We start from the raw sequence: 144179 nt of genomic DNA, 5'->3' as shown, positions 1-144179 counted from the left end.
TTGGTGCAAGCCACTGTGAATTGTTTTTTGACTCAACCCTTACAGTGACAAAGGGTTCAAGTCCCTCAGCTGAGGCATAGCAGGAGGGCTTGTGGCAAGGACATTTGGCTGACATCTTCAAGAAGACAAACATACCAAGTAATTATTAGCACAGAGAAAGAATTCTTTAATAATGATGCAGATCACAGAATCACAGAATCAATCAGGTTGGAAAAGACCTCTGGGATCATCGAATCCAGCCATTGCCCTGACACCACCCTGTCAACTAGACCATGGCACTAAGTGCCATGTCCAGTCTTTTCTTAAACACATCCAGAGATGGTGACTCCACCACCTCCCTGGGCAGCCCATTCCAATGTCTAATGACCCATTCTGAAAATAAATTCTTCCTAATGTCCAACCTGAACCTCCCCTGGTGAAGCTTGAGGCTCTGTCCTCTTGTCCTATTGCTAGTTGCCTGGGAGAAGAGGCCGACTCCCACTTCACTACAACCTCCCTTCAGGTAGTTGTAGACTGCAATAAGATCACCTCTGAGCTTCCTCTTCTCCAGGATAAACAACCCCAGCTCCCTCAGCCGTTCCTCATAGGTCAGACCCTCCAGACCTTTCACCAGCTTGGTCGCCCTCCTCTGGACTCGCTCCAACACCTCAACATCTTTCTTGAAGTGCGGGGCCCAGAACTGAACACAGTACTCAAGATGCAGCCTCACCAGTGCCGAGTACAGAGGGACGATCACTTCCCTAGACCGGCTGGCTACACTATTCCTAATAGAGGCCAGGATGCCATTGGCCTTCTTGGCCACCTGGGCACACTGCTGGCTCATGTTTAGCCGGCTGTTGATCAGCACCCCCAGGTCTCTTTCTGCCGGGCTGCTTTCTAACCACTCTTCCCCCAGCCTGTAGCGCTGCATGGGGTTGTTGTGGCCAAAGTGTAAGATCCAGCACGTGTTCTTGTTGAACCTCATGCCGTTGGTCTCGGCCCATCTATCTAACCTGTCCAGATCCCTCTGTAAGGCCTTCCTACCCTCCAGCAGATCGACACTCCCACCAGCTTGGTGTCATCTGCAAATTTGCTGAGGGTGCACTCAATCCCTACGTCTAGATCATCTATAAAGATATTGAACAGCACCGGCCCCAGAACTGAGCCCTGGGGAACACCGCTAGTGACCGGCCGCCAGTTGGACTTTGCCCCATTCACCACCACTCTCTGGACTCAGCCATCCAGCCAGTTTTTAACCCATCGAAGAGTCCACCCTTCCATGCCCCAGGCAGCTAGTTTGTCTAGGAGGATGCTGTGGGAGACAGTGTCGTATGCCTTACTGAAGTCTAGATAGACTACATCCAAAGCCCTGCCCTCATCTACTAAGCGGGTCACTTGGTCATAGAAGGAGACCAGGTTGGTCAAGCAGGACCTGCCTTTCATGAATCCATGTTGGCTGGCCCCGATGCCCCGATTGTCCTGCATGTGCCATGTAGTGGCACTCAGGATGATCTGTTCCATCACCTTGCCTGGCACCGAGGTCAGGCTGACAGGCCTATCGTTCCCTGGATCATCCTTCCGACCCTTCTTGTAGATGGGTGTTATATTTGCTGATTTCCAGTCAGCTGGAACTTCTCCAGTTAACCAGGACTGCCGGTAGATAATAGAGAGTGGTTTGGCAAGTTCATTTGCCAGTTTCTTCATTACTCTGGGGTGAATCCCATCTGGGCCCATAGCCTTGCGGGTGTCCAATTGGCACAGCAGGTCACTAACCATCTCCTCCTGGATTACGGGGGGTTCACACAGCCCCCTGTCCCTAACTTCAGGCTCTGGGGGCTGAGTCTCCTGAGAACAACCAGTCCTGACATTAAAGACCGAGGTAAAGAAGGCACTGAGCACCTCTGCCTTTTCTTCATCCCCTGACACTACACTACCCTCCTCATTCAGCAAGTGGTGGAGGCTCTCCTTGATCCCTCTTTTGCTGTTAATGTATCTGTAGAAACTTTTTTTGTTATCTTTGACTGTAGCAGCCAAATCAAGCTCTAATTGTGCTTTGGCCCTTCTAATCTTCTCCCTACACGACCTGGCAGCATCCCTATAGATCTCCCAAGTTACCCGACCCTTCTTCCAGAGCAAATAAGCTCTCTTTTTTTCCTTAAGTTCTAGCCTAAGTTCTCTGTTTAACCAGGTCTTTTTCCCCGACGGCTTGTCTTCCTACACACCGGGACAGCCTGTTCCTGAATATTTAGCAATTCCTTTTTAAAGCACGTCCAGCCTTCCTGGACTCCTTTGCCCTTCAGGATCGACTCCCAAGGGACTCTGTCCACCAACCTCTTAAACAGGCTAAAGTCTGCCTGCCGGAAATCTAAGGCAGAAGTTCTGCTCTTGCCCCTCCTTACTTCCCCCACTATCGAAAACTCTAACATTTCGTGGTCACTATTCCCAAGACAGCCACCAACCCTCACATCTCCCACTAGTCCTTCTCTGTTCACAAACAACAGGTCAAGCAGAAGATATGGTGTTCTTCTCTTTTTCTCTCTCATTTTCTCTTTTCAGACCATGGTCTGATGGTGGGGTGGAGTAAGAAATGCAGATACTAGTGAAAGTTACATGTAATGATATGCAGAAGTTGGGTGGATGAAAGAGAGTGTTCAGTGAGGAGCAAGAAACTCTGATCACCCCCGTGTTAGCAAACTAGTGCAGTGCTCATAGTTGAGGGCAGTGGTAGCATGGAGGTCAGAGACCCCTGTAGAAGGTAGACAGGAAAAGGGACAAGCAGAAGAAACCTGTCCTCCAGCTGCTCAGCTGTTTACATCTGTTTTTCCATTTGCTCTTCCTTTGGGAGACAGATCCAAAGCCACAGTAGAGACTGTCAAGAGGGAAGACAGGCTGGAAGGGGTCTGCAGGGTTTCTGTAGAGGCACCTGAAGTTAGTAAGAAAAAGCTATGCATCATGCTTGCTCTGAACGAGGACAGGGAGCAAAGGGAGCACTCCTGAACCATATCTGTAGGCTGTCTTTATTAATTCTCACTGTTCCTTTTTTTTTCTCCTGTTTGTGGACACTTTTATCCCAAACAGAAGGGGAATGAGAAACTATGACTTTGGTGGGAATGCTGTCCAGTTATGGCCACCTCCCTGGACTTGGCTTAAGCTGGGTTGTCACTTTTCTTCCATTCAGATTTATAAACATAGCTAATTCTCCTTGCCAGGGGCTTGGGAGCCCCAACTTTCAAACTCAGGCTCACAAATAACGAACTCTGAAGTGAAAGGATGCATGTGCCTGCACAACAAAGCAATAAAGGTGTCTCTGGTTTCCCTCTAATAAAGACCTGGGAAATTACACTGAAGAAAGAAAGTGATCTTGATTGCTGAGTCAAACTGGGAAGTGACTGGGAAGTGTCCACTTTATGGTTGCTTGGGCAAACCTATGTTAGCTGCCTTGACTCCATGTGTTCTCATAATGTCTCTAGTCATATGACTACATAGATTTTTTTTTTTCATATGATCCCTGTCTCATTCTGGATTTGAAATGAATGCATAAGGAGTGTGCTTAAGATAAATGTAAATAATATTCTTATCTTTTTTATTCAAAATTTTTGAATACATTTCATTACAATCTATGTGATGTTTTCTACTACATTTTTATTTCTACATTGAGATATGCAGCTACCACACAGTTTTCTGTGGCTATGTTTCTATTCCACACTGTTCAGTTTCTCTTGTCTTTCGCCCATCCAGCCTGAGGTTTTTTTCCTGGAAATGGATTCCTCACTAGACATATTATTTCCCTCATGATTTCCCGGAATATGTTTTGCAAGAAGGGCAGAGGGGCAGTTACTTCTGCAGTTTATGGAGATGTTTTTCTTAGAGGCTCAACATATCCATAAACTGACATCACAGAGAATGATGTTGCAATTAAAATCCACCTACTGATTTTAACTTCTCTTTTACTAGTTTGCAACAAAAGACAGGAAAGTGGCCCAATATTGGTAGGTCTGTGACTGACATTAAGTGCCTAGGCTGATTTTCCCACTGCTGTTTATTTCAGTGCAGCTCTTTAATCTTCCCTTCCAGTTTCTTGGGAAATACCTTGGGAAAGTGGAGTTTTGTGCAATCTGAACAGAACTTTCTTCTGAAAATTTGTAAAACTCGGAACCTTTTCATGGGATGGGTAAAGTGTTCCTCACCCAGCTCATCATCCCGTATCTGAAAAGATCAGGAATTCCTCATGGAAGAGGGGCTGAGGAGGCCAGAGAGGTTTGGGTTTGGATGTCAGTCACCAAGGGCTAGCAAGCCTATATCCCACCTCCCCTTCTGCTCTGAGCACAGACTGTAGGTTTATCCTGGAGCACTGTTGGTTCTGCATGTGCCTGCGCCAGCCCAGTCCCATCCCAGGATGAAGGAGCTCTGCTCCTACACGGGATATCCACGTGACCAGCCTCTCCCCTTCTGTTTTCCCATTCTTAGTTCTGCTGAATGTCAGGCTGCTTTTCATCTGGAGTCTCTCCATACCAATACAATGCCTGCCAGGGCTGCAGTGTGAGGATTGTTCCTCAGACTGGTCACAGCAATGTCCAAGGGAGGTGACCAGGGCTTCTCCAAATCACAGAATCACAGAATCACAGAATGTTAGGGATTGGAAGGGACCTCGAAAGATCATCTAGTCCAATCCCCCTGCCGGAGCAGGATTCCCTAGACCATATCACACAGGAACGCGTCCAGGCGGGTTTTGAATGTCTCCAGAGAAGGAGACTCCACAACCTCTCTGGGCAGCCTGTTCCAGTGTTCAGTTACCCTCACCGTAAAGAAGTTTTTCCTCATATTTATGTGGAACCTCCTGTGTTCCAGCTTGCACCCATTGCCCCTTGTCCTGTCAAGGGATGTCACTGAGAAGAGCCTGGCTCCATCCTCATGACACTTGCCCTTTACATATTTATAAACATGAATGAGGTCACCCCTCAGTCTCCTCTTCTCTAAGCTAAAGAGACCCAGCTCCCTCAGCCTCTCCTTATAAGGGAGATGTTCCACTCCCTTAATCATCTTCGTGGCTCTGCGCTGGACTCTCTCTAGCAGTTCCCTGTCCTTCTTGAACTGAGGGGCCCAGAACTGGACACAATGTTCCAGATGCGGCCTCAGCAGGGCAGAGTAGAGGGGGAGGAGAACCTCTCTTGACCTGCTAACCACACCCCTTCTAATACACCCCAGGATGCCATTGGCCTTCTTGGCCACAAGGACACACTGCTGGCTCATGGACATCCTGTTGTCCACTAGCACCCCCAGGTCCCTTTCCCCTACGCTGGTCTCCAACAGGTCTGTCCCCAACTTGTACTCATACATGGGGTTGTTCTTGCCCACATGCAGGACTCTACACTTGCCCTTGTTATATTTCATTAAATTTCTCGCCGCCCAACTCTCCAGCCTTCTAGGTCCCTCTGAATGGCTGCGCAGCCTTCCCGTGTGTCAGCCACTCCTCCCAGTTTTGTGTCATCAGCGAACTTGCTGACAGTGCACTCTATTCCCTCATCCAAGTCATTAATGAATATATTGAATAGAACTGGTCCCAGTACCGACCCTTGAGGGACTCCGCTAGACACAGGCCTCCAACTGGACTCTGTCCCATTGACGACCACTCTCTGGCTTCTTTCCTTCAGCCAGTTCACAATCCACCTCACTACCCGATCATCCAGACCACACTTCCTCAGTTTAGCTGCGAGGATGCTGTGGGAGACCGTGTCAAACGCTTTACTGAAATCGAGATAGACCACATCCACAGCTTTACCATCATCTATCCACCGGGTAACATCCTCATAAAAGGCTATCAAGTTGGTTGAGCAAGACTTCTCCTTGGTGAAGCCATGCTGAGTGCCCCTAATGATCCCCCTATCCTTGATGTGCCTAGAGACAGCATCAAGAACAAGTTGTTCCATCACCTTTCCGGGGATGGAGGTGAGGCTGACCGGTCTATAGTTACCCGGGTCCTCCTTCTTGCCCTTTTTGAAGACTGGAGTGACATTGGCTTTCCTCCAGTCCTCAGGCACCTCTCCCGTTCCCACGACTTAGCAAAGATGATGGAGAGTGGCCTAGCAATGACTTCTGCCAGCTCCCTCAGCACCCGCGGGTGCATCCCATCAGGGCTCATGGATTTATGGACGTCCAGATTGCTTAATTGGTCCCTGACCCAGCCCTCATCTACCAAGACAGATTCCTCCTCTATCCTGACTTCTTCTGGGGCCTCAGGGGTCCGGGGCTCCTCAAGACAGCCTCCAGCAGTATAGACAGAGGCAAAGAAGGCATTCAGTAACTCCACCTTCTTTTTATCCTCTGTCTCCAGGGCCCCCACCTCATTCATCAGTGGGCCTACATTGCCTCTAGTGTTGGCTTTACCTGCAATGTATTTGAAGAAGCCCTTTCTGTTGTCCTTGACCTCTCTTGCAAGGTTTAATTCCAAGGAGGCCTTAGCTTTCCTAGTTGCCTCCCTACATCCTCTGACAACAGACTTATATTCCTCCCACGTGGCCAGCCCCTCCTTCCATGATCTGTACACCCTCTTCTTCCACTTGAGTTTGCCCAGCAGTTCCCTGTTTAACCATGCAGGTCTCCTGGTACCCTTCCTTGACTTCCTACCTGTTGGGATGCTCTGATCTTGAGCTCGGAAGAAGCAGTCCTTGAATGCTAACCAACTATCTTGGGCCCCCTTACCTTCTAGTACCCTGTCCCATGGGATTTCCCCTAGCAATTGCTTGAAAAGGCCAAAGTTGGCCCTCCTGAAGTCCAGGGTTGTGATTCTGCTAGCTATTCTGGTCCTGCCACATGAGATCCTGAACTCTACCATCTCATGGTCACTACAACCAAGGCTGCCTTCAACCTCCACCACTTCAACCAGACCCTCTTTGTTAGTGAGGATAAGATCCAGCAGTGCTCCTCTCCTAGTTGGCTCATCCACCATTTGCATCAGAAAGTTATCATCAATGCACTGGAGGAACCTCCTGGACTGAGGATGTCATGTGGGAGGCTGATAAATTAGAAGTGGGTTCTGCTTCCTTGTGCTGAACTAAACAAGCAAGAGGGTAAAAACAGTCCCTTTAATCTGACCAGGTATAATAATATTTAGACTTGCAACAATCTACACTGGAGCGTGGAAAGGTAAAAGTTTGCCCACTGTCTCGTCATAGAGACTGGGAGCCTTTGCCCATATCTCTCTTTAATCCTGCTAAGGACTCTTGAGAAGAAGGGTTTAAGAACACATAATGCTACAAAATGGGGAAGATGATAGATAACTTTTTGCACAGGCCATGGCAGCTAATCTGCTGAGTTACTGTCTAAAAGGCACATCAGAGAGATTCTTCTCTGCAAAGATGATTTGTGTGACCGACGGTATCATATGACCTGTGGCAGCTGCTCGGTGTCTTGCCTCAGAGTCTGGTGGCTTGTTGCGCAAGCATGAACGTTTTCTACAACTCAGATATGCCCAGTTTCTTTTAAATGAGCTCTTCATTTTGTTGCCAGTCAAGTGACTTAGTTTGGCTTGTGTTATTCTCTTGAAAGCAACTACGTGCCTTTTGCTGTTTGAGAAACTTGCTGAATTGCTCATTCCCATGACTGGGAATCTCCATTTGCTGGGATATGTTGGTCATCATTGACCCACTGAGTCTTCTTCCAGTTCTGCTGAGCTGACCATTGCTTGTGTTGTCCTCACAGCAGCTGACTGACTACTTAGTCAGTGATTACAAACCACAGTATGTTTGAAAAAGCCAGAGGTGGGTTTTCAGATTATCTTGTAACTCAGAGAAAAGCCTACAGTTGTGAAATTCATGCTTCATCAACTAGCATTCAGCCGGCCCAAACTGAGGCAAAATCTCTTCTCTTAGATCCCTGAGAAACTGTTATTTGTCAACACCACCTTTGGCTGACTTCAAGCTATTTTTTTTACATTTTTCACTTGAGGATTTTAGCCTTTTACAAATGACTTCAAGCCTTTGCAGACCTTCAGAAACCATAACACACACACGAACTTTTGAACATCTGTATCCAACAGCCCAAATACAAATAACTCTTCTTTTCTGCGACATATTGCTGACACTCATGCGAGCTGCATTTTAAATATGCTGAACACTGTGTTTATCAGTCCAAGTCACTGGGGCACTTTCTCTGTCCTGCCATGTTCCTCAGGTACATCAGCCTCCCCTTGGATAAGAGCCTCGGATGGTTGCAAGGTTAGCACAGCAGCACCTTTGGCATCCTCCCCACCTCCAGGACAATAGAGAGATGGAGAAGATGGGCTTTGCAAGGTGAGAAAAAGACATGCCTGAGGTGGCCACATTCTTCTCTGGGTCTCCTCAAATCCTGGCTGGTCCCTGGGACCACTGCCAGCCAGCTCACAGACCTCTCCATGCTTCTTGTCTCTGCTGTATGAGGCATCTTATCATGGAGTCTCATGAGAGAGACACCCTTGGTGGCAGAGCAGAGGAGATCAGCCAAACAACTCTTCTTCCCAGAGTATGAAACTTAACAGGACTAAGTGCCTTTTGCAAATATTTTCTAACCTGGAAGCTGTTGTAGCCAGACGCCAAACCCCAGAGCCAGGAAGAACGTCAGGGAGGTCTATGTGGTTCTCCAGACACTGCCTGCCATCAGCCTGTGCACTCTGTGCTGGGAAGGAGCAGAAATCAGTGCAGATAGTGCTCCCAGCCTTGGGAAGGTCTTCCAGGGCTATCAGATGACCGTGGGTACACAGCCACTGTAACAGACAACCTCCCAGCCACTGCTCTGAGCTGATGGTGATAAAGCAAGATTCTGCTTTTGGAGTGGGTGACCATATTTCACAAAGCAAGCTATTTTTATTTCATCTAATAATTCCAAATTGAACAAAAAAACTTGAATTTTGAGGAGGCTGGCCAGAGGCTCAGAGCTATCTGAGCATTATCATCTTTGTCTCCTCATAAAAATGCATTGTGTAAAGAAAAGACAACAGGGTTCATCCCACTAAATGCATAGTTACATATACAGACATTCATATATGCAGATAGGCAGCATTTGTGTCTACACGATTCTGTCATTTCTACTTGGAAAAAAGATACAGACATCCAGAGCAGATTTGCAGACTGCATTTATAATTCCATCCATAATAGTTCTGAGCCATACAGTACACATTTAAGGGGACTACCCTGACCTTTCTCCATGCTGATTGTGTTGAGGTGTCTATGGAGCAAATCCCCAAGCAACACATTCAAACAACCTAAAGGCTTCTGCAATGTTGCCTGATCCTGAGGGTTTGTGGTTCTCTGAACAGCTGAGCGTCATCTGCTTACTTACATTATATTTAAAACATACTCAGGGAAGTAGAAGCCCAAAAATCGGGGTGGCAGAAGCACTCAACAAGAATGGCATACCTTGTGAATGAGCATTTGTATTAGCTCTGGAGGTCTTACCAGCTTTCTTCTACTTCCTGATTTTAGAAACCATTTGGGAAATATTCTTTCTTGTGCTATTCTGGAACTTCTGCTTGTAGTTGCAATTGAAACCAAGATCTGTGAAGACATGTGGTGGTGGGAAGCCCCTACAGGTGACCACAGCTAACCTCTGTATCCAAATACTCATCAGCTTATGGAAGCCTTGAACACAGCTGAATTTTCAGCTTGAGCCATCTCATTGGGGAAAAACAGTGTACATCATAAAACATAGGAATGTAGGAATTAGCAGGTCGGATCAGGCTCACAAGCCACCTAATCCAGGTTTCTATCTCTAATGGCAGATGATGCTACTTGCTTTAGAAATAGATGCAATTCTCATGCCTTTATAAGAAGCTTTTTCTTCCAAGCCCCTAGTTTATTAATTTTATTTATTCCTGACAAAAGAGTATAGGAGAAGGCTGATTTAGGTTCTTATTTCATTAGAAACTGTTTGCCTAAAAAAAGTAGGAATGATAATACACTGGTAACATTTCTGCCTGTGGGCAGAAGAGCACAGTGTTCAAAGGAAAGATTGCTGGTAAGGACCCGGAGCATTCTTCTGGGGTATCTTCTACCCTCCAAAATAGAATCAATTAAAAAATGTTTATCTAATCCATGCAAGCTGTGACACATATGCTGCTCTCTTACATTAAGCCTTGGCAGTAGGACTCTGAGCTTGCTGTCTTTGAAGGGAGAAGAGTCTTCCTCTCTGCCAGAGCCTATGCTTTTTGCATCACTCAGTTCTCTCAGTCATATCCAGAGAGAGACGCTTATCTTGGTTGTTCTTTGTAAAGCAGCACACAGTCATATTAAAGAATGACCAACAAAGTGAATTAATGCATTCTGCTATTGCTTTAATCTTTTCACGCAACATAAGGAAGACAAAAAATTCTTGAATGGGCTTATACTTAAAATTCTGTGTTTAATTACTCTTTTTTTTCCCTTAAAGGCTCCTTAAAAGTATACTTTTTTAATGCTGTCTGCTAAAGAATGTAGATGAAAATGTTTCCATTAAAGGCACAGCCTTTCTGCTCCTTTAAGCGTCAGCTGAGTTCCCATTCACCTTGCTCTGTCACCCAAGAAGAGGCCAAGAAAAACAAAGACAATATTTGCAACTGCCAGTAGCTCTACCAGGGGGAAAAAAAAAAAAAAAACAAAGCAAAAAACCACCCCAAAGAACCAGGAAAGACTGTTGCTCTTCCTTGTGCTTCTCAGCAGACAAAAAAAGCCCAAACCCGTATCACAGTATCACAAAAGTGACACTGCGAATCGATTTTAAGAGTTCTGCTTATAGGTATAATCTAGGGGAATTTCTGATGGGAAGTGTATCTAATACAATAACTGAAACTCTTTTAATTACCCCAAACAGTGGAAATCAAAAACTACATCTGAACTGACTGTGAGAAGAAATTAGATAGGAATACATTTAGATCTTTCTGTTCTTTTTCAGTCACCTCTCTCTGATAAGTCACTTCTCAGCAGAAATGAATAGCGTTGATGGGAAACACAAGATGCACTTTGTCCGTTAATAAGGCAAATATTGTAAATGAGGATGAATCAGGAGGTGTAGCCTCTGTTATTTCCCAGACCTTCAGACTGATAAATAAGTAAGTTCGTTCCCCCCTGAGTAATTTAAGAAGTGTGGGCTTTATGAAGAAGCACCAACTTGTTTGAATGTAGGAGGAAAGTGAAAAGCCAACGAAGTGCGGTGGGCTGGCTGACCTGTGTGCAGGCTGAATGTTTTGCCTGTGTGAAGAGAAAAGCCATCCAGGGGTGTTTGCAGTTTAAGACTATGGCAGAGACTCTTTCAGAAAAGCTGGTAATTTTTCTCCTTCCAGGATTTAGAGTTTAGGCTTGATAATTTTAGCTGAGGAGAGGGTCTTTCTAAGAACAAAAGCAAATCCTTTGGGCCCTGAAGCACAGAGTCCCTTCCTCCAGTGCTGCCAGGAAAAGGAAAATCAGTCTGATTTGTGATGCATTTCCAAATACGTGGCACAATTACCTGGACTGGACACAGAAGGAGGTGATCACTTCTACTAGATGTATGAGCCACACAGAGTTTAGATGCATGCATACAGAGTAGCTGTAGGGAAAAAAACAACCCCAAAACCCAACCGAAAAATAAACACCAGATACCAGGGACTATCATACTTCATAACCCGTTCTGTGTCTGCTGGGGTTCAGAAAACCTTTTCTTCTGTTGCTACAAAAGAGCTGTCCTGGCTCACTGGACAAATACTTTGCTAAAAGTTGCTAGCCAGCTCTATTTACGTACTAGATTGCAACACATCCAGCTGGCACCTGTTTAGAGTGGCAGCATTTTATGAATAATGGCCCACACATTCTACTCAACTTCTGATGCATTTTTGTGAGGATAAAGGGCTTAAGAAGCATCTCTCCGCTCAGAGTGCCTGGCCTCCTTCATTTTCCTCTAGCTGCAAAGCTTGCAAAAAAAAAAGAGCTGGGACCCTGAAACAAGCACTTTACACAGAAAAGAGTCCAGAGGAACATTTATGATCAGTGAAGCAGATGAAATCTATTTAAAGGTTGGATCTTTCTCTGTGCTGTGGACTTCCCTGTAGCCGTGCTAGCAGCCCCCCTCAGACCAAGCCTGTCCAGGGACATTCCCTTTCTGCCTTTAGTATCCTCCTGAATGATTAAGTTTCAAATTTTCTTTAAAGTAAGCAGAGCTGCTGGCTCTCTCACACCCATTTGTTTTGAAGGATCTGCTCATTAGATAGCTTCTGAACCAGAGACTGTATTACCAGGGTCTGAATGGAGAAGTCCAACTAGAAAAGTGAAGCTGGAGGAGGAGGGGAGCTGCCCGTGGCTGAACACCAGTGTGCAAGAGCAGTGGATATTGGTGACTTCCTCAAGGTGAGCACAGGCTTTGTGCAAGTCACTCTCCTGAAGTGAAAGCTTGTGCCTTTCATATATAAATCAGGAAATGTCAGATGGCTGATGTGAAAACCAGTGATGAATGCTTAAATGCTAGATAAACAGTCAATCAACTGTTTCGATAAGGAAAGGTTACGGTGTCAGTGTTATATATAGAGAGGCTGGGTTTGGGGTCCGAGGGTGGGCATGCTTGATTGACTCTGACGTTGTTGATCTAGCCATTAGCATGATTATTATTAACCTAACCTTGCTTATTATAGCACAGTGCCTGGGGCTCAACCAAATCAGGGCACCACAGGTGAAAGACAGACCAGGTTTCTGCCTGAGCAGGTTATAGCCTGGACACAGCAGGTACCTGGGGTCCGTGCAAGGAGAAAGTTTCCAGTTTGAAGAGATCTGGTAATCCTTTTCAAATGAAGAACCAGCTACCGCTTTCCTCAGAACTATTTTTATAACCTACACATAACAGCCTGGAGAGGTCTGCCTTGAGTAGGTTCTCCGAAGTTAGGATGCAGGTGGATTTCCCTGGGGTGAGTATGGGGGCAGTGATGTGACCGTTTGCAGAGTCCGGGTTAGTGAGCAGGGTGCTGATGGGGCAGCTGCAGCTGCTTGCCTGTGCTGCTCCCCCCAGCCAGCTCCATGGTGAGCCCCCATCAGGGTCAAAGTGGTAAAAGTGATAAGGAAAAATAGGTTAGATTTGTCTCTTTGCAAAATGAAGGGAAGACTGAAACTGTTTTGGAAATGACTTCTGCATCATGAAAAGTTTAACTGAATATAAAATGCTTTCACTGAAAAAAGTAAGATTTCCTCAGATGAAAACCAACTATTTGAAATCTGAGTCAACTTCTTGTGCTGCTTCTGCTTTCAGCAAGAAAGTCCCCAATAGCCTTCCAAAAATAGATGTTGAGCGACTATTCTTAAGAAATCGAGCCCCTTTCAAATTTCTTCTTTAAGCCAGCACCAAAAAGACCTGTTTGTTTTGTTTGGTGCAGGTCAGTAAAAGCGGAGTCACAGATTTACCCGGCGCACCTGTGGTTGGCTAAGCAGGTCTCCAAGCAAAGCCCGAGTTTCGCTTTCGGTTTGGCTCTTAGCTCACTCATGCAGAAGTTGAACTTTGAGAAATCCCCAAAGACGAAGCCCGGCCGCAGTACTACAATTAGTCAAGTGCAGGATTTTCCCATCATTTGTTTATAACTGACTGGAGAGTTTCTTGGTTTTTTTTGTTATTTTTCAAAAAGCACTTAAGGTAGGGGGGTTTCAGGGATTATTTTTAGAGATATTATACGAAACAAAGAGAAGTATAAGAAGAAAATCCATTTGACTTGATATTTGTGAGACATAATCAGTGTACACATTTTCTTGTGTAGAAGTAGGGTTACTGCTGTTAGCCAAGGGGAGATGGATGATCATCGCTGGGTTTCTGGGAGGCTGTAACCCAGGGCCACCGTGGGGTCAACCTTACAGCTGTGGGTAAGAGCAAAGTGTGGCTGGCTGTAGTTAAATATTGCTGCTTGCCCAGGAAAGCGAGGAGTTGTCTCTTTAGATGCCTCTGGATGTGTTTTAGATGCTTACTCTTTTCCCATCTTGCAATTGGGCCCTTATTTTGCAATGAAGTGGTGAAAGTGGCATGTCAGAGTCATGCTCTGAGCCAGGAGAAGGGCCAGGAGTTAGATCTGACCTTGGCCTCACAGGATTACGTGAACAACACTTTGATGAAGCTATGGAAACTGTGCTCAGGTGAGGACTGCAGGATGAATATCAAGTAGAGGAGGGATATTTTTATTTTTTTCCTTAGGAAAACATGTAACATGGACACACAGGTTCATCCACCATTCCAAGTGAGGAAAGAGTCCACGAAATCATCTAGTCTGGCTCCAAGTCCACACCAGAATTTCGGCTGATTAGTCTCGGAGAGAGCCCAGCCAGCAATGTATGTCTGACTACAATACTTCTGCTTTTAGTTAACACTACACCCCCCCAAAAGGCTTCTCCTCTTGACCTGGAGATCTCAACAGAAACACCACCATTTACCTTGGTACTTTTCTCCTCATGGTTCAAACTTTCACAATGGCTTATTAACAGTGTGGTTATTTCCACATTTTACTTTTCCCAGCTTGTACAGTTACCACTTCTCCTAATGCCTATTTCTCCTACTTTCAAGAGCCCCTTGTGGCAGATGCTTCCCCTACATGAATGAATCCACACACACCCTGAGTCATCTCCTAATCTTCCTTGTAGTAATCTATCTGTCTGGGCTGATATCCTTCAGATTTGCACTGCAGAGCTTTCTCAAACCCTGCAGCAGTTTTTATGGGATCTTTCTGCAGTTTCATCAAGTTTCCAAATCCTTTAAGAACACAGACACCAGTGTGTCGACAGTCCTTCAGTTCCAGTGTTTCACTTTTCTAAGGTAAAATTAATCTCTTCTGCTAATTGTTTTTGATATACCCAAAGGTTACATCAAGCTTTGAGTATATAAAAGCTTCCTTACAAGTGGTTGTCTTGCTAATAAACAGCTGAAAGAGGCTTTAAAACAAGTCACCTGTCCCAGCTTCCATCATCTACCCGAATTAAAGCGAGATATGGACCTCTGCCACACAGAGGCTAAAAGCACCGTGCCATCCCCTAGCAAAGCTGAGGCCAGGTGTCATGGACCATGCAAGCACTGATGGACAGGTCTGTCCATAGATGCTGGGGACCTCTGTGGCCTCTGCAGGAGAGGTGGGGACAGCTGTCCCTTGGCTCTGGGGACACCAGGTCCCACAGCAGCTTCACACCTGCAGTCCAAAGGAAACCCAAATTCATACCCAGGCAGAATAATGTTGATAAATCTCCTGCATATGGACACACAGTGCAGAGATTGACTTGCAGAGGAGACAAGTCATTTTGATCAAAAGCATTTCTAAGAAGTAAAGGGCTTGCATACAGTTGATACTGTGGGGTCAGGCTGAGTACAAGAGGTGTATAAAAATAATAGTTGACAGTATTTATATTATTGTTCTGGGTTATATTGTTCAGTAAGAAATAGATGCAATGAGTTTGGCTAAAATCCCTCCTCCTGCCCAGAGGTGGGCAACTTGGTGGGACTTATTTTGACATTAAAGCAAATGGCATTTTGCTTTTATGGGTATAACTGATTTAAAATGAAATAGTTCATCCACTGATGGACAGGTGTTGCATGGGAAGCACTAAGGAGGTACTTTATCCTCCAGTGGCAGTTCCTCACATGCCTTTCTTTTCACTGGGTACTTGAAATCTCAGGGACTGACATTTCTTTCATACGCAGAAACAGCAGCATTGCCTCAGGCTGCGGCTTTATGGGGCTAATGATCATGCCCAGGATTCTTCTCATTAATCCACATATACGTGTGGAGTAGGGGAACCACTGTGACTGCACCCCAGCCCCAGCTCCTTCAATGCCTGAGTTTTAAAGATGTAATTTCAGGCTAGAAGCCTGCCACTTAGCTTTCCAGTAGTGGACAGTGGGATGTGACTGCTGCCTGGGACAAGAGAGGAGACAAGGCTGGTGTTTGAGGATGTAACAGGTCCAGCATCTGGGTTGTCTGCACTACACCAGGGTCTTCCATTGGCTTGGGTGGCCTATAGACACTTGAACTTGCCCTGGAAGGGTAGTAAGGACATTTGCTTCTGGCAAACTACCAGTCCGTCTATGGCCGCAGATCCTCCAGTGAACCGGGCTGAGACCGACTCGGGATCCTGCGCCTTCCAGTCTGCCCTCTCATGAAGGGTTAAGAAGCACAGATGGATATTCTACCTCATTTACACCTGGTTCCCATGACAGGTACCACTCCATTCTTCAGGGACCTCAAAGAGAGCAAAGCCAGAGCAATACGGTGTGAAGCACACCTTCAAGGCATATGAAGGTTCTCCTTTGTCACCCAGCTGCAGCTTAATCTGGTTGTTCCCTGTCTCGCTCACAACTTGCCACATGCCTTTTCTTCTGCAGAGCAGGTGACAGAGTCACGTGTGGAATGAGAAACATGAGTGATACTCCAGTAACGCCGTTCTCTTGTGCAACAAGAGAAGCACACCCACGTACACAGTATGCACTGCTTCCTCCTGAGCCCTTGCTTTCTGTGCCGGCTGCATGGTACTAGGGAGCTCAAGGCTGCAGTAGAATTGCAAAGGGTTTGCTGCTTTGGTTGACATTTAACTATTAACCAGTTCTGTGGAAACTGAAGTAAAAGGTGCTGTTTGTGGGAGGTGATGTGTGGATGGGAGAAAGAGTAGGAGTAGTAGATGCCATGCAGTAAGAGCTGTCTGATGGTTTTACCCATTTTGACCTGGTTTTCTTAAGGACAGAGCCCTTCTGGGTCTCTCGCAGCCATACGAGGCTGCAGGCACCCGTGCTTGGCTGAACCTGGGTGCTAAGTACTCCTGGGCCTGGCTATCAGGAGATTGCCTGGCAGTGGAGGCATTGGATAACTGCATGACTGGGTTTAAAAGCCTGTGAAATGTGAGAGCGCAGGCGGGGAGTGGGTGAAAACCCATCTTCACCTTAGATTCTCCCACCTGGAAGTTGCACTTCTCTGCCTGAACTGAGGGGACTCATAGGAAAATCCTCAGGGAGTGCCAGGATGGAGATGTGTGTTTTTTCCCTGCTTCTTGTCGGTGGTTTTTCCAGGTGTGATTTGTAGTTTTGAAATGCTCCTCCCTGGGCCCTGGGACAGGCAGCTTCTGCAGTGTTAGCAGTCCCTCTGCTCTTCCAGTCATGGTGACAACCCATCACAAGGCACGTCTGGGGACCTCCTGACAGGCTGAGGAGGGGAGACATTTTCTCACTTGCTCCCGCTCCTGCTGCCTGGTTTCTTTCCCACAGGTCTTCTTCTGCCCAACATCCAGTGCTTTCCCCTGATCTTTGCTCCATGGGGTGGCCGAGGTGATGGGAGCTGCCACTAGGAAAGCCGGCAGGGCAGGGCAGGGCAAGGTGACACAGAAAAGCGGCGTCTGCCGGTGCTTTGCACACAGAGGAAACATGCAAAGGTCCTGTGGTGTGTCTTCCAAGAGGAAATGGCTTTGCCTTCGTTCTTGGTAAGAAACCTTCCGCCCCTAAGGGGGAGAGCACTGCGGGCGGCCAAGGTGAAAGTCTTCAGCATCTGTGGGGAAGCCGGGGTTGTTCTGCCTGCCCCGAAAGCAGCCGTGTGCCAGGGCTGCCCAAGGAGGATCCTGCGAAACCCACTCAAGGGCTGAGGTGCTGCACAGGGCAGCCCCAGTTAGACAGTGCTGTTATTGTGGATGTAGCCTCCCAAATGATCTTGTATCACCAGGGAGTCTCACACCCAGGTCTGATCTATGAAATGAATGGGGGGAAAGTGGGTTTGCTGGGTGGAGAAGGGAGCTAAAGAGACTGGGGCTGCACCGCCATGGTTGGGTCCTGCCCATGCCCTGGGCTCAGTGCAGAGGATGGTCCTTCATTGTGTCCTCAACCCGGTGACTGGGGAGACAGCAAACACAGGCCGTGGTAATGCTGGCACGTTGCATGGGCCTGGCTCTGGCGTGACCTGGCACAGAGCAGTCCATGCCTTTGCTGTTCAAGGCTACCACCCTGCTAAACAAGGGAGACCTTGTCCAAGCTGCCTGCTGGGGACGGCCAGCTCATGCCAGTTTCTGGATGGTGCCAAGGAGCTGTTGGCAAGGGCTGGCTGGCCCGGGCAGAGCCATGCTGGGAACACCTGAACACTTTCTGAGAGGGACGATCCTGTGCCAGTGATGGGGAAAGTCCCTGAGAGCTCCCCGTCCATTAGCAGAGGTGGTGCCCCGGTGAGACCAAGGCTGTTACTCTGCTGGCAGAACACCTCCGTGGGCTGCCTCGTGCTGCCGAGCATGGCAAGGTCCCAGCTGGAGGCCCTGGAGACATCACCAGCAATGGCCAGGATTACCAGCACTCCTGGCAGGCTTGGGAGCACAGGTCCTCCTGCACATTAATGGGCTGTACGTGCCTTTCCAAGATTCCTGAGTGCAGCAGCGAATGCCAGGCAGAAAACTGCTGAAGTGGAAGGGACGGCGATTAGCTAGGGGGAGGTGTCAGCAGGGAGTCCCCCCCAAAGTCAGCCTGCGACCCCCATCAGAGCAATGCTGCTCCCCCAAGCCCCCCGTCCCAGCCCAGTCTCTGCCTGCCAGCTCTCCCGGTGCCTGCAGTCTGTGTGCCGGCTGTGCTGCCCACCCCTCGGCAGCAGTACGGGGGAAATGCCAGGCGTGAATGTCAGCCTTAGGACGCCTACGGCATGTTTCCTTTCCACCAGCAGACAGGATGTAAGCTGTCACGGGCGTTAATTAGCCCTCACGGAGACCTGCAATGTGATGCTCCTGATTTTCGTCACCGCATCTCTCTGTTTGAGGCTCTCCTCACACTGGTCTTTTAGCAGGGCCACAGCACTGAAGCCCCCATCCCTCTAAGGCCTTTTACAAGCTTTCTTTGCTAGGTACAACACTTTTCAAAAAAACACAGAATCCTGTTTTCTAAAAGCATCCTGTGAGCTCTGCAGTGTGCTGGCCGTTTCTGGATAAAACTGTGTTCAAATATCTGGAGTATCGCCGGACTCAGCTGAGTCCTACATGTGTCAGTAGCAACAGTGCACTTGCCCCTGCACATTTATTGTGGCACATACATGGGAATAGCTGTGTGTATGCAGAAAGGTCAGAAAAACCTTTTCTGAGAGTGTCATTTAGAAATGAAATGAAATTATTAGCTCTTTAGAGATAAGCTGCTTATGAGGCTTGGACACATAATAAAAGTTTTACCACTTTAAATGAGGCATGTTGGTGGAAGCACAGACTCTGCCCTATGTGAAATAACTGTATGGCTCAGCATCTGGGAGGGCGGCAGCTGCTGCCCAGCAGCTGGATGCTGCTTGTCACTGCCCACCCGATGAGCGTCCTGCTCCCACTGGTCTGCAGGTACAACAGAGCAAGTGAGTGCTCCCACATTTTCTCCAAGGGAAAATCTCCAGCTTAGTTCAAGCCCCATCACTCAGCACCATAATGCAGAAGTAGCAGACTTGGTACCCGAGCTGTGAGCTCCCACTCACCGGCCTTTGCTGCTGGCTATAACTTCCAGATAGGGAACGGTGACAAGTAGGAACAAGGCAGTAACACCTGAAGACCCTCCAGTCATTTTAAAGCCGCATAGATGCCCCAATGCATCTGCATCTGGGGACAACCTGGACACCTCTCTTGTCATGCTGGCAGCGTGGGCTCTGCAGGCCATCCTGCTGTGGGCTAACCCCTGTATGGGAGATGCCTCAGCTCCCGATTCACCCCATCAAATTCATCTGATCATAGCACTCAGTGACTGGTCTTGGGGCCACATGTGTGTGGTGACATCACTCAGTGGCAGGGCAATAGTGCTCCAAAGCATGCTTAGCTTTCCTGGTGTAAAAAACATGGTTTTGGTGTTCATTGAATGAATCTGGATTGCAACTTTCATGAGACTGTAATTTATCAAAAGCACAAAGGCGAGTCACACAGGCCAAGTTTCTGAAGCTCACATGGAAGTTAGAAAACAGAGAATGACAGTTTTAAGGTCTCTACTAACAACTATGACATATTTTTCCCATTGAGAAGCTTTTTAGTTTGGGTGGTATTTTTAGTGTTGTTTTTTTCAACAAAAACGTCACATTTCCAAAGAAAGCAGGCACCTTCTATAATAATGTCAGCCAACCTCTGAGTGTCTCATCAGAACAGTTTCTATGAATTGTTTTGAACCAACCCGCACGAGAAGCTGAATGTGTTACTTTGGTGTTTATAAATAGGCCTGTTTTCACAAAACTCTTCCTCAAGTAAACTGCTCCAAATTAATAAGAAGTATTTTCACTTATTACTTGTATTATAAAAAAAAAGGGATCCCACATGGATTGGAGTCCTGTTATGCTAACAGTTAATAAAGGGACAAATCTGACCCTGAAAAACCTCATCTTTTGGGTTCGCTCCAGGTCTCTGCAGTTCCTTATTGTATTATTCCTACCTCCGAATGAATCTGCCCCATCATTGTGTTGAGCTGTTAACTACTCCTTTCCTCGTCATATCCCTATGAGGAAAGGTGGCATTATCAACCCTGTGTTACAGATGGGCACTTGTGGTGCAGAGAGGTGAAACATCACACTTGAAGATGATACAGGTCATCTGGACCAGAGCAGGCGGTGGATGCCCACTCTTCCCCTGAAAAGCAGCACCCTACCCACTATGCTTCCATACAGCTGGTGCTATGAGAATATTATTTTTTTACTCATTATTTTCCCATCAGTCAGCCTATGAAAGAACACTCACAGTACTATCATTAGCTGGTTAAACAAGGGAGCTAAAGCCTTTAGCTAGTATAAGCACACAAAGGATGAAACATGGAAGAAGAGAGTAAAAATCAATGAAGAGAAAAAGTGAAGGGCAGGAGCAGCATGGCTGTCAAGAAGTAGTAGGAGGGTACAGGAAGGAAATTGAAGCTTCGAGCTGACCCATAAAACTCCATAGTGTTACCAGCAACCCCACTGATTTCGCCCTCAGAGGTCTTGTTTTGCGACAACCTTCACTTGACTCATCTACACCTGCCCACTTCAGTCCTGTGGCCAGCAAGAAACCCTCCCACCTCTTTTAACCACAGCCTTCCACACAAGGGTCTCTGCTATCAGCCCCGAGACTCTGCATGACTCACCCCCTCTGCATCTCTGCAGATATTTCCCTGAGCTTTCTCAGCTTGGCAAGGCAAGTCTGTCACACCACTGAAAAAAAAATAAAATAAAAAGGCGAATAAATGTGGTTGCATGATGACAGGAATCAGGTCTTCAGTGTTGGGATGGGATCCAGCATCTCTGTAGGAGAGTTCAGTACATGCTGTGCCTCCCTGCTTGGATTTGGCTGCCAAGACAGGGGAACGAGCCAGGGCAACACAGAAAAGACCACGCAGAGCCCAAGCTCCCCCACTCCTTGTTCTGTCAGTGTGAAGACCCCCCGAACAGACGTTTCCCTCTGCAAGGAAATGCAGTGCTAGCTTCACTATCAGGCTGGAAATCAAGACGGTGGTTAATTAAATGACTTTCCCAATGTCACAATAAAAGCTGCAGATCAGACTTGCCTCACTTGCCTGAAAGCCCAGTTGAGTGTGGTCTTCAGTACACTGCTCCTCTCATCTTCTGCAATTACATCTCCAGTCATGGCAAGAGTTGGTCTGGGTCCACTGATCTCTTCAACACTACATTAGTGGAAAACCCAGTGGAAAACCTTTGGGTAGGAATCCTGTCCCCATAAATGTTTGAAGAGGATGCACCTTGTTTAATGTCTTCCCTGCCAGGAGTGGGTAATGAAGTTAGCACCTAATGAGCAATATGCAAACTCAGCCTTAGAGGTACAGAAGATGCTTGGTACAAAAATAAACATCAACTGTCAGGAAATGTCCTCTAGACAACATCCCAAGGAATAAGTTCCTTCAGGGTCTCGGTTTGCTATGGAGGATGTGTGCTTTAAACCAAAAGGTTTTCCCTATGTACTTGAAGTTTGTCATTGATAGTTTTCCAACATAAATCCAAAGGATTGGCATGATGGTCAATAACCAGAAAGTAAGTGTGGGAGTATGCTTATGTTACCTTTTCCTAATGCTACTGATAATTGCTGAGTAGATACAGAAACCAGACAGTGCAGTGACTTTATCTCATGAGCTAACTCTTCAGTCAATGTCTGGATCTGCACTAGTTGGTTACAGCATGTACTGCATGCTACTGCAATCAGGAATTGGTTTGAGAGCTGGAGGAAACTAGTTTCTAGGCGGCTGAATCTGCGAGATGAATAAACTCAACAATTTTCTGGAAATGACTTATGGTTAAGTTACTACAATCACCTGCATTAGCCCAGTCAGGTAGTTTGTAAACCTCTTCAGGGGAAAGGGAAAAATCACCATTTAGACCAAGAACAGTCAGGACTGGATGGTTCACGGGTTTGGCAACCAGATCATAAAGGCTTTCTCCTCCACTTGAAATTCATCCTTGCTTTATAGTGGCTATGAAGGGTAATGCTCCAGTAAGTGTAGCCAGCCGGTCTAGGGAAGTGATCGTCCCTCTGTACTCGGCACTGGCGAGGCCGCACCTTGAATACTGTGTCCAGTTCTGGGCCCCGCACTTCAAGAAAGACGTTGAGGTGTTGGAGCGAGTCCAGAGGAGGGCAACCAAGCTGGTGAAGAGTCTGGAGGGTCTGACCTATGAGGAACGGCTGAGGGAGCTGGGGTTGTTTATCCTGGAGAAGAGGAAGCTCAGAGGTGACCTTATTGCAGTCTACAACTACCTGAAGGGAGGTTGTAGTGGAGTGGGAGTCGGCCTCTTCTCCCAGGCAACTAGCGATAGGACAAGAGGACATAGCCTCAAGCTTCGCCAGGGGAGGTTCAGGTTGGACATTAGGAAGAATTTCTTTTCAGAAAGGAGCATTAGACATTGGAATGGGCTGCCCAGGGAGGTGGTGGAGTCACCATCTCTGGATGTGTTTAAGAAAAGACTGGACCTGGCACTTAGTGCCATGGTCTAGTTGACAGGGTGGTGTCAGGGCAACGGTTGGACTCGATGATCCCTGAGGTCTCTTCCAACCTGGTTGATTCTGTGATTCTGTGATTCTGTGTGAAGTGCTCCATGGTATTTGCATAGCTTACTACCTGCACAGAAAAGTTCAGGGGATATTCCAACTGTGACTGCTCTGAATCCTGAAAGGTGACAGCTTTATGAAGGTGGTTCCTTGTGACAACTCCAACTTGTGACAATTTTCCTGCTGTTAAGTATAATAGACACTTTTCTATTTATGCTTCTGTAGGTTCAGAGGCTATAGACCATGTCTGCAGGCAGCACATCTGAAGTGTTGCCCAACATGGCAACGTTTTTTGGAATACAAAAGACATTTTTCATTTAAAGGCTGATTAGTTTGTGCTGATCACAAACAAAAAGCTCTTTCCATAGGGCTTTGTGGGCCTTCTCTGTTGCATTGTGTCATGGTGAAGCCACCAGTGGCTTGGCCACAGGGCCAGAAGGTCTCGGGGAGGGACTGTGTTTGCAGCACAAAGGAAGCTGGGTTTAAACTGACTTTCACACAAGCCTCTTCTACACCTCAGAGGTTTTGTGTATTCATTGACCCAAATGTATTCAGTGGAAATGATACTTCCTTTTGCAAGATGAGCTGATTCAAAGCCTTTGTGGCCATTAGTGCTGTGAGACAGGTGCCAATGAAGCAGCTGGGGCTCTGCTCAGGCTATTCAGCAGGATTAGCTCCAGCTCGAGGGACAAGCAAAGTAGGCAGTCACCCAGGGGAGCAAGCTGCTGAGAGTGTGAAAACCATCACAGCTCTCTTGCCCACACAGCCTGGAGAGCGATGCTCCTTGGGCAGCCAGGCTGGCTGTGGAGACAAGGCTCGGGGCAAAGTGAGGCAGCAGCTCCTGCTGAACCGCTGCTTGGAGAAGCAGCATCCCCTGCTCTGCCCTGCCCCAGCTCACTGCCTGAAGCGCAAACAGACAGACCCGTGTCCCAGAGGCTATTTCTCCGGGTTCTGCTGCTTGACCTCTCCCTCCCTTTTCCCATCATAGAAGCAGCCCAGTGCTGGCACCCGACGTTTGCTTGTTCTGCTGAGATACCTTAAACTGGCTTTGTCTGGAAGGGTAGTAAAATGGGGGAGACTGCCAGAGCACACCTCCCTCCTCCATACACCCAGGCCGCAGGCAAATTAGCTGATGGTACCAGCAACAACGTGGATTACACCACTGGGAGTGCCCTGTGCTCTTGGTAAATGCTGCCTCCTGCAGAAATGAAAGGGAGGACCTATATTGCACATGAAGGAGGATGAGGCACTGGGACCACTTTCCTGCCCAGCTGGGTCTGTTCTCATAGACAGAGGTCTGAAAGCCAAAGCCAAAGGCTGGAGGAAGCAGGGACTCGGGGCGGGAGGTGGGGCACGACTGAACCTCCAGCTGGTCACCCATCACCAGCCAACACAGGGTTGCTGCTGTCTTCTTCCTATAGAGACATCAATAGCCCCTTTTTCCTGCATGCTCCTGGAGTTTGTAGGGCTGGAGGGGAGGAGGGGTGTGATTGTATTTTTTGCTTGCAACACCTAGTAAATTATGGCATCAAAAAAAACAGAGTCCTGGGCACTTGTTCTGTATTTGAGTTCCACCTGTCCCCCTGGGCTGTAGGATGATTCTGGGCTCTGAGATGGAGCCGTACGGCAAGCCAGGAGGTGTCACACAGAGCCACTGCACAGACTTCCATCAGGAATGTTTCCAGTGAAAGGAAAATGTGTTAAACTCGGCCTCTCTCACAGTCTGACAGCTCCTGATGTTCATGTCAAGAAACAAATGCAAAAAATGTGCTCACTCTGAAGAGAGACATAATTGAAGAATAATTAACTGCAAGTGCTCGTACAGCACAACTTGCCCCATTCCCCAGGCGAGGAATGCTCAAGGACTCAGACTTTTGCTGCCTGAAAACCCAAGATACTGCTGCCCTTCCTGCCTTTCCTCTGTAAGCTTTTTTTTTCCAACACATAACGAGCCTACTTGCAACACCACCATGCCCAGTTAGCAGTGCCATTTGACTAACTTGACTGGGATTATTAGAGGATAGAAGGGGAGTCAGGGCATTGCAGTGAAGTAGCTGCAGTTCAAATGGTGCTTACTGGAAATCAGTTTAATGAAGGAAGGAGGGACTGCCACTAATGTCAGCAGAAATTTCCCATCGGTTTGGCTACGCCAGCCATGACCTGTAGCAAAGTAATGCAGTAAATCACAGCCAGCCCTTCTGCCTGTTTTAAAGGCGTTGCTACCCAAAAGCAAGAAACACAGTTGGAAAGCAAAGAATTGAAATGCTCTGCAGGGCAAACTGCCAACAGAGGCTTCTCAACAGCATAGGCAGAAACTAATATGATTAAGGAGCCAGCGCTGGCAGCCCTTGTCATGGGGTAGGAGAGATGGGAGCAAGAGGCTGAGCTCCTGCTGGGCTCGCACAGTCCTGGTGGGAAGGTGAGAAGAGCAGCTGGGGGCAATGCCAGGAGGTGCAGTTCCCACCGCCTCTCCCCTCCGTCCCCTCTACAACAGCAGCCCCCACTCTGCCCCCACCACTCTGCCAGCTCAGCTGCCCCGGGCACCACGTGTGCACTCCCTCACCTACAACTCGCCTGAGGTCCTCTAGTGCAGGACACTGACATCGGCACCACGTAATACGTGCCTGCACAAGCTGAGGTATATTGCCTTGCTCCTGGGCATTAAACGTCTGTGCAGGCACTGTGTATACCACATGTACGTACCTGGCTGAAGGCAACCATGGCTTGCTCAAACCTTTGCTGAATAAGAGTGATGGTGCTGAACACCGTCGGGCAGGAATGGTCTTGAGGGGCTGAAAATGAAAATGAGTTTGTTATCAGTTTCCATCATCCAGCAAAGCTCCCACAAAGGTGAGGGATTTGTAACACTTAAAGGAGTCATCACTACAAAGCGCATATGGGAAGAGGATAAAGTCTGTTTGTGCTCCGAACTCCTGGATGCTCCCAAACTTCCCCTCGAGTGCCAGGCCTCCGAGCCCTGCAGCAGTTGGCACAACAGCTGCTGCCCCACAGAGCCGGCCAGGCACTGCAGCACTGGCCAGGGCAGGTGCACAGCTGCAGCACCATAGGCAAAGCCCTGGGGCCACCAGCCGAGGCACCCTGGTGGGTGTCTGCCCAAATTAGGGCAACTTCAGCACCAGTGTCTGCATGGGGGCTGCTCACCCCAAGCTCCTTTTACAGGCAGTGGGGAGACATGGGCTCTTGTAGGGCACCATTCTTCCTTCCCCAATTCTGCTGCTGGCTTTGGGAGAAGAGGAGCCATGTCCTTTCCCAGAAGTGCCCACTTCTCTGCACTGACTATTAAAAGCCCCTGGAGCAGCTGGGCTGGATACAGACCTCCACGATCTAACTCTGTAAGGTAGGGTGAGAGGAGGCCGCTCTCGGTGAGCCCAGCTGGGCTCCTAGAAGCAAGCCAGGTTCCCTGCAGAGGCAGCCAAGCTGGCTTCAATTAGAGGTGGGTAAACCACCTCCTGCAAATCCACGGGTAGCTGCCTGCCTCCTAAAGAGCTCAAATCCCTCAAATCTGTGCTTCAGGACAGCGGGCTCTGTGTAGCCGCTCGCCTTCTGAATGTGAGCATGAGCGCCAGGGAACAAGGTTATTTCAGGAACAAGTGATGCAGCAGAGGAGCATCAGAGGCAAGAAATGGCTCCTTGCTGCCAAGTGTTGACATAAGGCCGATAAAGGGCAGGTTACCACCCTTCAGGGGATGCCTGTCTTATTAAAGTTGTATTATTTGCAGTATTTTTTTGAGATAGTTGAAAAGCAGGGTGATATATTTACAGACAACTTTCTGAACTTTTAGCCCTGTTTACTGAGTGGAAAAAGAATGACTAAAAATGCCGTCTGCTTTTTATCAAAACTTTGTCCCAAATTCATCAGAATTTCAACAGCTTTCACCTCTAACTCTCAATTTTTACTCCTGAAAGTTGCTAGCAGCATACCACTCCATGCAGTTTACAAATGGCAAACAAGCCCTACTGTCTGTGTCTGCAGATCTTCTCTCCTGGGAGAACTGGAAAAGTGGCCTCAGTTTTCTGCTGGGGAGTCATGGAGGAGGTGAGTGTGCACGTGTGTGTGTGTGCACCAAGTGCTGCTGCCAAAGCTGGAGGTGAGGCAAGGAACTGACTAATTTCCTAGAGAGCAGAAACCAAGATCTCATTGAGTCAGTCCCGACCAGCCCAGCACAAAGGCAGGCGCCTGTGCAATGTGGAGCGGAGAGAGTCGTGAGACTTTGCCCTGTGAGAGTGTCGGGGACGGAGCACTGTGAAGGGTGATGGGGACTCAAGCCAGCTGAGACCACCCCTATGGTGCCCCAGCCCATCTAACCCAAAGCAAATGCAGTTTCCCCAAGGAGATGATCAATGCTGGCTGTTATCAGCAGAGAAAAGTAAAGCAGTAGGAGGAGAAGTCACCTTGCTCTCGCTGCAGGAAGAGGTGCTGGCATGTGTGGCCATGAAGTTGCAGCAGCACTGCGGTGAGACACTAGAAAACCCCTTTCTGCTAGGAACAGTGAAAGATGGGAGTGAGCACGCTGTGGTATCTCTGGCTCTGGGGGAGGACTTGAATGATAGGGATTTTTATCCCTGGTTTATTTATCCCTGGTTTATACCAATTTGACACTGGTATATTTACTCCTGTGGCCTCTCTGCATGTGGGAGCTTGTGTGACAGGAGTAGGTACCACTGCCTCATACCTGCAGAGGAGCTGGTTTCTGAATGCAATGGTTGTTCCGATGCCTGTACTATCATGGCCCTTTTGCCACTTACCTTTGACAAATACCTTAAAATACACAATCAGAAGTCAAAGAAATTAACATTGAAATTGCTTATTATGTACATGTGTCTGTTATCAGAGCAGCGGGTTTTTCCTTTGATGAACATTGACTCATTATTACCAGAAGCTTTTCTGAAGTCAGCTGCTCAACAAAAGGTCAATACGTGACCAAGCCCGTGTTGCTCGCACAGTGGTCGCTGCAGAGCACACGGAGTTAAGCATGTTTTGGGGAAAGGTTATTTTCCTAAGATGCTGTAGGGTGTTGTCCTCATGCTTGAGCCCCCCAGGACTCCAGCTTGGGAGAGTCCTCCAGCTCCAGTTTAAAATATGGTATGTGTGGGGGGCATGGTCTGTCCATCACTGGGCTTGCAGTATCTGGATAAATCCCCAGTCTAGTGATGGAAATAGACACACACTGCAGGAGGAGTGAGGGAGAATCCTGACCCAGGCAGAGGTCTGTTTTCTCCCCAGCTTACTCCCTTGTATCATGAGCTCTGACCATATCAGCTTATAGGACCATCAGTGTTGTCCATCACCCCACCTCTGTTTAAACCCACGAGGACTGTTCAGTGCGGACTCCCAAACAAGCTGCACATGGGAGGGCAGACACCACTTTCCTAATGTGGTGCAACATCTGCCAGCAAGTGGCACCGAGAGGTTGGCCAGGAACCATTTCTGAACCCGCCTAGGGCCAGCCAGAGGCACACTCTCTGCAGAGCAGATGGGGGATGCTCAGGGAAACGCAACCTTCCCAACTGCCTCCCAGGGTGGGGACGGGGGTTACAGCTGGTGGCAGTGCGATGCTCAGGGTGCCTGAATCGATGTGTCACCAGGAGGGCAAATAAAGAGAACTGAACTGTGGGGAAGAACAGGTTTGTTCCTCTCCCTTAACCAGTATAAAGCAAATTATTCCTGTTACTGTTATTCCTGTTATTCTAGACTTGACACAATTCCATCTACCAAGTGCACATAGCGAAGATTAAATGAGCAATATATTTCAAGTTACATATGTACACAGGCACACATTTTAGCACCAGTGAAAATACCAGACCTAATGTTCCTCCTCTCACTCCAAATACAATAGAGAGCGAGACCTGGCTCTGGGCTGTGATGCTGTAGGGTCTCTGGAGATGCTGAGGCATGAACCCAAGTGTCATTCCTGTGGGGTGGGGAGCCATGGCAGGTCCTGCAGAAACCACCATGCTTTGCAGCTGGGTTATGTGCTTTAGCAGATTCAGCTCTGGGTGAGGCACAGAGTCAGCAGTAGCTCACTACCTCCTCGCAGAGGTGGAAGCAGGGCTCTGGGCCCAGCAGCAGGGATGGGGTGCAGATCTTCCTTGATTCACCCAGCTCTGGTGCTTGTCACCTGCACACTGGCTGCAGGCTGAGATGGGTGAAAAGTCTTTCCAAATTATTCCCTTCCTCAGGTCTCTAGGTGATGGCCTCTCCTATAAGTGAATTGAAAACAACTCCTATCTGGACAGGGTGAGAGGCTTCCTATCACGATTCAGTAGCAAAGGACTAAATCTAGGAAGTGGGAGGTACTGGAATGTGGGGAATCAATCCAGCGCATGCAACGTGTTTCGGGTAAAAGCAATAAATTACTGCATCAGGGTCCAGGGGCTTGAAACTCTCTATTTCCACATGGAAAGTGCATTTGGTTTTTATGGTTTTAAAAAATAAACTAATGCCTTGTTGGAAGAGTTCACATAGAAGTTCCCACATGGGGTGTATATTTTTTCCTTCTGGCCTGAGTCCTCATCAGTGCAAGAAGAGCTCCATGAGAAGCTCCCACCAGCCCCCTGGGACTGCTGAGCCACCTCCCAGCCTTTGTGCTTCTTCATGGCTACTGAGCATCTTTACTGGGGATGCAGTGCCCTCCCCAACCTCCCAATAAAACCTCCCTGCTCTCTCTGGAAACCCCTTAGAAAGCCAGTACAGGTGGGCAATGCCAAGGTCAGGGGTTGGTGATGCAAAACATGGATATAACTGTCAGATTTTGTTTGGTCTTTACATGGAGAGGCTGGTCATTTTCATTTGATTTACTGAACCAAACAACGTTATGCCAGGAGGAAAAACTTTATTCACAAGTGTTGCTGCTGCTTCTGTGGAAAAAAAATGCATGTGATTTCTAATGAAAGAATGCAACAGGCGCAGAGAAGCCAAATCAAGTTTGCCCTGTGGTCCAAGAGCTGGGAGAATTTGAACCCATTTATGCCAGTATTAACTATCAATTACATCATACTTTCCCTCTTCAGGGGTTTTCCTCCACTTAACAGAAATCTTTTCTTGCTTCATGGAGGATATCACAGTATCTGCCACAAGTTAAACTCCAGCTCTTCTTACTCCAGCCGGTGACCCGCTCTCACTCCGAGACACACAGCAGCTAACGCAAGGATCACATCTGCAGGTTGCAGAATTTCAGGTGCACTCACTGGGAGACATTCACTTAATGAAATCACCTATGCACACCGTGCAGGAGCTTCATCCCAGACATCCACAAGGAGAACTGCCTGAAGACCAGATCATAATCAGGAAAACAGGATGGAAACCCTGAAAGAAATCCCGCTGCTCTGCACATTGCAGTGGGATATAGGGCACTGAGAGTGCTGAACAAGCTCGGCAACAAATGATTTGCTTTTCAAAACTGGCAGAGAAGTCACAACTCCTTTATTAGCTCAAAGCACTCTACCAAAAAACCTGAAAGTCCAGAGTTTAGTCATTCTTCCTCGGACGGAATAACCACATACTGCTGGCTTACAGGCAGAAACGCATCACTTGTTTTTACTCTTTCAGAAAGCCTTTCAAAGTGTTACCTCCTTCAGAGATATACAGGGACATGATTTTGCCATCTGGAGAGACTTCTAGATGCCCAGATTCTTCAGCAGGCAAGGGCTAGTACTAGCTGAAAACAAAACCTGTTTCTAAAACCTTGGATTTTCTTTCTTTGGGACTGTCAGAATTGCCCCCAAATTTACAAACCTAAGGACAAACTAAAAGCCTCTTTGCCCCCCTCCACCATGGTAGGTGAGAGTCCTTGTGAAAATGGGAAACCCACGTCCTTCCTTCTCCTCCTGAAAGAATCCATCACTGGTGGACACAGAAATTTCACAGGGTTAACGTTAAGTGATAACTTAAACCAAACCCCATGAGACACCAGAAGCAGAAGCAGAAGCAGAAAGGGGAGCCCAGGGGGTTTCCAGGAGGTATGCTGGCAGGTAAAGCTGCCTTTCCTCAACCAGGTTTTCCCAAGGGACACACTGAAATTCCCAGGGACTTTTCTTTCCCCAGCCACATTGTGCATGTGCACATGCAGAGGAGGCTGGGGAAGGGGCAGCTGTGATCACCCCGGCACATTAGACCACCAAAAAGGGGAGGAAAAGGGGCTCCTGTGGGGGATGTGTCCTTTAAATGAGCTTTTGCCTGGACCTCTCTCCTGGTTTGTCTCTCACCTGAGGCCAGCAGCAAGGAGGGGGAAGAGCCATGGGGCAGCCCTGCTCCACCTTGAAAGCAGGACCACTTCTCCCCCCAGCACAGCCAGGCCTTGACCCCCCAGGAGTCACCGCAGCCAGGGCATCCTCACCCATAGCTCTCCACCCGGCCGTGAAGGGGAAGGGTCTGGTTCCCCTGCAGGGAGGTGAGCGGGTGCAGCAGGTGCCGTACAAGAACCGTGCAGTGGGGGGCCTTGCCTGGGCCGGTACGGTGGGAACGGATGAGGCGGGGATGTAACAGGGGTGACGGAGTGTCACGGTTTAAAGCTGGGCCGGCTATTAAACCTATGGCAGATGCTCTCTGTTAACCCTCCCCCCCCCACCCGAAGGGAAAGGGAAAGGGAAAAGGGAGAGAGGCTTCCAGGTTGGAAAGTTAAAACAGTTTTAATAAACTATAATAATGAAAAAGAGTATAATAACAATAATAGAAATAATCAAATATATACAAATATATATACAAAACCAAGATTGAGCTCCCCTGAAGTCAGCCACGTCACCACCGGCACTGCAGGGCAGGCTCCGGGAAGGCCCAGGCTGGGCCCAGCGACGGTCGAGAGCTGGATTCAGGGATGCACGGATCGGGATCGGGGGCAGCAGGAAAACAGACAGAGTCCTCCTTGGACACCAGCCATAGCAGAAAGAGAGCGAGACCCTCATGATCCCCCGGCTTTATACCGAGAATGACGTGTATGTGATGGAATACCCTCGTTGGTCAATTTTGGGTCACCTGCCCTGTCCGCTCCCCCCTGCAGCTGCGACCCCCCTTCGGCTCTTCACTCGTAAGCAGTGAGGAATTCAGCAGTGACCTTGGTTTCTCTCAAGAACAAGTACAGCAAGAGCCTTTCTGCACAACATCCCTACTGGTGCCTCAGTGATAACTACAAACTTTGAGCGTTATCAGTCCTGGAAGCAGACAGTGTCTGCAAAACATGCAGTTAGTTTCAGAAAGTGCTGTTACTTAGAGGAGACTTAGCTGAAAGTAAAAATCACTGAAAGGAAAATTGGCCCGGTTTAGGCCAAACCAGGACACGGAGGCAATGGGAGAAAGGACCAAATCTTGTTATCACTGTATAACTGGTGTTGTTCAGGTAGCGTAAGGGAAATGGCAGAAGAGAAGGAGGAAAGGGGATAAGCCACACGGGAATGGCTGGGGCGAGCTCCCACAGCTGGGAGGGAGTGGGAAGGGCTCAGAGCAGGTGGCCCAGGGCAGGAGCACCCAGACACTCTCCAAGGCAGCACTGCACTGACAAACCAAACCACCTGCAGATGCTGCTGGGGCCACAGCTCAGGCTGTGCCTGCGGTAGCCAGTGCTGCCCACCCCAAGGCAGGGCTCTGCTCCCCCACCGACGGGGACAGCCCAGGACACTGCTGCCCCGAAACAGGCACACAGGCTGGGAAGGAACTTACAAATATATGCAAGAGGAGGATTTCTGGTCTTCCTTGTATCAGCGTGGGCAGAGAGTGGTTCCTCAGAAATAAGTGGCAGCACTCTCGATTCAAGCTAGCCGTCCCAAGGTCACTGGAGTGGCTCCCGGCTTATATGGAATAAACCAAACTGGAATTTGCCTTGAGCTAGTCTATATTAAAACTCTTTTCCAAAGCTACTTTGTGCTACTAACATCGCTGGAGTCAGCGCAATTGCTCTGAACTTCTAACAGCACAGCAATAAACAGATTTTTATCTAAAGATGTTTAAAAGCCAACAGCCTGGTTATGGGGACTGGTGAGATTTTCTTTGCTGACTGTGCAATCAGTGTGATTTAGAGCCCCCACAGGGACCCTGCTGCAGGCTCTCTAAGAGCCAGCTGTGACAAATCCCCCCCACAAGCTTTGCTGAGGACTGCTGCTGTCCCCAGCAGTGATGGCACTGGAACATTCCTCCTCATCATCATCTTCCCACCCTCCTGGTCCTGCCTTCCCAGTGTCCTGCCCTCCCACAGGGCCAGTTACTTGTCCGGCATCACACCCCTGCTTTCCAAGGTAATAAATTACTGCAGGAGCAGCTTTGCACCGGACTTCATTAACTGCAAACACTGTCGTCCCTTTTCCTGCCACACCATGCAAGCCATACATCCATGACTATCCGCAGTAGCTATGCATTTCTCAGGCTCCCGGGAGGACCCACTGGTGTGTGGCAGATGGTGCACTGCGCTGATGGATGCACGGGGCTGGGGAGGCGATTCACCCTTCTTGTCTCTTGGGATCATGTCCCAGTACAGCCTGGCACTCCTGTGCCATTGCAGGGGGTTTATGTACATTGTTAATATCGGAAAAGTGGGACGTTAAGTTGAGGATCCTCATTCAGTACTGTCTTGCTCCATTTTTGGAGACCATTGGTACTCTGAAAAAGTACCAGGCTTAAGTAAAACAGCGAGGGGCCAGATCCATAAAACTAAAAGTGAAGACAAGACTGAACATCAAAGTGCAGCAAGATGAATCCAGCCCCGTGCTATGGGTGCGAGTGCTGGGGCTGTGTTATGTCTAAAGAAAATATCATTTTTTCAATGTATATTGAAGAGTTACTTTTGAAAAAAGTTAACTAAGGAAAAAATTGATCTCGGGGCAATCAGCATCCCAACTTTCTTTGCTAAATAATCACCTGCTTTTTTCTTCTTGTTCCCTTCCAACTTTCTCACCAGAATTAGAAAAATAAAGAGAACTTAAAAAGAAAGAAATGGAAAGAAGAGAGAGAAAATTACGCTTATCTGAAATTTTGATTTTTTACAATGTCTCTGCTGACAACTTTGAACAAAGCATATTATTTTATTTCTTTTTTTCCTCTTAAGTCTTTTTTTCAGTAAGCTCTTTCTTACTGGAAAATAGTCCATTTCTGCTAGCAGCTCTAATTATGAAGAGCAGGAGGAACAATGGAAAGCCAGATCAGCTGGCATGTAAAATAAACTCCCAGTCATTATATCTGGAAGCTCTGAAGCTTCTACTTATGATACACACATCTCCATGTAAGCGTTTCATGCAGAGAGCCCCTGCCACTAATCTCATTTCTTGTGGAAGAGTCTATTTGTCAAAGCTGACGTCATGAAGAAATGCTGTATTTCGGTGCAGAGATTCAGTCCCCGGTAATTTTCTTTTTGTTTCCCAGCCAGCACCTCGCTCCTGTCTGAGGTCAGACTAAATGATGTAACGGTCCCTTCTGGCTTCGCAATCGATGGGCTGGCGGCCGGGGCTCCTCGCCCTGCTGACAGGAGCAATCGCTGCAGCTGAGACCCCCCCGGGGACCGGGTTTTGGTTCTGGGCTCACACCAGACTACCAGGTGCTGCGGGACAGAGTTCACAGCGTGCACTAATGTGAAACATCTCTTGCAGTCATGTCAAACCTCTCCATAACAAGAACAACAACGATGACAACAAAAAAAACCCTCTTTAACTCTTTCTCTCACAGAGATACAGCCAAGAAACCCTCCGGGTTCATTTTAACCAATATCCATTCACTCGTGGCTGAGGGGTTTGGTTGGTTTGTTCTGTTTTCCAGGACTCTGCTGCCCTAAAGCGGTGTCCGAGCAGTTTGACCACGCACCGATACCGTCAAGCGGTCTCTTCACATTCTGTCTCTGGCAAGAGGTGGGGAGCTGCACGCCTGCCTGACCTCCGGTAACCTGACCGATCTGATACCGCCCGACCCCCGTGCCCTCTTTCTTAGGATAACGAGCGCTCCGCGCTCCGGGGCCGGGAGCACGAACCCGCTGAGCCCAACGGTACGGGACGGGTCCAGCGCCCCAGGACGCGCGTTTCTAGACTTACGCAAGAGGCGCCTCGGTTTTTGCTTTTTACCGAACTCCAGACCAGGATCAAAGACCCAGGCGGCTCCTCTCCAACCTCAAGCAGCCGACAGCAGCAGCCAGCATCACCTTTAACACCCGGGCAGGCGGGGTGCTGCCCCGCGCCCGCACCCCGGCCCTGCCCCGCTCCGCACCCCCCGCCCCGCCCCGCCGCTCCCCACTCACCTCCTCGGGCGCGGGGACGCCCCCGCCGCCGCCGCCGCTGCCCCGCCGCGCCGCCCCGCCCGCCCGTGGCCCCGGCATGGCACCGGGGGGCGGCGGAGGGGCGCGGGGGTCCAGCGCTGCGCGGCCGGTCCGGCTCGGGCGCGGAGCCGGAGCGAGTGAGTGGAGACCCCGCTGCCGGCTCCCCCCCAGCCCTCCCCGCCGAGGGAGGAGTCGCTTCCTCCCCTGGCAGCAACACCCGAGGGGGCGGCCAGGACGGGCGCTGGCAGGGCCGGGCTTGCCGGGCTCCCCGTCCGGGCTCCCCGTCTTCTCGCCGGAAAAGGGGGCCAAAAATCAATAGGCGTAGGGAGAAACGAAGTGAAGAGTGACTGACAAAGGGAAGACCCTTCATGGCTGCTTATTTGTTGGTGGAGCAGCCAAGCCCTCCCCGCCAGGATTACTGCTGAGGCAGCGTGACAGGTATGAGTGTAACACCGTAGGGTGTCAGAAACAGCAAGCACTGGTGCTGGGGAGCTTGCAGCCCAAAGTTGAGTCCATCAGGCATGCAGGAATGAGGGATGGGGCCAAGGGACATTGGGGGTAGGGGTCTGTGTCTCCACTGGCCTGGAAGTAAAGGCCAGTGGAGGTAAATGTCCCTACAGGCATCTGGTTTGGTCTGTAAAATGCATCCTCACCAGCCTACCGGGCACAGGTTTGCAGAATCACTCTCTTAGCTGGGGCACAGGGCTCTTAACCAGGATTGGCTTTCCACTACCCAATACACTCCATCTTATTATTGAAAACTAAGTGACCCAAGCACAGGGGAGTTTTGTCAGTTCTGAGTGAGCTATGGACTTGCCTGTATTTAACCATCATATTTTACTAGTGATCTGCTCTCACTGAGCTGTGCTGCTTGGCAGCTAGCGATAAAGTTGAAGGATTTGTTTCAAATAACAATGAATTGCCTCCAGATAGGACGCTACCTCTTGCAGTTCAGATTATGGTATTTTAGCTAGGAAAAAGCACAGGAACTGCTCTTTCCTGTGAGAAGGACAAGTGTCCTGTCAAATGTGAGCTGGTTATTAAGAGCTCCAGTTTGTCCTTGTGGAAGGAGATAGATGAAATATTGTGTTCCTGCCGGTCTACGATGCACTCCTTAAAAAAACCAAACCAAAACAAAACAAAAACCAGCAAAATATAGCACCTTTCAAAACCACTCAGGTCCGTTGAAAGGACAGGTAGATACAGACTCCCACAAAAGTTGTATCTAACCACAACGTCTCTGCCCTTGCTTGTGTACAGCCGGCCACTGCAAATCAGTTGCCTAGCTCTGTCAGTGTTACCTTCCCTTTCCTGGCTCTGTGTGTGTGTGTAACACACCCAGGGAGTGCTGGGTTATTTTTTTTGTTTGTTTGGGGTTTTTTTCCCCTTGTATTTTTTCAGCTTTATTGCTGAGTACATCTCTTGTATAAAATATTAATAAAACTCCTTTCCAAGGTGCTGGGTTCCCTCCCTGACACCCTCTGTGGCAGCTTGCAAAAATCAAGTGGGAGGTTTGGCATCATCAGTGCAACTATTGTGAAGGCTCAGTTAAGCCCTCCAGGACATGAACGCAGGCCAGCTTTTGTGGAAGTCGCAATATGTTCCCAGACAACATGATCAGGAGTGATTGATTTCTACATTCACATATTTGTTTATTATCTGATATTAGCTCAAGTTGGACAGATAAAATTATGGCTTGAGGCCTTCAGAGAAGCGAGACAGACCATTGCTTTCTGCCTATTGTTGTTTAGATCAGAAATGTTTTCCAGATCACTACAAAGCAAAGAATTTTTTTCTAAGCTCACACAATGTCTTGGCCAGGACCTATCTGCATGTAAAATATTGGAGAATTTCGGAAGGTGGCAACTGAACACTACAATGAAAGGAGGCAAATGAAAATCAGAATCGCAAATGTGGTCATCTTATTTCTTACAATTCGTATTTCTTTTGGTGCTTATGCTAAAAAAAAGAAGCCCTGTTTCGCTCTGCACAAAGCCTCGTGTGTGTCAGCAGTGTAAGATTAACTGTGATGCGTAATTAAAACAGGCAGTCACCAACTAAGATAAGAAAAAAATGCTATTTGAAATTCATAAGAAACTGAGAAGTTAAAGAGACACTTATCCAAGAACTTAGCAGGCTTTCATTTGCAGATACTTAAGGGAAAAAAAAAGGTGAAAACGCACTTTGGAACATAGCCCAGTAAAATCAGAGAGGAGTCTGCGAGCTCCAGTGACGCTTCATTACTAAAGTGCCTGCTGCCAGCCAGCCCGTTTGCTTTTGCACTCCATCTGCCACCTCTTGTACATACTGAGATCCAGGCTCTGCTGCCATCACTTAATGTTGACAGTTATGCCTCAGGTGTCCCTAATGGCACTGCTCGGGCCACCTGAACAGTGCAGGACCCGCACCGGTGCCCGGGTTTTCCTCCGGGCAGGGGAAGCATTTCACGGACATTCTGTCAGTGTTGCTTGCTCTTACCCCCGCCCCCGTGAGCTCTATGCAATACAGTAATAACAATAATTAGTTCAAGAAATTGCTAGCAATTCTCCAACCAGAATCATAGAATCATAGAATCATAGAATCATAGAATGGTTTGGGTTGGAAGGGGCCTTAAAGATCATCTAGTTCCAACCCCACTGCCACAAGCAGGGACACTTTCCACTAGATGAGGTTGCTCAAAGCCCCATCCAACCTGGCCTTGAGCACTGACAGGGAGGGGGCATCCACAGCTTCCCTGGGCAACCTGTTCCAGTGTCGCACTGCCCTCACAGTAAAGAATTTCTTCCTAATATCTAATCTAAATCTACCCTCTTTCAGTTTAAAACTGTTTGCCCTCATTCTCACTACATGCCCTTGTAAAAAGCCCCTCTCCTGCTTTCCTGTAGGCCCCCTTCAGGTACTGGAAGGCTGCTAGAAGGTCTCCCCAGAGCCTTCTCTTCTCCAGGTTGAACAGCCCCAACTCTCTCAGCCTCCCTTCATAGGAGAGGTGCTCCAGCTCTCTGATCATCTTCGTGGCCCTCCTCTGGACTCATTCCAACAGCTTCATGTCCTTCTTACGTTGGGGGCCCCAGAGCTGAACACAGTACTCCAGGTGAGGTCTCACGAGAGCGGAGTAGAGGGACAGAGTCACCTCCCTCGACCTGCTGGCCATTTATTACACCTGCTGAAGTTTATTTCAAATTTATTTTTACCATCTGAAAAGCTGTCTCAGTCTTCTTTGCCTGCTGCTACTAAGTGAATTAGCTGCCGGGGAGTACACATGTATGTTCATGTATATAAACATATGTACAAAGCCAGTGAGTATGTACATACACGTGAGTGTGGTGGGTTAACCTTGGTCAGCTGCTAGACACCCACCCAGATGCTTTCTCACTCCTCCTCCTCCTCAGCAGGGGGAGAAAATAAGATGAAAAAAACCCCTCTTGGGTCAAGATAAAGACAGTTCAATAAGAAAAGCAAAAGCTGCGTGAACAAGCAAAGCAAATAGAGGAATTCTTTCATGACTTCCCATCGGCAGGCAGATGTCCAGCCACTCTCTGGGAAGCAGGGCCTCAGCACGCATAACGGTTGCATGGGAAGACAAACGCCTTAACCATGAAGGTCCCCCCCTTCCTCCTTCTTTCCCTGAGCTTTTATTGCTCAGCACAACATCACATGTTAGGGAATATCCTTTCCGTCAGTTGGGGTCACCTGTCCTGGCTGTGTACCCTCCCAACCTCTTGCCCATTCCCAGCTTACTCATTTTTGGGGGTGCGGGGAAGCGGGGGCGGAGAGAGAGAAAGTGAGAGAAAGCCTTGACACCGTGCAAGCACTGTTCAGCCGTGGTGTGTTATCAACACTCTTTTAGCCCCAAATGCAAAGCACAGCACCATACAGGCTGCTAAGGGGAAAAGTTAACTTCGTAACTTCATCCCAGCCAGACTCAGCACAATCTCCATCCCTAATTCCATACCTTTTGTGCCATGTAATCCAATGCATCTTCATATCCTCTGACCATCCCATTCTATCTGCTTCTCATTCCTGAAATCCCCTCTTATCAACACTTACCACTTATATTACATACTCGAACCTTCTTTACATCCAACAGTCAAGTTTATACATCCTCATTAACCACTATACTCTGTTCCTTGACGTATACAGAGGTATTATTCGCCCATTCCATGGGCCTCCCCTGCAAAATGTCTGTAAGAACAGTCAATGACTCTGGCCCCATCTGTCAAGGTCATTGCTCAGGACAGGAGAAGCAGCATGTGGGATTGTTGGGCACCAAGATCAGTTTGGGTCAGGTCATCGTTGCACTCACCTGGTTCCTGGTGAAGCTCATTCTCCATCAGTTCACGCAGTTCCTGCTTCATTACTTCCTACAGCATACAACTCAATTCACAGTTTATTTTTCCCAAAGGTTAAATCCCCTTGATATACACACTGGATCTCCCCATCCTTTCACATTACCCACCAAGTGCACCCAGATCCTTGAGCGAAGACAATCCCTTGAGTGGGTTTGCCTTTTTCCCAAGGGAGGAGCAACCCACACTGCCCTTCCCAGCCACTTCCCTATGTGGACTACTATGGGGACCTTATCTCCTCCCACAGCATGTAGGGGCATTGTTTGGGTAGGACCAGGACAATTAACAGATCCTCTGCTAAATTTACATCCCAGTGTTTTCATGCCCCAGCACTCAATGCTCTCAGCAGTCTTTAGCAGTTCATTGTATCATTCAACCTTTCCAGAGGCTTGTGGGTGATAGGGAATGTGATACACCCAACCAATGCCACATTTCTTGGCCCAGAAGTGTAAGACGTTATTTTGGAAATAAATCCTGTTGTCTGACTGAATTCCTTCTGGAGTACCATGTCACTGCAGAGCTTGCCTTTCAAAGCCCAAATGCTGTTTCAGGCAGTGGTATGGGCTACAGGGTATATTGCCAACCATACAGTGGTGGCTTCCACCATGTTGCAGCATTTGCCTTGTCAGGTGGTCCAATATAGCTAAATCTGCCAGCCCTTGCCATATCGATAACCCAACCACCGCCCTCTATTCCAGGGAGACTTTACTCAGGTGGCTCACTTGACTACAGCAAGTGTTTCACATTCATGGGTGACCTGTGTGATGCCTTCCATGGTCAGGTCTACCCCTTGATCATGAGCCTATTTGTATGTTGCATTTCTCCTTAAATGTTCCGATGTTCATGGGCCCACCAAGCTACAAATAGCTCACTCTTATGTTCTCAGTCCAGGTCCACACAAGCCACTTCAGTTCTGGTTGCCTGTCTACCAGCTCATTGTTTTGATGTTCTTCAGTGGCGTAGTTCTTGGGCTTGTCAGCCCATATGATGTACCTTTACAACAAATTTTTCTACTCAGGCAGCAATGTCTTACCACAATGCAGCAACCTAGATAGGTTTACCTCTGTGCTGGTAAAGTTGGTCTGCTTCTATTATTGCAACAAGCCCCATAGGACATTTGCAACCTCCTCCTCCTGTACTAACTGATGGTATGAACCTGTTGACCTCCACATCCAGTGCTTCTTTTTGACTACTGGGGTAATTACTGTAGTTGGGGTTTGGGTGTTTATCTTATCCATGGTGTTCCCAGATGTGGTTAGGGTCTCTGTCTCAACCGTGCTTCTCTGGTGGTGCTGAATGGAGTCTTGAGAGACATGGGGAAAGCCCCAGTACAGTGCTAAGAGCTGTTAGGTTTCACTGGGGTAGGTATTAAGTAATGTGCCAATTCAATAGGATTACATGCCTGTAGATGTGTAAGATCCCAGGCTATTGGGGAGGTGATAACCACCCCAGGCACCTGCCCAAATCCTCTCACACACCCTGCCACTCAGGGATCGACAGCCTAGAGGCACATTTCCTTGTTGCCTCACCAGAACCAAACCTGGTTCCACGCAAATGACGAAAAGGAGATGTTAATCAAGCAGCTTAGATAAGGATGTGTGAGCACCTTGGGAGCCCGAGGTGGCCACATCAATCTGGGAGGGGAAAAGGGAGGTGCGATCCCTCACCTCTCTGCAGGACAGCCCTCCCGGCACAGGAGCGGTATGGTGCCAGGGCCAAGCACATGGCTGCTGCTTTTATCAGAACACTCCCAGGCACAGCTAAACACAGAGATAAGCAGTGCAGCAAAGAGCAGGAGCTGAAAGCAACCACTGAGCAGCCGTAGGCTCTGTTACGTGGTAAATCAAGCAAGCTCCATGACCCACGCAGAAGCCTACTAGTTAACAGCCACCACAGCTATAGTATGCCCACATCAAAACTGTCTTGTTATCTTGTGCCCCACGTTGGGCAGAAATAAAAAGGACCAGTGGATTGATCATGACTGCCTGCCAGATCCCCACCCAGACGCTTTCTCACTCCTCCTCCTCAGCAGGACAGAGGGAGAAAATAAGATGAAAAAAACCCTCATGGGTCAAGATAAAGAGAGTTAATAAGAAAAGCAAAAGCTGCACACACAGGTAAAGCAAAAAGAGGAATTCATTCACGACTTCCCATCGGCAGGCAGATGTCCAGCCACTCTCTGGGGAGCAGGGTCTCAGCACGCATAATGGTGGCTTGGGAAGACAAATGCCATAATCCTTCTTTCCCTGAGCTTTTTTCAAAAAAAGATGTGGAGCCTCTGGTTTGTGTGCTGTTTGCTGTGTGAAGCTCTGTGGAACGGATCAGAGGGCTGTGAAGTGTGATCTGCTGAGCCCTTGTCAAGGACCCCACAGTGAATGAGTGTCTTACTTTGTGGGGTGGGGGGGGAGTGTGCCTGTGCAGCCCAGTGGGTCTCTACTTGGGAAGAGATTTAGCACCAGAGAGCACCTGACTCTTGCGCTGAGCCACATGAAAGATGTGCACCTGGTAGAAATGCTGCCTGCAGTGCTGATGGCTGGCAGAGTGCAGCGTGGGTGAGGCAACCTGCACCTGGGTTGCTTTGTTCAGTCCTCCAGTTGTTCTTGAGGGACTCTCCTGGGGTATATTTCCAAGCCCAGAGTTCACATCATCCCTGGATGGACATTTCTGTTCATGTCAGCTAACAAGGTGGGGGTATGTCATGGATCATATCCTGAGCTGCTGTGTGTAGGTCAGGCACTGCAAATGCTGTGGATCTGCATATGCCAGGATGTTTCACGACACCTGCTCAGGAACTGTATCTTGAAGGGTTTGTACACTTTGGAAAAGCGGCACAGCTGCATCTTTTTCTTGTCCCCAGCCCTGACTGGCAAGAGCTGCTTGCAAAAGAGTCCAGGCCCATGGTCTGGAGAGAAACAGTCACCAGGTGGCATGAGATGAGGCAATATTTGTCCCTTTTGGGCCAAAGAGCACCAGAGGAATTGCTGGTGGATCCTAAGCAGCGAGACAGCACAAATGCATTCCTTCTGAAGACATTGCTACAAGTACCTGCTGAGCGCTGAATGTTTGCTGAGCGCTCCTTCCAGGTCTCCATGAGTTGAAAATGTTAGTGCTTTATGTAGGTGGCTACTTAGTAGGAACTGGAGTAGGAGCGGTGTCGGGGTCCGTGCCAGGAGCTCTGCTCTTGGGAAAGAGGCCAGAGGTGCTGGAAGAGATGAATCACCAGTGGCACCTCTGGGACTGCAAACTAAATGAGTTTAATGCACTGTGCAAACAGAACAAGGCTGCTCCCTGCATAGGGTATGGTAATGAGCCCACAATGATATGTGTTTTTCCAGGCACAGCATGCATTTTTGAGGCAGCAGTTGTGTGTTTTGTTTGGTTTTATACAGACTGCTTTACATGCAGTTTGGGTTTATGTCCATGTATTCAATTTCAGATGTGAAGCAGTAGCAAGAAAGGGGTGCCCTGTCATTTGCAGTGAGCTGTGGAACCGGATTTCCATGTACACAGTGGGCCTGGACATGTTTTCAAAGCAGTGAGGAGCTTAAGCGCTTCTGAAAATTTCCCCAGGTATTTTGGAGCTCATGTGGCATATAAACTTTTTGGAGGATTTGCTCCAGAGACTAACTTCAGGTTTTCAGTGGTTTGATTCTGCCACTTCCTTTTTTCTCCTGAAAATTGCAGGAAAATTTCCACGAGAACCACAAAACGCAAAGCAGAAGTCCAGCATCTCACCTGTCTGTGTGCTAAAGCCTCTGCTTCACTCTCACAAAGTGTGCTGGAGCTGTGCTGCACCCTTTCTCCCACCTCCTGCCCGAGGAATCTCATGATGGTGGTGCAAAGCTAAAACACCAAAATCTGGCTCCATAGCAAGGATGTGACAAGGGTTCCTTACTGGGACATCTGAAAAGATGGTTGAATATAGGCAGAGAAATGTATTTTTCCTCCAATCTCATTCAAAAGACAGGCTGAAAAAGTTCTGCTGAACTTTTTTAAATGGTCCAGCCCAGGGCTGAGACATGGCATGGAAACACTCGGCAGCTGCAGTAAGAAAGCCCTGAAACCCAGGATCTTAGTGTGGACTGAGTAGGGGTCATGTGGACACGTCAGGGGCATTGGACTAGATGATCTTTAAAGGTCCCTTCCAACCCAAACCATTCTGTGATTCTGTGATCTTAGTGCGGACTGTATAGAGTGACCCCAAGTGTTGGCTCCTCATGTTATGAGTAGATTTTGCAAAAGGTCACCTTTGGAGTTTATCAAAGGAGGCATGTCCAGATGGGTGTCACTAGTGCAGGGTGTGCAATGTGCAATAGGCGACATCAGTGTCTTTCTACATGTCCCCGCGGTGGGATTGCTGTGGCCTGTCCTGCCCTCTAGTGCCTGCAGCGCCGTCTCCCTCTGTCCCCTCTCCTCTCCCCTTGCACACACACACGCTCGAGGGATGCTGCTCTGGTTCTGAGCAGGGAGCAGGAGCTGCAGACCCCCGGGCCTCCCCTGTGCCACCATGGGTGCAAAGCCAAACCGCAGCGGTGGACATCAGGAGAAGCCCTGTGTGGAGGTGGAAGGCTTCTTATCAAAAACAAAGTCAAAACCATTTCCTTACAGCTGACACATCCGGGACTGCATTTTTCCTCAATGATGAAAAAACACAATTGACACTTTCTGCAGCAGCCAGGCACCCTGCAGCACCCAAGGGCTGTGCAGACCCATGTGCAGAGAGCAGCCATATACGAGCCCCCGTGCACTGGGGAGCAGCAGCCCCTCTGGAGGCCCAGACCCACACCCAACCACCTTCATTTCTGTGTCTCCTCAGCCCGAGTCACGGTGATGCTCCCTCTGTGCTCAGGGGTAGTGTCCAAAGCCTCATCTAAATCTCTTGCCCTTGCAGGACTTTCTCCGAAATATTCCCTCCAAACTCTTGTGGGCCGACCTCTATGAGAAGTGGATGCAAGCTCTGGAGAAGACAAGCAGGCAGGAAAAAAATGAAGAATGGAAAGAGTAAGTTTTGCAACCTGGAAGTTTTGCAACCAGCTCCAATGTAATGGAGTGGCTGGTAGAGGCCAATAATGTCTCTTGACGTTGAGAGTCTCACTTAAAAACCTGACATTTATATAACCTTACTATTGCTCCATAGGGTTTGGTTTAGAGGGCTCTAGCAGCAGCACTTCCTGAAGTTATTTGAGATTGCCCTACAACACGACTAGCATAGGAAAAGGAGAGAGGCTGCAGTGTCTCAGTGAACGTAGTCACTGTGCAGTGGGACAGGCACTGACAGGGAGCCTTCACATCTGCTGGCAGTGAAGTCGGGCACGTGGAGACCACAGGTGTGTTTTGCTCTTTAGAAAAAGCAGATGTGGAGGCTGACTGGGAGTGCTTTGAAAGCTGCACAGCACAACTGCAGGCTTTCACATGTCTTTGGGAAGCCTCCAGTGACATCTCCTGATGTCATTTCGTCTACTCAAGGACATGGACTGCTGCAATGCTTGCCTTTCAGTCAAGACCTCGTAATTCAAGATCTTATAACTAACCACAGGCTCAGCTGCTGTTGGGGATTTCTGAATGATACTTCTGCTAAGTAGTGAAAACAGCACACGTGTGCCCCTCTCTGGAGGAAGCGTCATCTGTCTGAGTTAAATTGAGACTTGCTCAAATAAAGAAGTAGCGGCTGCTGCACCATGAATTAACGTCACATTTTGTTTGTGTTCATGCAGGGTGGCTGACAAACTGCCTAGACCAAACCTCCTCTTGCTCAAGCACTTGCTTTCTCTGCTCCACCACATCAGTCAAAATGCTGAGACCAACAGGATGGACTCCAGCAATCTGGCCATCTGCGTTGGCCCAAATATGCTGAGCCCAGAGATGGACAACATGCTCCCACTGGAAGTGCAGAAGGAGATGAATGACAAGGTGTGTTGAACTCACCAAGCAGACACCTGCTGTGGGGCAGCTCAGAGCCATCCATAGGGATCCCTCTGCCATTGATATATTGATATAAGCTGAACAAAAGAGCACCCCCGCTCATCAGGGGTGCCTCTCAGCTCAGGTGCTTGCAATGTGATGGGCAAGGCTGCCCCTCGTCTCACCTCCTCTGAGCAAAAGTAGCGGTTGTCCTGCAGCCCCCTACGGTGTAGCACAGCTCCTGACTACTTTGCACATAGAGGGCATGGGCATCCGGTGGGCATTGCCACCCATGGGCCCTCTGGACAGTGAGACTGAAGCTGTGGCTCATGGTGTTTTGTTTGCATCGGGGAAGACCAATTCGTCTGCAGCATCTGTGTGCAGGTGATGGCGTTGGTGAAGTTCTTCATGGGCAACTGCTCAGAAATATTTGGGGAGGACATTGCCTTTCCTGTCTGTGCCTTGGCTGAGGAGTCACTGGAGCACACAGACAGCTCCACAGGTATGAGAACGGGCTGGGGATGTCACAGACTGGTGCTGCTGGGCCAAATTCTTTAATTTGATATGGGAATACGCCTGTGGAAACACAGAGGGTTGCAGAGGGTTCAAAACATTATTGCAGTGTTTTTCTACAGGAACTCTTTCCAGAAATTCAAAATTACAACACTCACAAAACAAAATTAAATCCTGATGTTAAACATTTGCCTCAAGCACATTCTGTTACAGATGTGCTGATAACCTCAGGGGTCTTTCTGGCAGGGCTCAAAACAGAGCAATCTCCAAACCTAGCAGATCCAGATGTCTCTGTTTTGCCACTGCTTTTCAGGAGGAACAGGCTATGAAAAGAAAGACACGTTTTCAGCACAGCTGATATGCTATCAGTGTCCTTTTTTGCACTTGCCTTATCAAAGTTGACTGCTCAAGAGCTGTTTATCCTTCAAGGTGAGCTGAAACTTAAAGGTCTCAATGCTGGCTTCAGAAGTCTGTATAGTGGAATGCCATTTCAGAAACCATTTTCAAGAGGAGCAGCAGACGTTACAGAAAATATGGCATCAGAGCATGCACAGATGCCTGGTGTATGTTTCAAGTTGGGTTTTGAATTTTGTTTTTGGCTTCACAAAAGTCATTTTACTGTTCATTTCTGGATAATGTTTGCCATACTGCATTGTCAGGTTTAAAAATCACAATGCAGTCTTGCAGCTTTTGCTTTCTAGAGCTGCATTCAGAAGAGCAGCAAGACAGGTGCACATAGAGAGTCAAAAAGGTTTTTTTCTGGACAGACAACCTTCTCTGTTCTTCACCCAAGAAGAAAGAGGAGAACATGTGGCCATGCAAGAGAGGTGAAGGTCCTCAAGCACTGTCAAAACATGTCTCCTATATGAAACAAGTTTCTGATGCAAAACTGGGGCAAAACCAGAAAGGAACTTCTCCATGCCCACTGGTTTTGCTGCTTTCAGCTAACAACTACAATGTTGAGAAATGCTCTCCCCTGTAGAAACAGTGTCCAGCCCAAGAAGGGGTTGGGAACACAGAAACAGGGTCCAAGTGAGTGCTCTGCTTCTCCCTGGCAGCCTCCACAGTGGCTATGGTAGGATGCGTGGTGTCTCATTCCAGCGCACTCACCACTTAGCTCAGGGCTTTATACAGTCAGGTCTTGAAAACCTCCAAGGACAGAGACTACACAGCTTCTCTGGGTGACCTGATCCACCACCTGACCGACCTCAGGGTGAGAAAGGGATTCCTTAACACCAAGCTGAACCCCTCTTGTTTCAACTCCTGCCGTTGACTCTCATTCTCCTGCCATGCACTGCTGGGAAGAGCCCAGCTCTGTCATCCTGCTGACCTCCCCCCAGGTGCTGGGGAGATGCTGTCAGGCTCCATCAAAGCCATCTCTGCCCCAGGCTGAACAAGCCCTGGTCCCTTAGTCTCTCATGCAGGACAAAAGTGCTCCAGCACCGACCATCTCGGTGACCCACCACTAAACTCCTTCCTGTTGATGACAATTTCTTCTTTTTGTGCAAAACCCAACCCATCAATTACCAATGGAGCTTTTTGCAGCACCTCTGTATTGTCTTGTTCTCTGTATTAAGCCCTTCTGCTTTCACTGGTGGCCTTTTAAATTTGTCATATTTATTATTCAAATGATGTATTTCAAATTGGGAGTTGAATTGTTGCCATGTTCATTGATTTGGAAGGGCTATGAGGTTTGGAAAACTTACAAAGGCTATATGTAGCTGACTAATAAAGAACTAATAAAGACTAATAAATTCATCGACTGCTTTTCAGACACACGAAGCACTTTAGTGGCTTCCTTGGTTCCAGTGTTCCCACCACCACCAAATACCATGCTGCGTACAGGCAGTCCCCTGGTTAGCCCTTGGTCCTGGCACGGCGCACGGTCATTATGTTTTTTTCAGACACAAATATACTTGGGGAAATACAACTTTGTAAAATACTTCAATTGGGATTAGCCATTTAAACTCATACATAGCCTTTAAAAAGATTTAAACTGACTTTACTGTCCATTACCACCAGATGTCACCGACAACACTAAAGCAAAACACACTTACCTGTGGTTAAAGTCTTCCCTCAAAGGCAGGCTCTGCACACCCACCTGCTGCCCATAGTTTGCACCATGGCCACGGGTGGTTGGCGTTGCAGGCATTAATTCAGCATTTGTCATGTGGAGCTTATTCAGTGTAAAGCGTTTCCTAGCATTGTTCCTGCTTATCATGCATTTTGGGTTGTGTAATATTTTTGCCGGGATCTCCCTAGGTTGGATGGAGATGGGCTAAGGGACTGGGCTCCCCTAAACGTACAGCAGTGGGAGTGACCGGGAGACCAGTGTCAGGCTTACTGATGCAACCCAGCGAGGTACCAAAAAACACGCTTTCCATAGCTTCAGGTCAAAATCAAAAACGTGGAAACTGAAATGGTAACAAAATTCTAACTTCTGACTTGTACCAAAATGGTTGTAGTGGGAAACAGAGGATTAGGCTCATCCTATAGAGACTGTCATGGGGCTTGATGCAGCTGATACAGAGGGGATGCCAGCAGCCACCCTCACCCCCTTGCCCAGGGCAGGTGGAGGGGACAGACCCGGCCAGCATGGGCCTGGGGGCTGGCAGGGCACTGGGAAATGACTAACAGGAAAGCTATCATCACATTTACCTCTTCTGCCCTGACAGAGCCTCGCATGGGCATCTCGGCAGGCCATGGAGCGAAGGCTGCTGTTTCTGAAGCTCTTCAGGTTCAGAGCATTATCTGCCATGTGTGCTAACCCAGCAGGCCAGATCCCAGTCTGAGAGTGAAATGTCAGGAATGACATTTGAAGAGATAAGGATGGGCTCCACATCTCATACCCTCAAAAGGGACGTCCAGACTTTTCACTGGACCACTTGTACGTGTGGCTTCAAAGGTAGATCCTGCTTTCCCTCCATTGTGGGCTAGGATGTCCAGTGACAATCAGGGCAGCTGTTGCTTACATGGAAAAACTCCCTTGGGAGGTGTCAGGTACTCACCTCTCTCTGTAGGTAGCTGAAAATCAGAAGTAATGAGATGTAACCACCAACAAATCCACTCAGTGATTTGAGGATCAGCAGATTTGAATGTGTTAAACTGTCTGTAGTCAGTTGGTTTGAGGTCAAAATTAGGCTAGCAGACCATGGACACTTTCTAAAGATGAAATATTTCTCTGTAAATTCTGTTTTTTAAGTCACAGTAATTCAACATATTGTACAATATTTTTGATTTATTCATTCATTCCTAAAAGTATCCAAATATATGTCATCCATCTGAAATCAAAATAATCCATGCTCACTACACCTGCCTGTTAGTATTTGAGAACAATTGCTCAGTTTCTTTTGACAACACACAAGACAGGAGTCAAAGGCTGGCAGTGAAAATTTGGTTTAGGTATTTCACCAAGATTTCACGTTAGTTTTGTTTCCATGGTGATGGAGACTCCTGTCATGACTTCATATAAATCAGCCTCATGGCTAACTTTATCTGGACTAAAATAAATAAAAAGGACATTAAGGTGTGGCTTGTGAGAACTGTAAATGTTTTAGCTTCTTTAGTGGAATATAATATGTCAGTTTTAGGGATTACTCATTACTGGACGTCTTGTATATCTTCACAAGAGATTTAGCATCACTAAGAGGATTGCTGTGGATATTTGTGAAAAGATTCAAGCAACTGAATGCTGACTTAATATTTGTTTTGGAAATTGTCCAAGGGGAAGGTGGTCAACTGGAAGATTTTCATTTCTGCCACTTCTGCTTTGTGCTTTATTAGCCGGAAAATTTAGTTAGAGTGTGTTGAATTGTTCTATTTAACTTGTCTGTGACAGTATTCTTGTTCTTAAATTGCTATAAGAAAAATTAATGAGCTGTATTCATTGCAATAATTCAGGAATATTGGCTTATGAGCGGTCAAGACCATGTTTAAGAGAAATTTGAAAGCTCATACCTCATATCTGATTTTCACATAACATTAAAAGTGCTGTTCAGGAAGTCCCTGAGGATCACTTACCTGAGGTGATGTGAACTACACACAACTATAGAAAAGAAAGCAGTTTCAGTCATAGCTAGAAAGACATGTTCTTGATTTCATAACACTAACATTTTTTTAAAAGTAGAATGTGAAGAGTTTGATAGTTTGATTATGGTGTAAAATTGCCCAGAGACTATAAGGTCAGCCTAAGGTGTTTTAGCTAATGCTGCTTGGGATTTCACCCTCCACCTGCTACAATGCAGGTAGAGGGTACTTATGGAGAGTTACGTGAGAACTGATGTTTAGATATATTTTCTGCAGCATCATTCATATGAGAGAGTGCCATTTTTACTTCATTAAAGTTTACAAATACAATCCAAACCTGTAAATCATATCTATACTTTACAGTCTGTGCTTAAGAAATGTGGCATGAAGATAATACTACACTGTAAAAATTATCTTACAGTAAATTTGCAGAATGTATTAGAATAGGGGAACCGGTTCTTTTAGCCCTAAAGTATGGTGCAATCTGTGTTCTTTTGTCAACAGCTAATGGCTGTGTTTGGTAAAAAACTCATAAATCTGTTTCTGTTCTCCCTAAATACAGTATTTGTTTAATGATAACAGCAGCATGGGCACCGGGAATGTTTATTTGATGAAAAATATTTCTTCACATGGATAAGGTGTGCCCAAGTTTAAAAGAAAAATATTACAATGGCCATCCCCAAGCCACCTTTTGCAAGTGACTCTTTGCTGGTGGAAGGGCATTACTGTGCTCTGCAGTCAGCCTGGCAGTCATTTTCCTCTGGCTGAATGGGAGTTATTTAAGTTTGCCCTAACTTAAAGAAAGCAATAGTAACAGAATTTACTTAGGAGCCTGACTTGTTCCTGTGCCAATAAAAATTGCACTGCACTCACACAGAGAGTGCATCTTGCTAGCAGACAGATCAGGGGCTGGGCAGGTTCTGCTGCATTTCCTTCCATTTGCACTAAAACATTCGCACTAAGCAGCATTAGAAACATGCAGCAGGGACAAACTGACACATGGGGAGGAAGCTGGTTGGTAATGAGAGGTAGAAGAGTTGTGTACCTGACAGAAACAGAGTTACAGCTGATCCTTGGGTCCTTGCTGCGTAGTGGTGCCAAGTGAATGTCTTGAGGCTGGAGGAAAAGTGAGGTTATGCCAGGGTGACCAACCTTCATGCTCCTGTAAGCTGCCTGACAAAATCCTCATCTGACCAAGGATTAGGGAAGAGGAGAGCACGCCAGTGTGGGTTTACCTGCTCCTCATGGGCCCATTCTCTCCATGGGGCTGGGCAGCCACCTCTGCCAATGTACTTCTTCACAGAGCTGGTGCCTGAGGTGCCTGACAGTGTCTGTGCCTACACAACCCACTGCTCATCGCGTGAGACTGCTCCAGCCTGGGAACCACCCTTGCCCTGCTCAAGGATCCACTGCTGGCCACCCCTCTGATCTGTAATCCTCAGTAACTCAGTCCTTCCCGATGCATACACTGCTTCTGAAGGGTATTTTACTGATGTGGCGAAGCCAAACCCATAAGCATTAGATTTGCCAGAGCAGCCGTCAAGGTCCTTACACCAGATACTTGACAGGTGCCTATGGAGAGTCTCACGGATCCCTGCTCCATGCAGTGCTAAGGACGGACTTGCCGTGGGAGCCACTTGGGACTGCACTGCTACAGGGGCTTGTTGGGGACAGTGGTGGGTTTGTGGCAGAGGGTTGCAGGCAGAGACAGAGGAGGCCAGCAGCGACACTACTTCTGGGCTTCCCCAAAGCTTGTCTCTTCCACCGAGGTTACATGCGACGCTGGGTGACTCTGAGTGAAGTAGCTGAGAAATACTTTTCTGTTCCAGGTAGGCATAAAAGTCTACCCATTTAAAAAATCTTAAGAACATGGTCATTGCAAACAATCAGTTCATTAATACTTGAATTCACAAATCCAGCTAGTCTTACCTTTGTTTAATAAATATTGATTCAGTATATGCTTCAGGAAGTACACCCATATTATTTCCAACAAACAATTTAAAAATTGACATTTTCTGAATTTTTAATTGAATTGCATTTTCCCTCCAACAGTAGCTTGACACACCAAATGAAGAGCAAAAATGTCTTTTATTAAAATGAAAAATCACAAATCTAAATTAATGTATTTTCATGTATATAACTGCCTCAATGACAGGCACTGTCTAGTTCTGGTTAGTGAAAAAGACAGAATCAAGGAAAAAGTTATATATGTGTCTGTAAATCAGCACTATCTGAAGAGATACTAGTCAATAAAGACAAGTCTTTCTCTTGGAAAATAAAAAACCACATAAATTTACAATTTTGATTTTCTTTCCGTGTTTCCCTCTTTATTCTTGTGTGGCAGATTACCACCTCTGTCCCTTTAGATAATTACAAAGTTTTCCTCTTCCAAAGACTTTCAGGTACTGCCCCATTCCAGGAAAACATTTCTGCCCTCCAAATGCCATTGAGCTGCAAGATCTCCTGTCCAGCCACTGATGACTTGGGCTCCTACAAAAGGCAAGCTGATGAACTGCTCTGCAGGAACACACCTACACCCCCTGCCTGGGCTGCAGGAGCTGCCTGGCTACACAGACAGGTGGCACAGGGCTGCAGCAGCGCCCGTGGGAACGGCCAGGATGACCTGATGGAAAATGAAGGTGGTACCAAAGTCAGGCCTTGTTCAGGAGCCGAAACTCACGGGAGTCAGGAGAGCTTTTCCCTGTTCCTCTACGGACTTTGTGTGAGCTTCCACATCCACCCTCAGCTGGATCCTTATATATGTGGGAGGTTGTGCTTCCAAGCCAAAAGCTGTACACTGGTATAAAATCCTATCCATATGGCAAGAATCCCATGCTCTTCCTCTTTTCACTTCTCCTTAGGGAAGGGGTCTTCCCCCAGGTTGTTTCCCCCTGCCCTAGGACTGATACATTGGATTTTCATTATGTTTAAAATGAGCATGAGAGTCTATAGTGGTTCTCCAGCCTTGGCAGGAAGGAATTAGGGCTTTTTCAGAAGATCTATGCTGAATATTGTTCAACACAATGGGATGATCATGCTCCTCTTCCTCATACGATCTCAGGGCACTTCCATTTCTGAGCACTAAAATTAGGCTCGTCTTTGGAAAAAAACTATGAATATGGACAACTGACTTTGGAATGGAAAATGTACACATCAACCCATCTCCCTCTGGCAGCAAGGCTGGAACAGGAGCTATCTGTGTCACACGAGGCAACTGTATCTCCCTGCTACAAGGAAAAATCCGAGGACCAAGCCCAGCTGACCCCATTTCCCATTTCTGAGCCTGCCGTCAGCATGCGGTCCTCAGCCGGTACCTGCTCAACCCCTCACAAGGCCCTCCACGCCCCCTCAGAGACACCTTCAGTGTGTGTAGACCCACCGTGGGCCCGCAGCCAGCACCAGGCTTCACTGGGGAAGGCACAGCATGAGCACACCATGTGCAGCTGGAGGCAGAGGCCAGCACCATGCAGCCCCCCATGCCCCTTCTGCTACGCTGACATCTCACCCTTCAGCATAAGCAGGTTCACAAGGTCCGCTCCCGTGCTCCTACATAGTAAATACAAGCCCTTGCAGATCTGGATCATGGAATTTGTAACTCTTTAGGCAGGTATTGTTGGTATTTTAATCACTTTCTCAAATGGCCCATCCGGATAATTCTGCTAGCAAATGAGGTCCACAGTTCCTTAGGATATGAGCAGCAAACATTTTGTTCAGAAATAAAATTATTAATACTAATTTATATCAAATAATTTTCTAGGAAATACAGCCACGGACCAGTCCTCAGCTTGATAATATGGCATTATACAAACACACAGCAAAGCAACCTTCTATTCCCCAGACAAAGCAACAGGCAAGAAACAGCAGAGACATATAGAGCACAAGGAAACAGCATTTAGTCAACACAAAAGTTTATTGCAAGAATTGCTGTTTATGATTGATTAAAGATTGTGGAAAACCCATGTTCCCATGTTGAATGAAATTACAGTTAAACATAGATATGACCATGCTGGGTCAGAACAGCAGCATTTCTAGTCCAGTCCAGGCCCCCATCTCCTTGAGCTGCCAACAAGACTTGCCTAAGGACAGCATGAGGACAGGGGATGCTGCTCCCTAAAACGCTTCCGCAGGATGCAGATTTGCACCTCAAAGAGTTCCTGAATCAGAGGTGTTTGTGTTGAACATCTCTGCATGGATTTTTCTTCCATGATTGTGCCTAATTGCTTTTTGAACTTCTGACATCCCTGACATCCTGTAGTGATGAGTTCCAAGATTGTAATTGTGTTCTGTGTGAAGAGGTACCTTCTTTTGAACCTGCCACCTCATAATTTCATTTGATGATTCCTCTTCCCCTTCAGCTGCTATGATAAGCATTTCAGTAAATACTTCTCCTTGAATCCAGTAGCAACTTCGTAAAAAATAGAGAATAAACTTCCTATTTATAGAATTCAGCTGGATGAAAGTATATATATATAAAATTATATAAAATACACTGCATGGTATCTTCCCAAATAGTGAATGCATATTCTTTATTATCTTACCAAGGTCTCACAAAAAAAAAAAAAAAAAAACCAAGCAAAACCAAACAACCCAACAACACCAAAAAACCCAGACTGGTGACCCTACAGTAGATACCTTGTCTGATACAAGAGTGGCAACGTAGTATATGCATTGCATAGTAAGCTCAGAACGTGTAACACAATTGCACAGCACAAAGAACAGGTGCTATGTGCATTTCCACAAAACCAGCATAGTTTAAGCAAGCAGAAACACATCTTCCAAGTGATCCACTGCACTTCTAGCACTTGCAATCTTGAGCATAGTCAAGAACTCAGTATATTTTTAATATTTTCCTGATCATGTATTAAAAATAAAAAAATTCTTCAAATAGAAGACCATTTGCTTTCATTATTAGTCACATTTGTTTTAATACAGTTCTCCTCTACTCACTTCCATATGATGCATCCCCATCTTTCCCAGAGGGAAAGGGGATAAAAAGAAAACCTCACCTTATGTTTCTCCATTGATGGATACTCTTAGTTTATGTATTCATTGCACATGCCTGTATAGGATAGGCAGGCCTGAGCACTAAGCCCCAAGCAGGGCAGGCCTGCGTCTTTCCACAGCAGGATCTTACCCAGAAAGGACCTGGCCCTATAACTCTGCAACCATTTCCTGTTGCAACACTGCTCAGGCTAATGGAGGAGAGATGGAAGAATATAGGCCAACACCATAAGCTCTATCACTCCTCTTCCTTCACTGGTAACAGCCAGTCCCAAATCTCAAACAGATACTGTTTTAAGAGCACCCACCAAAAAATTTACTGCCAGAAGAGTGTTTTTTTCCATAGCATGGCAATGACTGCCCTCGGACACTTGAGAGAGAGGAGGGGAGCAACGCTTTAAAGGAAGAAATGATCCCAAACCAGCAGGAAGAGGCACTGCGTCCTTGAGGGATGAAGGGAGGAGGCCAGGCACCGAGGCCCCGAGGGCATCGCGCCCTGTCTCGGGGCCTCTCCCGAGGGAAGGGGACGCTCCCCTATCCACCAGCCGCCCCGGCGGCGCCCAGCCGGCTCCTCGGGGCGTGGGCCAGCGCCCCAGCCGGGACGGTGGCAGAGAGCCGTGACAGGGCGCATGGAAGGCAGCGGGGAGAGGACCGGGCCCCGCCATAGCCGCGCACCTGCCCCCGCACAGCATCACCCGCCCCCGCGGGCTGCCATTTATAGCGCGCTATTTTAGTCGCGCTCGCTCATTGGCCGTCGCCCCTGTGACGACACCGGCTCTCCCAGGGCAAAGTCCCCCTGGTCGTCTCCCCCCCCCCCCCGTCCCTTAGGGCACGCGGGTGGTGGCCGGGGTGTGGCACGAGTGGAGGCTGTGCGCATGCGCGGGGCCCTCGGCGGGGGGGGGGCTGGTGTCAGCCGGCGGGGCCGTCTCGGGAGCAGCTCCCGAGGGTGGGGTCCGCTCCATCGCCGCCTCACCGGGCTGGAGAGAAAGATTGTGGTTTCCTCCCCAGCTGGAGGTGTGGGAGACACGGGTTGTCCCTGCCCCGAGGCCCTCTGCCACCTCCGGGCCGTTCCGCTCCCCGCTCAAAATGGCGGCGGGGCTGAGGGGAGGCTCCCGCGGAGACGGGCGGGGGGCTGCTGCTGCCTCCGGCGGGGCTCCCGGGTCCGGCTGGAGAGGGCAGCAGGGTCCGAGGTTGGGATTGCCAGGGGTCTGCGGGCAGGGGTGGTCAGGGGCATATTTCAGGGGTTTCATCCTTGGCCTTCTCTGCAGAGGGGGCGAGCATCCTGTGCTGCTGCTGTCGCTCGCCCGTCCAGGTCCTTGCAGCATCGAAGAGATGAAAGGCAGAGGCAGCTGGGCTTTGACATGAACCTGAGGGGAGCAGGGGGTAGGAGGGACCATCTGGGCAGCCACAGCTGCCTTAGGTGTTGGTCTAGCTGTGAAAGCGTGCTATGGTACCTCTGCACACCCCCGACACTGGTGAAATGAGCCTGCAGGAAGTGGCCAGGCTGTGTCCATCTGTGTCCATCTCTACATGTACAGACAACCTCAATTCAGCTTTGTTGATTTTGGTCTCTAGATAGGAGCATCTTCACATCACCACTCATGTATGACAGGATGGCACAGTCCGATGGATCAGGTCACTGCAGATTTATTTTTGGCATATAGCATAAATGCTTTGTGAACATGTAATAAATGAGCTAAATATGTTATCGGGTCTCAGTGCCACTCAAAAATAGCTTCCAGAACACCTGGCCCATAAAAGCTGTGTGTGACTTTCATACTTTCTTCATAGAAACAGTTTGTGATTATGGTTGGGTTGTATGCTTTTAGCACCTGCAGTCCCTCGTGTCTCCAGTAGGTCTGCTGGTGCATCGGTATGCACCTGAGATTAAAGTCGGAGAACTCTACTGACAAAGATGAAAGACCAGATTGCCTTTTCATGTGATTGAAGAGCTCAACAGGAAGTGGTGTTCTGTATTCTTGCAAGGCTGTGGATGTTTCTCCAGTTCATCAAACTCTGTTCAACTAAGACAGCACTTCGAGAAAGGTTCAACTGCAAGTATTAGCTTGGCAAATGTAGCACAAGACTGACCAAGCAGTGCTAATTGCCTTCCTTAAGTCTTGCAGGAATCATCATCCCTGAAGTTCTTGGATGTAGCTGTCAGGAGGTTGCAGAAGTCAAGCCAGGTGGAGATGAGTGATGTGGGAAATCCCCAGTTTTCTACAGCCAGTGCATCTTCTGGCAGTCAGATGTGTTGGAAATGCAACAACATGTTGGTGTGGCCCTGAAATACTAAGTTGTGTAAGCCCTTCATCTCCCACAGGAATTTGTCTGCACCAGCAATATCTGTGTTAATCTGGAGCCTGAGCCAAAAGACTCCTGGACAGTTTCTGCCAGGTGATAGGCCTATCACATGCTAAGCACACAGATGGGGAAGAAGGACTTCTTACAGTCTTTTCTGCTAACAGCTATAGTAATATTAATTAGTTGGACTTTGCCTGGTTTACTTCACACCATCTCCTGATTTATACCACGTTTTTGGCAAGTGGAGTGCAATACATAAACTTTGCAGAAGCTGCTTCTGTTTGTCCAACTTCTGTTGTAGGATTTCAGAACCTATTTATGTTAGGGCTTAATTATTCTCAAAAGTATTGAATTGTTTGAACTAAAGATTATGCTACTGGTCACCTGATAGTGCTTCATAATTTCTAAAGAGCAATATGTCTTTTATACATATATTTAGAGGTGTATCATGCTTTACATGTATTTACTATATATAAGAAGCACTGTTGAAAGAAAGACAGAGAAATGCATTCCTCCCAGCATCTACTGCCCATTAATTCATGAAAAGAAAATCTTCTTTCAGAAGGCAGTTCACTCAGGAATTACCCTGTTCTATGGTATAGGGGTACCCTATCTGTACCACTATCAAGCCATATACAACAGCATACTACAGAATTTTACACAGCATTTCACAGAGCTGGGCGCTTCCATCACTATTGATCATATCTAGAAAATGCAGCTGGGGACTCTCTTGTCTCTCACACTCAGAGCTTGATTATAACTCCATTGAAGCCTGTAAGACTCTTTTCAAGAATTTCATTATATTTGAGAACATGCCCTCAGCACATAAAGATGCATGGAATTTTTTATAAAGCCCACTGCTAAATTGTCTTTACTGGGGAAAAAGTTTAGGAGGGAGCAGAAAGTAAAGTTTGCAGTTTTAGTATAGATCTGCCTCATATCTGGTTAGCTTGGTCCGTGTTGTGTCTCAAGTTGCTTTTTCCAAACAAAAATAAAACTAGATTCCAGTTTTATAGTAGTCCTAATTTAAAGACAGTTTACAATGACTGGAAAGTCAAAGTTCACTGACAGTAAGGTTCCTGAGTAGGCAACATAATTTCAGGATTGTTCCTCAATGAGTGGTTTTGGAAAGATCCACACTTCCCAAATGCTTCAATTTACCAAAGTTTAAGAAGTAATTCAAGATTGTGTTGCCAATTTATAGATCCTTCTGTCAGCTAAGATCTCACAACAGCTTATATTTGGATGCAAAGATTTTATTGCCTTCAAGCTAACAATATCAACTGCCTGATAAGCAGAGCACTTCTGCTAATATTTGGAGAATAAACCTTGACTGCTGGGCTTATTCCCTATCACTGAAGCAAACTGAGAGATTCTCCAGGCTGTCATTGACTTAACTGAGAATTAAATCAGAACCTGTGCCAAAAGTGAAATGCAAGCAAATCCCCAACATTAAAATAGTGAAACTGCATTGTTAGTGGAGGTGTTGAGTTGTGTGTTTCTTATCACTTAAGTGTCATAATTGTAGGTTAATGGGATGAGCAGTTTTGACACGACCACAAATCAAAGCCATCAGCATGTCAGTGAAGTTTTGCACTCACTGAATCTCATCTGCTGTGGGGGAAAAAAGATCTGTGAGTACTGTTTAAGAATTACATGGATCCAGATTCTTCCTTGCCAGTGCCTTGGTCACCAGTGTAGTGCACTGGTCAGAGCTTTCTGAGACTCCAGGATGACAAGAATGAACTGTAACGTTAAAGAACAGCTTTTCATTGAGGAAAGCTTGGGAATGATGTTATAGTAATGAAAGATGCTAATTTTAGGTTATGGTTGTTAACACATTTTCATGATCAATTGCATAAAATCAGATTCTGCCTGCCTCATTAATAAACAATTTGTAATGCACAGGGAAGGATAGACTGAGTAGTAGTGTCTGCCTTTGCATTCAGAAGGCTCTTTTAAAAGACTAATGTAAAGGGGTGCTTAAATAAAATTAATTTGCCACATGCAAAAGAGATCTTACCAGGCTGACCAAATCCTTGACAACCTAATGAGAGGCTGAAAATCTGTTTGAAAAGCCAGTCTTGTTGCAAATGTTGCTGCACAGGAAAATAATTGCACCTTTTATCATGAAAATGTGAGCTCCAGAGTTCAGGGAAACAGTGCATAATTTTGCAGAAGGGAACGCAGGGGTCATCTTGTGTGCATGCTCATTAAGGAAAGGAATTGCACCGGAATGTGGGAGGGTAGAGAGTAAAAATTCAAAGCTCCTATGTCTGCAAGAAAACAGGGCAGTATGTACGCCACAGTGACTTAACGATGTACAGACACCATACTGAAATTATTCTAAAAATGTTAAGGATGAAAATTAGTTTTATTGAAGATCACAGTCACTAGAAGTTGTCCATAAGCTCTCCCCATACAGATTAGTCAGCTGTTGTCCTTGAGCACGTCCTGCTGGACCCAGGCTTTGTTCAGGCTGCAGTTCAGCGAGATTCGTAAGTGTACATACAGGGTTAAACAAGTATTGTAATTTCACTGAATTCTGGAGGATGCTGGTTTCAAGGATGAATTGAAGTCAGTAGCCTCACAATGAGATACACGCCTTGCTGCAGGGTCCCAGTGAACAGTTCAGATACGTGCTTTAAGGCAAGGAAACCCTGCAAATCTGAGGAAGGTCTTGCAGATCCCAGTCACTGTGTGGGTCAGTTCCATTTGCTGTTCAGCAGCGAAACTGCACTGCGTGAAACAGTGTTATGCCTGTGGAGAAAGAAACAATTGAATAAGGACATTTGAAACCTGCTCTGTGATTTAGGGAACAAGAACAGAGGAAAATCTGCCTCTTACACAGAGGCAGATGTAACAGGACGATACAGGAGTTGTACAATTATATATTTATAAATACTTTTGATTTTTGAAGAGTATTTTAAGGTGCTTATAAGAAATCACTCTGATGCTGAGAAGTAATCATGGTCCCTTGGGCTTCCTTTCTCACCCTTTTGGTTTCAGGTGCCCATCCTGGGCCTGATCCTGGCTGACTGAAATCCGTGAGTGTTTTGGAGTAAGGCCAGGCCCTCTCTAATGCTGTATCCAGGCTGCACGAAGCAGAATTCCTGTGTAAATAATAGAAACACTGAGTTTAAAAGAGCGTGTTGCGATCATTTTCAGTTCCTCAATATTTTCATTAACAACATTGATCACTGTCACGGGCTGGTAGCAGAGCAGGCTGGAGCTGGATCAAAAGTGCTTGTTTTCCTCCAAAGCATTGTGTTTGTTCACCTGAACGTGCCACTACTCCCATAGAAATGCAGTACTTAATGCAACTCAAGAGTTTACACAGCACTGTTGTAAAGCAGGCAGTAAATTACTTCCTTTATGGATAGAACGGTGGGTACGTTCTGCTCACTGCCGTATTAACTGAATATTAATAATTAATGACAAAAGATATGAAGAATAGTAAAACTGACTTGTTATGCTGTTAGGATAATACAATGTTTACTGGCTTCTGTAGTAGGCCCTTTCAATCCTGCATGTACTGCCCTGTACACATGCTTCAGTGAAGGTCCTTGTGTGTCCCACAGCAGTCTGTTCCCAGCCCAGAACACCTGGAGCCAGCTCCCCTGTTTATGGGCAGGGTTTTTTTTAACCATATTCCACAGAACAAAACTCTGAATCTCATAAGGGCCGGCCTTTTTGTAGGGCCTGGATGGGCAATTCCAAGTAACCCTCACCTGATAAACCTTCCTGTCCTTTGATGAGGGAGTGTTTCATGCAAATTCAGGATGAGCCACACCTTACTTCCTTACTGTGAACAACAGGGATTGCTCCACTCCTCGCTCCACCATGCTCTCCGCTCCCTCCTCTCCCAGGGGAGAACCACGACTCTTGGAGCAGGGCTCAAAGAGGAGTGGGGAGAGTCGAGAGGAGCTGAACCATGGGGTGGCTTGAAGGGCACCATTGCCAGGCTGTGAAAGGAAACAGAGCAGGCACTGGGTAAACAAGTATTGGAAAAGCAGCTTTGAGCTGAAAGATGCAAAAGGAATTGCTGAGCAGAGCAGATGGGCTTTTGAGGGCTCTAGGAAGCAGCACATGGGTGCTGAGGAGCGTAGATCTAAGCTGGAAATCTTGTGTAGATAATAATACTGGAAGGAGGAGTAAAGGAGATACTTCAATAATTCAAGGAGTAGGTTCATATTTACCCTCTCTATTCTTGTGTGCTGGGAGCCAAATCTGGCTGACCTCCCTGACTTGAGCAGTGCCACCAAACACCATCCCACTAGTCCTCTCAAAGGAGCGAGAGGTGTCTGTGCATATCAAAGCCAGAAGTAGTTAATGTGTATATAGAACACATACATATAGAATGTGTATAATGTTACAGAATACACTGAAAAAAAACCCCCACAACAGAAGCCTGAGAATCATTACATTAAAGGAATATGTTATTTTAAATAATTTATCCTCTTGTCTCTTTCCAGGACAAACAACACGCATAGGCATTTAGCTTGAATTGAAAACTAACAGGGCAACTGTTCTGACCCAGACCACTTCAACTTCCCCTAATTACCTCAGATTTTTATAATTGCTGAACCACTAATTTGTTACATTCATGTTATCTCAAGTTTTCTAAAGAACATAGAACTCACCTCTTCCACCACTACTTGTGTTTAAGTAAGATTGCACAAGAAATCAGGTAATAGCACCATGGCTAAAAGTAGCAGAATCGGGCCAGTAAGCTCTATTTCCAGACTGGCACACACAAACTCTTAATCTAATGTTGGATAAGGCCCACAAACAGATGGATTACTGCGATCCTGTGATCAGGCTGACAGAATCAGCCTGATTCTGACCTCACACGAGTGCAAAAGAATTTCTGACTTTGTCCCTGTATGCTGCGTGCAGGTCTTTGGATAATACTTAAACCATGAACACAGTTCAAGGTTATCATTTCACATTAACAAGGGTTGGCTGAGAGAGTAATCTAAAGTAACCAATTAAGAATTACAATGGAAGCCTGTTGTAGTGAAGTCATGGAATTTTCTCCACAAAACCTCTCAGTTACAGACCTGCTCCTGCTGTCTTGAACCTGAAGGGCTTTGACATTGGGGCAGGATTGCAAGCTTGGGTCCTGTGGGAAGGGGCTCACTTACAAGCATCACTAGTTTGCATTGAAACAACTTGCAGCTTTCATTCTCTTCTCTGCAAGCAGGGTTTCACTGCAGCTGAGTTTCCAGTAAGCCGGTTCCACAGAATTAATTACTGGGTCTAAAAATGATTCAATTACCTTTTTCCTAATATTCTGAGATTGCTTGCAGGATGTGAGTTTGAATCCATCTGGGTACTGGATACATAGCATTGCATTTCTTCTCAAGGGAGGAATAACCAGGTTACCAGAAGAACAAGAAAATAACCCAAATTCACATTTCAATCCCGCAATGTACTTGCCAGTGCAAGTTTTACTGTTTTTTTAAGGATACTCATTACAGAAATAAATTGTTTAAGCACATGTAGCTGTTGCAATTGTTTTTCCCATGCGTTAAAAATTTAAACAAATATGTTATACCTGAAGTTAGAAAACAATCTCAGAATTTTACAGCCATGGTAAAAATCAGTGGGTAGAGATTTTAGAGCCAGGAGAGAGAATTTTGATTATCTGCCTTGTCTAACATGAAACTCAGGTTGTCAGTCAGGAATTCCAGTAACTTTTGTTTAGGGCTTTGTTTGAGTTAGATTGTCCTGCTGAAATTTAGCACCTGCAAAAGCAAACAAAACTTTTTCTTACTCCTTATTTAAGCCATTATTTACTTACCGTTTCTGTGTGGTGGCATTTGAAACACAATACTTAATTGCTGCTTGAAGCACAGAAAAAGATATCGTTTCAAATACTACACATTGGCAACCATCGGGAAAATGGTGGCCATAATCTTACTTGAAACACCACGACTATTTCAAAAGTCCTTAGCACTGCACTAATGATATTGCATGCTGCATTTTAACGTAATTATTGTAAAGAGGGGCTTTTTGTTACATTCCTTTTTTTTTTAAATAAGGGTGCAGACTGAACTCTGAGACAAGAATGAACTTTGTTCAAGAGTCTGTGCTGTTATCTAAAGAATACTGTTTATCTCTCTGGATTCGTACAGCACAGCTAAACCCACTACAGTGATGAGTGAGCAGTTATTTCAGGCAACAAAGGGTGGAGGGTATTGAGAGCAATGCAGGGAAGGAGCACATTTAGATATCAGGAAAGATAATACAGTAAAAGATTATTCCTTGCTGTGACATTGCTCGCTTATGGGACAGTCTCCTAAGGGAATCAGGAGAGTTCCCATCAGTTTGAACACAACTGGAAAAAATGCTGTGTTGCCAGAGATGGCTGTGCTCGGAGAGAAATAGCATGGGTGAAGCGCTTTCATTAGTCCTGTCCACATTGCTTTCTGGGATCACTTCTGGTGCAGCTCTCCAGGATGCCCCCAAATCCCCCCAGGCACATCTGCATTGAGGAGGGTCCCTGCTGCTGAGACCGGTGTCTTTCTTTGCAAGCACATCCAGCTGTTACTGCACCCCGTGAATCAGCTGCACACGCACACCCTGTTTTGATGTCACGTCTAAGGCCCTTTTGGCATTTTCCTGCCTCACGGTGTCAGGCAGGTGAAGGGACGCTCGGCCAGCAGCCAGGACTCTCGGTTTCCCCACTTGGTGCTGCCGTCCTGCCTGGCACAGCAGCCGTGGAGGGCTGGGCAGGGGAACTGCCCTGCAGGCCTAGCCTGCCATGTCTGCATGGGGTGGGCTGAGCCCTTCTCGCAGGCTTTCGCAAACATTCCTCAAAGAGCAGTTTCCCCATGGATGGTAGGCAAGAAGTCACTTGTAGCCCTAGGCCCAGAGCACTCCAACACTGAATGGATGCCATGCCTGCGGTGACGGCACTTCAACACGCTGTGTCAAAACCAGGCCATGTCACCCAGGATGGCCTGCTGTGAAGCCCTTACTGTAACAACATCCCAAGTGCTCGCAGCTTTTGGCCTTAAAACTGAACTCCACAGAAGAAGGCTGTAGGTGATGATGTACTTTCATCTCACTCTCCACCTGCCCTGGCAGGCAGACCACAGTCAGGGAGAACAACACAGGGCAACCCACTTGCTCATAGGAAAATGCCACAGGCAACAGCGTAGCATGACTTAGGGACAATATGGTTCACTCATGTCTACAAGGTGTTTCCAACTCGTGTGCTCCTGGTCTCTCTCAGATCCAAGACGGAGCCAGGAATGGCTTTGGAGACAATCATAGACAAGTCTATGAAAGTCTCTAATGGACATGTGTTTGTGCTAAATCACCCAAAGCAAAGTCCGTAAGGCCAAATGGCATAGTTGGGAAAAAAGGACAAACTTGTTGCACGCAGAAACTCTGCTTCATGTCTGATTGCTGCAACGACAATGTTTTTACCACTCCAAGATAATTAAGCATACTGGACAATTAGCTCATGAACCACTAGCTCTGGAGTCACCAGATCCTTACTCTCAACTGATACCAGGTGGAGGGACACAACACCCTGCTTCTGGAGTCCAGCAGCACCTCACCCTTCTCCTCCCACACTGTAAGCACTTGAAGGTCGAAACAGAGCAGCGGACCAACAGATCTGGCTCCTAAGGCGTTGCTAGCAATTGCTGAGAGGTCACACAGATGAAACCGTGGCGCAGAAGCTGATCATAGGGTTACATGTTATAGAGTTTCCCCTTTCATCTTACGTTTGTCTTTTATTAAAAGAGACCAAACAATTCATCACACCACCTTTAAAAGATAATCAGCTTATTAGTAAGTGAAACACTGAGCTGAGCCGTGTTCTGCCTAGGAGCAAATCAAGTCTGTGTGAAACGCTGCTTACATCTGAGGCAGCACTTCAGCTCTATTTTAAAGGCTCAAGTGGTACTCAATTAGTACCTAGGTTCTGAGTTACCTGCTGCAAACAGGTGAAATTCACCTGCTATTTTAAAGGTAGCATAATGATATTATTTTCCAAAGTGTTTTGAGGAGTTGCTAGCCAACACGCTACAAGACTGGGTGTTTATCTTTTGTGTCATGCGTCAGAGGTAATTACTTCACAAACTAGGTGTGTCATTGGGAAGCACTGAAAACTCCCTTTGTTTCAGGCTGCCTGCATGCCTCTCAGCATGGCAGGTGAGCAGGAATCAAACCGATCCCCTTCTTCCCCAGCAAGGCCTCACAGAAGTTATTTGGTTTGGTAGCCTCTTTGTTTCTGAGTTACTGGCTCTAAGGCAGCTGGGGCTGATTAGATAAGGTGACTGTGTATCTGCAGCCTTGACATAAAATGGATTTAGTTTGCCCTCACTGTTTAGTGGGATTGTTGAAAACTAATTAAGGATATATGTAGCCATTTGTAAATTGTGTATGAGCTGTTTGCTATGAAACACAAATAGCCTTTTCTCATGAATGAATATTTAATTGAAGTACAGTCCTAGCTAAGCCCTTGCAAAATACCAGAGTTAAAATTCAGGTCTGGTGAAAGTAGGCAGTGTTCTGCTTCGTTTAGCAATGTCACCCTGATCATACCTGCCTTGTATTTGGTCTTACGTCTTTATCAGTGCCTGCCTGTTTTCAGCATTATTGTGTTATCACAGAGCAAACAGAGGATTTCCCAAGAGATAGGTGGATTCTTGTACTTCAGACTCCAGCTTAGTGTCTTACTCATGATATACTAAGGTCAAAATTACCCTCCTTTATCTGCAAGAGAAGTCTCCATCGTATATTCTCTTCTAATTCAGTGCTGGGAGTTCCCTGCTCGGCCTGCACTGCAGTTGGGCAGCTGCGGCCTGAGAGGAGGAGGCATAACTTTTGCCTCTTAATGGTGCTTGGAAATGTTCTTGTCTACAGCAGAAGCAAGTGATGCAGAGTAGGAGGGCAAATGTATGATCAGTAATAAACACCAGCCCCAATATATGTATTTTCTGTTTCTCTTGCTGTTGGATGCATCTGTTAAGGCTAACCAGCCTTATGCTACAAAATAAACCTGAACTCTAATGTTCAAAGGGAGGAGAGGCCTTGTTGTGTGGAGCACTTAAATGAGGCTAGGCAAAATAAGGGAAGATAAGGTGAAAGAGAAAGTCCTGAGTGGAAAAATAGGATAAAGTGGTATTTGGGACCTTCTGAACTTTACCTAGTAACCTCTGCATCAAGCAATTTTTTCTGTTTCAATTAGGAAAAAATAAGAGAAAATGGTCTTTTATTTTGATAGCTGGCATCAAACTGCACAGTAATGCCCAGCTTATATTACTGACTTAGCTGAGGCAAGAGCCATGCTAGATGTTTTATCTTGGCTCAGTATTTAATGGCAAATTGCACTATACATAGCGCATCCTCTGAAATTGAATGAGAAATACAAGTGCCAGTCAATGCAAACAACTTTCACAACTTATACTGAAAGAGCCCTTGGACACGGAGAGAACTGGACAGGGGGTAGAATCACTGTCATTCAGTCTTGAGACTGGGATTTAAGGCCTTTCTGATGTTGCAGGCTTGATTTGAGAATCACCAGGTGAAATTCAGCAGCTTAGTTTATGCTGAAAGTCAAACAACATGGTCCTTCTGATCTTAAAAGGTGTGAGTCAGCATCATATCACAGGAAAAGAAAATGTACTCTATGTACATTAGTTGTACATTGAACTCTGCACTCTTATTTTAGCTCTGAAGTTCTGAATTTTGGCACGCTTAGTTAAGTTGAAATAGCTTATAATTTGTATTTTTGAACTCTTACAGACTCATTCCCATAGTGAGAGCAATACAAATGTCAGCAGTATATTCATTATAAAACAACTTGAAGTAAAAAAACTCCTGTGCATAGACTGATGAATTATTTTTCCCTCTGTCAACCAGTGGGCATTATTTTGCCTCCACCTTTTTTACTACTCACACCTGCTCTAAGCACACATCTGTGCTGCATTTTTGAAGCACATGAACTAAGTTAGTTAATGTTATTTGACCTGCTGTTTTTGTCAACACTATCTTTATACATCTCTGTTTTGATGTTAGGAAAAAAAAAACACACACAAAAAGAAAAGAGCCGGTCCTTGTAGAAAGAGTTCAGACTTGCAGGGGGTATTTGCCGTATGTGGCACTCAGCTCTGCTTTTAATCAGATTCCAAATAAAAAAAAACACAAAGGAAGATATCAAGGTGGAATAGAGATTACTTAAACAGGGGAACTCCCTTCCTCTTTCCTTTCTTATCATGCGCATTAAGATCACCATTTCATTTTGAGACGTAAAAGCTGTGTTGCCTCTAGTTTCCATTTGCTTTGAGACTTGGACAAACATGGCTGGATTTACATGTGCGGTATAATCTCCACAAATTCAGTATGTCATGAACTTCATTTGTCATTTTACACATTTTTAAACAATGCTTTGTGACTTGATTGTTCTCATTCAGTAGATTCAGAAAACTCTGAGTACTTTTTCTGTTTGTTTATTTTTGTTGGTAAGATCAATAATTCACTGTGGATTTCTGTTAGACAGATGATTACCATAGATTTTCCTTCCCTGATCACATGTATGTTTAAACTTGCCTTTACTTTGAGTAATATTTTATCTATATTTTATCTATCACTAAGTTTTGCCTTCCCCATCCATTGTAAATAATTTCTCAGTCTCAGCATACTCAAAATGTAAATGCCAAATTATGTTTTGTTTCAGTCCACAAGAAGATTTTAGTGCACATTTTGCATCACTCCCTGTGAAAGTTTCCTGTTGAAGAAGAGTGAAGAACAGGTTACCAGAGTTGTTACTAAAACGACTCTCATGGGAACTGAAAGCAAACTGGCCTTGGGACTTTTCAGAATTTTTGCTGAGGAGAAGAAACATATTCATAATCTTCCTTTAAGCTTTTCTCTCTTTTTATTATGGGTAAGAACAAACCAGATAAAAGCTTGAAGTCTTATCTGCGTCTTCTTCCTTCTTACCACATTTTAAAATAATCCTTCATAAACTTCATTATATATACATTTCTTCATAACCTAGCATGTCCCCATAGGGCTCCATGAAGGTCAATCAGAGGGTCAGGTAATTCCAAGGAACACTTGGAAGTGCAGCTGGAAAAGAAATGAATGCAAAGATAAGAGTCTTTCAGCATGTAACCATTGAATCATATAATGAGGTTTATTTCCAGGCCTGAACCCACCTAACCATTTGTTAGTACAAAAGAAGCTTGTGGGAATCCACGCTTACTGGAAAAAAACATTAACTGAATTTGGCAGCAGCTTCTCTTTTAGCAACAACCAAAAATAAGGCACAAGCTTTGTGCTCTTTTACATCGTATATCTCCTTCAAAAGAAACCCAGAGAATGTCAACAGTGGTTTGTCAATAGATGTTGGTCCACTGTGACCTGAATTCACTGGGTTTTCAATAAGCTCTGTGTGGGTAGTGGGAAAGCAGCTCTCAGTGCAGACAGAACTAGGACTCTCTGCGTCCTTGGCCACTCTTCCTGAAGTCTGACATTTCAGGAATTACAATGCCAAAATTTCAGAAACTGCAATGGGGAATAAGCTGCCTATTCAGTCATGCACAATGAAAAAGAAGCTATTGTCAATAATATCATATGGTTCTTTTTCCTCCTACAGCTCTTCCAACTGATAAAGAAAATCACCCTCTTGACTGTCCTAGATGAGAGCAAATCTCATTAAATCTATACAACACAGCGCACAATGCAGCATCCTTTCCTTTAACTACTATACCGAATGTCCTTTCTTTTAACAGCTATACTAAATGCACAGTCTGTGAGTTGTCAAGAGGACAGAGTTAGCTACTATAGATTACCAGTTAGTAAAAAAGCCCTGGAGTTAAAACTGCAAGCAAACCAGCAGAGATGCTGCAAAACTCCTCCAGCTACGCCTTGCCAAAAATCCTAAACCTGGATGAAGCTTTCTATATGGATAAACAAGGAGTTCAAGGCTGCCTCTTGTTGAGACTCTTGATTTTGTGTGAGCGACCAAGAACGGTGTTTCTAGGGCACAAGATTCCATGTTTCCCTGTTCCAGGATGATCCGGCTTAGGAAGTTTTATGTTGACTAAAAATTGGCTGGCACCAAGCCTGTTACGAAAAAGCCACTTTATAGCGATAGGACTTGCTTGAGCATATTCTGGCAAATACTTGAAATCCATACATGTTTTACATCAAATTGGAATGTTATTACAGATTAAAGTAGAACAGGAAAATTAAATGGGTCTTCTCTTTAAAACAGGGAAGGCAGGCTTGATGAGGATGACAACACACAGTTTGGTTAGGGGTCAGTAAGGTACAAGAACTGTTACAGAGAAGAAAACAGAAACTGGGTTCTGCTACTGACCTGCTGAGCAATTGAGATCCTTTCATCACCTCCTCTGCCTTAGTAATTCCTGTAAATTGTTAGTAATGCTATCCTCTTAGTAAAGCAGGTTAAGAATAAGTGCTGGATCAGAGCAGATCTTAATCCGGTAACTTAAAGGCTTCATTCTGATTTGGGTCTTATGCTTAGTTGTGAGGTCTGACTGAAGATGCTGTAGTTAGGGTGGCTATAAAAGCTCTCTCTTGCTTAGCTAATGCCTAAATCTAGAAGTAACCAAGTTTCATAGATTTTTCATGTGAAGATTTCCCCAGCTTCTATATTTGTATCTGGTTTTTTCATATTTGTATTTCTGCCCCTGGCTGTCTTGATGGGGGTTGATTGCTTTGCACCCATTTAATGCCTTCTCTTGCTTATCAGTATTACACATGGTGCCCATGCTCCAAAAAGGCAATATGCTGACTGTCATGACACTGAGGAAAGACAGAGAACTGAGGGTTTTCATCCCCCCTCTGGAGGAGAGGGGAGATGTACTGGTTTGTACCTGCAAAGGATGAGTAGGCTTCTGTATAAAAGGGAAGAAGGGACTGGCATTATATACCTTCCCATCCTTCTGGGGGAGGGAGGTGGGGAGAGAAATATAAAGGAAGGAGCTCAGGGACCCAGCTATAGAAGAGTGTTTTGTACTGTCACAAAGACACCTTGTTACCCCACCCAACCCAGCATTTAATAAGGCACCATGCTCTGCAGGTAAGGGGGGTTGAAAACGCACCTAGCAGAAGGCAAAACCCCAAGAAGGAGCCAAAGGGTCTCTAACGTATACTCCAAGCTGGCAGTTGTTCTGATTCCTTCCACAGAAGACAATTCTGCCTGTATGTCCATGGTGGTTGGTTTTGGGTGGAGCGGTGTTGAGTAAGCTAGTAGTTATGGATACCATTGAGGTATCTACCTTTCCCCATGTATTGCAGGTGATTGTGGGAGAATGGCATAAGGTTATGTGCTGTGGCAAACAGGAACCTAGAGATTGTATGTTGTCACACTTAATTGTTAGTCACCTAAATTCCTTTTGCCTCTAGGTCTGTGTGGTTAGGAAGCAATGGTAAGCTTAAAAAAAATAGGGGTTTAAGCTTGGATATTTAAGTAACATATGGAAACAAATACTTACCTAACTGATTCAAGACATTGAAGAGATTATGATCTATTAAATGAGGCATCACTATGACATGGAATCGCTCCAACATGGAGACCCAGGGTGATGGTCTCTGAGCCCATGCTGAGCTATGGACAGGAAAGGATTTTGGGAATGGAAATCTCCCAGGATGGAAATGGGCTTCCCATTAGATCTGTGTAATACCCTGTTTCTAGGGCATGCAGACACACACACTTGTTTTGGCTTGTCTTTTTCCAATCACAGACAAAATCTGGATTTTAAGACTAAGGAATGAACTTATCTCTATCCTTTTCTATCCCCCAAAAAAATCCACGAACACCACTTAGAGTTCAGAGTGAGAGCTGCAAAAGCCAGGTTCTTACAATGCTCCTTACTTGGAACAGTTGTTCCTTGTGCTTGGCAGCCTACCCAAAACACTGTGATAACCTGGTCCGGTCCATCTCCAGAGTCATCCTACTGAATAAGACATGAATCCCAGCATAAATTTATCACTTAACAGAAGCACATAGAAAGTCTCCTCACAAGTCATATTTTGTTAAATTAACCTGATCCAAATAATCTCAGTGGAATTGTTCCATCTGAAAATGGAAGCCATATCTGTTTCCCAAAGATGTTTGGTCCCATGGTCCTTTCCTGAGAAGATATTCAACTTACGACTGTTTCTTCTCACCTGCTGTTGCAAGCTGCCACCCCCATGGCTCCGTTTTGATGGTAAAGCCTCCTCTAATCCCTGAGGCTCATGCAAGAGGAAAGGAATATAACCATGAATTCTGTCAGCCTCCAACTTGGCTCCCTGCCCCTTTCTCTCACAGACCTGACGCAGTAACGATTCTTTTACTGTGGCACTACCAATGGCTGCCTAGTGGACTCTGTGGGGCAAGACACCATTTGGATCTTCTCCAATGCAAGAACTGTATTGTCAGGGCTGGTCTTTTTGTTACCATTCTTTGATATTTCCCAGGCTCTCCCCTGCCCTGTATATTTTCCATTTAGTGGGTTGTTATTCGCCTTTTTCTGTGCCTCCCTGTTGCTGTCTCATGCCTTTTCTGACCAAACAGTCAGACGCTGTGGAGATGTTGCAGAGAGCAGCTTGGGTACAGGCTCTGCGATTTCGTTACTCTTACAGCTCAGCTACATGCCATTACCGGCACAGTGGAAGAGCCGCATCCTACAGGCCGTTGCCCATGGCTATGTAAATACAATGTTCGCTTGCGACCAGCCAAGCGAGGAGATGCTGTGGGAGGCCAGCAGCTCCTGCAGAGCTGGCAGGCACTTTATCTGCAGGAGCATGTTCGGGAACGAGGAGGGAGAAGGAACAAGGGGCAGAGACACAGACTTTGTCATCTTTGTATGCCTATAAATTGTTAGGCTACTTGCATGATCTTTTTTGGTCCTGATGGAAGATCAGGGCCAGCTGAAGTATACTCTTCACTTTCTGGTTTCTGAGCTTATATGGATTTTCAAACTTTACTCTCTTGCTGCCATTGCTGAAAATGTTCTTTAATAGAGCAATCCTGTGTTTTTTTAAGTAATCATATCTCCCGACTTTGGACTTCAAGAAACACACCGACTGTTACAGACTAGCGATAAAGCACAGGAAGCGCTAGTGTCCGTCCTTACAAGAAACAGTAACTCATTCCCCGTTCTCGGGGGCCCGGGCGGGAGGCAGGGGCAGCAGCAGGGGACTCGGTGAGCCCACGCACGGCAGCCCTTCGTCAGACTCCCCTCCTTTCCCTAAGCCGTACACCTTCCCCGAGCCTTCCGCCGGCTTGGGAAACGCCGTCCCCACCGAGACGCACCGGCAGGGGCCCTGCCCGCTGGCGGCGGCAGGTGCGGGCGTGGCGGCGGGGCGCGCCCCGGCGGCCATGTTGCGGTGGGCAGGGCGGCGGGGCTCGGCGCCGGGGCTCCCCGCGGGGGTCGCGGGTGGGGGGCACGGAGAGAGGCGACATAAGGAAGCCCCGCCACAGCTCGGCTGTGCCCAGCGGGTTAGTGGGGCGGTACCCGCCCACCGGCACCTGTTGCCTGACGGTTCGCGGGCGGCCCCACCTGCCTCTCACCCGGCGGGGGCTGGGGGGCGGCTGGAGGCTCTGGACCCGAGTAGCCCCTGCGCCCCGGGGGCGTCGAAGCGAGGCCGGCGGGGGTGCCTGGGGGCTGGCCGAGGCCGGCCCCGCGCTCGGAAAGCGCCGCGGGGAGCGGCGGGTAATGGTCGGCGGCGGTGAGTCACCGGCGCGGCCCCACCTGCGTACTTAACCGCCGCCGGGCGGCTGGCGCGGCACTCGTGGGCTGCGCTGCCGTCGTGGCCGGGAGCGGCTCCTCCTTCCTCCTCCTCCTCCTCCCCCCTCCTCCTCCTCACAGGGCGCTCGGCTGAGGCGAGGCAGCCGCTGCATGAACGTTTGTCTTGGGAGTAGGAGAAGTACCAGCAGCCCTCAAAATGCCGAAGCCGGTAAGTGGGGCGGGCGGGAGGGGTGGGCGCTCTGTGGAGCCATACCGGGGCCCGCCCGGCGCTGGCCGTTAGGGGCTGCCCGAGGCCGGGCGTCTGTCGGGGCGGTCACCTCCCAGTGCCGCGGCGTGGGCTTTTCCCGGGGCCTTGGCGGCTCCACGCTGGAAGGGCTGAGCCGAAGTCCCCGCCGCCCGAGCTCCCCGTGCCGGGACGGGTCTTTTCGGCTCGGACACCCGCAGAAGTGCTCCGCGGTACGAGGAGGCAGCCGCGGGCACCCCTCGGTTCACACAGGCGCTCCCGAGCTAAATAAGTGGCTGCTTTAAGCAGTAGGAATAACTAGAGCGGCCGGGCGGCTCGCTTCAGACGGTGCTTGCGCCCCGCGGAGCGGCGCTGGAGCTGTGAGGGCTGGGGGGGCGCCTCGCCTGCCCAGCGCCGAGCGGGACGCTGCTGCCCGCCCCGCCGCCGCGGGGAGAGGGGAAGGAGCCTGGGGAGCTGTGCTCCAGGGAGAGCAAGCGGTGGATTACTCCGGCTTCTGCAGTGCTGCCGTCCTGGAAACACGCAGACCTCTCACGCAACTCTTCAAAGAAGAGATTTTACGACACTCACACTTAACAAGCGATGGCAAAACTGTACTGGCTTCCATTTAGTATTTGCATGGCCCATGTATTTATGTACAGGAAGTGTGTATTTCTCTGTAAACATAGGAGAAACTTTTTTTCCCTTTGTAATCTAAAAACTAAATGCCAAGGGCTCTTAATGCAGTTCTCCACAGTTGTCTTTTAACAGTCATTATCAAAACCCGTTTCTTATTTTTATATTTTTTTTTAATTGAACAAACTTGACTGTCTTCAGACTTGTCTTTTTCATCTCTCTTTTTTTTCTTGACACCCCCCCTCGATATTCTAATGGGGTTTTTTGCTTGTTTTGTTTTAAAATCTGCTACTATTCTGCTAGTTAGAAACAATTCCCTTGAGGAACTAACTGCCTAATGCAAAGCTTTGAGCAGTCATTGGAGCAGACTCACTTTTGAACTCTGAAGAGCATAATCAGAACAGATCGTTGTTGCTATTTTCCATAGAGGCAATATTTCTTAAAATGCAGTGCAGTGAAGGACTTATGTGTTAGCTACACACTGTGAAATGGGAATAAACAAGCTTATCTTTATGGTAATAAGCAATTGATGTTTTACCACCATAACATTAAAGCTAGTTTAACTTAGCTTCCCTCCCCCTCAAAAAAAAGTGCTTATGTTGTAGTTTCTGTAAACCTACAAAAAAAAAAAGCACTCGATCCTTTTAAGAACTGCTAAATCTTCAGTCTCCCTGGGTGTATTTGATCAGTAGGAGGTGATATATTACTGCATATAAAAAACATGTACTGAAAGGACTCTTCTGCAAGTAGGGGAGAAAATACATAATTTACAAAGCATGGATATAAAAGGTCGTGTCTGAATAATCTCTCTCTGCCTTATTAGCCATTTGCTAATTAAAGTGCTTTCTTGAAATATCCTAGTCAGAATAATCTGAAATCCTGGTTTAGGACTAAGTCGTACTGGAAGCCATGGATAGGTGTGGAAAAACTCTTTAATCTCTTTTTTTTTTTTAAAAAAAAAAAAAAAATTACAGCCGCGTTCATCCTTTTACCTGGCATGGCCATGTTCATATTCCCTTGCAGATGGTGATTTTTGGTTTGTTTCTTGGCTGACTAGCCAGTGAATTACAAAGGTGGATGGTGTAAACCACCTTCCACTGGGGAAGGACAGTTGCATTCTCATGATTTCTGAGACGTGACCTGCTGGCTGGGATTTGTGGACAAAGACATTGTGTCAATAGTTTGTACAATATAAGCACTTGTTTTTAAATCTGCTGTTCAGTAGGGCTAACTGTAACCTTCCTGTAAATAGAAAAGAGGAATTTTGCAGAGGTTATTTTAATAAAACGCACTGTTTGGTCTGACTGCTTCAGGCTGGATTTGGATCCTTCCCAACCCAGCTCATTTGGTCTTAATACAGCTAAATAGGATTGCTGTAAGTGTGCGGGGAGCAGGGGGAGAGGGTGTAAAGCTGTCAGTCCAGAGGCAGAACTGTGCTTAGGATGAACATGACAGCAGCCTTTGGCATGCGTGAGGAACGATAGCATAAACTCTTGGGACGCACAGGGAGGCAGTTTTAGTTTCTGATGGGTATTTGACATGGGTACTAAATATTTATTACCTATGCTTGTTTGCATGTGTCTTGTCTGCTTGGTGTAAGTACATATGATGTTGCTTGGCAGACTTCATGCTGCTGTGGGTGAAGTTTGACAAACTGGTCATCGGTTGTCATCTTATCTTTACTTGTAAACAAAAGCAAAAATTTTTGCACTGCCTGCCCCCCCCCCCCCCCAAATAAAAACCCCTTCATGTGAAGCTTTTGTTTTAACAAAAATATGTAAACACACACAAAGCTTACAGATAGTGTTTGGAATTTATTCTTTCACAATAAACAAATAGTAAATTCGTTAACACTAGAGTGTTAGTGATTTTGTATTTTAGTTGAGTACCAAAGTGAAGTGCTAGAAAGCCAACTGTATTCCATATTCTGTGGTAACACTTAATCACAATGAGTTGGATCTGATGCATGTCTACAGTGCTTAAAATAAATTTTAGCAACAGTCCGGAAAATAATTCTGAAACAAATATATTTGTTAATATAGGCAAGTGTTAATTTATAATTTAACAGGGGCATTCTGCCATTTGTGACAGTTACAAAGTAACAAAATCTCTCTGAGGTAGGCTATAAATATATAACTTGTACCCAGTGTGTACAGATTTATGGCTGGGAGTTCATTAACCGTTCAGATATGTAATTTCCATCTAGTCTGTACAGAGGTTCATTAGGTTTCACAGGTGGTGAATTATTATGTAAGGAAATGCAAGAGACGTCATCTCATCCAAGTCTTGCAGTGCTATCTGAAAGCAAGTGAAATGCTAGATAAACTTACTTGTTCAGCCTTGCATCTCTTCATTACTGGAGTGTCTGTGTGCTCTCTGCGTTTTTCCTAGATGTGTTACTAGTTTATTTCTGTTTGACTCATTGAACGGATGGTGTTTTAGCTGAATTCTACCCTTTTGCAAAACAAACCAATCTAATAAATTGTGGCTAGAACAGCATGGCTGCGGGCTAGTGAACATTACTTACAGAAGGAGAAGGAAACGTGATCTGTGTTCTTACAGACCTGTTAATTTGATCTGACTTGCCAGCATTCTCTGTTACTTTATCGAAGGTGGATTTTTTTGTTTCCTCTTGGGGAAAACTTAAAGCTTCACAAGAAATGAAGTCAGCTTTGTGGTAGAGCATTTGATGTAGTGCCACACAAGAACTTTTAATACTTGTGTGCATGTATATATGTTTAAAGAGAGGACAGTGGTAAATGCAGTCTAACAGCTTCTGGTGCTAAAGAGAAAATATGAGTGAACAATATTAAGAGGCACCTTTTTAAAATACCTTTACTAATGGCCTGTGGTCAGAAAGCTGAGCATACTAATGAAATCTGCTAATGCCATGCTGCTAATGCCATGCTGTTGAGCGGGAGGTATTATTGATGCAGAGGGCCACCATATAAAGGGGATTGAAAGGCTGGGGTAATAAGGTCCCATTGCAATAGTTAAACTTGGAGAGGGAGGGGAAGAAAGTCCCTCACTATATAGGATAGAAGGATATGGATTAATCAGTGATAAGATGACGGTCGTCCATATCATCTGCAATGCATAGCGTTTCTCTAACAGAAAGCATGAATAGAAGGTGCTAGTGAGATCCTTTCTTGAATATGGGTTGCGCTTATCTGTGTCTAGGAGAGACAAATACAAAGCAGAACCTAGAGAAGGGTTTCGGGATGACTAGAGGCAGAAAGCCACCTCGCAATAAGAGAGTGCCTGTCTAGTTTAGCCTGGTAGAACTGAAGAAGTTACTTCTTCCTTCACCTGTATAAAATAGAAGGGGTTTAAATGCCAAAGAGGAGGAGGAACTGCTTTAAGCAGAACTTGTGGTTTAAGAGACTTTTAAACATTAGAGCAGTTAAGTGTGTGTGGTGGGTTTTTTTCCCCACTTTGTTGGTCTTATTAGTAGACTATTCCAAGACCTAACATGCCTTAAAGTTTGACAAGGACCCAATTTAATGCTGCTGCCTGTAGGAGTGGGGAACTGGAACTGATGACTCAAAAGGTTTTTTCCCAGCCCTGTGTTGTTAATAATGTGCTAGTGTGTGCGCTAGGCATTAAGTGGTTAGACAAGTCCTCCATACCTGTTTGATGTTAAATATACATGAATTCTGAAAAAAGAACTTAAAGACGGCATGCAAGTCTTCTGCCAAACCTTTAGCTCTCTGTGAACAGATTATGGCATTAAAATTCAACAAGTTTATGATAAGCCAGCCCAAAGACATGCAAGTGTAGTGACAGGAATTTATTCTAAGTACAAATCATTAATAATAATAATTGTTTCCAGATCTTCCCAATTTATTCTTGACTATATCTTCTAACTACACATATAAGTTTTATCCCTGAGTTCTTCACAGCAGATTGCTATAACTGGACTGAAATAAAAATATTTTTTCATATCCTTAAGTGCTCATAATTAATTAAAATACTCTTAGCTTCTGGATAGCCATAGATTTAGTCAGGAATAAAATCTTTTTCTTGTAAGCATGAATTGCAGTACATCAGATGATACGGTGTATCGTCTTGATACCATATATATGCACCATATACTCTGGTGCAAAATGGAAATGTAAGGAAGCTCCCATTTGCCAAATGTGAGAACTCCCACTCATAGCGGCAAAAGGAAGGTGGAGGATTCTATTAATAGTAAATTTAGGGAGTAGTTCAGAGATGACTAAAGTTACAAGAGAATGAGCTCACAGTTGTGCGAAAAACCTGAATTACTGCATGAGCTGAGTAGGCATTTCGGAGGGCAGTTTGTTCTGGGAAGTTAGCTGCTGGAGAGAAATCAAGGGTGTTAACTGCTATGTTAGTCACTGCTTAAAGAATTTTTTAGCCTTCTTAAAGGGCAGAGGAGGGGAGATAAGCCTTCCTGTTCTTCTCCCTCCCTCCGCCCACATGAACATCTTCCTCTGTCCACACAAAAAAAAGCGCTGTAGTATGTCAGGACTTTTGACAATAAGACTTCTTGATGACCACTGAAGATTCCAGCATCACTGTCCTTGTTTGGCACTTTGTGTCCAAAGAGCCTTATGCACGCTGTAAATCCCATAATCACTCAATTGACCTTGAGGGAAGGCAATGCTGCCTAAGATCACTGAACCACACTGCACACTGTGTAAGTATTTTAGCTGTGTTGTGTGCTTGCTTTGAAGCCTGGTTTCAGCATTAGATAACATTTAGCCTGTGAGATGAGAAGTACAGCTCTCTGCAGAAGGAACTGAAGTCTCTGGCTTTTACTGAGCAGTGTATGGGATCCTTTCCCCTAGGAAAGGAAGAAAATTGTTGCTATGTGAGGCTGGAAACAAGGCATAGCTCAATGTAACCACTAACCATATTGTCTCCATGTTGCTCATCTGTTCAGATCCAGATTTTGTTTCTCTTTCTAGTTCCTACTTCATAGTGGGGAAAAATCACCTGCCTTCTCTGCATTTGCTCTCATCTTTGAGAGAGTGTGAGTAGCAGCCATGTGCTCAGCTGAGACTGGTGAGCACCTGGTACTATCAGCTGTCATTTAAAATAAAAATCCAGAGTCTTAAGAACTGAAATGCAGGATTCTCATCTTCTAATTGAGTAAGCAAGAGAAACTGTTGCTTGATGACCAAGGACTTGTATTTGGCTACCTACTGTGTAGGCTCAATGGAAGAGGTGCTGGCATCCCTACAAAAGGTGTGTAGCCTTCTGCTGACTTTGAGAGGGACTATGGATTTGCCCTGTTTGAGAGAGGGTTATTGTGCACTTGCTTCTTCCTCCCACTTTCACGAGCAAGTGCTCTAGCTATTGTGTAAAACTCAGAGGTATCACTATCATTATATCTTCCTCTTTTGATTTTGCATGAAAGTATCCATGTTTGTTGTGGTTGTTCTAACCTCAGTGTGGAAAGTCTGTGAGAAGGGTTCCTCTAGGGATGCAGGTAGATAAATATCCAGTTGATGAATCTTTAGCAGGCTTGTGAAATGGGTCTAGAGCCGCTCAGTTCTGCCAAGACACCACTGTTCTGCAAATGCATAGAGCAGATCTGTGAGCTGCCTGAAGAAGTAGAGATTAAAGAATCTCACATTTGTATCAGGTTGGCTGAATTTAGCCTGTGTAGCCTAGAAGGAGACTTCAAAGTCTGTACTGTAGGATTTGGGCTTCAGTGTTCTTTGTGGGAGCTAAAGTTACTCTTTAATGTCTAGCTGAATACACTTTAATTGTGAAAGCTTAGGTTGCTTAGCTTTTTGTCTTTGTAGAGATAAGTGATTATAGAAAGTTCTTGTGGTGTGAATTTGCAAGCTGGAACACAGGAGGTTCCACATAAATATGAGGAAAAACTTCTTTACGGTGAGGGTGACCGAACACTGGAACAGGCTGCCCAGAGAGGCTGTGGAGTCTCCTTCTCTGGAGACATTCAAAACCCGCCTGGACGCGTTCCTGTGTGATATGGTCTAGGCAATCCTGCTCCAGCAGGGGGATTGGACTAGATGATCTTTCGAGGTCCCTTCCAATCCTTAACATTCTGTGATTCTGTGATTCTGTAATTGGTGGGTGGATTTGCATAATTGATATTCGGTGATCTCAGTGTGGGAGAGAATAGCTTTCCCCTTTAAAAACTGATACAGCCATGCAGGCAAACTTCTGAAAGTTACTTTTTTTGCCCCCACTGTGCTCTGGGTACACTTTGGGAATCACTGATGCATATTTGTTTGCCATCACACTTCTATAGTGAAGTAGACCTATATAGGCCTGTGAAGGGTTTTGTCTCAGAAACCCTCAAGCTGTTTTAGGGGTCAGGAAGGGGTATTTTGCTGATCCTTCCAATCACTTTTCCTGTATGATCTATAACTTCTCAAGAGCAATCTCTTTGTGCTTAGGTGACATTCCAGGACTTGCAATGACCTACCTTTATCTGGGGGCAAACAGTACCTGTTGCATACTGTTTGAAGTACATTGTTGGGAAGTGTAAGCATTGTAGTGTATTGGACGTAGATCAGGTTATCAAGCTATCAGAGGTGATCACATTGCATAATCCCACTCATAAATTTCTCAAGTGCCATGTGGTATGTTCTACCAAAGTCCATGAGGTAAAATGAAAGAGCCTGTTTATGGAACAGGTAAAATAGAAGGGTGGGGTATTGAATCAATAAATCCCTCTTTGACAAATGGATTCATATCTAGAATGCAGAATGAATGTACATCATTACTAGGCCTTTTGTGACTTGTTACACTGCTATTTCTCCTTAAGTAAATGGGGTTCATGTTCCTTCTGCACTTTGACTTCTGTAAGAACATGGCTGGTTGTGCTAGGTCACGCAGAAAGCCCCTGTAGCCTAATAGTATAGCTCTGATGTTGGCCAAAACTGATGCCTGAGGAAGAGTATTTCAAAGATATGCACCATTGCTTTTCTCTGAGCTGCTGAGGTAATTGGAGGCTGAAAGTTCCTATATAATGAGTTACTAAATGGATTTATGTGAACTCGTCCAGTCTCCCCTTGAAATCATGTGAACTCCAGCTTCCACAGTATGCTTTAACAAAGGCTGTCCTAGATAACCTTCACGTTGTTTGGAAAGTTATCTGCAAAACTCCTTGCTATGGCACTATTTGAAAAACTTTTTTCACGTTCAGAGTATTGATGCCCGGTAGTAGTTATTCTGTTGGTAGAGCAACGAACGTGTGTTCCTTGTCCACCCTGTTCATGTAACTCATGAATTTATATGCTCTTATGTCCTAGCCTCAGTTAATTTTCTTCCAAACTGAGAAACCCTAACAAGCTTAGTTGATCCTTGCATGGAAGTTATTCCATGCCTTTGAACATCTTTGAGCTTCTTCCAGTTCACATCTAACGAAATACTGCTTTGCATCCTGTGATGTCTCCATCTGGGAAGAGTACAGTTGTTGAGAACATTTCTCCAACAGTTGGTCATCTTAAACTCTCAGGGCATAATCCTGTGAGAGAGTAAGTCATAGACTCTCCTTGTGTTCACACGGCCCACCCTGCTCCAGTATAATGTGCCGCTCTTCTACCTCAGAACAATCATTGTACCTTGTGCTGGTACTGTTCATACAGGGTCTATTGAAAGTGTTGAGATCAACAGGCTGTGTTGTTGCCTGGTCGCCAGGTGAGTATCTGTCGGACTTCTGACTCTTCGGAATGGCTCGGGCTTTTCCATGCACATTGCTCTCTAGACCTATGCCTCTGCTTAAGCTTTGGAATAAAAGGAACCAGTATCAGTGCTCGGATTCAGGGGAAGCTCTGAGGCTATTACAGCTTTTATTTAGATTATTCATGCCTTCAGATCATGCCACTCATTGTTGTGACTTGGTACTGTGAAGTTCAGCTTTTGCATAAATCGTTGCATGCCTGTAATTTCCAAATACAAAAGCCAAGCAGAGGTATGAAATGGTGTTTGTGTTCTGTATCAAGACTATAAGATACTCAGTTATTTTTTCTTTTCCCTTGTGGGAGAAGGATCATATAACTTTATGTAGCTGACTTGCATGAATATTGGAGATGTTAAATTTTTTAAAAGACTCTGAAATTATAATAAAACTTGAGGTCTTAAACCTCTACGTTATCTACACTTGGCCCTGTGCTGATGTTTTTGATGAAAGACCACAAAAGATGGTCTGATTTGTTCTGGACTCTGAGTGAATTCGTGAGATAAAGCTTATTTGAGGATTAGTTGTGGGGCTTGCTTTAAACTTCACAGGTAAAGCCTTAGTCTTGCAACTTCATTATGTTTAATTAGATGCAACAGCTGTCATGATAAAACAGTCTGTGTATGAAGGAGTTTGATCCAGTGCCCTGTAGCTTCCCATCTCTGGATGTGTTTAAGAAAAGACTGGACATGGCACTTAGTGCCATGGTCTAGTTGACAGGGTAGTGTAAGGGCAACGGTTGGACTCGATGATCCCTGGGGTCTCTTCCAACCTGGTTGATTCTGTGATTCTGTGATTAGGTACAAAGGGCCTATTGTTGCTGCAGTCTGTGTTCCTAAATTCATCCTAACATCAACTGAGGGCAAACGGCTCATCCAAGCAGCGGTGCTGTGCTGAGCCTGCTGTCACTGCCTGTGTGTTCCTTCTTTAAAGAACAGGCTGCTGCTTGTACACAGATACTCCAACAGCTCTAATAGAGTGTTATACAGCATCAGAGATTCTTTAAAGTGAATGTTAATGTATTTCAGTAGAACACCATAAACCCTCCTGCCACTTCTCAGCCTTGTCTGTGTTTGGAGTAAACCATTCCTATAGCCCTCGGAGAAAGTAAGAGCAAATGTTTTGCATGAAAAGCAGCTGGGCTCCCTGAGTGTATGGGGCTTTGTTTAAGGGCAATACCTTGGGGCCTTTCAGCCTTAAACTGGATTGCTTTATGTCTTGTCAGAATGTAGGGCTGTCCCTAGGTGATTTTAGAAAATTTGAATTTTAAAATCTTTAAAAGGCCTCTGTCTCTCAGTTTTTCAACTTCTCCCTAACCTGGACAGAATGATGCAGTTCGCTTGTTATGAAAGAGCTGGGGGAAACTTTGGTTGGTGGAGTAAGATTTTTCTCTTGGAGAAGTACTCGGTTGGTTTTATGGTTTCACTGAGCGGCTAATGTTAACTGTACAGAGCTGACCAGAGGTGGAGAAGGCTGGAAGTCTGGCAGACGCCTAGGCATTTGGGAACCAGGGCCATCAGAGATGCAGGGTCACACGTGCTTGCCACACCTGCATGAAATCTTCATGATCTTCTGGCAACCAGTGTTACTGCTTGACCTAAGATAAAGAACTGAATTAATTACAGCCATGGCTGCTTCTCAGCTTTTCATGCAGATGTCTGCTATGCAGTTAGACGCTGACAGAAGATATATCAGGCTTTGGTTAGGGAAACTGAGATAGGTGTGTAATATAGTATGGCATCTTCTTTTGCACAAATAAACTAAAAAAGTTTCAGCTTATGTTCTAGGATTATCTTCATGTTTAATTATAAGGAAGATTTCATGCTGTCTCACAAAGAAGAGTCAAGTGACCTGGCTGCAAAACCAAACTCAATAGGTTGGCTTTCTTGTGATCTGTTTGTGTATGCTGGTGAGGAGGAGAAAGTTTGTTCTGAAAATTCAACCAGCTTTGCTAAAACTGGAATTTCTGGATGACTCCCCAGATCGGGGTATTCAACGTTTTCATGCCCATGAGTCCCCCCACCCCACTACATCCAAAAGAGTCTAGCTTTCAGATTTCACTTTGAAATTATCCTTGGCTTCCCCTCAAAGTACTTTTTCTCTCTTCAGAAGAACTTCCACATAAATTGCTATGAGGCTTTTCCACCTTAGATGAGAACAGCAAATACCTGGGCTCTTGTTGCCTTGAGTAAGCTTAAGAAATTTCAGTTAAATATAGCTGATACAGTTATTGCTCCTTAAATACTGAGGATTACTGCAAAAAAAAAAATAGTTATACAAGCTGTTGTGTTAAAGTTGACTAGTAGTTAAGGCTGACAACTGTGCTGGACAATTTTAAAGTAACTACTAGCCTCTAGGTTATTATATACAACTGTATTTACCCTGAGTGGTGTTTCCCCCTCTCCTGGGAAGGTGAGCAAGGTTTTAAGGAACGAAGACCAGCCTACTCAACTCTAATTTTGCCTGTTGCAAATGCAGCAGTACCTGACTCTGCTTCACAGACGCAGAGGAATTCCAGTGGAACGTGACTTAATGTTCCCACTTCTTTGCAGTGAGGAAGCAATGTTTAACCAATGAGATTTGAAATGGAACGTGTCCTTCAGTTTGCAGTGGTGTCTTTTTGATTTAACTTGGTATGCTGAGAAACTGGGTTGGTTAAATCGGTGCAGTGAGCTTGCCTTGTCAGTCAAGTGAATGCCAACAAGGCTGTCCTCTATCACGTTCTGTGAACTGATGGGGCTGTTTTCTCCACTGTTACCAAACTGTGTGTTCTGCAGCGTGGAAAGGAATGCTCAGGACTATTTTGCTGTGCTGTCACTGCACTCCCTGAAATGCGAAGTGTTGGGCAGGTAGTGCAGAAAAGATTCTGGTGTGGGAGAAGGGAGGAGTGTGTGGATCATACTGAAAGGCTTTATTGAGTGTTATGCTGTACATCTCTTTCCCACTCATAGGAATCAGATTCTCCTTCCCACAGAAGAGAAATTGTAGGTTTGTCATTTGCCTTCTCATTTTAGCTTCTTGGAGATCCTTTAAATCATAAAATGTATGGCTGGGTAGAACTTGAACCTATGTTGTCTGAAGGCTGCATGGCAGTAGTTATATAGTATCCCAATATCTTGCCACTCCAGCAATTATTGTTTCTTTTCCTGTTATCCAGCCTGCAAAATAAGAGGCCTTTTTGATGTCTTTCTCCTTGTGGGTTTAAAAGTTGCTGTTCTCTCTATAAATGCTTCGTGTTTCAGACAATGCCCATTTGGAGGAGATCAATGCCATGGTAACAAATCAACTCCAGTTTGAAACAAAAAAAAAAACAAAGCAACACAAACCCCACCAAACAGAAAACCTGCAACTAACCCAAAAACACCTGACTTGCAGATTAGTGCAGACTTTCCTTGATTAACGTGCTCCCTTCCAACAGAAGCATTCAAATTTGGGTGACAGCATTCCAACTGGCAAGTCATCAGGCAAGCAGAACAGAATAGTCACTTCTGTAATGCTTCTGGTGACAGAATACACTCAAGAATGTAATTTTTCCTTCTATGCAATAGCATCACACCAGGAAATGTGGTGTTTTTCTGGGGATTATAACAGACTACATCCTTGTCTACAGTCCTGCTCTAGCGCATTGTTTGCAAGCCTGTAATTTGTTCATCTCTTTGTCTGCCTCTTGTCCATTCTCGCCTCTCCCAGTGTAAAACCTGTAACTGTTTCTCAGACCTACCAAGATCTTTGAGGTCCAGCCCAGTCTTCCTAAACAGCTTTTTAGTTCTCGACTGGGTGCTGTTTGTGGACTTGTAAGTGCACTCTGCCTTCCAGGGACCATAAGAATACTGAAGTGCACTTTCTTACTCCTTCCACCCCATCACACACATCCCCGTTTCAAGGCCTTGGCCCACCATGAAGAGATCAGAATATGTGTCCCTACAGTCATTCCAGCAAGATGAAGATGCTGAGCCCAACTGGGAGGGAGGTTGTGCTTTGGCAATCCTGCAACAGCGAATAGATTTGATTGTTGGCTTGATACTTGTGACATAGCTTCTGTCAAAGCAGGAGACAATGGAGAATTTAGGTGCATAACTTGTCATTTAGTTGTAATTTCACATGGCTCAGATTTGTTGTATACCTAGTCTATGTCATATGGGACCATATCAAATATGTTACTAGATGAGGTTTAATCAATTAGGCAGGTTATTCTGCCAGAGAAGAAACAGAACTGGCTGCAAGTGCTGTGTTCTTCACATAGAATCATAGAATATCTCAAGTTGGAAGGGACCCATAAGGATTGAATCCAACTCCCTGCTCCTCATCAGACTATCTAAAACTAAACCATATGACTAGGATGTACACAGTGTTTATAAGTACTAAGAATAATACAATAAATTGAACTAACATCTCTCCAGTTTCTTGGGTTATTCAAGCTACTTAACCTCCCAGAGTTGTCCTCTCCCCTCCACGGTCTCTGAACCATTAGCTGTTGACTTGTGGAGGACAGAGAAATGCAGACACTAAACTGTTAGCAGGTCAGCTCTGAGCTCTAGGGTTGTTTTCCCTAATTAAAGTTGAATATTTTCCCAAAATAGTTTCCAGGAGCTGGGACTACAGTTATTCCATCAGTTAGCACAATATCTTTTGTTATTGTTGGACCTGGAACCAACAAACACTAACGGGTGGAAGATGCAAGAATAGAGAGCAGTTTCATTGCCCTTCTGATGCTGCTATGTGAAATTACTTTTCCTATTACCAGGTACTTAATCAATACACACTTCTATGAACAGGTCTGGTTGCTAAGGTTGAAGATTACTTCATCCATGCAGATGCATTGTAACTCGGGGCAAAAAGCTTGTCTATTATTTTTTACAAGTACAACAGTAGTTATAGTTTGTGTGGTGGAAGAGTAGAAATAGTGCACAGACCTGCCGAAGCGAGAACGCAAGCTTAATGCTACTGTTTTCTTAAGAGTATTATTAATACCACTGTTTTCTCTTATTTGTTGTTAAGACTGCCGTATTCCTTCAGCACAAGCACGTCCATGTGCTATAGAGACAGTTCGCGTACGTGCAAGAAACTTTCAACAGGCCTGCGTGCAGTTTTTTACAGTATGTGCTGTGCAGGTGCAGCACTTCAAAACCCCTTATCCCCTCTGTGCTATTTGGTTGATCCGCTTACGTGTTCTAGCTACTTGCCTGGAATTCAGACATCCAGTGACTGAAGAAAGCAGGCATGCCTATCTAGGTTTCTCCATTATCAGAGCCCTAATTGCCACCACTTGGAAAGATACTTCACTAGCATTTACGCTTGTAAACCTGCTATTTAAGAGGCTCTGGTCTTTATTCCTCCTTGGAAAGAGGAAGAAAACATTCCGGAGCATTGTCTGAGGCATTTAGAGCTGTATAATGATAATGATATGCAACACGTTAAGTACTAGTTTGTCTTGTGTATGTGGATAAAAATTGGTATTTACTGCCCTTTATCTTATGGGTTCACTGGAAATAAATTGTATGGTATTTTAAATGGCTTGCACAACTTCATGGTTTCACTGAACTATTTTATTATGCAAGTGAACTTCAGTGGTATTGGATTTCATGCATCAGGATGCAAAATATCCATGACAGCTTTCTGTCTGTGAGGGCTGTGGGCTTTTTCCTGTTCAACCTGATGTTTTACAGTGGAGCAGTTAAGTATCAGGAGGTGGATGGTCAACTTCAAAGATACCGTGTTGCTGCAACCAGAGACAGATTCTGGACCAAGAGTCAGACTTTAGAAAATAACTACCTGTGCATGCACAGTGTCCAACACACCTGGAAGCTGCATTTATGAGAGGGAGGGATTGAAGAGGCAGTTGTCTTCGGTTCCTGTCTAGATCTTGGATCTTACACAGAGAAGATGAACTGTTTGGCAATGTGTTGCCTCCATAAGAAACAACGTTTTCTGAATGTTTTTTAAATGGCACTTTAATTTTCCAGGTTAGATACTGTATGGTGTACAGTCTCTGAAAGGCTGCAGTGTCCAATGGATTGATCTACTGACTTAGCATTAGAAGAGATGTTGTCTTAACAAAAAAAACCAACCAAACAAAAAAACAACCAAAAAAAAACCCCAACAAAAAAAAAACACCACAAAAACAAAAAGTAAGAATAAATGGAGTGTTATGATTATTTAAACTATATTGTGAAGTTCTCTTCAGTTCTGTCTTTAATTTTACTTCCATTCTCTTGTCCCAGTTGGAAATGTAGGTAATGTTACAGTCCCTCCTGAACAGTCTGAAATCATGGAATTAGTGTTTTAGTCATTCAGTGTAGTAAGGTCTTCAGTTCCTGTTGTCTCTTACAATTCATGGAGTGTTTTTTTCCTTTTAATGCAAATGGCATTGCCTTTTCAACAGCAGGTTTTTTCCCCTCTGAATCAAATTTGTTGGCAATTTTATGCATCCTAAGACAGGGGAAGATGAAAACCTTGTGTTCTGTAATGTTTTTGTACACACAAGCAAACCTTCTAAGTCCTTATTTCTCATTAATTTTAAGTATGTTAGTCTCAGACATGAAAGTATAATCATAAAGTGTTACAGCATCAGCCTATTGAGAAGGAGGTTACATCTTACCGTCTAGCATTTTTAGCATGCTGTGTGCATTTAAAAACTCGTTTTATGTATAACAGCCATGTGCTCTACTCCCCCCTCCAAGCGCCTGTGTTCTGAAACAGTTAAATACTGCTTTCTTTTTGATTATTGCTTCGGTTTTGTCCTGGGATACTGCCAGGATTTGGTAGGGATCTTACAAATGACCTGCCTTGCCTTCACAGGGTAAGCAGGAATTCCCTTGTGAAAGTTGTCTTAACTGTGTCTTGCTCTTTTTGTTGCTGATAAAACTCAGTATGAGTTTCCCTCTTTTCCTCCACAACGATATTTTGAATTGGTTAGCACCTTGGGTTTTGATTTAATCGTCTTGATGCCATGGGGTGTTTTACATGGTCTGAGTTGAATGCCAAACTTCTCTCAGCCTACCAGACATCATGGTTTCTTCAGCCTGTCTAAACCAGGGTTTCAGGTTGGCTAAGCTGTGTGTGTTTGCCTGCTTCGTTACCAGCTTCTCTGTGGCTAAAACCTTGTGTAGAATGGTTGTAGGACATCCATTTAGAAACACTGTTAAAACCATTATGTTCTTGAAATGAAGGCTAAGGTTTGGAGATGAGAGGCAAGAGCACTTAATATGGCAGGAGGGAGACTCAGGATTTTCCCAGGCAGTCATCAACTCGTTGAAGTGACAACTGCCAGAGGCCTTCTCCCTTCTTGCTCTGTCTGTCACGTGGCTAGCAGCTTGTCTGAGGGGACACCAGGGAATTCCTCTGTATCCTGCTGGTTGTTCAGCCCTTCGAGAACACAGAAATTAACCTTTACCACATGCCTCAAGTGTCCTTGAAACCTTTTGGATAACCAAGTAGTCATGTGCCTGCATGCTTATGGCTTTAAATGTTTGAAGTGAAAAGCAGATGACTTCAATTTTTGGTCTTAATACTAAAATCATGCTTAAAAAACGTAGCAGGTAGATGGCTTTAGCACTAAATAGCTCACTGTGTAGCTGATCCTTTAGGAAGAGGACTGTATCCAAAAGGGTCTTTTAGGGTTGGAGTGATACAGGGTATTCCCCTACACTATGGAGTTTACCTTTTTTACTAGCAAGTAACCACTAAGGAGATAGAGTAAAAGATGAATGTACTGGTACTGACTGGAATTCTGTGCTCAGCCAACATCCTGCAGGCTTTCTGGTAAGTAGTGGGAAGCACATCCTTTCAACTTCTTTAGCTGGTAAAGTGACACTTATTCTATGCCCACTGTGGTATTTCAGCCAGAAGTGCAAATAACTTGCACAATATTAAACTGTGGATTATGAGCATATCTTTTCTTGAAGGAGGTAGAAAGGGATTAGCATATGGTTAGGGATTTATTGTTGAGAGGGATTAAGAAACAGGAGCTCTTTAAGGTCGCATCTTTGAATTGCAGTCTTGCTGTTCCTGAGAATTTGGTATCTGAATTTCCCCTCCCTTGCTACACTGGAAACACTGTTTGGGAAACCTTTGGTTCTTACGGCACCGGAAGAAAGCCTTAAGCATACTTCCCTGCTTCATTATGGACTCCAAATGCTACAGCTGAGTAAAGGAGCTCTTAAAAAAACCTTTCTTGCTTGCTCTTTCTTGTTGCTTTTAGAGGAGTTTTTAAAAAAATCCCAATTGAAAGGACACTGCTTTAGAAATACAGCTTGAAAGTGACAAGGCAACTAAGCAGTCCTCTTATCTGGTTCGGTTCTGGGGTTCCATGACTTGGAAACTGCCTTCAGTCGTCTTTCTATAGGAGGGTCCTCTGTTGTCTGGGACAGAGTGGGAGAAAGAAACGACTCTGTAAAGGTGAAAAGACACTTGATGCCTTCATGTCTCACTAAGAAAGGAATGCAAAAATTTCTTACATATTTGACTAAAACTAGCTGAGGCAACTTGTTTTATTCATAGTTCTGTGTTAACTGTAACATTGTTTTACCTGACATTTATCCTAGAGTTTAAATATACATAATTAAGTGGCTGGAAACTGCTGCAGTGTCAAGGTTTTGTAGTGAGTGATTCTAGTCCTCTTTGCTCCTTCCTCTCATTGCTTCAAATGTGTGCATCTGCGCTGGGCATCAGTGCCACAGCTATAGCAGGCTCTCCTGGTCTGTTAGCTCTGGCTTTCTGTAATGTGACATTTGTAAAATGTTGGTAAAATGTAATGAAATCTTATCTGTGTGTAGGTTACCTGTTGTCTGGCCTTGTATTTACCTGTCCAATTTTTCTTCTCTTTCCATTAAAATACCAAGCTACAAATCTAACTTGTTAGTATAACTATACTACACAATCATCCCAGTTTGTTTTTTTTTTATTTGTTTTGGGGTGGTTGGTTTTTTTGAGACATGCTATAATATTGCAAGCAATATAGTCTCCTGTAGTCGGAACAGTTGGGAGATAATCCTTTCCTGATTTGCCATTTTGCTGGTCCTTATGCTATTCCCTACAAGCTTGATTGGTGCTTTTGTCTCCTGATTAACTGCTAATAGACTTTTTCTAGTCACTAAACACTCTTGCCTTCTGCATGCAATAGTAACCTCTGTTTTGCAGTCTACTTCTGCCGTTGCAGTAAATCTGGTTATGTTGTTTCTTCACGAACAGCCATAGCTCAGTGAACTCTTGCCCCATAGTATCGTTCAGTACCCATAACTGCTGTTTTTATGTGCTGAGTAGATTTTTATGAGGGGAAGAATGAACATTTATCTGGTTAATGCTGATTGCTTCGTAAGAATAATCTGCAGGCTTTTGCCTTTAAAACCTCTGATTAATTCCAGCTCTAATATAAATGGAAGTTAAATTATAAGTCTTAAATTTAATTTAGTCATTAGGGCCTTTCGTAATCCAAGGGATGGCCTGCAGGCAGCTATGCTGCACTCACAGGAGCCCTTATTCCAAGGGGTTTTAGGCCTGGAAACGGTCAACTTTAAAATGCCCTCTCATTCGAGCAGAAACTCAATCCAATCCTGTGTTGAGTAGGAGAACCTGCAAAGCAATCTGGATAAGACAGCAAACTCAGTGCCCCAATTAAGTTTGCTGGTGTGATAACACAAATCTAATTGGGGCTTAAGTGTGTATATTATAGAGGTTACGGTAGTGCATCAAAGTGTGGAGACTGTATTGTACACAAAGTACTGTGTTAACACCAAGAAATAGCTTTCAGTACATATTAAACAATGCTTTTTGTTTTTCTCCTTAGATCAATGTTCGAGTTGTTACTATGGATGCGGAGCTGGAGTTTGCCATCCAGCCAAACACTACAGGCAAACAGCTGTTTGACCAGGTCAGTGAACGGTTGGTATGGGCTCTTGTTGAAGCTTGGAGTACATTTCAGGCTATAGTGTTTTCTTAAGACTGGATTCCAAACCTACCTTTCTTTCTTCTCTCCATCTTCTAATCAAAGGGCCTTGGTCCAAACTAAGGTCTCTAATTTCCATTGCAGTAAAAGAAAAAAGCAAAAATCCTTGCAGGCATGTTATGTTGCAGTGAAACCTGTCTTTCCTAGCAATGCTGGGTGATGAAGTGTCATAAGGGATCTAAACCATCTAGACAGCATAGGTAATGTGTAGAAATGCATCTCTTGCTTTGAAATACACTTTAGCTCTTATTTATTTATTAAATTCTAAAATTAAAATGTTCCTGTGCCTAAAACTCTTCAGAATCGGGTCTTCAGATGGCTGACAAAGGTGTAGGCATAGCTGCATTCATTCAGGTGCTGAGTTGGAGGTAGCCACTTGCCACAGGTGTTTAAGTTTGCCAGACTACTGGAAAACCAGAAGAGTTTGTGTTCTCCATGCAGCAATTATAATAACACACCTTGTAAAAAGCCACTGTGCAGCAGAATGGAGCAGAGACTTGTCCAGCCTGCCTCCGGGCGTTCCCAGGAAAGTGGAGGGCATGAGTAGCCAAGACTCTTCTCCCTTACTGTTATCCTTCCTGCTATTGTGTTAGCAATATACAGGTCTGTTTGGAGATGGACCTGCAAAGGTCAGATAAAGACAACTAAAATAAAAAAAAGAGCACTTTGTAAAACTATTATTCTTTTCTTAAGTAGCTTGCTCTTATAAAACTGAACCAAGGCCTAGATTTCAGCAGAAAAATTTAACTTACTGTTGTGGAATTAAAAAAAGCTTGCTTCTACATATTCCTGCTGGAACCCTGAAAACTAAGAATTGATCTATGCAGACTTCAGTTACACATATTAAGCTGTTTATGAAGTGTTACAGCAATTTGTTTGCACTTGTCGCCTGCTAGCCTTGATAGCAAAGGGTGGTTGTGCTTTAACTCAAGTAGGCAGAAGTAGCTAAACAATGTCCATTCCTTATAAGCTTTTGTTGGTACAATTTCTCATTTCAGTGCATTAGCTCCAGCTTGCTAGGCCTTATGGCAACTGGGCAGATTTCTAGTGAGAAGTACTTTTTAAAAACAAACAAACAAAAGCATTTAGTGTTTTCTTGGAGGGAGTGAAAGGAGAAAACCAAATTATAATCGCTGCAGAACTCCACAATACAAAACTGTGTTTATTGTTAAATCTAACTTTAATTGTTTTGATTATTACTGATGTGGGATAAATATCAAGTATTCATTGATTGGAAATCTGGTGAAATGCATATCAAATGCCTGCATTCTTATGGAACCAGCATTTGATGTTTGACTTTCCATTCACTGCTGACCACCCTTGCATCAGGGTAATTTCCTCCCCCAGCCCCTTCCATGTTAACCCCAAACAGAGATCTCTGGTTTCATCTCGGAGGGGGGGGGGGAGGCGGGGAGGGGGGAACAAAAATCCAAATTACTAAAAGCCAAGTTTTTGAGAGCAATGTCTTAGATCAGACAGTGTAAGTATGTCCTATGTTCCTTATGACAAGGATTCGAGAAGGACTTTTTTTCTCCCTGGTATATTCACTAATGTTTACATCTGTTAAGAGTCAGGGTCATCTCTCTGGCAGAAGAGAAACTACTTGACCTCCAGCTGAGAGGCACAAAATCCTGAGAACATGGAAAAAGGCAGGATGCTTCAGATTGGAGATACTTCTAGCTTGCTGTCTAGGTTGTTCTGGACTTCTGAAGACTCTGCTTGTTGCAGCATATTCCGCTATTGGGATAGACTATCGTCTTGTGAAGATTTGCTTCTTACACCCTATGGCTCAGGTTTAAAACCTGTGATTGGAAATTCTTACCTGTAGTCCATACCTTATTGGGGTGTACTTCTGCATATCAAGAGAAGACACTAAGGTAGAAGTGTGCAGCCCAAAACTGGGGAAGGTGAAGACCATATGTTTAGCTGCAACTATTCTGACATCCCCACTTCACTTCTGCTGTGAAAGTCTTTTACTAGGCCCTTATCTCGGGTGGAGTTTACACTCCGATAAAGCCTGTGGAGGCAACAGGTTTTTGCAGGTATGAGGAGTAGCCCATCTTGAACTGCAGAACCACTGTGGGGTGAAAAGGGCGTTGAAGAAGCAGGCTATTTTTAAAAACCACAAGATGATTTCTTGGCCTGCTGTCAGCTAGCAAAACTACTCTGGCAGTACCCTTGTGCTTTAGGCTTTGCTAGCATAAGTGTATCCTGCACGTAAGGTGGATTATAGCTCCCTTTTATAGAGAGGGGAGAATAGTAGAAACCTGTGAATACTGACTTCAGCTCCGCTCAAGCCAGGCCTGTGCAGAGTTTACGCCGCAATGGTCCAAGGTGTCTCGAGAACCAAGGCAGTGGGCTCTGCAGCTGGCTGGAGTACCTCCCAGGCAGCCATGTGCCATCCTGACCACGAGGAAAAGAAATTCAAGTGGAGGAGAATGTGCCACTGGCAGTTTCTGGGAGTGAATGCGCTTCTGGGTGCAATGGGCAGACTTAAGATGTCATGCTGCTTCATGCATTTGAGGGGGTGGGGAGGTGTCTTCCATCTTGAATATAATGCCTTGGTTCTTAGTTCTTCCTTGTTTTGCTATGGAGGAATTTGACAAACTGTTTCCCAGAATGCAGCCTGAAACATTCATGTCTTTGTTCCTTGTATTGGAACTCAAATGGTCAAACTGAAGTTTAGCTTAATACTTTTTCCTTCCTTGCCTTTAGGTTTTGGAAAGAACTTGAGGGGTCATAACTTCTGCAAGCTTGCTAACTTGATTTATGGAAAAAGTGTACTACTTCTGTTGTAGGAGACATTCAGAGATAACCTGATAACTGCTTGATTTATGCAACTTGTTATTTTAACAAAGTTGCAACACTTTTTTGTGCAACAGGAAGTACCACGCTCAACATACCCCTGCTGTTCTGCTAGACTGAGTAAAGCACAGTTCTCACCCTTCTAAAAATACATCTAGCTGTCAGAAAACTTGTCTGTTCTGTGGTGAAACAAGCTGCTTTGGGGAGGAGGGAAAAGGAATTTTTAGTCAAGTAGAGGTTGAAGTATTTTCAGAACCCCAGCTCTTTTTAAAAAAGTTGTGGGGTTTGGGGTTTTTTGTTTGTTGGGTTGTTTTTGTTTTACATAAACTCTAGTCAGTTATAACTAGTTACTTATGGCCCTACTGAAGTAGAATATATAAACTGTAGCCTACTGAGTACAGCCCACAATGTCTAGCTATGAAGCTATCTCATTTCCTCAATTAGTAGGCACTGACCTCTTTATCCTTAAAAATTATATTTGCTTAGTGACATTTTTCGTACTACTATGCAATTTTCTTGGTCTGCTTATATCACTAGACTTTACAGATTGCCTGTTCTTCAACAATGTAACACAAACAGTAATTCTCAGAGTGCTAATCAGGATGGTGCATTTTTCCCTGTCTCCTTCCCAACCCCAGGAAGCTCTGGCTTCCAGGTACAGACTGCTGGCTTCTAGCTCACCGGTAAGAAAATATAAGGGAAACTACAGCAAAAACTGATTAAGTGTTCTAAAATAATTGTCTCTCTCAAGTCTGCTCTTCAGCAGTACTATAAAGAGGTAGAGTGAAACAGACCCTTGGTTGAGATCTCGGACCTATTGAAGCACTTGTAACTACATCCTCTCGAGCCTGTCATACTTTCCTAACTTGCAAAGTAGTTTTAGAAAGTTCTTGCCTTCCACTCAGTTCAGCTCCCTGTGGTGATGCCTACATCACTTTTTGAGGGGCTACTCTGCAAATAACATCAAGGAAGTGATCCAGATATGTGTGTGGTAGATCTTTCCAGATCTCAGCTCTGTCTAGAGCACAGCTTTACAGGTAGATGAGCTGGCAGCAAACTACTGAGCTCTAAGAAGCAGCACTCAAGAGCAGGAGGAGGTCAGGAACTTGTTAGGTTATGTCCTCCACTGAGGAAAAGGAATGTGTCCAAACAGGAGTATTTTCACTAGTAAGTGTGCCATCCAGCCAACGGATGGTGTTTCTGGATCTTTTGTCTGGTTAGTATTTACAATATATATGAAATTTGTCCTAATGTTGGGCCATCAATATATTTTGTCCTTCAAAACCAGCCTTTGTGTGAGTTTAAAAAAAGAATACTCTTGACTGAGAATACTTGCAGCTTGTTTTCATTCTTAAAACCACACAAGAAGCTTACTGCGTGAAGCATCCCTCAGTTGCTTTCTCCAGCCAAATAATCTTTGGTGTCTGGCAGACAAGATCACTTCAGCCATTAGTACTACTAACTAGTTGTAGTTAGTACTAACACTATTACAGACCATCTCACCATAAGCTTTGGTGAGAGAAATAACTTTTCTGCTTCACCAAATACAGTTTTAAGAAGGGCCAGTAGATACAAGCAAGCAGAAGCCCCACGTGCTGCCAGTGTACCAGTCTAGCAGTTGGTGGCCTGTCACTTGCCCCGTTTGTCTCTCCTGGTTTCTCCAGAATCATCTTCTCCTAGGAAATGGGTGGGACAAGTAGCTTAGTCTGTCACTGCTGTCATGTACTATGGCAGCTGTATATGTTTGTCTACAAGATGAAATTAAGAGTTGCCAGATGAGTTGCTTTAGGCTGTTCCCTGTGCCTGCAGGTGATGCAGGGCTTGAGAGGTTACCTGGACTTCAAGTGAACTGTTACCTACAATAACTTTTCTTTTTTTGACCTTTCTGTTGCAGGTGGTTAAAACAATAGGTTTGCGAGAAGTGTGGTACTTTGGTCTTCAGTATGTGGACAACAAAGGATTCCAGACTTGGCTGAAGCTTGATAAAAAGGTAACAGACTTCGGGCTAATTGCTGAACAAAGGTTAATGCTTACATGATTCCTGGTGTGTTATTGGCTGCAACTTTATAAATCTTGTGCCAGTTGTTGATTGTTCCTTAATTCTCATAATTCCAGGATTATTTTTAGAGAAAGCTTTGTGACCTCCATGGGAACTGTTTGGGTGAGGTGTGGCATGGTGGAAGTTTTCCTTTTCTCTCTGTGTGAATTGTAGAAAGCTTTATAGCATTTGTCAGATGTACAGCAGCAGCTTGATATGGTACTTTGTTGGGTAGAAGCAGTTATTCTTGCTGTGTCTGGAGGAACATCTTGGCTAGTGATGGTTTTAGTCTCTGCTTGTGCAGCATCAGTTGTTGCACTAATCAGAAAGATAGGTCACATCAAGGCTGAGCAGTTGTAACAGAGTGCAGGTGCCTCTGATATGCTCTTGTTTCTGGACTTGCAATTCTTATGAGGGTATGAACAGTTTTTCTTGATGGGGCAGTCGGTGACATACCTGTTAAATGACAGGGGGCTGTTCTCTGTCAAACGCATACAATACTGGAGGGGTTTGCCATCTCATACAGCATAGTAAATCATTCTCCAGTGACCAAGGTTTGCTGTGCAAGCAGAATTTTACTGGCTCAGTTGGAAAACATTGTGTCTCCCCTGTGTTCTCATACCAGTAAGCAGCCAGAATTAAGGAATGCCAGTAATGAGTTGCCAGTCACTCACCTCTTAAGGCAAATGCCCCAAATCCCTTTTTCTGTATAAAAGCAATTTATTCTGTTGTTTGCAACCCTGCTCAGTTGTGTTGTCACCTCTGTCCTCAGGTTTCTGCTCAAGAAATCAGAAAAGAGAATCCCCTCCAGTTCAAATTCCGCGCCAAGTTCTTCCCAGAGGATGTGTCTGAAGAGCTAATCCAGGACATCACGCAGAAGCTGTTCTTCCTGCAGGTGAAGGAAGGAATCCTCAGCGATGAGATCTACTGTCCTCCTGAAACAGCAGTACTCCTTGGCTCCTATGCTGTGCAGGCCAAATTTGGAGATTACAACAAAGATGTGCACAAGCCTGGATACCTCAATTCAGAGCGTCTGATCCCCCAAAGGTGAAGGAGTTGGTTGATGCAGACTCGCATTTTTTTCAGCCCTTTTTTTTTTTTTTTAAAGTAAAAAATTTGCATTCTAGTTAAATACAAAGAGGTTCACTGAAAGCATGATTTCTAATTTCTTTTTTTTTAGTTGAACTGTATGCATTTGAGTTTTTTCCTTTTTTTATTTCTATCTGTCGGAGTGTGTTTTTGTGTTCTCTCTTTGGGTTGGTTAGGGAGAGGAAGTATACTTTTGAATTCAGCTTTTCTTTTCTAAACATTGCTGTCGTCCTGGTAACTGGTAGTATGAATGTCTCATCTTTAAGAAGAGAAGAGTAGCCTTCAGTCATGAATGTGTCATCCCTGGAGAAGTTTGGGTTGTGTGTCCTTAATCCTACTGTACAGTCCTAAAAATTCTGTATCTGGAAAGCATGTCTTGGGGCCACGTAGTCCATCCCCACAGAGGATAAATGTATGTTATCAGACAAATGGCTTTTGTTTACACTTCCTGATGACACTCTGCACAGCGTCTAATTCCAGGAATGACGCCAACTTTTGCTTTGCTTTAATCTTCTGGTGTCTGCAGCACGTATGTGATTCTTTTGCAGTGTTCTGCTTACTCCTCTCATGTCTCTGGTCAATGACCAGAAATGCTTTGCAGAGGTTTTTTTGTTCATTCTGAATTGCTCTGCTTCACAGAGTACATCTTTGGGCTGAGTAGGATCTTCCTCTTGGTTTCAGTAAGGTTTCACGGGTGGGACTGATTTTTCAGTAAGAGTATAGCAAAGATCAGCATCAATGGATACTGCAGAACACAAAGTCTAATCTTGCTAGTATCTCTTTCTTTGTGTAGGGTGATGGACCAGCACAAACTCTCCAGAGAGCAGTGGGAAGAACGGATCCAGGTGTGGCATGCCGAACACAGTGGCATGCTCAAGTAAGTGTTTTGTATTGGTCCCTGGGCCAGTCACCTTGTTGCTGGTTGATTACTTTAAGCTTGCAGTTTTACAGCATGCTTTTGAAATAGACTCCAAGAGTTGCCTGTGTGGGGGAACCCTTGGTGTGTATTTTCTAGTCCAACATCAAATCACATGGTAAAACTCAACAGGATTTTCACACTTGTGCTGAGAACAGTCTCTTGGATGGCTTCCTGAAAAATCCTGAACCTAGGCACAGTACACTAGCAATGACTTTGCATGGAAAAAAAAGTACAGGTGTGCATCTAACCTTAAGTTTATTGAAGCATTTGCATTGGCAGATGGGGAAAGTTCAGGTACTATACCTTTCTGACGTACTATACCTTGAGACAAGGATAACTGCTGGAAGAGACAAATGTTGCTAATTTTCTGTCTGGAAATACTAGGGCTTGGTAAATGGGAGTACTCTCTGTGCTTGTGTGTTCGTAGGTGTAATAGTGTAACTCCTAAAGTGAATCCCAAATACTGAATGTTCAGTATGAACTCTTGTGTTTGAAGTGTTGGTTTAGGAAAAGTTACTTGTTTCTCTTGAGGACTTTGTTCTTTCTGAGATAGCTTCCCATTTATCTGACTAACATCTGCTCTCCTTCCTGTCTCAACCAGAGAGAATGCCATGCTGGAATACTTGAAGATTGCTCAAGACCTGGAGATGTATGGAATCAACTACTTTGAAATCAAGAATAAGAAAGGAACTGACCTTTGGCTGGGGGTTGATGCCTTGGGGCTCAACATTTATGAAAAGGATGATAAGTAAGGCACTTTTTTTCCCACCTCTGATTCCCAGAGTGAGGGCTGGTGTGGGAGCAAAGGGACATTTCTCATTCACAGGATCAGGGCAAAGTTTCGAACTTGCTTATGTTCTAGTTTTGGATCAGTAGGTGAAGCTGTTCTATGAAATGAGCTTTCACATAGTTTGTTTTCATGACTTTCCTGACCTTTGTAGTCTGAGCTGCTAGTGCTACCTAAAGAGAGATGTCAGTTGTACAGTGCCATCTGGTAAATCATGCACTGTTGTAGAGCTGAACCCTGAACTAAAAAGCTTACCAAGCTTTTCCTTGAGTCAGGTTGCCAGGTATGCCAGCGGTGGATACAATACAAGAACCTAGACAGGCTAACATATCTGCAGAGTGTTTGGACATCTGAGGCCGTTCCTATGAAGTTAATGATAGATACGTGTACAATGGCCTGGTTTTGAAAAAGACAAATTATGGGGCAGACATGAAACCAAAGCCAGATAACATCTAGAACCCAGGGAGGAATTAACCTATACAGTTACCGTGAACAAGGAATGAAATGAGGTCTTGCTAAGGTACGCATAGTTTTAATCAGCCCTTCTGGTAAAGGCGGAGCCATTATTAATTGGATAGTACGTGGGAAATGATAGACTACATCTATAAATAAACATAAAAGGAAGGCACGAACAGCTGTGTCTAAGCTTGCTAGTCCTTCTAATACTCCACAATTGAAAGATTGAAGGGTAGTTGAACTAGACTTTTTTTAGATGAAGCGTTGCTGTCTACATTGCTGCTTCTCGCCCACCCTGTTGCAAGTTGGTTTCATGTCACTAATCTATAACAGTGTCATTGTAATGCAGAGGGGATTTCACCTGTTCTACATCTTTGCCTCCAAAAAGCTTTGAATGCAACCCAAATATTAATTGGAACTCTCTGGAGCTTCTGTTAAGATGGCAAAGAGATATGCAGTCTTTTCTGCAATGCTAATATGTTTTGTCACCCAGAAAACAAGGAGTGTCACTTGAAAGAAAAGTAGTTTCACTCATGTAATACTTCAGTCTTGAATGACTAGTCTTGCTATGTAACCATGGTCACACAAACAGGTTTTTCGAGCTGCAGAAGCAGACAGAATATAGCCATTGACTGTAAAGAGCTATCAAGAGCGTTTGCAAAACAAATACAGTGCTGGAATAAACAGCTTGTTTCTGCTGTAACTCTTGCTGCTATGTAATTAAGTCTTTTGAGCAGATACGGGGACTAGAAAAATAGTGATGCGTACCTTGCCTCTGGTTTGTACGTGCAAAATTTGAGGACTGGGGCAAAGGTGAAAAAGCAAAGATTTCATTGTTGAAGTTCAACCTGAGGAAAATGAGACTGTGCTATAGGTGTGTGAGCCTCTATACTGCAGCATGTGTCAGTGTCCTGCTTTGAGGTATTTTCGAGCTTTTTTTTTCCTGCATTAGAGGAGAATCTGCAAGAGAACTAATAAGTGAATTATTGTAGTTGTCCATCATACTGTATTATCTAGAGTTGAAACACTTAGGTGAATATGACGGAGGCTGGAATAATTAGTTAATCTTAGTCTAATCAAATTATTTTCATTACAGTTCTTACTTAATGTTACATATACACAGTTGCATAATCTTGCAGTTCAGTTAAAGGTTAGGGAATGGTAAGCTCTGAAGAGGATGTGTTTTATTCTTGATGTTTGATTTTAAACAAAACAAGGTGGGTTTTTGGGTTTTTTTTTTGGTTTTGTTTGTTTGTTTTAAACGCTTGGGCCCAGCAAAATTGTGCTGTGTGGTAGCTTTCCATCTCTGTGACAGTGAGTCAAATGACTCCAAAGTTGCCAGCTTTTTTCCTTAACCAATGAGCTCCATAGAAAGGATTCTTAGAGTTCGAGTGGGTCACCATGATGACAGACGTTTGTCTAAGTGCTAAACATTAATACTTGCGTCCTCAAACCATTTGAAATAGAAATAATTGTCAGCACTTTGGTATGTGTCAGAGACATGTATTGGAGGGCTTAGATAAGAAGAAGATGATTGCTTGTTGGTATTATCATTTATGTAAGACACAATTCTTAATCGATAACTGCTATCTCTAGAGAATATACCCTCCCTTGATAAGAATGAAAAAATAATAATGTTACATTAAACATAAAAATTGAAATATTTGGTTGGGGGGGGAACTAAAGGAATTAGTTACAGCCAAATATGCAAGTCCTTGTAATATTAAAACTTGCTACAGAGCTGGGCAGGTATGTAAGGGTGAAGTACTGGAATGGCTCGGAAGCATTTGATCTTATGAATAACTTGATGCTTTTTATATGCAAGAGGCTGGAGAAATTAAAGCAGAGGAAAATCTCAAATGATTAGTGAAACTTAAAGAAGTAATTTTAAACAAACCAACAGACCTGAGCTCCTAAGCAGTGAGGAACATCTGGGAGTCAGAATCTTTCCCTCTGCTTCGTAGGGGTGCTTTCCGATAGGAGAGAGCCACATGGCACAGCTCGTTGCATGACCAACGTGTAAAGGTCTGCTTCATGACTAGTGGGATGGGCTGAAAGAGCAGTTCGCATGGGAGGAAAGAACAGGGCTCTTTGTTACTAGCCTTGCCCGTAATCTAGGGGAGGAAACAAAAAACAAGAAATCTGCTTCTACCAATCGTGTTTGTGCCTGCCCAGCACTTCAGAAGGGAAGGCAGCATGGAGGTAACTGGGCTAGCTGTTACACAGCAGGGTAGACTTCTCTGGGTGCTAGAAGGTGTGGGGAGAGGCTGAGTTACTTTTGCTTATGCCTTCCGTGATGTACGAGAAGCCTTCTGGAAGGACAGCACATATACCTAAAGCCTCCATGCTGCGGATATTAGGCCCGGATCTCAAAGAAATTAATTTAAAGCAGGTGTTTTGTAAAGCTGAGTGTGTGGCTTCAGTAGAGACCATCCCTACTGCATAGCCAAAAGGCAATAGGGTGGCTGACCAAAATGAGAAGAGACTCTGTAAGGGAGGTGACTGGGCTTCTTTCCATACTCCCTGTGAGGTTTTGGTTCAACTACTGTCTTCTCTCTGTTGGCAGAGCTGTGTGAAGTGTTGCATCCCACTGAGTCTGTGTGTTAGAAGCAATGTGGGGAAAAAAAAAAAAATGTTCATTGCAGCATCTCTTAAAAATATTTTTCTTTCCAGACTGACTCCAAAGATTGGGTTCCCCTGGAGCGAAATCAGAAACATCTCTTTCAATGACAAGAAGTTTGTTATAAAGCCTATTGACAAGAAGGCACCAGTAAGTACATCTAGAACCGATTTCTGGATACTGCATATGAACAACTAATACTGTTTCATCTTAAAATAAAGTCACCTTTGGAGAGGAGAAAGCTGCAGATATTCTAGATGCAAAATGAGCGTTAGTATTTGGGGTGTATTTAGAGTTGTCTGTTCTTCTTTGCGGCATAAATAAAGGGTTTATTTATTCTCCATCTAACATGGAGAGACAAGGATTTTACATCTGCAGAGACCTTTTTTCTAACAAACTAGATAGCCTTATGCTTAACTCTGAGACTCTTTGCTAGTTCTGTGAGTCTTCTGGCCACATTGTACTGAGACTAGTCCTTTCCCCATTTCTTTCAGTGCATGGAAGCTGGTGGGTAACTTTTTTGTTGTTGTTTGTTTAAAGAAAAACCCACAAAAATCATTCAAATGTTACTGCAAAACCACGTGGATACATAGGGATTCCCATCTTAATGCTGACTGCTCACTTCCACACTACTGAAAGAGTAAAAGCCAATTAAGAACCATGGTGTTCATTGACCTTCTTGAATACTAGGCTAAATGGCAAGGATATGATTTCTGTGAAGAACTGAAATGTAGCTACCTGTGAATGTTGCTTTTCAATACTGAGAAACATGTTTTCAGAGTTATTTTAGTGAAGAATTAGCAACTTACTTTGACCTGTTGAGAACATAGTGGAATAACTGGTACAGGTGGATCTCATTCTGTCACTCTTGTGAAATCATTGGAATAGTTGAGAAAGACCTCTTCTCTTCCCCCACCCCAGTACTTGGCCTTGGTGGGTAAGTACAGCCCTGAGAAATAATAAGCAGTTTGGCTTTGGCAGAAGGAGTGATGGCTTATAAATCTCTTTAACAGAAAAAGATCTTCCCAATAATTTAAAGGGTACTAATGCACAGCATGCTGCAGGGCTTTCTTCCAGATAACAGCCTGGGTTTGGGGAGAGAGGAGCTTCTTTCTGTGATGCTGTTAGTGAAAGCCAACAAAACTCCACAGAGATAGAAAGCTGCTCTCTGTCAGGCATGCTTTTCTCAGTAGAAGAGCCTCTTGGACATGTGGTGTACATCAAAAAATTTGTATCTCCTGTTTATGGATCACAGCTTTCCATCCACTCCCCAACAGTAAATCTGACTGAGTTTGAAATGGGAGACTTGCACGAGGCTGATACAGAAAGGTGTTAAGTTTGAAAACCTCAGTTATGTTTCCTCCCTCTGTCTCAGTTGTCCTTTTCCCTCTGGGTGGTGTTATGTTTAAAGCTCTGTGTGAAAGAAGAGCTTATCTGGACACTAATTCTGAGCATTCAGGAAGTTGTCTGGATCTTCTCATACGCTTGTGTCTCCTTTTAAAAAGGCAAGTATTGTAACTACAGCAAAATACTCAGTCCACCAAGATGTGGGTTGGAAGCTCCCCTTTAATTTGGAGGTTTCTAAATGTCAGTGTTTAAATAGGCACTAATGTAATGGGTAGGTTCCTGTGGCACCTTGCCTGGAACAAGCTTTTTAATTTTTAGGCCTGTCTGCCCACATACTTTTAACATCTTCAGCACATTATCTTTAAAATATTAAGCTCCGATGCTCCCAGTTGTGTGAGACCAGGAGGAGGCTGGGGATGAAGAAAGGAGGGGATTCTTTTATGTTCTTATGTGAACGTTTTGTCCCTTGGTTATGGTCTTAAAAGACAATTACGACCACCATCCATGCCCTCAGTATTTACTTCCATGTAGGTCAACCTTGCCTCAAGACAGGACCTGTTCATTACAAGGTACACAAACTGTTTGGGTTGGGTTTTTTTTAAACTACTTGTCAGAAATAGGAGGTTGGCTGAATAGCTTGCAGGTACAGTTAGTAGTATCGGGCCTGTGCAGCTCAGAATGGCTCTGGCAGGATTTAGTGGGGGAGCACAACACGCCGCGCTGACTGCCTCATCTGCAGTCAGTATGGAGATTAGGAAAATACATTTGAAAAAAATGAGTCTTTTTCAACATATTCCTGTTCATCTTAATAGTACTTGGAGAGCTTTTCATTGCTTCTAGCGTGATGTCGAGTTTTTCCAGAGATAGCCACAACTTGTGCTTCTGAGCTCAGGCAATGGCAGACATAATCACTGCTGCCGTGCAAAAGTGTAGAGCCTCTGTGCGCCCCTTCTCAGTTCCACCTCTTGCTGACAGTGAGGCAATCCATAGGAGAGTGATTCTAAGGAATGGGTGGTAGTGTGGCAGCTTGCCCACTGCCCATATCACTGTCCACAATAGTACACACAAAAAAAAAAGGAACAAACTCTGCATCTCTGTGCACTGTTTAAGTTCAGACTGCATTGTAAACGTGTATGGTTGTGGACTCAGATCATCGGGCAGGTAATGACCTTGGCCCTCTGAATCCCTTTCTTAGCAGATTTACTTCTAGAAGATCCAGTCTGGTGTACAGTTTCTGTAAAAGCCTGGTTATAACACAGATAATAAGAAATTTGGGGCTGTTCTTTTTGCAGAACCAGAAATTTTAGAATGTCTTGTGTTTTGTTACTGCCTGCAACCCAATACTCAAAATAACCTGTATGTTTGGTGGTTCAAAAAAAATAGCCTTCATTTGATACTCTTGTAACAGCCTAGGTCAACTTAACTAGGAAGCGCCATGGAGAGGAAGGAATGATACTGGAAGGTATTTCTTATTTTTCTCTGAAAAAGCACAGATGGTGCCTTGAATATCGATTCAAATAGATCAGGAAAAAAAGTTACTGTAATAGTCTGCAATACATTTTTAGTTTCATGCTTTATCTTTCAGTCACAAAACCATGCAAACTTAAAAACTAATTACTCAATACTAGAGGTCTATGAGTTACCCAGATGGTTACCTGCCAACCCAGAATCTTCTGCAACGTTTCCGAACTCCACAAAGTCTCCTCTGAAAGGAATTGTTAATTTTCTCTAAAAGATTCTTTTTCTAGAAGAGTAACTTGCCAATGCTGTGTAGACTTTAAATGGAGAATATAAATAACAATTCATAGAATCATAGATTGTCCTGAATTGGAAGGGACCCACAAGGATCATCGAGTCCAACTTCTGTTCCAGCATAGGACAACCCCAGAATTCACACCATGTGTCTGAGGGCATTGTCCAAATGCTTCTTGAATGCTGTCAGGCTTGGTGCCATGACTGCTTCCAATTGTTTTGGCTTCAGATTATATTGGCAGTCCCTGCTGCTATATGTAAATGGCCTGCATATACATCTCGATTACAGTGAAATTAGTGGCAGTATGATCTGTCTTGCAGCTAGCTGGGAGAAGAGAAAGCATGCTTGGAAAGCTGACCATGTGGTGTCTCTCTTCTAGGACTTTGTGTTTTACGCCCCTCGTCTGAGAATTAACAAGAGGATCCTGCAGCTCTGCATGGGCAACCATGAACTGTATATGCGACGCAGGAAGCCCGACACCATTGAGGTGCAACAGATGAAAGCCCAGGCCCGGGAGGAGAAGCACCAGAAACAACTGGAAAGGTGAGCTGGAATATGGACAGCGGGGATGGGGTGGCAGAAATGACGCCAAACTGCCAGGGTTCAGTAGGCAGCTGTACCTGTAGGACAGCAGTAGGTAACACTGGTTTCACTTGGGCAAGGCCAGAAGCCGTCCTACGTTCATAAGGCATATGTGTAGCCCTGGAGCTCTGGCTTATGGGGGTGGACTCAGGATATCCTGCAGTGGGACTGTAAGCATTACTCTTCTGGATCGGACCTGTGGCCAGGTAGTCTGTTGTCCTGTTTTGCAGTCTTGAGAGCTGCAAGCAAAGGTGCGAGTAAAGGCATGGTGGGCTCTCGTGCGGTGACGCACATGTAGAGGGGGATTCTCCTGACTCTTGAGTGTTAGGACCCAGTTTACGTGTTGGATCATGGGATGGTTGGAAGTAAGGGACAAACCTTCACAGGGAGCATATGTGTACACTGCGAAGAGAGAAGAGGGAACTGGGAGACCCCTTAGTGGCAAGGCAAAAGGATTAGCAGGTCCATTGGACTTCTGCCACTGGTTGCAGGTTCAAGAAATCATGTTGCTTTTCTCCTGTATTTGTAGCTTGTTTGTCTTCGTTCCCTCAGTGCTCTGGTTTTTACACCTCCTTGACTTTCCTTATGACAGAAGTAACAAAGTGAAATCTCTGCTGTGCAGTACAGAGTCCTGGTTTTCTCTCTCTGCATCTAGTAGTTATTTGGTGTTCTAAATTTCTGTGGTGGGCAACAAAAATACAAATCTTATTATGAAATGGGGTATCCAAAACTGAGCAAAAATTCTGAAGTGAATGAAGGACCAGGCTATATGTATTTCTGTCTTCTGGCTCTTGTTTTGTGGCGGTCACTTCCTATTGAACTGCCTGGAGAGATGCCCAGCCAACTTTCTTGCCTTGCTGTCGCTTAGGTCTGAAAGTGAGCTTCAAGCATGAAATCTGTTTCTAACAGGCAACAACTAGAAAATGAGAAGAAGAAGAGGGAGACAATTGAGAGGGAGAAAGAGCAAATGTTGAGGGAGAAGGAGGAGCTGCTGGTGAGGCTACAAGAGTACGAGGTGAAGACTCAGAGAGCAGAGAAAGGTAAAGTACTTGTACTGGCTGACCAGATCACGTGTATTGTGCTCTATAGAAGGGTTACATGGGTCGCTGCCTACACCTAGCCTAAATCTGGTGACACTGGGACCTCTTGGCAAGGCTTATTAATAGCTACCTATACAGATAAATACACACACGTGCGCGCACTGGTATCATCCAAAGCATGAAAGTAGCATAAAATCTGCTGATTGTATTTAGGAACTGAAGGGCATGAACTCTGTTTTCTTCTGTTGCCAAGAGGCTTTTAGTAGGATAGCCTCTTCCAGCAGTGAGCAAGAGTTAGCTCTCAAGTACTTTCTACTTAACTCCTAACAGAAAAGGTACTTTGGGAACAAGTCTTTCCAGTGAAATGGAATCTTCTGTTTTAAGGCACAGATGAGCAGATTGGAGACAGCAACATCGGGTCCTTGCAGTAAACTGTCAATTAAAGGCAGCAGAATCATGTCAGTGTTACAGACCTCAGTGCAAATATCTTGCAGAAGATTTAATTACAATGCGCAGCTGACTATTTCTGAATTCAGTTACGTGATGTATTGTGCAAATAACTGCTTTGAGGTGCACAGTGAAGGGATATTGCAGGCTGGAGTCAAGTGCTTGTCATGACTTCTGCAGTTACCTAAGAGACTCTCTGTAGTCCCTTTGCTTTGACCAGGCTTGTGAACTAACCGCATTGATCTGTCTTTTTCCAGAGCTCTCAGATCAGATCCAAAGAGCCATTCGGCTGGAGGAGGAAAGGAGACGAGCCCAGGAGGAAGCAGAACGCTTAGAAGCTGATCGTTTGGCTGCTCTGCAGGCCAAGGAAGAGCTGGAGAGACAAACTATGGACCAGATAAAGAGCCAGGAACAGCTGGTAAGACCTGGTCATTTAGAGGATAAGATATACAGGCATGTTACTATGCCCTTTGAGTAAGGCAAAGCCTTGTTCTCTGGGGAAAAACATAGTGAAGTGAAACACTAGACCATGCAGTAGTGTCATTGTGGCACTGGTTTCTATCATGAGCAATCTACTTTTTGTTCTTAATTTCCTATTTCAGTCTGTATTACAGTGGAGTATAACACTTGGGTCTTTTCTCAGTCGACGGTGTTTTGTTGTTGTTTGGCTTTTTGTTTGGTTTGGTTTGGTTTTAAGAGTCCTTATAATTCCACTTTTATTATCAACAGGCTACAGAGCTGGCAGAGTATACAGCCAAGATTGCACTTCTTGAAGAGGCAAGGAGGCGTAAAGAGAGCGAGGTTGAAGAGTGGCAAATCAGAGTGAGTATCTCTGTTTTACAAAGTTGCTCTGAAGTTCCACACTTGAGCAGAGCAAACCGCAGTGCTTAGCCTGGGGTGACTTCTCTAAACATGTGGAGACAAACGTCTGTACACCAGCAGAGAGGGGCAGACTTGTGATGAATGTGCAATGTGCCTGCAAAACACCTTTCTTCCAACAAGCTTTCAGTCAAAATGGAAGCCTGTATAAAACCTAAAAACATGCTCCTCATCTTGGAGCCACGGAGGGGAAGGGCCACATGTATAAATGACACAATCCATGATGTAATGTCTGAAAACATTACATCAATCAAGAGAAGATGCTGCAAATGCAGCCACACCACAGGTAGCAGTCTTGAGGAGAGTGTGCTGTTGTCAATGGCTTGTTGTCCTGGTACCTGGGTTGGGAGAGTTTAATAATGTGGTGCACTAAACCCAAAAAATAAAGCATGCAAGGCTTGGAGTGCCTGGTGCTCCCAGTGCCCTCTAACTAGCGCTGCAGACTGTGTGGGAGGGCAGAACCCCTGAGGCAGCAAGGAAGCTGACTGCTTGTGTGTAACTGTGTTAAAAATGCCAACTCGGGAATCTTAAGTTCCTGCTCTGTGGAACCCATGTTTACACCCTACAGCTCTTCACATGGAGAACAGGATGAAGATAACTGTAACGTCCCACAGAACTGTTTTTCCTAGACTGTGTTTTATTGGAAGAAGATTCTTTGTTTAGATCCCCTGCACATTACATAGTGGATGATGATAGCATCACTAGCAACAAAAAAAAGTTCTGCGTAAGACTGTAACAGAGTACCGTCAGCTGCAGAGACTTAGTTCCCTCTCTCTTGCTTTTCATTGTAGGTTGACAAAACTTGGGAGATAAGCATTGAAGTGTTCATTAAGCTGGTTTAAAGCAAGAATTGCATGAAAGTATTTCTCACTCTTTTCCCAAAGGCCAAGGAAGCCCAGGAGGATCTGGTAAAGACAAAGGAGGAGCTACACCTGGTAATGACTGCTCCGCCTCCACCCCCACCGCCTGTCTATGAGCCAGTGAACTACCATGTCCATGATAACTTGCAAGATGAAGGATCCGAGTACTCTGCCTACAGCGCAGAGTTCTCCAGCGAGGGGATCAGGAATGACCGCAACGAGGAGAAACGTGTTACTGAAGCAGAGAAGAATGAACGTGTACAGAGGCAATTGAGGGTAAGACAATGTTTGGAGGATGGGGAGTAACATAACAAATTGTTCCTGGAAAACAGATCATTTAACTACTTGGTTAAGCACACAAAGCTTGATAGTTCCTCTTCGTTTACAGTTCCTCTAGGCAGTTTGAATTAAAGGCAAGGTATATAAAGGTTATTCTCATTGCTCAGGCTGTGAGATTACTTACATCACCCATAGTGTTTATGGAAACCATATGTTGTGTCCGTATCACTGGTCTGTCCAGTCATCTAACAACTGTCAACCCTCACCAAAGAACACTAATGTCATGAGCTGAGAGCTTCTCATGTATAATCTGTATTTAATGTTCTTTATATTGCAGGCGCTGACAGATGAGCTGGCCCAGGCTAGAGATGAAAATAAGAGGACCCACAATGATATTATCCACTCAGAGAACATGCGACAGGGACGTGACAAGTACAAGACGCTGCGGCAGATACGGCAAGGCAACACTAAGCAGAGAATTGATGAGTTTGAGGCGATGTAATGCTGCTTGTAACAAGAAGGCAGGACTGTGGGAAAGGCAGATCTTAATGCTGTGTTCTTGTTTTGGGTTTTTTTGTAGTGGTTTTTTTTTTTCCCTGAGGAGGGGTCACTGTATGACACTTAACAAATGTTCTTCAACCCAGAGGTGTTTGAATCTCCCTTTTATTCCATACCTTCTATTAAATTTGGTATAGTTAAAAACTCATCGTACCACTGATCCTGGTAACTTGCTCATGCCTTTGCTTAGTGCCAAAAGGCCTTATGTCACATCTCTCTTTAAGCAAGACAAATTTTAACAGGCCATGCTACTAGTTGAAGATACGTGTCCTGTGCAGGTGCTGGATTCAGCTTGGTCTAAAAATAAGCAACTGTGGGTGAATTTTGTGCCATATGTCTTCGTATTATTAGTTACAGCGTAAAGTCCAACAGTTGAGAAGACAGGTTGTACAATTCGGGATTTGCAAGCACCTGTATGTGTGTGTGTACACAGGTGTGTATGTGTTTTTACACTCTGTTTTTTGTCTTGGTGCCCACCCTCGCTCCCCCTGCACATTAAGAACTGACAACACCTCAACTACTTTGTGTAGAAATTAGGCTTGTTCTGGTTCTCTGTTCTCAACTGGAGAAATTCTGCAGTGATGGCTCAGAAGTGCGGCACAGGGACACTGACACCCTCCTCACATAACAACTAGGCAAATACTCTGTTGGAATCTGATACGTGACTGTGTTGGCATTCCAGCTTCATTACTGATCACTTATAGTGTAGTATTTATATATATATATATAAAATATGCAATACTAGTTTAAAGGGAAATAGTTTTGCTCTGTATATTTTGTTACTTTTCAGATTTAATAAGACTTGCATCTGTAAAAATGCCTCAACAACACTGTAGTCTGATACAGTGCAGCTGATTATTTGCTATAAAGCATTATTTGTAAAGATCATTTTTTTACTTAATGAAAATTGTTTTATGTACACATGATTCAAAATATTACAATTTTACTGCACCTATTTTTCTAACAAATTTTCTAATTTTTTTTAAATGTTTGATTTAAAGTTTCAGACTCCAGAGATGAAGGGACTGCTTGTTTATATCACAGTTGTATTCTCTCTAGTAGAGAGCATTTCTGTGACCATTCCTTCCCCACTAATCTCCCCCTTCCCTTGAAAATCTGTTAGAAAGTGAGATACAGTATGTTGTCAGCTCTTCTCTTCCACTTATGACATCTGTGCTGCTTTATACTTAAGTTGAATCTTGTGTGTTTTTTTATTTGCAGCAGCAAACTTGTAAATAAAAGATCTGCAAAGTAACAAAGGACTTGGAGTCAGGTGTTTCTTGTGGGGGGTGTATTTTGTGTAAGGTGTGCCACTGCGCTCTCAGTTTCTGAGCTTAGCATATGAATCCCTGTGTCTTTAACTCAACTTCTTAAAAGCCACACTGACCTGGAAAGGAAGAAAGGACTAGCGTGACCATCTTCACCTGAGTCCCCAGGAAGAGGTACATAGCAGCAGCAGCAGCACTAGTTGTGGTTGTATGTAGGAAGTTTCTGCTGACTGTAACCCTACATCTGAGGCAAAGTGAACTGACACAGTAGTTGGGCCTTAAGCTTGCATTTCTACCAGTTCACATGAATAAATGATGTTCAGCTAAACTCTTGTCCTGTCGGATCCGTATGGTATACAGCACTTGTTAATGCTGTCTTATGGCGGAAGCTGATAACCAGGAACTTCCTACAACTACATTTATGCTATTAGCTGTTGTCCCACACTCCTCCTGCTGAGGGAGAATTTATACATTTAACTGCTTTTAAGCACCATGATAGAGCACACATTTGAAAGGCATGTGGCCACAGGCCAGAGCTTTTTAGGGGACTGGCACTGGAGATAATTCTGAAGCACAGAGGTGTTAGCATTACCCATTTGCAGCAAGTGGTTAACGATAAGCTAGTTTTGAATTCTCTCTGAACATGTATAAAACATCAAGATCAGAGTGAAAGCTTCTAACTTCCTTAAGGTAACAGTTCTTTTCTCTAAGAAGGATTCCTATCTGTGATTAAATACTGTTCTGCTGCACCCAGAAACGGAAAACTGCGTTATCATCTGGCTACAGTTGTCTTGTCGGCATAATGCATTTCAAACTTTTGTCACTCCTGAAGAAATAATACCAACCTTCTACTCCTGCTAGAGACACAGAACTTATCAAAAGTTCAGATAAAGCATGAACTTTTGGAGAAATAAAACCTTCACAATGTCACACACTTTCAAATGCATAACTCTTCCCCAAAAGCTGGAGTAGGTACTATTGCAGCATACCTTTCCCCAGACCTGAAAGGTACTTGAATTTAAAACATCACACAGGGGGAAGGAAAAGTCGTCGTGCAGTAATGTCTCATGACTTAAAGTTTTCCTTATTTGAATGCAGTAAAAGGGTGAAGTCCATCCACGTGTTTGGACTGCGGAGCACTTCCTTCCATTGGAGCACTGACTGAGAAACAAGGTCTGTACAGCCAAACGATTCCTCTGCAAGAAAGCAAAAGGAAAGGTGACAGGGTTACTTTTCACTTGGCCTCACCCAACTTCTGGTCTAATTGACTGGGTAACAAACAACCTGCTTCTCCCACTTCTATAACAATCATTTCAGCTGTTCTGGAGCTCCTAAGGCATTAATTGCAATAAAATGTAGTTACTTTTTTGAAGCGTTACTTACATCCTGTTAAACTAGGATCACTCACTCTCAGCTTGCAGGAAAGAAAGATTTTTTTTCTTTGTATGACTTAAAAGCAGAGGAGCCAGTGTGCATACTAAAACTAGCAGAATGGCACAAAGCTTCCTGCTTCAGTTAATCTCCAGTGACTTTCATGTATTACTAGGCTTAGGGCTTGGATAGTTGTTCTTCACTCAGAAGCAGGTAGTCCCTGCTCTAGCAGAAAGGAAAATGCTGGGTAGGACAATCAAAAGAAGCTCATCAGGAACCCTGCACAGCACTGAGTTGTTACTAGTGATAATACTCCCCTGAAGTGCATGTTGATACCATGAGAAAGTGACTAAGCCTCAATCTTTTTGGCCCTTTCATCTCAAATACTGAAACCAGGGCCTATTCAACGAGCCCTGAGAAAGAGGGCTCGCTCTTATGTTAGAACAGAGCCCAAAACTCAGATATGCAATAGGCCTTTCTGAGCAAGTTGCACTTTATCTCCCAGTGATTGGATTGATTTGTGGATGTAAAATAATAAGCACAAGTATAAGCAAGGTTGGAGTCTACTAGATCATTAGTTCTTGTGCTTCCTTTTGATGAGGCAGTAGTTAAAAGCAGCCAATTCATAGAAAACAGCTCAAGGAACAAGTCTCAAAAAAAAAGGTCTAGATGAGTTGACTCCACCCAACTTTTCTGTGCCTGTCTTCTGCATGGCCAGGCTCTGGCCCTAAAAGTTAACCACGCTAACAAATGGCTTTCCTGAAAATTCCCCCTGACACCCTTGAGCTTCTGGACAGGCCTCAAATAAACCACATGCAATGGTTCTTGCAGGCTCAAAGCCCAGGACTGCAAGTTGCTTAGGACAGGGGCTGGGGCTGTATGTGTAGGCACATAACAGCAGGTACTAAATAGCACAGTGTCATTATTATTTAGAATGTAAAGTAAATTAACTTCTTCACAAATTACCTTTAATTTTAATGACAAAGAACTTACTTGCACCAAGCTTGGCTCCTCCCAGGAACTGATCGCTTGAGCTGAAAGCTGACTGGTCCCAGACAGTCAAGTGTAGACATGATTGTTGTAGCTGAGCTGGGGTAACACCATCAAAGACAAACAAGTGTTTCCACTGGGGACAGGCTTCTTTCTTCAGGACAGGAGTCTTTCGCTTTACTTCTGCTTGGTTTGGAAGTATAAGACAACTTCCCAAAAACAATGAGAGTTCAGCAAGGTTATGGATTTCTCAACCAGAAAAACAGAACGTTTGCAATAATCAACTAGGGCCCTTTGGTTTGCTTTTAATAGCAAAAAAGTTCAGCTTAAGTGCAAGGTAGAACATGGTTCTAGTGTGTTTATTTTGGTATTTGCGCTTTCTGTCTGCCTTCAGTGTAGGTGCAAGTAGGCTCTTCTGATCTGCTTTTCCTTTGCTGTCACTGACGGCTGAAGGGGTCTTTACTCCCCGTTCTGTTATCCAATACTGCCTGAAACCTGTCTTTCAGTAGATAAAATGCTCCCCCATTTCACTAAAGATAGGTGCCACAGCAGGTGAAATGGCTTTAAGAGATGTTGTAAGTGTATCTCAGTGTCACACTTCCAATGGCATCTGATGCCTGACAGTAAGAACGTAAAATGATCCCACACACAAGCTACTCAGCACATTAAAGAAAAATTCAGTCCCTCCTCTTAAAGTGTCTAGAATGAAGAGGATAAAAGTTTACTTTTCAATGTAGCCAAAGCTGTTGTGCAGATGCCCAAATGCCACCATTACAAGGAAGTCTGACTAAAGAGTGTGGGCAATGCCACTTTCACATGCCAGCCTCTTGCTGAAAACACATTAATACCTACCTTTGTACAGAATGTGCGTGACATATTTCCTATTTGAAGTATTAGGTCTCATACGTACCCTTTAACGAATGAGTTTGGCATTCCAGCAGATCTCAGCATGGGCAAGTTCTTGGCCCCAAATATCATAACCTGAAGCTGGCAGTTGGGAACTCCTTGATCTTTTTTTCCTGAAACAGGAGCATTTATCATGTTAAATAAACCAGTTCATTCAGCTGATGGCCTAAGATGCTGCTATAAGTAGGAAAATGACTAAACAGTACTACTGCAATAAGGATTCATAGTGCTGTGTTAAGATCATTTGGAAGATTTTTAACCTGCTTGTATAGTGTATGATTCACAGAAAAAAAGCAAGCAATGAGTAGCAGGTTGCTTTGTGAGTCCTATTCCAAACACAGAGCTTTCTGTTGTATTTGTGAAAAGTAAACACAAGGTAGTACCCACAGGAGTGTTTCTCTGAAACAAAGCCAGAGGCAGGAGAAACAGCCAAACCCCCAGTGTGGTAGCGCTTCTCTGTTACAGCTCTAGCTATAGAGCAGAGACCCTGCACCCAGGCATGCATAGGGAGGAAAAGCGGAAGAGAGCAAGCTGGTAACTTTGGGGTCGTCTGGAAAAGAAAAGGGAACAAAATTAGCATTAACAGCTAATTAGATCTTTCTGTTGGTCTCTACCTGTTGCTATGATCCTGAACACAGAAAGCACTACTAGAGCTGTGAACGTCTGCATACCTCACTATGATCTAGGGAGGTAAGGAAAATCAAGTTGTCCTCTCCCCAAAGTGTTTATTTTACTCCACCAGCAGGTGGTTGCTCTGACACAATACAGCAGTACTTAATGTACCTTACAAGTCTTTCATTATCAAAAACTGCATCCTGACTGTACATTTTGAACCTAACATCTTCCAAGTGAAACAATCTCTCTAAAATGAGACCACTGGAGGAAGCCAAGGGTGCTGGTCCAGTACCCTTGCAGCCATTTCCCTTCCACCTTTTCATGAAATTGGCAGTCTCTGCCTTGGTCAGTAAAACTGCTGTGTCCAGTTTAGAATACCTCCAGAATAAGGTCTACTGGCAACACCATGACAGGCACAAGCTGTCCAGCCAAACAGCTGGATGCATCATACTGCTGCCATTGTAATGTGCAGATTTGCTGGCATTAAAAAGAACAAAAAGATGAAGTTGGCAAATGTTTGGATTTTAATGAATTTAAAATACAACACACCACAAACCACAGTTTGCAGTAGCTGTTATCAGTGCCATACAGGAATATTATATGGACACATTGTCAGTCCTTCATTGAGCTCAATTCTTTTCTAGCCAAGGGATTCACATATGCTGAAACATTTCATACCTTCAAACTGGAAATTTTTATACTGGGCTGGTACTGACAGTCTTGCAGACACGAGGAGTTTGCCGCTGTACTGGATAAGATCATCTTCAGGCTTGTCAAGCTGAAGAAAGGGACATACAGAAACCTGCATCACTGCAATCATTCTATTCCACATCATTCTCACAGCTTATTTATGTTTGCAACGTATCTTACTAACAGCCTGGATTGACAGCATTCTTCCCTCCACAACTTCAGAAGGCTGGTCTTTTTCATAGTTTTCACTACATCCTGCTCTAAAGATACAACTAAGCACAAAAACTAAGAATCACCTTGGCTTTGAGCTGGTACCAGTTGAACAACTGCATCGAGTTATCTTCGAAGTTCCACGCTGCCAGTGGAATCACCACTTCCCCCAAAAACACCCTGTATTTGAGGGCTCCTGCATGCCACACAGAGATCTGAAGCTGCCGACTTCCCAGCTGTGAGTATTCAATCTTGTACTAGAAAGATAAACAGCATTTACAAACCAGCACACAGGACGAATGCAGGGCCATGCTCATAACCTCGTCAACGGAAGCCCAGCCGCAGCATAGCTGGAGGCATCTGGATGCAGACAGAACCATGTTGCCTGAATGTGCTTTGCAATTTACATACTACCCCACTACTTAAATGCTAACTAATGCTCATCCAAATATGAAACAACATTCCAGGAATACCTTGGCCTGCCATGCTAAAGACTTTGATTATTGATTCAGAACTTTAAATAATTCTTGACCATTTTTTCTTGTTTTTTTTTTTAATATTTCTGTTTTACACTCCCAGCAGAATTTGGCTGCTCTGGAGGTCAGTTCAAGATTAAGACACCTAATGAAGGTCCTAAAACTTCCATTCTGGTCAGTGGACTTCTACTCAGTGCAGTCAGTAGGGGCAAGGAAGTAACTCAGCTGACCACTACTTAAAGCCCTGATCCACTCCTGAAACATAGTTAGAGCCCTTTGAGACATTGTTGGGTATCTAATAGACCCACAGGAGACTGGTAAAGGCGATACCCAGCCTATGGGTGACCTGCATCCACCTGGACTGAAAGCTGAAGGCAATGGCATGGACAAGGGCATCGCTACCCACATTTAGCCTGCTGAATCACAAGCTGGGTGTAGGCTCTGGGGTGAATCATCTGGGGCTCCAGTGATTCCCAAGAGCACTTACACACCTCTCACACATGCAGCTACCTAAATGCTGGTGCCTTAATTTGCAGCTGAATCCCACTGAGTTGGATCTCAGTGTCATTGTCCTGGTTTGGCCTAAACCAGGCCGATTTTCCTTTCAGTGATTTTTACTTTCAGCTAAGTCTCCTCTAAGTAACTGCACTTTCTGAAACTAACTACATGTTTTGCAGACAGTGTCTGCTTCCAGGACTGATAACGCTCGAAGTTTGTAGTTATCGCTGAGGCACCGGTAGGGATGTTGTGCAGTAAGGCTCTTGCTGTACTTTTTCTTAGAGAAACCAAGGTTACTGCTGAATTCCTCACTGCTTACAAGTGAAAAGCCGAAGGGGGGTCGCAGCTGCAGGGGGAAGCAGACAGGGCAGGTGACCCAAAATTGACCAACGAGGGTATTCCATCCCATACACGTCATTCTCGGTATAAAGCGGGGGGATCACGAGGGTCTCGCTCTTCTCGCTCTCGGGCTCTCTTTCTGCTATGGCCGGTGTCCAAGGAGGACTCCGACTGTTTTCCTGCTGCCCCCGATCCTGATCCGTGCATCCCTGAATCCAGCTCTCGACCGTCGCTAGGCCCAGCCTGGGCCTTCCCAGAGCCTGCCCTGCAGTGCTGGTGGTGACGTTGCCGACATCGGGGGAGCTCGATCTTGGTTTTGTATATATATTTGTATATATTTGATTATTCCAATATTATTATTATACTCTTTTTCATTATTATAGGTTTATTAAAACTGTTTTAACTTTCCAACAGAATCACAGAATCACAGAATCACAGAATCACAGAATGTTAGGGATTGGAAGGGACCTCGAAAGATCATCTAGTCCAATCCCCCTGCCGGGGCAGGATTGCCTAGACCATATCACACAGGAACGCGTCCAGGCGGGTTTTGAATGTCTCCAGAGAAGGAGACTCCACAACCTCTCTGGGCAGCCTGTTCCAGTGTTCAGTCACCCTTACAGTAAAGAAGTTTTTCCTCAAATTTAAGTGGAACCTCCTGTGCTCCAGCTTGCACCCATTGCCCCTTGTCCTGTCAAGGGATGTCACTGAGAAGAGCCTGGCTCCATCCTCTTGACACTTGCCCTTTACATATTTATAAACATTAATGAGGTCACCCCTCAGTCTCCTCTTCTCTAAGCTAAAGAGACCCAGCTCCCTCAGCCTCTCCTCATAAGGGAGATGTTCCACCCCCTTAATCATCTTTGTGGCTCTGCGCTGGACTCTCTCTAGCAGTTCCCTGTCCTTCTTGAACTGAGGGGCCCAGAACTGGACACAATACTCCAGATGCGGCCTCACCAGGGCAGAGTAGAGGGGGAGGAGAACCTCTCTCGACCTGCTGACCACACCCCTTCTAATACACCCCAGGATGCCATTGGCCTTCTTGGCCACAAGGGCACACTGCTGGCTCATGGTCATCCTGTTGTCCACTAGGACCCCCAGGTCCCTTTCCCCTACACTGGTCTCCAACAGCTCTGTCCCCAACTTGTACTGGTACATGGGGTTGTTCTTGCCCAGATGCAGGACTCTACACTTGCCCTTGTTATATTTCATTAAATTTCTCCCCGCCCAACTCTCCAGCCTGTCCAGGTCTCTCTGAATGGCTGCGCAGCCTTCCGGCATCTCAGCCACTCCTCCCAGTTTTGTGTCATCAGCGAACTTGCTGACAGCGCACTCTAATCCCTCATCCAAGTCATTAATGAATATATTGAATAGAACTGGTCCCAGAACCGACCCTTGCGGAACTCCGCTAGACACAGACCTCCAACTGGACTCTGTCCCGCTGACCACTACTCTCTGGCTTCTTTCCTTCAGCCAGTTCACAATCCACCTCACTACCCGATCATCCAGACCACACTTCCTCAGTTTAGCTGCGAGGATGCTGTGGGAGACCGTGTCAAACGCTTTACTGAAATCGAGATAGACCACATCCACAGCTTTACCATCATCTATCCACCGGGTAACATCCTCATAAAAGGCTATCAAGTTGGTTGAGCAAGACTTCCCGTTGGTGAAGCCATGTTGACTGCCCCTAATGATCCCCCTATCCTTGATGTGCCTAGAGACAGCACCAAGAACAAGTTGCTCCATCACCTTTCCGGGGATGGAGGTGAGGCTGACCGGTCTATAGTTACCCGGGTCCTCCTTCCTGCCCTTTTTCCTTCCAACCCGTAAGTCTCTCTCCCTTTTCCCTTTCCCTTTCCCTTCGGGTGGGGGGGGAGGGTTAACAGAGAGCATCTGCTGCAGGTTTAATAGCCAGCCCAGCTTTAAACCTTGACAGTCATGATGTAGTTTACCTGCACTACTGCTATGCTCTTTTGACCATTTCTGCTACTCTGGATGAACTAATAACTAAACTACTTTGTAAGATTTGTAACTAAACTACCTTTAGTGTTCATGCAGCCAGCTCAGGCATGCCTCTCATGCTCCCTTTATCAATTCTGCATGATTCTGGCATTGAAAATGGACTATAAAATTAGGACCAATTATTCCACCTTCAGGCTCTTTTTTCTCCCAACTTACAAATCTGTACCCCATGTACAGATTTTGGGATATATGAGAATTGCATACATTACATAAATCTTTTTTGTTATTGAATTTTAACAATGGTCTTTTCAAATATTTTGCCTGTTTCACTCACTACAAATTCTTGATGTTCATACACAGTGTGAGATGGGAGTAACGCTGAAAATTTTGTGTAGTTCAAGGAGTAACAATACAATTTTGTCCCTTCATTAACTTTATTTCATCTCTCTTTCATGACAACATGTTACAGAATGACAGAATCTTATGTGCTACTGCAGCTCACTGATGCACAGAAAAAAATTGGTTTTGTAGTGATCCGAGTACAAAACTGGAGCTGGGAACAAACTAATCCCACCTCTCCCAACCGACAGTACTCAGCTTCAGCTTCACATTTCATGAAACATCTGTGAAACAAGAATAATGGCTCCTATTTTCTACACACAGTTCTTAAAAGGATGCCAGAATTAATACTGCAAGGCATTAAGGAATTAAAATCATATCTACTGTTCTGGTGGGATTATTAATGTTTGAAATTAGACAGTCCAAAGAGATGGCTTGGCATCAGCTGCACGGGGAAAAGGAAGCGGACAATGTTTTAGAGGTGGTGGAATTCAGTTAGCTTTCAGCTAGCTACAGAGAGACTTTTCCAGCGGCACTGACAAAAGGAGCATCATCAGTTGAAAGGGACACTTGTGTAAAGTACTAACTAACTGCTCTGCAATACACCCAGTTCCTGAATGTACTATGTGTCTATGGAAGACACTTTGCTTTGGCCACAAGGTAACTCAGAATGACACTGGAATTCATTAAGAGTGTTGTCATGGACAGACTCTTCTAATAGTTTGCAATTTACTAATGTAAAAGCATTTTTTTCTTATTTGAGCTGAAAACCACAATTTTTAAAATTATTGTTGTCACTGACTCCTAGATTTGCCCCATCAGGATGATTCTGAACTTGCAGGATTGTACATTACAAAAGGAAACTTTACTATGGAAAAGTGTGCGTAGTGGCACACAATTGCAAACGGTACCTTTAAAGTCTCATCGAATTCTGGATCCACTGTGCTCTTTTTGACAGCTGTCTTCCGCTTACTCCGAGGAGATTTATCAGGAAGTAAATAAACCTTAACATACCTTGTAGACAGAGAGAAGAATATATGGAAAGTGACCAGAAGGAAACAAACAAACAAACAAAAGAAACTCTGAAGAAAAATTAATTCAGTAAAATAAATTTTTTCTTAATTCTTAAGCAATTTTATTGACTTCGTAATTTTCCAAGCAATAAAATGGCAAATTGTGATTTATATCCTTTCTCAATAAATGCAGACAGAGTCTAAGGATCCCTGTATATTATTCAGTTAATGTGTTTCAATCCTATTCTAATTGGGAAAGGATTAGGATCGGAATAAGAATCTTTTGTTTCATACTCTTGGCCTCTGATAAAATAGCCACTAAGGAAATCACCTTGTCAGTTGTAGTGACAGCTTTGTGATGAAAACACACAGTATATTATGTGCCGAAATAAAAACAAAAAATCAACTCAATCAACTTTAAGATCATTGCTGCTTGTTCATGAAGAAAATATCTCATCTTTACAACACCAACTACAATGTAGCAAAAAAGGTATAATCATACAAATAATACGTAATAATTCATAACTGTTACAAATGCTAATTGTTATAATAACCACTAGAGTGAAAGTGGGAGATGGTCTAAAGTGTTCAAAATTGCCCTAATAGTGATTCAAGGAAAATGAGTAAAAAAAAAATTCTGGAAGTTGAGTTGGACTAGTATCAAGCACCAATGACTCCTATCCAAAGTCCGTAGGGTGTGTGTAGGTCACGTGAACATTAATACTTAAATACGCCACTTAATATGAGTTCAGCAGGCTGTATTTGTATTATGGCTTCAAAACTAAATAGAGAGTGCTGGCTTACAGCTTCCACAGAAAGGAGTGATTGTTAACATAATACTAAATATTTTTAAACTGTATTTGTTGTCTATATTTCAGATATTATGATTTAAATAAATTTTAAAACAGCCTCTTGATTAACTTGCTGGGTAAATAAAATCAGCTCTATCTCAAATCATCAGTGCAGAACTTGCACATCTTTCCTATTCTTTCCAAACTTATCCATAGGTAAAACTACTTTTAAAAATATTCAGGTACTAGAAGTTTTAGCCTCTTACTCTATCACCCCAGATCAATTTAATTAAAAAGTAGCCAGTCGGACCTCAAACTAGTCAACAAGCTAAAAAATTCAACAGGTTTTAAACAGCAGTTAAAAGTCTGCTTTTTGGCAAGTGTGTTGAGTACACTGACTGTACTTTTTCTGTTGGCTTGGAAACCAACAGCAATGTATAAATATATAACAATAAAGAACATAACGTTCATTACACAGCACTTCCCACATTGCCTTTCAGGCTTCCTGCAACTGTTTGCCTGGTTTAATTATCAGGGGACTTAAAGAACCTTGACCCACTTCTGAAGTGCTCCCAAACTGCCCTGCTTCACGAGCTGCTGTTCCAGCCAGGCTCCTTTCAGCACCAAGCTCATCTGCAAGATGCGCAAAAGTCATATTCCTTTTGGGTGAAGGTGACTGCAACTCCACAATTCCAACATGGTCGCTCAAGTGCTCAAACACAGTGTGACAGCAGGGGCAAGAACAGGTAGTTAGGTATTCTACCTGGTGATTTTCTATGAATTGTGGCTGCATGGTCAGAGAGATTATCTAGTAATAAACAGACAAATCACCAAGGCTTAACTAGCCAATCAAAAATTTCTATGGCATATTTTATCCACAGAAGTAGGTATTTCTTCCTCTTACAATAATACATAATTTTTAAGCAGCTTGAGATTTTAAAATGTGTTGCAATATCTGCAATTTCTGTTCTTATTACAGATGAGGAAGATGGAAGCACAGAAGATGGAAGCACAGAGCAGTCTCTACAAAATACTTACGGGTTACACTTTTTCTTCTTCTCCTCTCCATAAGCCAGGTTCTTGCATCCCTTGATGCAAATTTCTAAGATGCAAGCTTTGAAGATGTATCTTATGGCAAACTCTATTTCTCCCGTGACATTAGCCTTGCCAAAATTGCCAGATTCAGTGCAAGTGCTGTTAAGACTATACAAACTCCCCTAAGAAAAGACAAATGTTTCAGAAAAGTAACTTCAGATCAAACAGGACACAACATTTATTTCCCTCAAATGTCAGTATCTTTAGCGACATGACTGAAGAGCTACTCCAAATCATGGGGATTTAAGATAACCTGTATAAAGCATTCTGTTGCTTCCATAACAGCACTGAAAATTATGACTGTAATTGCAATTCTACTGCTTTGCCCTTTTCTCTTCAGGAAGCTCTCTAGGCTAAGAAAATACTTTCTTAGGTAACTTCTAGATATAGAAATTGCCTCTCAATAAAACTGCTATGTGGCTTCCCATGAGAAAATGGGTGTCTGAAAGGAAGAGAGCGAAAAAAAACTCTGAAATCTAAGAACATACAAAATATCAAACTAAACTGCTTTTAATACATAGCTCGTAATAGGGTACACTGCTGAGATGTTAGGTTCTATCCTGTATTAAAGGAAAAAAAAAGTGGCATTGCACATCCAGTAAATACTCTACAAGACCCCCCAATTCCATATAAAAATGACATACTCTGTACTGCAGCAGACTGTTGAGGAAAGGTTAAAACACGACGACATCCAGTTGTCACATGTTGGTGCCTAAAGAAGGTGTTTCCTAGCTCACCTCAGCCACTTTGTTCTCCTTTCATCTACTTTCACCTTTGGGGCAAAGGTTTGAATGCTGTCTATCCACATATATAAACAGCATTTGTGTCTAGCATTTACAGAGGCCATGAATCTGCAATGAAGGAAGAGACTATAATATTTTCTGTGGCCCAGCAGAGACATGTAATTTTATGGTGCTATCTGGCCGCCACTGTAACAAATTATCAACTCAATCAAGATAGTTTAGTCTCTGTTAATTTATAACAATATTCTTTAAGGTGAGCTCTAGAAACTTTTTACATAGCATTTGTCACGAAGACACAATTGTTGTTGTGAGTAATCTCACAGCAACATTGCCCTAGATTGCTAAAATCACTCCTCCCTCTGAAAATAAACACCAACCCACACAGGACTGGTTAACCAAGGAGTTCTGCATTGCACAACCCAGCAGCTAAGAGTGCAGAGTAGTGTTTATAAGATCATATCTCTCTTCCATGCAGATGCTCTTCTTTGTGCAGCTTGCCAAATACTCCTTTTGAAATTCACACCAACAGTTTAATTAGATTAAAGAACCTATCATCTGCTCTATTTTATAAGCTCTAAGTAACATACAAACTTGATGAAAGAAGGGTCAGAGTGCTTATTGAGGAAGTCAGAAGAAGTGTTAGGACTGTTTTGACCTGATGCTTGTTGCACGTAAGCTTGCTCTCTCCACAAGACGTTTATCAGTGTAATCAGTCTCCCCTGCAGCTTTGTTTAGCTCTGCTCTTTCACTCACTAACATATTTTTATTAATCTGACCAGAAAATGCTTATTTTCCACCAAAATCCTTCATGACAAAGGAATGCAAATAGATTTTTGTCTTAGCTCATATGTCCTTAAAAAAGTTCTGCAAAAGTCCCTAATATTTATTCCACAGAACCTCTTATTTATTTAGAGAGGCTGGATAGCTGTTCTGATTAATGCTGTTTGGACTGAGTATCACTACATATGTCTCCCACCTGATCAGGAGCCACATACATTCAATGTAGAAGTCACTCATCCTTTTGGTTCAGTGAACAGGGATTTAGCAATAACTTCACGTATTGCACTCTTGCTGGCATGACTGGAAGAAATACCATCTGATATTTTGGAAGATACATTTTCATGGAGCAGTCATCAACATCTAATACTTACCCATAAAGGGCAGTTTAATGGAACTTGACCTTCCCCTTTAAAAGATAGTAGAAAATATTTCACTTTTAAGCCTGGGTTGTCTATAGCCCAGTTCAAATAGTTGTCATTAGAATCACAAATGTCATCCAAAACTGTTATCCATTTGTCAGTTTAACACCTCAGACTCCACAGTGCAGTAAACTATGAAAGATCGCCACAGTCTTTGTGTGTGTTTATACTCCTCTGCAAAGTGAGCAGGCTGGCTTAATTTTGATTCCCTAAAAGTCATTTTAGTTCCATTCTTTACAATATCAGTCTTGGATTCTTTGGATACTTCACCCTGCTTAACCTCATCACTAATACATAGAAATTAGCTTTCACAGTTAATCATAGAGGCTTTAAAGCATATGCTGAATTCATTTATAACTGGCTTCTTTCTCTCTCATTTGCAGTATTCAAAATGCCTTCCATCAGAAGATGATTCAACGCCATGCCCTAAACTTATGAACTGCTCCTCTGGCTTCCATCACTGTTAGCGTCCTCTTCATTCACTGACATTCTGACATTTGAATTTCCACTGACATTTCCATTACCACAGTTCTAGCAGAATAACAAAACCCTTCTGTTAAATGAAGTTTTAAGAGAAAAAGATAGCTACTAGGTTAGAAAGAACCATGTTCATGATTCCAACTCTCATACAAAATTGGAAGAATGTTAGTTGCATTTGCAAAATTCAGAGGAAGTTGATCTATCAATTATTCATTACTAATGGAAATATACATCTATAAATTATCTATTATTAATTTGATTTGGCTTATGCTGCAAAAAGTTCACAGTGTTACTATGAGGACCATGCCAAAGGCAGTCAGTCTTTCATCAGACACAAACTCAAGTAAAATCTTCCTTCATTGTGTAATATAATCCAAAACACACCAACATTTTGCACAAGATCTTAGCTCTTGTATCTGTTCCCATTAGGCACCTGTTCTGTTGTGCTTCACCCTTTAACTTACATGTTTTCTGCCATCACAGAAAACCGCATCACTTGTGGGACTGGTTGTTATGTCATCTTCTTCCTTGCAATTCCTTTTGGTCAGAATTTCACTGTCATTTTGGGCCCCAGTGATGAGCTGTTGAAGACTGGGTGTACTTTTCATCTGTAAGAAATTCAGCAAGTAATTTTTTTTTTTAATTTAAGAAAAATGCCCTGATTCCTTCAGGAATGCAATCAGAAGAAAATTCAGTAAACAGCTACAGTTCACTTTGATCAATGATGTCACACAGGTGGCACATTTTCAAAGACAATGTAGTAACTTAATTTAAATGTCAGTTTACAACTCTTTCATCTCAGCTAGTAGTACATTTGTTATATTCATAATTTTCTAAAATCAACATACCACCGTCTAATCTAAGGATCGCTACCACAGCAATTACTAACAACAGTCTACTAATAACACACCAAAAGCAGCAAGATACTAATAAAAGGCCTTATTAGCCTTGAACAAAACAGTAATTTTCAAAGAAAAAAAAAAATCTCGCCTCCAGGAAATTAAAAATAGTATTTTGCAATATGCATGACACATGCCCATGTCTACCTATGCAAGAATGAACGCAAGTTGAAAGAAACTTAAAAATAGAAACAGATTCACAAGTTCTTGTTTAGCTTTGATTACAGAAAAAGTTTAAATTTCTGAGGTGTTCTTGACTTTCCTTTGACTAAGTCCATTCACTTTTCCAATTTTCCCATGAAAACCCTGATAATTTGTGGAAAATTAAGATACGTAGTAGCAAAACTCCTTCAGCCACCTCGGTTACCAGTAACAATAGTTGTAAGAATGAACTGCCAAAAGACTAATACACATGGCTAGAGATATGCTGAAAATAGATTTTAGCTCATTCTGGCACACGATTACTCCACGCCAATACAGTCTATGAAAAGTATGATCACAGTTCAATGGGTAGGAAAAGAGCGAGTTAAGAAATTGTACATGGTTAGGAACTAAGAAAATAGTTTCTTAAAAAAAATTTATAACAGGGATTACCTGAAAGACTAGAAAGAATATAGTGTGACTGAATCAACAAAAAGGGTCAGGACTTACTTGCATTAAAAAAAAACGGGTAACATATATTTAACAAACCTGAGAACCCCTCCTGCACAATCAGCAAAAAGCACTAAAGAATGAGGACAACAGAGGAGATAATATATTGAGATTACTCCTGAAAAAACAAGATATGCAAAATCCAAACCAGCATGCTGTTATTATAAAACACAGAAATTATGTGTAATAACCGCCCTACCCTAAGAATAGATGTAAGGATTTATTAAGTTCCCTTGTGAGAAGGAAACAGACAGAAAATGCATTCAGAATATAGTCTCAAAAAAACCCCAAACAAAACCAAAACATCATATTTCTCAGCATAGAAATTGTCTTCTGCTTTATAAAAACCTGAAATGCCACCAATTTCACTTGCTAACCAAAACACCCTACTACACACTGAATTTTAGCTTCTGCTTGGATCAGAAAGACTTCTTTATTGTGTTAAACAGAACATAAGTGATTGACAAGGCAACATAACTACCAGTGCTAAACTTAGCATCAGGTCACATAAGCAAGACTCCCACCTAACCCAGCAATAACATCTGCAGCACCACACATCTGTTGTCACGGGAAGGGTAACCCACAGCTACTGACGCACCACAAACAGGATGTAAACAGCTACCCTTATTAAAGGAATACAAAGATGGAAAAGAAAAAAATAAATGGAAGAACAATGCAATAGTGCCATTGACAGAGATTAAAAATAATTTAAAAAATCACAGTAAAGATACAAGAAGCTATCACATAAGTGCAGGGACAGACAAGTAAAATTTCCTTCAGTACTAAAAAAATCTAAATGGCAAAGATGACATTCATAAGAAAAAATGATCAATAGTAAAACTAGCAAACTAGTAACAGTAACACCAGCAAAACTAAAACTCTAGCTTGAATACAGTCTAACTGGTTTGAATGACACAAAAGCTCCCTGACTGAGAGAAAGAGCTCTGACACACAAACAACATTGAAATCTATCTTTCAAAATCTGTAATGCAAAGGGTGGACATAAATTAAATACTAAATCTTTAAATGGGCAATTAAAAACCCACACAAATAATTTGGATCTCCTACTAACACATTTCTTAAGTAAAAGAATCCATGACAGGCTGTGTGTGATCAGCACAAAACGATGCATAGTTTAAGTTCAGATTATCTCCAGTTCTGATGTTTTTCGATGCATTAAAAGAGCAGTGCTCTGCCAGTGGAATAAAGTAACACTGAAGTGTGGTTTGCCACAATGAAAGCAGCACTCAGGTAGTTAATAATTGTTGCAAATTTTGTTTATAATCTAATTGCATACAAAAATACCAGAACTAATTTCACAGAGTTCACAGACCTTGCTGGGCCAATTCAAACCACTAGTCCATGTGGTCTGACATCCTGTCTCTTCCACTTATCAACACCTAACACTTCAGAGGAAAGTGAAAATTGTGCACCAAGGGAGCTGTGAGTAATATTTGCCATGAGGTCTGGCTCAAAGCAAAAGCTTTTCTCAGCATCTAATGCAGGCACTTAGCAGATCACATTTACCTCATTCAGATGAGCAAGGCGATTCAGTAAGTACCCACTATGTGGAAAACTGAGTATGGACAAAGTTCAGTCACTTGAGAGGTGAAAGTGTACAAAACGAAATATTCAGTGTAACTTCAAAGCAGATATGTGACATCATCTTCAGCCCTGCACAATTTGTGGAAAAACAGATGACTGGATTTTTCTCAAGCTTCTCAAGAAAAGCTAGAGACTGTAACCAAAGCAAAAGGAAAAGGGAAGTTGCCCAACAACTAACAGCAGTCAACATTTTCTCCTTGCCAAATTACAAAGTGCTCAGAAAGTGTCAGGATGGGTTCTGGATGGTCATAGCTTGGTCCTGTTCAGCAGCAAGAAGGGCAGGAGGACAAGAGACAGAACACCTCCCTGCAGCCCAACAACCACACAGAGCAGACTTCAATCAACCTCAAGAAAGCCTGTGAGCACCTGAGAGCAAAACGACCCATCCTCTCCTTCCCTATGTGAAGGTCTTTGTAAAATCTCAGTCTAACATTTCAGCTTTGGGCTGACATCAAGTGTGCAGACTCAGTTAAAAACTTTGTGAAGGATCAGGAGTTCTGGCCATGGTCAGTGAACATCAGCTAAGCCCTGCTCATATAATAAAAGTAAAATTCCACTGTGTAAATCATTATTCTTACAAATATATTCCATTCCTGAAACAGCCCTTACAGTTAGAGGCTGTGTATAATAATACGAATACTCTACCCTTACAGTTAGAGACTGTATAATAATATGAATACCCTGCTTGTAATGTTGATGGCAGTGTCAGACTGGCTCCTTCTTTGCTTCCTTCTTTCCACGTTCTGCCCATAATCTGTAGTTAGGAGACCTCTGTCAGCCATATCGTTCTGGGACTTAGAGATTTCTGAAGTGAAAACAAGGAGAGAAGACACTATAACAAACATTGCAAGCAGTCCTGTAGATTTATAGGCTAATTCTGTAGCTTTCAAACTTTCATCCTGTAATTTTAGTATTGATCTCCTAAGAGTAAGAAACAGATGGGAAGGCAAGTGCTTGTCCCATTTTGTATAATTATATTTTGCCTACCTAAATCTTTCCTGCTGTTTCAACTGGAAATTTTACTCCTTGCTTCCTATCATTATAGCTGCTGCAAGGAATTGTATGCTATCAAATACAGTTTCCTTGCAGAAGTAGCTACTACAGTCCCTATATATAGTTTGATTTGTAAAGCAGATTGGTTTGGTTCAGGATAAAAGCAAGATTATAGCAACATAAAGCGACATGACAATGGAAATTAGAAAGCAGAGCATATTGGAAAATACTTAGAAATTTATCCAAAATATGGATGAAAGCAGAGATATTACATACTCTGGTCCCAAAGCACATATAATTTTAAGAACATGAGTAGCCCTCATTGACTTGAATAACATTACTCTCATGGATAAGCGTATGTCCATACTTAAGTACCTTATTGAATTAGCACTTCAATAACATCTAGTTTATTGTCAAATAAATCTCTAGGACAACTGGACGTTTAGTGCACCACTTTTTGCTTCTTATTCCTCAGGGTACAGTCAGAACTTCACTTAAAGGAAAGGGCAGCACTCATCCATGATTTCTGAAGTTGAAAACTAGCAGGCTTAGCAGCAGACACTTTGTTGTAAATCCCAGATAGTCTCTCATGAAGAATTAATAACTTATAAGTGGTACATGAAATAGCTATCATATGTTTAATTCATACAGAAGAAATAAATATTTCTCTCACAATATGAGCCTCTGTGGAGGAACCTCAGACAGCAGACAATATGTCACTATGGTATTCAAAAACAATGGCACTCTTAAGTGTGATTTTTAAAGCCACTTTGGGTTAGTTTTGTTCTTAGCAGCAGTCAGTCCTCAGATGTTTACTGTACTCTGTGCACACCATTAAGGCATCATGTGATATATTCACAGGCAGGCTCAATTAAGTCATCTCTGACTGTAAATGAAACCCGGTTTTTAAAATACGTGGTGAAAGCAGAGATCATAAAAGAGACTGGAGTGAGAGATCTAAATGGAGTAGATACAATCTGAGTAGCTTGACCAGCAGTAGAAGCAAGCTTGCCTCACACTCTTAAAATGAACAAGTTACAGAACAGGTTTCTGTGAGAAAAAAAAGATCGTTCAGTTTTCATATCTATTCCTCCTTTGGCTTCCTTACCCAAATGGTCAGTAAGATGGACACTACCTCTAGTGCCAACGGCAATTTTGCACTGCAAATACAGCTACAACCAGCAACTCATTTTACATTCACCAAATGGCAACCATTGGATTATAATCGCCTGTTGCTGCCAAACAACGCTGGAACAGGAGGTAACAGCATAAAGAGCAGACTGTACAACAGCGGCATTGTGCTGCATGTGCTAATCCCTCATTCCCGCTGCTCTCAGACATGCACACACACTGGCTCCAGTAATAGAATCAGAGGCATAATGAGGTTCTCCAGGTTTATTTACTGCAACACGCAAGAGCTGGGTGTATTAAATACCTCTGCAAACCAGGACATTTTTATCTAGATAAGATATAGAGTACTAACTTTAGTACACTCGTGACCGAAAGCATTTATCAGCACAGTATCAGGTTTCGTTAAGAGGCCATATTGTCTGAAAGAGCTGTTTTCTTAAGTCAAGAAGCCCAAGCCTTTCGCTCTCTAAGACTTCCTATATGTTTTAATTATTGACTTCAGTGATTGCAACAGACTGTTACTTTCTCACAAATTAAAAGGTTCTGCTCTAACTGAGGATGATAGCACCTGAGTGGGGTTTCACATAAAGCTGAACTGAGCTAACAACTTGCTGCCATCCCCCTCTGCAACCACTGCTCTTTCCTCCTTAGTCCCTGGCTCCTGGCCATGTGGCCCAGCACCCTCTGTTGTGCAGGCTCCAACATATATCCTACCTTGAGCCCATTTAACTCACTAAACCAGCAGAAAAAAATCAGTTTCCAGACGGGTCTGGAAACACTGATGCTAATTCAAGTTAAGCAATGGCAGCATAAGGCCAGAAACAGAGAGAGGACAGATGTGGGGGGAGTAGGACCTTCCTTTTGGTAGCAGTGAACTATTAAATTAGCTTGCTGCAGTCCTGACAATCTTTACCAGTAACTGAGGGATATGACCAGGCTTCAAACTAACAGAATAAATTACTTTTCATCCAATCTGTGCTGTCTCAGCTATCTGCACCCAGTAATGAAGTATCCTATGCCACCCTACACTACACTTCTGTTCATGAGAGACAGCCATTGTGTCTCTGCATAGCTTTAATATGTGTTCACACAGACAGAACTTTAAATTTGTGTAGTTAAAGGAGAACAGGTCTTTAGGATGGGTGGAAGAAGTTAGAGGAAAGACCAAAGAATAGCTAGTACAAGAGTTAGGAGGAAAGGCAGAAAGGCACTAAAGCCAAATTTATTCAGGTCTAATCTCACATTTGGGGTTGTCTAAAATGAAGCTAGTAAGAAAACGCTACGGTTCGTTCAAATACATGCAAATCTGCAAGCTCCTGTGATCTTCATAAGGCTCGGAAGTTGGTTTCCTCTGGTCACCGATGCCTTTAATCTGTTCTTCACAAAGGCTGGCTGTCCTCAGTATAGTTAGCCTTAGAGGTGCATACACAGTCTGCACCCTAAAGAACAGCAGGCAGGATAAGTGAATGGAAGGAACCAAAAGTATCAAAATGAAAGAAGAGTTGTTAGGACTGACTAGCTCTTAGAAGTCAGTCTTAGAAGTGTGCACTGAAAAAACTCACACAACTAGACAGACTGAGAAAGAGGAAGGAAGTCCTCTTGAAAACTGCCAATGAATGAAAATATTAAACTCTACTTCCATTACATGATAGATTCTTTGACAGGGTCACTTGGTGTTCAATCAGATAGATAACATGATCACTACAGCAGAAAGTGCTTATTATGCTGTGCTAATGTGAGTTAAATACACTGCATCTGAACACCCAGGAAACTTAAAAAATAACATTATACAGTCTTTTCACATCTTCACAAGAAAGGCATTCTGGGTTGGTATCATCAGCTTGTTAAACAACTAGCAGAATACTGAAGGAGGATCAGACTTACTGTATTACTTCTCAGGTTGGCTCAGTCTTGGCATTAAGTCATTTCAGTCATTACTCAATACCCTTTTTTTATAACTATTTTTTGGCCAAGACTTTGGCAAAAAGATTGAAACATTTGACTACATTACTCTAGAATGACAAAGCAGTGAAAGCTACTTACTCTTTATATGTGTTGCGACAGACAAAAACAAGTTTTCCACAGATTTATTAAAACTTTTAGACTGACTGAGTTCCTGCAAATGGGAGATGCCAAGAGTAAGAAAACACAAAATATTTGCAGTTCTAAAGTTTCCGTGATCACATTATCTACAGACCACTTAACAATCAGATTGTAAGGCTGCAGTCCTTTGCTCACTTCTGTAGACAAATACATCTGAGGACATATGTTGACATGGTTGAAAACTGTCACACTAACGTATGAAGATGGAAAATAATCTTTTCGGTTCCATACTCTTTGATATATAAGTGGAACTCCTTGTAGGAAGATCACATATCAACTTCATAAATACAACTAATTACATCACTGATTTGTTGTATTTAATACTTCAAGTAGGAAAGTCCTATCCATTACAGACGCTCCTGTGTCTCTGAATCAAAGAGTTTTTATCAAACTCCAGGTAAGCACATATTAGAATGTTTACAGAATTGCAATGGGCTTCAAAACCAGGGCCTCACGACCCAGTCCAAATTGAACTGAAATAGTAATTTAGTGCAATTTCGATGAGTTCTGAGCCATGTCCTACTATTCTGTCCACTGGAAACTGTAACACAGAGGCAACCATCAAATTCACTGTTTTTCACTCAGTAATGAAAGTAACACATGGAATGATTGCTTTATAAATGACTACTCAATATCATAGGATGATGAGTTCCTTCAGGCTGGAGGGGAGCTCAGGAGATCTCAGTCCAGCCTTCCTGTAGTGAAGCACCAAAAACCAGCTGCAGTATTCTAGTGCCAAGTAGAGAGGGTTAATCACTTCCCTCGAAAACTGAACACTAATTGAAAACATCCCTCATGATAGACTCTGACCTGTCTCTCCTACTACCAATGTAGCATAAAAAAAATGACAGAGGAACATAAGGCAGCGTTTATTTTGCAATATGATGCTACAGCAGTTGCTATTTACTGCATTTCTGTGGCTGGTCTTTTCACATGAATGACACCCTAAGTGGTGTGTGTATACGTATGTTTTGCAGATATGTACATTTACCGTCACGTTGCTTCCTGCTGTGGATTCTGTGAAAGGAGGTGGAGTTGGAGGTACAACAGAAATTTTACTAGAAATTTAAGAGACAATAAAAAGTGTAACAATTAATATATTATGCTAATGGATGTATAAATGAACCACATTTGTGCACAGTGTCTTTATTATCTGTCTTTCCTGCAATCTGAAGATCTGGGTTGAGATCCAGTGTCTTTAAAGAGTTGCAGCACAAGCTTATTGCCTGTTTGTAAGAATTAGGATTACCTTTCTATCTTCTCAATCTTGGGCTGCTCTAGGCAGAATTATTAATTTAAAGTAATCAGGAAGACCTAATTTAGGACAGGCTTCCTAGACTTTTATATGGTTGGCAGTATTACAATCTGTGTCCTGAACGTTAAAAAACAATTTCTGTGTAACACACCCCATCTCTGTTTCAGAGATGTTTTCAGAAAACAGTCATCTTTATTTACAATACTAAAACGATCTTTCCTTGCCTGGGCCCAGAGCTGTTAGAGCCCCTTTACAGCATTCCAGCCATTTCAGCTGTTGTAAATAGCCCAGGTCTGTGAAAAAACACACCAAACTGTTATCTGACTGAGTCTGTTATCACAGCACGGTCATGGACCCTAAAGGTAGCTGGTGAACTTCCTTTTTGATTCTCTTTTAGTTTTACCACATCTACGTAAAAGGAAGTCCTCAAGCAGTCCTGGTTAGGATAATATCTAGCTGACTATAAGTTTCTCTCTTATGCAGCTATGCCTCGGTAGATAATTATAATAAAATTTAGGCCATCTCTTTGTATCTTATTTTACTTTTTTCTTTAAAGGAAGAGGGTTTCTTTTATACAATATTGTTATAGTAGACTGTTATTTCATTATATATCACTGGTAATAACTTAAGTATGGTCATGCTTAGGCCTCAAATCAAAGTATTTATTCAGTGTAAACTGGATTTTTTGCTTGTTTTAAGTTTTGGTAAGCAGACGTGCCTTACTGAATACAGAGCTTCCTGTCTACTATTTAGCCTAAAGATATCAAATTAGCAACATCTCCCATTGAGCAAATAATTATGCTATTGCTATTACACCTAGCAAATAATTTTCATCTCTGATCATTCAAATGTAGTGTATAAATTTGAAAGATAACGGTGTAAACAGGTATGCAAAAAATATAAGCAGATAACAAAAATACTGCACGTCCCTTCATTTCAAGTAAATGAGAAACTATTACTCTAAACATAGTACTCTTTTTTGTACTTGAGACCCTTTCTATGGATTGCTGAGAGATAAAAATGGTAATTTTTCTATGCTTTTATCATTTATACTCCAAAAGTATTGAAATTTGTTCATAATAAAAAAATACAAACTGCTGGCTGGTTTATAACATACGATATATTGTCTATACAAATTCTCAGTGTCCTAGGACCACTTGTCCTTTTATGAGTCTTACCTCAGTTTCTGATAAGATTTCAAGAGCTTTGCACCAACTGTTTCATGTCTGCCTGTAAAGGAGAAGAAAAAATAACACCCGATGGTCGCAGTTTACTAATGCCTGCATAATACTTTTTAAAATCAGGAACTGGGCTGTATTTACAGAAGCTCATGCACATGCAAGCCAGGAGTGAAATCAATCCCCACCTGACATACCAGTATACATGCCAAGCAACACGCAAGTCTCCCTTGTATCACAAACTCTATCATAATTTCACCATCCCCTCTTGCAGATGACACATTCAGACCAGCTCGTCAATGCTGAGGACAATCATGTACGGATAACAGGCCCATTCCTACAGGTTGCTAAGTGCCCTCGGCCTCCTGAAGTCCCAGAGGCGCATGATGCACAGGCCCACTGCACCGAAGCACACTCCAACCATAAAACCCAAACACTATCGAAAGCTTGAAAATGTGTACAAGAGTAGACACATAGTAATCACCTCTTGCATCTTATGAAAAATTCTTTTCGCTTTTCCTGCTAGAGACCTAACAATCATGAAAATGCCTGACTAGTTCACAAACATGAGCAAAATCTTTTGCTAAGGCCATCCCTGTGGGGAAATAGCAACCACACCACGTTCCTCAAGTGAGCAGCCACATAATGTAAAGAACACCAAGGAGCAAGCGCTCCATCAGGCACAAACAATGAAGACTCATAAAAAAGTAGCTTGCTCCTGAGTGATCACAAACAGAAAGAAGGGCTAAATGAATGTAACAAATGGCTGACTGAAAATATCTGGAGTAGCTGTAATCACTAATCATTCCTAATAGAGAAAGCAGCCTGTGATCCATGCTTTGCTGAAGATGTCATTAATTATAACATATTACTTACATATAAGTAGCAGACCTTGGTGGTGGTAGAAACAATAATCAACTTATTGATGTTACAAATTTCAACCAGAACTCCAGACTCAATGCTTTGTTGTTAATAAGTAATATTTGGTATTTTGATTTACTGCAGCATTAAATAATTTCTTAGATTTTTAAATTTATTAGTCAGTAAAGGCAATCTACCACTTCTATGAAAATATAATTTTTATTCTTTAGGTAGAAGCTACACCAAATTAATAAAAACCATACTGATGTAACTTTTTTTTTCACTCTGCAACATGAGAAAACTTCACCGTAACACGTATTTTTTCAGTTAAACTTGTTTTATAGTGAATACTTCACTTGTGTTATATTTTCAAACCAAAAGAGGGCACTGTCTCTCCAGGCTTGAAGGACACATAACTACAACGGCTGCCGAGTTTCAAAGTTTGCCGGTTTTTAACCCCTTTAATTATATCAGTTGGTCTAATCAAATGGAACTGAACAAAACATATTTGTCCCTGTGGGCTTATCTTCTGTATATCCTTAGATCTTTGTGACTTCGACAGTATTACTAATAGACTAACTAAGCAAAACGCTTCAAGCACCCACAAAGCTTTGATAATGCAAAGTGAGAACTCATTTATTTCACTGGAAAGAGGGACAGTCAGTACCTTGCAATATCAGATTCAGTGTCTGAGAACAACATAGCATTTTCCAATAACTGTGAGAGATAGTAAAAAATATCAGCTTTAGACTTGCTGAAAAGAATATGAGGGAAAATTGTTAACAATGGTTATGGAATAGAGCTGTGCTTTAAAAGATCAGTCAACTAATACTTTAAAATCAGAAATTGTGTTAGCTAGAATGGAATTCAGTGAAATCTTTCAAATTCTAAATTAAATGCTTTAGCAGGAACTGCAGCTCAGTTTCTTAATATGCTACCTGCTGACTTTTGTGAATACCTACTACCCAAAATTTGCCTGATTATGTTCTTCCATTTATAAACTTCTTCCTATTCAAGTTTCCCAAGAGATATTTAAGGTCCAGTGCTTTCCTTTTTACCAGCTATTCTTAAATCTAGATACAATGCAGATACTGGAAGTGAAAGCTACCATCAGGCACAAAACGAAATAGTTGCCTATCTGAAGTGGCACTTCAAGGGAAAAGAGGAAGGAAATCCTCTCCACCTCATTAGTCATTGTAGGTGAAAATAAAGACTAACAGCCCCTTGGTTGGTGAAACACATTGCCCGTAGGCTAATCCATCCACATCCTCTATTTCTTTTAGGGCTTTGTATTTTTAATTGCAGTGAAATTCTGAACACAAGGTAGTGGCGCAGCTGGCTGAAAGTAAAGGAACAGTAAGCGTTTAGCTCTCTGTTGATTTACAGCTATACATGTGTTTTTTTTATTCCATTCTGTCATTTCTTTAAGCTTTAGAACTTTCTCAATGAAAACAACTTAAGTTTTAACTTTGACAAACCATGGATGCAAGATAATATCCTTCCTGCACATATATTTTAACGTTTCTATATTTATTTCATGCCATTGTATTTCTTAGAAGCCTTACATGCTCATTAATTCAAATTGATATGGCCAGCAGTTTTCTTATTCTTATTACTTATACAAAATAAATTATACTTTAAAATGCATTCTGCTAGTTTGTGTTGATGTTTTATTTAGTGCATAGACAGATGCACTGCATGATAATTTCTGACAAATCTCTCACCAAGTGGAAGAAACATTAAATACAGTGGCAGACTATGTTCTGTGTTTCACTTAGATGAGGACAACACATTACACAGCAGTTAATTCTAGCAATTACCTTCACCTGGATATTTCTTTGCTCGTTCCTCAAAGAACCAGTCACCAGCCTTTACTTTCACGTCTCTGAAAAACAAGCAAAAGACATGTGAATCAACATTTTCCAAAGCACATTTCTTCAAATGTTTGATAACCATTTAACAATCATAGAATCATAGAATTGTTTTAGTTAGAAAAGACCTCTAAGATCATCAAGTCCAACCGTTAACCTACCACTGCCAAGGCCACCACTAAACCATGTCTCCAAGCACCACATCTACACATCTTTTAAATACCTCCAGGGACAGGGACTCAACCACTTCCCTGGGCAGCCTGTTCCAATGCCTGACAACCCTTTCAGTGAAGAAATTTTTCCTAATATCCAATCTAAACCTCCCCTGGTGCAACTTGAGGCTGTTTCCTCTTGTCCTATCACTTGTTACTTGGGAGAAGAGACTGACACCCACCTTGCTACAACCTCCTTTCAGGTAGTTGCAGAGAGCAATAAGGTCTCCCCTCAGCCTCCTTTTCTCCAGACTAAACAATCCCAGTTCCCTCAGACGCTCCTCATAAGACTTGTGCTCTAGATCCTTCACCAGCTTCGTTGCCCTTCTTTGGACTTGCTCCAGCACCTCAATGTCTTTCTTGCAGTGAGGGGCCCAAAACTGAACACAGTATCCGAGGTGCGGCCTCACCAGTGCCAGGTACAGGGGAACGATCACTTGCCTAGTCCTGCTGGCCACACTATGTCTGATACAAGTCAGGATGCTGTTGGCCTTCTTGGCCACCTGGGCACACTGCTGGCTCATATTCAGCCAGCTGTCGACCAACAACCCCCGGGTCCTTTTCCGCTGGGCAGCTTTCCAGCCACAAATCCAGCCACAATCCAAAAATCCTTCTTAATCCTTCCATAAAATTAGGATTTCATGACTGCTCACTCCATTGACTGATTTTGCTGTGGGTCTGCAAACAAAGGATTCCTCCCCTCCATTTTTTTTTTCCTTTTTGCTATGTAGGACTGCCCATGTAAATCAATACATACTGCTCTAGGCATTGTTCTGAAGCCAGGAGTCCTGTATCCACTCCAGTGGACCACTTGTGCTGACACCACTGCTTACAGATGCAGCCTAGTCTGAGGAGCAGGGAAAGTCAATGACAGACAATATGCTTCCAAGCAGAACTTGGGATGGCTGCTGGGGAGCACTGAGTTTCACAACCCTGATGGTGTGATGGTTTCATGGCCCATCTGTCTCCATTTTGTGGAGGCTAACATCAACGATGTCCATGTCATACACAGGCACCAGGATCACAGGATGAGAAAAGTAATGATTAAGAAGTATAAAATTATATCACACTAAAGAGCTCTGTCAAGAGCAGATTTTCAGCAGATTTGACTCTTGCACTTTGTTGTCTCCAACTGAATTAGACGAAGTTTGCCATCTGAGCTCATCCATTATTAAAGAGGCAAAAAATTCTTTAAGTGAAGAGAGGATTCTCTGAAGTCTTCAAGTTCCAAATTCTCATCTAAATGTCTTACTAATTTTTAGGGCATATATAATATCTCCGTTCCTTGTGGATTTTCTGATGCTTATTATAGGATGAAGTCCCACTGCAAAAATTTCCGCAGTGCAGGTGCTGCTAAACTTTCTTCTCCACCCAGTAGTTAATTTTCCTTCTATGAAATTAATCTCTTTATTACCATTCCCTCTGCCAAACTTGCTTGAAATTGGCAACAACATACAGACAGGAAGTTCATGTAGGGGTTGCCTCCTTAAAAAAGCAAAATCTCTAAACATGAGAGCTAAACTGATATCCACCAAAGGCCAGGCAACAAAACCCCTGGGTCTGCCATTTCACACCTCACCTTACTCTATGTTAAAATAGACAAACTATAGGTAGGATGTTGTTTGTTCTTTCTGTGGCTTGATTTTAAGGCATTTTAGGCATTTAAAATACACCTTTGTAAGTAGCAATGCAGAATATTCAAAAAATTCACTACCTGTGTAGATCATACTATTTACTCAAATGCCTAACCATAGATGCTTGTGCGTAACTGAACACAGATGAGTTTGAAAATTGGGTTAAAATAACTTTGAGACAGGATACTTATTTACTTAGGATGGAGATCTATTAACTAATAAATTTCTGAAATCTCTGGCTGCACCAGATCTTCAAGGGCTCTGCATTAGTAGTGCCTCAGTTCTCATCTTCAGCCTTCCCTTTGTGTTCTTCCCACTACCCATGGTTATCTTCCCAGAGTTTAATCTCCAGTTCTGTACAGGCTCAGGTGACAATCAGACCACTCACAGGATTAAGACAGATCTGGAAATACCTTTTTTTTTTTTTTTTTTTTTTTTTAAGGCTAAAGAGTCTATTAGGCTAAGCTATGACCAAAAGTGTGACTACAAAGCTGATAAAGAACTACCCTTGTCAGGTAAAATAGACTAACCTCCTTCAAAGCAAATGTCCTTCTAGACTCCTAGAAGCCAGGATTCCTTTAAAAAAACACACTATACCAACTCCATTCACATAAGAGATGCCTCTTGCAGGTGAAAGATATGAACTTTGTCAGTCCACAAGGCTTTTAAAATTTCTTATTTTGTAAACAACAAACAATCACCTATCCCTGCATGCCCTTCCACTGAGGTATTAAAGCATGTTTGTTATAAACATGGCCGTAGTGTCTAGGAGAGAATCCTAGTAGTGCTGCTGATGATGTTTTTTTCAGGAAAATATACTCTAGTGGTAACCAAGACTCAAAATTACAGTTGCTCAGGACTTGAAAATCAGCTCTTACGTTTCTTAGTCACCCTATTTTTCCCTCACCGGGGTAAACAAAAGATGCTGAGTAGCATTTAACACACTGCTGCACTCCCTACCCTTCTTGAGATTTGCAGCCTTGATGTGAAGTTCACTGAAGGCAACGGAAGAAGTCTGACTGATTTTAATGGACTTTGCATCATGACAAACAAGATCAAATGTGCTGTCTCTTTGCTATAAAGAGAATTTCAATAACAGCTGAAGAATTCCTCTATATTAGCAAGACAAAAAAAAAAGTAATTTCTGCAAGAAACAGTAAAAATGTCTTTTAATTAATTTCAATAATGCTTTCCTGGTTTTACCATTAAATATCTGGACAAGCTTATGAAATAATTAAGAGTGTGCACCACTATACAAGGCAGCTTAACAACTAGCTACTCTCTATAGGGGATTCCCACTGTGGCCACCAAATAACTGGAAACCAATTCAAAAGAAGAGGAAATGGAGGGAGGTATCTAGAGGAGGATATGGGAAGTTAACTTTTTAACCTTTCCTTTTAGTGCTTATAGCATGAAGCACAGACAGTGAAATAAATGCATCAAAAGTCAGTAACTGCTTTGTATCAAATATAGATGGAGCTAATCCGCCCATTTTATGTATAAATTGCAAAATAAACTGAGGATTCGGAGAACACCTTTTTAATTTTAGTTTATAGCCTCTTCCAAACTACAGAAAATTACTTCAAACTAGTAGTAGAAATTAATTTAGCTTAAGACCAATACCTTGCCTTACATTTCCCAGGCACTATTTAAATTTCATTTTGGCATTTTAAGAGGGAGTGAAGTGGTGCATTAATCTTGTGTTGGCACAAAGTAAAATTTCATCCAAATCCTCACCATTTATACAGGGATATATATTATACAGCACAGCTGTCGACTAATTTTCAAAACTATCTTTCTTTGCCTATTTAATATTATTTTTCATCAAATGTGGAGATATAGCTAAACCATTTGGTTTAGAAAGATTTGATGAATAGGAGGGACTATGATGGAGTATTTCAATACAAAAATTGTACCAATACCCTAAAAGAAAGATTGCTTCCCATTTCCTGGAAAACAAAACCAAAGTGACATAGTGAAAGAAAAAACAACTAACTTGAAGTAAACAAATTCAGATTTCTGACCACATTTAAACAATTCCTGATAATGTTATTAATGTTTTTTGCTTTTTAAATTTATATAAAACATGACTTCAAATTATTCATCAATCTAAGTTCCTCCATCCTGTAGTATGAGGCAAAAAAAATCATGATTAGAAAATGGTCAAGAAATTGGCTATACTACACCAAAACACAGCACCTACAGCAACTTGTTATGATGCGCTGGTTCAGTATTGAGTCAGCGGAAGGAGTTCTAATTAACATTCAGAAACTAATGTTTGTTCCTATGCGTTGCTATTATCATCTTTGCCACACTACCTCTGGCCTACCTTGAGGATCCATTTTGCTAAATACAGGGAGGGAAATCCTGACTACATGAAGTATATCGCAAAACTCCCACCAATTTCATTGCTACCAGGACTTCATCCAACATTCTCATTCTGCCAGAGGCCTTGTTTCACTAATTGTTTAAAGCAGCAGATACACACAAAACCAGTGTGCATCCACTGGATAACCAGTGGAAACCGGCACTTAACCAAACCAGTAAAATTTCTTACCCATGAGCATAACAAATGGTGCATTTCCAAAGGCAGGGATTCAGGCAGACACGGCATTCAGAGCACACTCGGTGACTGCACCCGTTGCATACTGCACCTCTGTTCATCAATAATCCAAGCGATTTCTGACAGCGAGCACAAGATCTCTCCTGGTATTCATGGCTTGCATTTCTTGCCCCCTTCCACCGAAGCTGCTGGAGCTGCAGTTTCAGTTTCCTAATCCCCCAGGTTTAAAAAAAAAAAAAAGAAGATAAAAAAAATTAAATAGACCAAAACCCCCATGTAAGTCACAAGCTAATACTCCGGTTGTGCAACATCATTACTAGTGGGAGACATGCCCTCAAGTTTGACCTCAATTGAGCACTGTCTGAAGGCGTCTACACACAGCATTTTTGCACTATGACTGTATATGCAACTACAACTGTGCATACAAACAGTGTAATACCCTAGTACAAATGGGGTTCTGTTCATATCAGTTATGCACGCTCAGGGCAGGGCACCAAAATTGTGCATGCAAGTGATTCACATACAAAAACTGAGTCTAAATGGTGGTTCCTTTCATTAGATGATGTTTTTTATCATATTTATCCAAGAATCAAATCTTCTATCAAGAAAAAAAAATCATAACAAATGCATCACCTAGAAGTTTAATAAAAATAACATCAGATCAAAATATCTAAACCTCTCCCTTTCATTAACTTTGTTTCCATTACACGTACCAATAATCAAGATCTATGTTTTTGTTAGCTACATCATTAACAGTTGTCAGGGATTTTGTAACCAATTCAGACTTCTTTATAACCCTTTACTTACTTTTCAGAATCATTTAATATGTCCAGTAATAGTTACACAAATGGTTGCTGTAATCAAAGTTTAAGTTTCTACATTTAAGAGGCTAAAAATTTCTAACTTAGCAACACAAATACCCTGTTTTACATGGGGATGCAACATGACAAAGCAGGGTACCAGCTGCAAGGAAATCCTTGCTCTAGCCCTGACATAAAGCAAATAAAATGCTGGAGGATTATCCCTTGTCCTTCACAACTGAGATACTTGCACAGTGTGAAATAATTAAACAGAATCCTTTTCCTAACCAATGACACCTACTGACACTAGTAACAACCTCCGAAACAGTGGGGTGCACATGCTACCTGTTGTATGTGAGAAGGGACAGTGACAGATTCAGCACAATGAGCAGGTATCCAATGATTCTCAACTCCAGTTTTGGCACAACAGAAGTTAAATAAGCCAGTCAAAGATCTGAACATGTTCTGTGTTACCAGGACTATGTAGGCATACACAGGAACACGATGAGAATGTTCTAAAGCCTTCACAGGAAAAACACAGGGAGCAACTGAACTTTCTATGAAGGCTAGAAGTAAAATTCATCAAGTAGATTATTCACTGAACAGTATTTGCTCATCTTTACTGTAGAGTAGTCAATAGTAATGGTAAATCCAAGAGGCTCTGGATAGTTTTCCCAAAGAATAAAAAGGCATTAGCTAACGAGAAGTAAAAAGAAAGGAATACATTTGGAAGGACAGCAAAGAAGAACAAGAGTACTTCTGAGAAAAAAGGAACAGAAATACAGGAATAGAGGAATGGCAGATACCTTATTCTTTCCTCCTCTGTTTTTCTAACCATCTGGTCACGGTACAGGACTTCCAGAACAGCCTCTCGTTCCAGTTCCTTAAGGAAGTCTAGATTAAATTCACAGGCCATTTTCACCAAACTTTACTTATTTTGTAGACTCCTGTCCTATGGTTCTACTGCATCCAGAATGATGGACACTACTTTACAGAGTATAACGTGGTCTGAGTGTTCACCGAGTGCCTGTGCTCTTACTTGATTGGTGATACTTTTCACAGTGTCATACCCTTGAAGAGAAAAACAACCATGTCTGTCTTCACACAAATCATCATTTAAGTGTCTCTGCTACCCAGGGAATATGAACAGTTAGCAAGGTCACAGCAGTCTTGTCTTTTCACATAAAGAACTTCTTGTTCTTTTCTTTTTTCTTTTTTTGTTTTCTGAGAGTGGTTCCAAAAAGATGAGAGCTTGCAGCAAGGCCCCAGATAGGGCTTTAACTGTCACCAGATAGAGGGACAATTCACTAAGAGATGGTGTAGAGGAGTCAGGGGAATGTGGGTTTTTTTTTTATTTGGTCTTGTAGATTTGGGATTTCCGAGCCTAGGGGAAAAAAGAATACATGTTATTATCTCTTCTCCTCACCTCTTCAAAACACTTCAAATAGTATGTGAAGACCACATTTTGCTATACTCAGACCTTTCATGCACTAATTCAGATACAGGAGAGGTTTTAAGACAGTCC

At 43.9% G+C, this 144179-nt stretch overlaps 2 protein-coding genes across 2 annotated transcripts; one reads left to right on the top strand and one right to left on the bottom strand.

The window, feature by feature from the left end:
- Positions 1-73103: 73103 nt before the first annotated feature.
- Positions 73104-111102, top strand: EZR (ezrin). The gene is made up of 13 exons (XM_068396949.1): positions 73104-73176; positions 91293-91376; positions 96151-96246; positions 97067-97341; positions 98177-98260; positions 98904-99050; positions 102219-102315; positions 105645-105808; positions 106757-106887; positions 107592-107752; positions 108064-108156; positions 109098-109349; positions 109690-111102. Exons 1-13 carry the CDS (start codon positions 73165-73167, stop codon positions 109852-109854), a joined length of 1761 nt encoding a protein of 586 aa, XP_068253050.1. The 5' UTR covers positions 73104-73164; the 3' UTR covers positions 109855-111102.
- Positions 111103-112243: 1141 nt separating this feature from the next.
- SYTL3 (synaptotagmin like 3) lies at positions 112244-143570 on the bottom strand. The gene is made up of 15 exons (XM_068396839.1): positions 143461-143570; positions 141849-142064; positions 137395-137459; positions 134714-134765; positions 133272-133338; positions 132221-132293; positions 128734-128858; positions 125363-125506; positions 122420-122598; positions 120489-120591; positions 116047-116217; positions 115739-115838; positions 114450-114558; positions 113543-113748; positions 112244-112374 (listed from the first exon to the last, which is right to left on the bottom strand). Exons 1-15 carry the CDS (start codon positions 143568-143570, stop codon positions 112244-112246), a joined length of 1851 nt encoding a protein of 616 aa, XP_068252940.1.
- Positions 143571-144179: the final 609 nt, after the last annotated feature.

Source organism: Nyctibius grandis, chromosome 1 (genome assembly GCF_013368605.1).
Source record: "Nyctibius grandis isolate bNycGra1 chromosome 1, bNycGra1.pri, whole genome shotgun sequence".
Taxonomy (NCBI): domain Eukaryota; kingdom Metazoa; phylum Chordata; class Aves; order Nyctibiiformes; family Nyctibiidae; genus Nyctibius; species Nyctibius grandis.
Note: the sequence above shows the minus strand (reverse complement) of the source record. Positions and strands in the feature narration are given on the sequence as shown.

Coding starts and splice junctions, on each gene's coding strand:
- EZR (XM_068396949.1), top strand. Junction 91,377..96,150: donor GCAAACAGCTGTTTGACCAG/GTCAGTGAACGG, acceptor TTTCTGTTGCAG/GTGGTTAAAACAATAGGTTT. Junction 106,888..107,591: donor GACTCAGAGAGCAGAGAAAG/GTAAAGTACTTG, acceptor GTCTTTTTCCAG/AGCTCTCAGATCAGATCCAA.
- SYTL3 (XM_068396839.1), bottom strand. CDS start 143,570: ATGGCCTGTGAATTTAATCTAGACTTCCTTAAGGAACTGGAACGAGAG. Junction 133,339..134,713: donor AAATCTTATCAGAAACTGAG/GTAAGACTCATA, acceptor TTAAATTTCTAG/TAAAATTTCTGTTGTACCTC. Junction 125,507..128,733: donor CCATCAACATTACAAGCAGG/GTATTCATATTA, acceptor AATTTCTTACAG/ATGAAAAGTACACCCAGTCT.